Genomic DNA, 144,179 nt, shown 5'->3' with positions numbered 1-144,179 from the left:
CATAATAAACACAAATTTTGTCCTAAAAGTCCCTTTTAAGTTTTGGGAAGCTTCAAGCTCATAGTGAGAGAAAAAAATTTTCTAAGATTTGAATTTTCATTTGAAAAATTAACTGCCATCATTGGCACCAAACGTCAGTTATTTTTCCTGAAGTGGCAGAGCTGCCTCTCCTTATTGATAAAGTGATAGTTTGTAGCCATCCTTTCAAATAAAAATGCTGTTCAGTTTGCAGCTCTAACACTGGCTTTTCTGCAGACACCACTGTACTTTGGTGTGAACAAGTGGGTAATGTGCACAGAATATCAACAAAACATATACTCAAGGACTGAGATTTAAAATTTTTTCATTGCCTCATCAACAATGTCCTCAAGTAGGACTTGCATCTTTTTAAACGGTGAGTACATGGCAGTGAAGAGCACAATGTCTGATGCTACAACCTTGACTCCCACAGAAACCACCGGCAGGTTTCCACACCGTCAGTGCGGACGCCCACGCAGTCCGGAGAGAGTAACACCTCAGCACCATCAGGGAAACGGTTCTGAGGCTGCAGAACGTCCAGGAGTCCGAAGACCACATTGCCGCTCTACCACTCTACCTGGTGAAATCTATTCCCTCAGCACCTAAAGAATTTACATGCTAAACATATCCTAAAATACCTGATAAAATCTTAATTGGGCACTTTCTGGACCTCAAATAAATCTAGAGGTTTAAGGGCCATCTGTTCCTTAATCTTATTTACCTTAATAATATTTGGCGTGCCAGTTTTTTAAAAAGTCGAACATTGAAGTGAAATTTTCAAACTTTCTTAACTTGCTATTTCTAAGGATTTCACAGCATCCCCAATAAGATTGCCAGTTAAATCAGTGAACTTTTGGTTTTGCTTTATGGCTTATTCAGAAGGTGGTTCTGAGACTGTTGCAGGCCTGAGCTGAGTCACTGATCAATACTTAATCAAGCCACAGACCACAAATGACTAAATCAGTTTTTTGTTTTGTTTTGTTTTGTTTTGTTTTTGGCATCCACGCAATCCTGGTTTCCAGCCTTTTACAGGACCTTGAAATTAGGACTCTGAGTATACATTTTTTGTATATTTGTACCCCCTTCCCGACCACACACTCTTTCCTTTTGGTGGCGAAAAAGTGTTCTCTTTCAATATCAGGCAGGTAAAGAAGGTGGAAGTGCCTTGTGGCACAAATAATTCACGAAGAGCATGAATAACTCCCACTTCGCATTAAGGCAGTGAATACTTTTTGAAAGCCTCATAAAGAGGCTGGATTGAGTGCAGGGAATTCAGTAGTAAGGAAATTGGCACCAACATTATAAAGAAGCTGAAATTGCAGTTCATGGCCTCCATAAACTGTAAATATGATTGGAAAGAACAGCTCAGACCAATGTGAGAAGAGCAATAATGAATCGAGGGGATATCCAGAGAGAAGGAAAATGAATGACATAGAGTCAGTGCAGTTCCCAGAACTCCAGACACGCTCCTGGTCGCATGGCCATTGCCCTTGACATTCCTTCAGCCTGGGATCTTCTCTCAGTTCTCCATACTTTATGTATCTCTCTGCTCAGATGGCATCTTAGCAGGGGGACTTTACCTAAAATAGCAACCCCCCCCCAACTCTCTGTTTCTTATCCTGTTTTATTTTTCTTCACAGGAACTACTATCACCTGATATATTATATATTTGTTTATTTGACATCATCTGCCTTGCTCCGTTTGAAAGTGAGTTCCTGAGAGAAGGAACTTAATTATTCACTGCTGCATCTATCTCAGGGCCTAGTCAGTTCTTGGTATATATTATGACACAATAAATATTTGTTGAGTGAATGAATAAATGAATGCTATGGCTGCACAGAGTGGGGAGAGGAGACCAGTGGTACTAACTCGGTGGTTAAGAAGCATTTGATGGGCTGAGGTTTGAGCCAGGCCTGCAGAGTGTTTTTTATTTGTAGGGCCAATGAACAGAGCAACCTGCCTGTTTTGCAGTACTTAAGTGAGATACCATGTTGAGAAGCAAGTCTTTTGGGGGTCTCCAGACTTGATGAGTTGCCACTGCTTTTGTGTTCCATAATCCTCCATACCTTCTTCTATGAGAGTATTCACTCCAGTGCATCTGATCTGCTGTTTCCTTGTCAGGCTGCCCCAGTGGAATATTAGTTGTGGGGTGGCAGAGGCCGTGTCTTACTCATAGTTGCATATCTAGCCATAGCATACATCCTGCTACTCCATCAGTACTTGTTGATTGTATGATTTAATGAACTAAGCAGAAAGCTCGTTCAGAGGAGAGAAAAGCAGGTATGGACCAAATCAAGGCCCTGTACCAGGCTGATGACAATGGAATTCATCATGAAGAAACAGATACAGCCAATAGCAGGTGACTGAGTCAGTGTAAAGTGCAACCATAGATAACTGTATTTTAAGCTTTGGTGACTATAAAAGGTAATGCTGTCACTCTAACTTATGCATCAAAGCTTAAGGTTCTTAAGAAAAGAATATTTGCCAAACTATTCACTGTAATGGCCCCATCTGTTCATTTTTAGCTATACTAAATGGTAAAATCTGCCAGAATTCATGTACATAGCCCATATCCTAATATTAAACTTTTAGACAAAACTTAAAAATTCTAAGATTGAATTTCCTTTCTGAGTGCTGCTAGTTATCTGTGAAAAGAAATTAATTTATAGGAGATGAAGGTAAAGATAATAAAATATTAAATCTCAGCGAACTATTCATTGGAAGTACTACACAATTCAGGGTTCCAAGTAATCTCAGGCAAATAAAGCAAACAGAATGTTGTATCTCACATGAGTGTTACCTAAGGCAGAAATGATTTATAGGCCAGGCCGAGGTGGGTCAGTCAGTAAAGGAGATAGAAAACATAAGTACCAGTTTTTTCTCTTCTAGCCATAGAGGTCAGCTCTGGTGCCTTCTTGTTTATAAATTTAAAAAGTTGCAGTAAAGTGGAGAAGGGTGATGAACTACCCAAGGTCAACTGCATTCAAATTTCATGGACCTCAGTAAGGAAGAACGTTTTTCCTAGAGAAAACTCAATGTGCTGTTAGCCAAAGACAGGACATAGATGTTGGGTACACTGAGATGGCAGCTATCCACTGGACGGACTCAAACTACCTAGTTCAAGTCCAAGGGGACTTCCTCTAGGGAAATATGCTGACTGAATTGGGCCTGGAATGTTTTGAGGAAATGAGCCTGCTATAAAGACCCTACTCCATCTCTTTTTCTTCCTTGCATCTCTGCATATCCTTCCTTTTCTTTCTGAAAGATTTCTTCAGCTTAAGCATAATTTTTCCTTACTCCAAACTTCAGCTTGTCAGGGGCCCGACTCCAATAGTATCCTCACTGCACTCTTTCGGTTTCTGCACTGTCTGCTAACTGCCTCCTTCTCTCAGTTTTATAATTCCAAATTTCTAAGAAAGAAAACTGATTGCTGAAGATCACTGCATGTCCATGTCAAAGGTCACACACCACAGGCCAGACATTGCAATCTATGGTTGCCTACCAGTCTGGTGCTAATTCTTAGTTTTGCAAGGGTTGGAAAAAAATGTTCTTAACTCTCTTGGCTGTACCATAAGCAGTAAAATTTCCTTTAACAGAGGATGTTGGAAGGACAGATCTTGCAAAATGATCTTTCATAACTGAAGTACCAAGTATGGGTATGAACAATATTCCCCTAGTGACTTTATTTTCTTACTCTCCAAATCAGTTAGGTCACACTCTCTAGTACCCTCTCGCTGTCCTCTCTCACTGCATTCTTCCCTGGGAAAACATATTCTCCCTTCTCCAAATCCACCAGCCCACATTCCTACTTAAGGCTACACCCACCATGTGTGCTCTGAATCTCATCCTACTCCCCTCCCGAAGGATTTCCCTCCAACCATCATCAGTTTCCTAAGATATATTATGTATTTCTCTACATGTTTATTACCTATGCCTTCCCACCTAGGATTTCCCACTAGAAAATAAGCTCCTTAAGATAAGATTGCCACATGTTTAATTAAATACTATTCCCAGGACCTAAGTTAATTAATCACAATTAATTTTTGTGGTCTGAATAATTTGTGCTTCTCAATAGATAGTACTACCCTTTCTCTTATTTCTTTGACTTAAGTTGGTTCAGCATTTATTTGAGAATAATTTCTGTTTATAGATACTTGCCTATTAACAAAATACAGATACAAATCTATTGGTAGAAAAGAATGTTTATTTTGTTGGCCTCGTAGATCACTAGCAATACCTTGATGTGTGTACGTTTTCAAAAAAATAAATGTGTTTTATGATGTATTTTTCATGCCTATTTAGCTTAATAAATCCAAAATTAATAAGCTTTGTGTTATGTGTGTGTACATAGCAGAAATAAAACGTTTTACTTTCAGGGAGCTTACAATCTAGTAAATTGCCTGTGCAAGGATCCTTATCATACTTTGGTTTACAAAAGGAAAGATTTGAAATAATCCAACACCCTTATAAAAACTATTATTCAAATACATTGTAATTGGTAAAGAATGCTACTTACTGTAGCATTTCTGTAAGATCATAAGAACCCAACTGCCCATCAGCATGGGCTCTTTCAGTAAACTGAGGCCACATCAACAAAATGACTACTCTGCCACGGTAATCACAAAGATAAACTATTAAATGAGAAAAGCAGTGTGTATAGTATGTGCATACTATGCCCTCTTATAGCTAAGAAAGAGAGACAATACAAACACACACACACCTTCTTTATTTTAAAAATGTTAAATTAAGCCAAATGCTAGTTACACTGGTTACCTTTAGGCAAGAACAGGAATTGAGTGAGGGGATAGGGATAGAAGTAAGATTTTTCAAAATGTTTCTGCAGATTTTATTTTGGAAACACAAATGGTTTATTAGATCCTAAAAAATTAAAACTTAAAGTGAATCTAAAAAATTAGAAAGCTAAGGGAGAATAATAACCTATTTTTTGAGTTGGTGGTTTAATCACCCAGAGAAGAGTTATATCTTTAAAACAGTAATTTTACTATACATCCCTGGTGGAATATATTCTAAAGACAAAAGAAATGCAAAAGTGTCTTCTCAGTAATCAAAATTCTTCTCAATGATCCTGTTATTATTAATATATTGTCCTTCAGGAACTATTATAAAATGCAGCAAATAAATAATTACATTATTCCATTTGGAAACCAAGGTTTTTGATGAAAGAGGAAAAAAATATCAATATAAATCAAATAAATAAAGATCCTGTAACCACAAATATTGGTACGAACTTCTCAACTCTTTTCCTAGCTCTTACTACTGAAAAGTCTAAGTACTTACCGATGACTGAGATGATGTTTGAAATCCACTCCACAATAACCCAGCACGTGGAAGGAAAGGGGATGGGAGGGTGAAGGGGGGGATGAGACAGATCGTCCATGTGTTGGCAGATGCTGGAGCTGGGGGATGGATGTGTAGCAGTTCTTAACAGTATTGTGCCTACTTTTATATGTTTAACAATTTCTGTTATAAACATTAAAAAATTGTTTTGATATCTTTATTCCATTTTCTTTCAGTTCTTTCTGGAAAACCATAACTTGACTTACAGAAATAGTGGACTATGAAAATCCCTTTTCAGAGCAGTTTGAAATAATAATGAATTCCATACACATCCAATCTCTACCTTTCATCAGTTATTTAAAAAGAAGACTATTTCACACATCAAATGATGGGAAAAATTCCTATAATGGAGACTTGACTAGAAGGTTTTAATTTTATATGAAGGAAATACAATAATTGAGTTAGAAAAAAGATAGATTTTTTTTTTGAAAAACACAGATTGTTTTGAGATTAGTTTTCCCTAAGGTAACATTCTATTATTTGATACTTAGTAAGACTAAGGTATATTTTCAAATTTGCCAAACATCTGTCACTGTATAGTAACTAAAAGTTTGATTTTTTCCTGTATAATAAAAACAATGAAACATCTTTCCCTAAACTGAAATCAATATCCCAAAGCCTGTTAATCTGGTTTTCTACAATGAGCCTGTCATCCATCCTGGGCCTAAGCTGACAATGCTTCGCAGCAGCGTGGCCACTCCCCACCCAACAGACTCACATCACCATCTTGAACCACGACTATGCCTCAGTTTTCCTAGGTAGCTGTAAGATTAAAATGCTTCAAAAGAATGAATGTACTGCAGCAACAGGGTTTCATTAAAACAAACTTATCACAGTCCCACATTTCTAGTAAGCAGAAAAAGAAAGAAAACACTTAACAAATGAAAGATGAGATAAGAGTAGTATGTCACCACTGAGGAATGATATGGATTCAGAGCTTCTCCTAAAAATTACATATTATGTACAATAAAGACAGGGATATTAACTTTTTCAAAATATGTGTACACTCAGGCACGTGTGCTATCATAATAAAGGCAGCGGCTCAGCATCCCTGAGAGTTCTGCCATGGTCACGCTGAAAAACTCCTAGAAAGGCAATGCTCCTAAGGTGCTTTACAGGCAATGCAGTGATATGGTTAATACCACAGGTTTACAGATCTGACTGCTTGGGTTCAGTGACCAAGTTGCAATGAACTATGTGTCTTAGGCTATATTATGAATCCTCTTTGTACTTCGGTCTTATCACCTGTGAAGTACAATTTAGCCTTGAGACCTAATGGTAGTACCCTTCCTAGGTTTTCATAAAGATTTTTTTTTTGATGTAGCACTTAATGACTAAACTGTGCAAAGTACAATGTCCACATCACACTGACATTTTAAAACCACTGTATCTTAGTTGAAATGCCAACACAACATTTGGACTCTGGTGAAGACTGCTCATCGTCCGTCATCCATTGATTCTTTTCTCTACAATAGTGGGGCACATTGTCATCTGGAGGAGAAAAACTACACTTCTCAACCACATTCGCTCCTGGTAGTGCCAGGTAGTACTACTCAATGAGAAGCTACTAGAAGTGATGTGTGGGACTTTCAAAACTTTTTCTGATGACAGTGTCTGCCTTTTCTTTTTCTCCACCCCGTCTCCTGGAAGGGATGTGATGGCAGAAGTTAGGACAACATGCCTGGACCATGAAGCCAGGCATTGAGGAAGGCAGAGTAGCTCGACAGTAGGAGTCCAAAATCGTTTAACTCTGGAGCTGCTTTACCAGTGCTGAACTTCTAACTTTCAGACCTTTTCATGTGGGAGATAAATAAAGCTCTGGCTAATTTTAAGCACAAGTTTTTAGTTTTGATTTGTTTTATTATTGTTGTTGTTTTGCTGTTTGTTAAGTGCAGCCAGTCAAGTCCTTTAGATTTAGTCAGAGATAATAAATATTGTTTGAAAACACATTTCATTTGTCTATATCTGTGCCAGCCTGTGTACAAGTGAAAGGAGAGGTATGGACTTAAGAAGATGCTTATCTAAGATTGTGGACAAGTTAAGAAAACACATAGGAGATCCACGATGCAGTTGACTAGGTGGATGTTACTTTTACCTCTCCCAGGACAAAACTAGAATTACAACTACAATATAAAACAATCAACCTAAATAACAAACAAAAGACTCGATGAATAGAAGTCTTATAACCAACCATCCACAGAAGAAGCCACCCTGAGACTGGAGATCCATTAGCCCCACTTTCCCAACTCCTGACTGCTCGCCTTCTTGAGCTCAGGCTCCCAGCAGAACCTTGGACGGACTGAGTTATGTGGCTCTCGATGGGGGCCGTTTTTCCCTCACATGTCCACCTGGCTCATAGCCTTCCCTTCATGAGGCCAAATCTTGGTCTGTTTGGGCCTGATATATTCTGCTGATCTCACCCTGACAACTCCCTGAGATCCAGCCCCACCACAAAGGCCTGTGGGCACTTGGAAGATGGCAGCTAGACTTGGTATAGCATGACACATTTGCTGAGTGGCCTCGGACCCAGCACTGGTACTGAGTTTGAAGCTGCATCAATCTGGTGAACACCACTAGACCCTACCTCATGACTCATTGTGAACCTACCTCCTGTAGCTTAAGTATAGCCAGAGGCTCTTTCAGTGACTGAACCTATCAGGCAGCTGGCAGGCAGAGGCAGGTGGAGGCAGGTGAGGATGGATCTTAGGGTGCCTTCAGACTTTTGCTGAATTGTTCCTGGGCCCGATGCTGGTAAAAGACAGTTTTGGTACACAGTCTGGTTCTTCTTGTCACATGTAGGCCCAACAGAGGCAGTCACAAACAGTGGGTCACTTTGTAGCCCAGGGCCAGTCACAGGCTGTGATCGAATCAGAGTCCCTCCCAAGAGACCCCAGAATAAACATGCCCAATGGCCAGCTTCAGACAACATTAGAGCAAGATCCAATAAGCTTTACAAGCATCATATCGAAAGAGAGAAATTGACAGTCACCAGATGTCACTGAGGTGAATTCTACTTCATGTTGTGAGTACCTTCATGCACAGTGGCTTATACACTATGGCAGGATTGATCCTCATAGTCACACAGCCTGAGGGTTGATCCCACACACAAACCAGCCAATAGTAATCAGGACTCAATTACAACAGGATTACTCACAGAAATCAAACAAGGGATGTTCCTGAAGCACCCAGATAAGGTGATCAAGGCGATTGCACCACTGGGTTGCCCACTACCTAAAACCAACCTTCCAAGACTGGGAGTAATAACAGATCTACTTAAAACACACAAACAAATACAAAGAGGCAATCAAAATGGGAAGACATAGAAACATGTCTCAAATGAAAGAACAGGATAAATTCCTAGAAAAAGAGCTAAATGACATAGAAGCAAGCAATTTACCACACACAGAGTTCAAAAAATAATTACAAGTGTACTCAAGGAACTTAGTGAGAACTTCAGCAAAGAGATAGCAGGTATAGAAAAGGACATAGAAACCATAAAAAGGAACCAGTCAGAAATTAAAAATACAATATCTAAAATGAAGAATACACTAGAAGAAATAAACACTTGGTTGGATGAAGAAAAAATGTCTAACAGAGGAGCAAAAAGAAAATAGAATTTTAAAGAACAAGGATAGTTTAAGAGACTTTTGGGAAAACATTAAGCATAATAATATCTGCATCATAGGGGTACCAGAAAGAGAAGAGAGAGAGCAAGGAATAGTAAACTTAGCTGAGAAATAATGGCTGAGAACTTCCCTAACCTGGTGAAAGAAATAGACACACAAGTCCAGGAAGCACAAAGAGTCCCAAGCAAGATGAACCCAAAGAAGTCCACACCAAGACACATCATAATTAAAATGTCAAAGTTTAAAGATGAAAAGGGAATCTTAAAAGATGCAAGAGAAAGACAGTTACTCACCTACAAGGGATCTCCCATAAGACTGTCAGCTGATTTCTCAACAGAAACATTTTGGGCCAGAACAGATTGGCATGAAATATTTCAAGTAATGAAAAACATGGACCTGCAATCTACTTTACCCAGCAAGGCTATCACTTAAAATTGGAGGAGAAATAAAGAGATTCCCAGATAAGAAAAAGCTAAAGAAGTTTGTTACCACCAAGAAACGCTAAAGGTATTCTTTAAGGAGAAGAAGAAGAAAAAGAAAAAAAAACAAAGGAACATAGTTAAAAGAATAAAATGGCAATAAATACATATCTATCAAAAAGCACTTTAAGTGTAAACGGCTTAAATGTTCCAAGCAAAAGACATAGGGCAGCTTAATTGAAAAGAAAACAAGACCCATATATAAGCTGTTTATAAAATGCCCACCTCAAAAGGAATTATATACACAAACTAAAAGTAAAAGGATGGAAAAAATATTTCATGCTAATGGAAATTTTTTAAAAACTGGGGTAGCAATACTTATAAATCAGATATGAAAGTGGGGAAGTAATAACTGGCACCAAAAAATACAAAGGATTATAAGAAAATATCACAAATAGTGATATGCCAACAAATTGGACAATCTGGATGAAATGGCTAAATCACTAGAACCTGAATAAGGAAAAAAACAAAAAAATATGAATATAATCATTACAACAGATGCACTTGAAGCAATAATCAAAAAACACCCAACAAAGTCCTGGACCAGATGGCTTCACAGGTGAATTTTACTGAACATTCACAGAAGAACTAACACCTATCCTTCTCAAACTATTCCAAAAAATTAAAGAATGCAAAAGAAGGGAAGACTTCCAAGCTCATATTACAAGGCCAGCACTACCCTAATTCCAAAATCAGATAAGAACACTATAAAGAAAGAAAATTATAGGCAAATGTCCCTAATGAACATAGATTCTATAACCCTCAACAAAATATTAGCAAACTGGATCCAGCAATACATTGGAAAGAGCATACACCATGATCAAGTGGGATTTATTCCAGGGATGCAAAGGTAGTACGGCACTCACAAATCAATAAATGTGATTCACCACATAAATAAAATGAAGGATAAAACCCACATAATGATATCAGTAGAGGCAGAGAAAGAATTTTATAAAATCCACCACCAATTTATGATAAAAAAATCTCAGAAAAGTGGGAAAAGAAGGAACATATTTCAACATAATAAAAACCATTTTTGACAAACCCACAGCCAATATCATAGTTAATGGTCAAAACTAAAAGCATGTCCCTTAAGAACAAGACAGGAATGTCTACTTTCAGCACTCTTATTTAACATAGTATGGGAAGTCCTAGCCACAGCAATCAGATAAGAAGAAGAAATAAAAGGCATCAAAATTAAAAAGGAAAACTGTCAATAGTTGCAGATGACATGATACTGTATACAGAACCCTAAATGTTCCACTAAAAAAATTCTAGAATTTCTGGATTAATTCAGTAAAGTAGCAGGATACAAAATAAATATCCAAAAATAAGTTGCATTTTATACACTAATGATCACCTTTCAGGAAGGGAAACTAAGAAAACAATTCCATTTATAATTTCATCACATAAAAATAAAACACTTTGAATACATTTAACCAAGGATGTAAAAGACCTCTGCTCAGAAATTATGACTCTGAAGAAAGAAATTGAAGAAAATATAAATAAGTGAAAGCTTATTCCATGTTTATGGATAGGAAGAATTAGCATAACTAAAATGCCCATACTACCCAAAGTAATCCATAGAGTCTACATAATTTCTATCAAGATGCCAATGGTAGACTTCCGGCAAGATGGAGGAATAGGTGGGTGCACCGTACCTCCACGCACAACCAAGATTAGAACAACAACAATTTACAGCTAGAACAACACCCAGAACTGATAGAGGATTTATCTGAATGGAAGTTGGACAGCTAAGAAGTTGAAGTAGACCCGTACATCCAGACTGGTAGGAGAGGACGAGCCAGGCGGGCGCAGGTCGGCAGCGCTCAGAGGTCAGGGAAAACTTGGCGCGAAATAGGTGCGAAATAGGCGCAACAGCCATCTGGTGCGCAAGAACGCAGCGGTGGTACCTGAGTACGCAAGCTGTGGCTGGCAGACCCAGTGAGGCGGCAATTGTGGACCAGGGCAGAGCTCGCAACCCAGGATCCCAGAGGAGGGACTGAGATCCCAGGAGAACGGAACTACCACCATTGTTTCCTCCTGTCCCCGCTCCCGCCCCGCCCCCACATATAACATCACAATCTAGCGACTGGGGTGCCCAGCCCTGGTGAACACCTAAGGCTCTGCCCCCCACCGTAACAAGAGCGACCAGACTGGAAAAAAAAGAAAAGGAGAGACAGGGAGAGATATGTTTCCAACAGAAGAACAGATCAGTCCCCCAGGACTCATCCTTTTGAGCAACCAAGAAATAGCCAATCTATCAGATGCACAGTTCAAAACACTGGTGACCGGAAAGCTCACGGAATTGATTGATTTTGGGCGCAAATTAGATGAAAAGATGCAGGTTACCATAAAAGAGATGAAGAAAGATATACGGAGGACAGCCAATAGTGAAGGGAAGGAAACTGGGTCTCAAAACAATACAGTGGACCAGAAGGAAGATAGAATCAACCAAGCAGGAAAGCATGATGAAATAAGAATTCAAAAAAACAAGGAGAAGCTTAGGAACATCCAGGACATCTTTAAACGTTCCAACATCCAAATTATAGGGGTACCAGAAGGGGAAGGGGAAAAGCAACAGATTGAGCATGTATTTGAACAAATAATAAAGGAGAACTTCCCCAATCTGGCAAAGGAAATAGTCTTCCAAGAAATCCAGGAAGCTCAGAGAGCCCCAAAGAAGTTGGACCCAAGAAGAAACACACCAAAGCACATCATAATTACATTAGCCAAGGTAAAAATGAAGGAGAGATTCCTAGAAGCAGCAAGAGATAAGGGGACAGTCACCTACAAAGGAGTTCCCATCAGACTGTCAGCTGATTTCTCCAAAGAGACCTTACAGGCAAGAAGGGGCTGGAAAGAAGTATTCCAAGTCATGAAAGACAAAGACCTACATCCCAGATTGCTCTATCCAGCAAAGCTCTCATTTAGAATGGAAGGGCAGATAAAGTGCTTCTCAGATAAGGTCAAGTTGAAGGAGTTCATCATCACTAAGCCCTTATTTTATGAAATGCTAAAGGGACTTATCTAAGAAAAGAAGATAAAGAAAAAACATGTATAGTAAAAGGACAGCAAACTCACAATTATTAACAACCACACCTAAAGCAAAACCAAAAGAAACTAAGCAAACAACTAGAATAGGAACAGAACCACAGAAATGGAGGTCACATGGAGGGTTAGCAACAGGGGGGTGGGAGGAGGAGAGAGGGGGAAAAGGTATAGAGAATAAGTAGCATAGAATGTAGGTTGAAAATAGATAGGGGGAGGGCAAGAATAGTATGGGAAATGTAGAAGGTAAAGAACTCATAAGTATGACACATGGACATGAACTAAAGAGGGGGGAATGTGGGTGGGAGAGGGGGTACAGGGTGGAGGGGAGAGAAGAGGGGAAATGGGACAGCTGTGATAGCATAATCAATAAAATATATTTAAAAAGAGATGCCAATGGTGTATTTTACAGAACTAGACAAAGATTCCAAAAGTTTATTTGGAACTACAATAGACCCTGATTAGCCACAGCACTCTTGAGAAAGAAAAACTAAGTTGGAGGGCTCATACTACCTGATATCAAACTATACTCAAAGCCATAGTGATCTAAACAGTCTGATACTGGCATTAAAAACAGACACATAGATCAATGGGACAGAATGGAGAGCCCAGAAACAAACTCACACCTTTACAGTTAACTATTATTTGACAAAGGAGGCAAGGACATACATGGGGTAAAGATAGTCTGTTTAATAAATGGTCTTGGGGAAATTGGACAGATATGTGCAAAAAAAATGAACTTAAACCACCTCCTTACACCATACACAAGAATAAACTCAAAATGGATTAAAGACAAATGTAAGACTCAAAACCATAAAATCCCTAGAAGAAAACATAGGCAGTAAAATCTTGTACATTTCTCATAGCAATATTTTTTCTGATATGTCTCCTTGGGCAAGGAAAACAAAAGAAAAAATAAACAAATGGTACTATATCAATGTAAAAAGTTTTTGCACAGCAAAGGAAGCCATCAACAAAATGAAAAGACAACTCACTGAATGAGAAAACATATTCACCAATGTTGGATCTGATAAGGGGTTGATATCTAAAATTTACAAAGAACTTATAAAACTCAACACCAAAAAAAAGTCCAATTTTTATAATGGGCAAAGGACCTGAATAGACACTTCTCCAAACAGGACGTATAGATGTCCAAAAGACACATAAAAATATGTTCAATGTCACTAATTTTCAGAGAGATGGAAATTAAAACCATGATGAGATATCACTTCACACTTGCCAGAATGGTTATCATTAAAAAAAAAAAAAGCAGCAAACAAGTGCTAGTGAGGATGTGGAGAAAAGGAAACCCTCATGCACTGTTGGTGGAAATACAGATTGGTGCAGCCACTATGGAAGACAGTATGGAGTTTCCTCAGAAAATTGAAAATGAAACTGCCTTCTGACCCAGTGATTCCACTTCTGGGAACACATTTGAAGAAACTGGAAACACTGACTTGCAAGAATATATGCACCCCAATGTTCACTGCAGCATTATTTACAATAGCCAAGATTTGGAGGCAGCCCAAGTACCCACTCGTAGATGAGTTGGTAAAAGAGCTTTGGTACCTTTACACAATGGAATACTACTTGGCCATAAAAAGAAGGAAATAATACCTTTTGCAACAGCATGGATAAACTTGGATAGTATTTTGTTAAGTGAAGTGAGTCAGTCAGAGAAAAACAAATACCATATGATCTCACTTATATGTGGAATCTAATGAACAAAATAAACTAACAATAAAATAGAAACAGACTCAGATACACAGAACAGACTGACAGCTGTCATGGGGGGTGGCTTGGGGGTTGGGTGAAAAAAGGGAAGGTTTAAGAAAAGAAACTCACAGACACAGATGAAATGGTGATTACAAGAGGGAAAGGAGGGTAGGGGGAGTAGAAGAAGGTAAAAGGGGGATATATGGTGATGGAAAGAGATTTGATTTTTGGTGGTGAGTACAGAATACAATATACAGATGACAGATTATACAATTGTACACATCAAACCTATATAATTTCATTAACCAATGTCACCCCAATACATTCAATACATTTTTAAAAAAGAAAACATACAAACCAAGTAAACAAACAAAGGCTCACACATTTGAGATGATCACATGAATCAATATATGGCTATGAACCACCATTAACATATTACAGTGTAAACAGTATATGGAAATTCTTAGGAGACCTGAGACAAAAGTAAATAAAGTGAGAAGGAGAAACCTCTAGAGATTTTATAAATGGCTCTGGAGCATGAGGAGAGGAAAAACTTATGCAATTCTTGGGACTTGAGAATGAGCCAAAGTGTCTTGGCAGCAGCGCACGGAAAGCAATCTACAGTAAGTGAGAGGCACTATAGCAAAACTATCCCTAGAATGAATCCACTCTGAATTTAACAAGGGAAGCATTCCCGGCCATACCGAGAAATATTAATTTAATGACAACCTTTTTTATTTTGTTTGTTTCACAGGTTATGGGTCAGTGCAGGCACACTGATTTATGTTTTAAGAAAATGTTGGCTGTCTCTTTCATAACAGCAAAGTCAGGGCCATCAGCACTAAAAGTCCCATCCATCTGGCTGACCTGGAACTTTCTGTTAGAAGGAGACTGAGGGGTCTCATGTTATGCTCTGCATAACAGCCAGAGTGTGTTAGAACACTTGTCTCTGCTTTGTGCCTGACCCACCTCTTTGACAGTTGATTGCTTAACAGATTTTTAATTGTGCAACATACCTTATATATGCAGTCCCTTGCTATTTATATGGAAAATTCTCTTTTCTTTATACCTCAGAATTGTCAAGTACTTATCAAATCAAAGAGTCCAGTCTGGGTCATGAAACCATTAAAAGAATGCAGAGAAACTGGAACAGATGCAGAAAAGAGAATCACAGATATGCAAATGTTACATAAAAAATTTAAAAACTTGAAACTGTTCAGCTTTAAGAAAATCAAAGTTCACTTGGTTTGTTTATATATTTTAGTATCATTTTTCATTCTTTCCATAGACATGAGCACACACATACACACATGCACAAAAGCATGTACACAATCGTGTGGTTGATGATAAAGCCAAATTTGTTTCCTGCTTTACTTCTATCTAGATGCTGGTCCCTGACCCATACCTGTGTTGATGGAGTGTAAGAATACAAGTAAGACCTCAGCCCTTTTAACCTCCATTCTGCTTTTTGTATATGACTAGTTGGGTGCGTTGAAATAAGAAGTTTGTGAGCAGCAACTATGCTTTGTAAGTGAACTAACCAATGTGGAAATTATTTCTAGCAAAAGATAGGGAACATATAAGGTAAAACTGGCTCCCATAACAGTCTGATAAATTACGGTGGAGAGATATAAGATAACTGCCAGCTGACTCGTGCCAAGCACAGTGCTCACCTAGGCCTTGCTACAAGGGCATGAAGTAGATATTTTACTGCATCTTGCCGATGAGAAAAATGAGTCAGACAATTAACTTCCTTGAACTAGACATAATGACAGAAGACAGGGTTTTAATCCCACTACCGTCTGACTCCTGGAATGGTTAATGTGCTCTTAACCATTACATTAAAGCAGCTACAGATATGGATATGTCTTAGAAAGGAGAGTTTGGATAACCCTTCTCATACTATAGAAACAGAAAAGCTAGAAAATCTACTAGAACCAGGCAATGTCCGTTACTCAGTCAATACAAGAATTTCCATAGGGTGTTTGCTCTCAGCTTGAAATGGTTTTAGCACTAAGTCTGGAAGGATGGTGGTCAGAGGCCACTTGATTATTCATACTTCCATTGGTGACAGTGACTACTTTTTGATGTGAGAGTTGAAGTGCTTTTGTAACTATACTATGGATGTGCACTTGGAACTAGCCCACAGTTCAGGCAAGAGTGGAGAATCAACGCTACATAATAACAAATGGAAAATGCAGTTTCAAGCACTAGTTAAAAAAAAAAGCTAATGCATACGAGTCTACTTCATGTACACATACAAAACCTATTTGGGATTTTAGTTTTCAAATGTTCCCCAGATGGTTTGGCAAAGAAGTGTATTCAAGAAAAGATTAGCACAAGTAAGAACAGATGTTAACAGTAAGTTAGGGCTGTCAGATTTGCCAAATAAAAACAGAGGATACCCAGTTAACTTTGAATTTCAGATAGAAAACACATAATTTTTAGTATAAGTATGTCCCAAATACTGCATGCATACTCAAAAAACATTCATCATTTACCTGAAACTCAAGTTTAACAGGGATGTATGTATTCTATCTGGCAACTCTACAGTACAGGAACCAAGACAGGGGTAGATGAGTGTTTGCTGCTCTTCATTCAATTTTCCTGTGAGCTTGAAAAAAAATTTTAATGAGAATATCGTTTTCTATATTTTTATTTAATTATGCTGTCAGCCTTCCTCATGTTGATTATAAACTTTGTTGTGTAGAAAAGGGAGGAGATTCATGGCTTAAAACTGGATTTACTGCCCAAAGATGTCAGGATAGGAGTAGGAACGCCAAAGTGGCAAGAAGGCAGCTCTAGGCAGTGGTCTGACTTGGGAAGGCTGTTTGTTCCCACAGGGTCAGACGTCCATCCCTGTCCAGAGACACAAGGGCAGCTGGAGACAGCACTGATGGGGGAGTGCCTCTTTAACCCTCAGACTAAAAGACACCCAGTGGACTGGACCAGGAGCGCTCCTCACCCCTCCCCCGCCCCAGACAGTGTCAGCAGGGACGAGCGAGAACACCAGGAGCACCCGATAGACTGAGGAGACCGAAACAGGGCTCTGCAAACTAGACTGTGACAGGAGCCATGACACGTAAAGTGAGCCAAGACCCACGCACTAAACCTAAACCTGCCAACATAAAAGATGTAAACGGGGTCCAAAGTCTTCTAACACAACAGACAAGCTGTTCAGGGTACAATAAAAAAGTCACCTGTCACACCAAATCACAAGTGGGATGAGAAAAAATTAACTGATAGTGACACTGACATGAATCAGATGTTGAAATTATGTGAAAAGGCTTTAAAGCATCCATAATAAAAATGTTTTTCAAGTACAAGTTTTCTTGAAACATGAAATAATGGAAAATCTTGGTAAAGAGATAATGTCAGTTCTCTTCAGGAATGTATCCAGTGTATTACTACACTGAATAGTATTATTCACTGGATAATTTCTATTTCTTCAGAGTGAAGTCTTTGAAGTAGATGTAATAACAGTAAATCTAGCCAAAGTAATGTGATATAGACCCTTCAACAAGTGTAATCAATGTCCAGAATAAAAGAAATAATATTTGAAAGGTCAGGCAAGGCACATAAGCTATCTGTGCTTGTTTGGAATTCCTATTTTTAGTGTACTAGTGTTAGAAACAGAGAGTAACTTCAAAGTTATACTAATCTAAGCAATTCAATTCCTATTTGCCTTAAGGCCTTTGCCAAGAATTTAGCAAAAAGATCAAATGTCAGAAGTCTCTAACAAACTGAAGGTGCTAGGCTTTCCAATTGTCACTCTACAATGGGAGTTGAAGCACTGCAGAGCTCTATAAATGATTCCCCAAGCTATTTTTTTTGCAGGTTTATGCCTAATAGAAATGAAATGTTGCAAAGGCAGCATAGAAACAGTCTCTAGAAGACGTGTGCTGAGAAAGTTGAACCAAATTGCAATTAGCCAATAGAAGCATGTGGTATGATTAAAAAACAACTATTTCCACTTTGGAAATTTCCCTAGCCCTACTAGATGGAACATTAACAATAATTCTCACAGAGGTATATTGTGCACTTTACTACATTCCAGACACTGTGGCAAACACTTATTTGTGTTATCTCATTTATTACACATAGCAATACTCATGGTATTATTATCTCCATTTTATACATAAGGCCACATGGCTTGTTTATTAAAACCCCAGCTCCTTGTTGAATCCAACTCTGCTTTCTCTATATCTGCATCCATTCAGCTGAGCACGATCACATTTTAAATTCATCATTGTGAACCTTTAGGGACTTCTTAAAGCTGCAGGCAGCATTCATACTACACTTCCTTTGGTCGCAACTTCTTCTCAAACTTTCAACCCCTCCTTCCTATCCTCACTCTGAGCTAATTACTTTGCTTCCTCCTTTACAGAGAAAATACAATCAGAGGAGAAATTCTGAATCTTCAGTCTGCCTTCCCGCTTGTTGCTATGGATGAACCATGTGCTCTGTGTCCCCTCTCAGACAATCCCTCTCTTTGTGCCTTCCACCCCACCCTCTTCTATTCAAAAGAATCCTCCAGCAATTCTCCCATTTCTCGCCTGCATTATTATGTCTTTCCCTTCTACTGAATCATGCTTATCAGCATACAGACATGCTGTTATTTTCCCATTGTAATAAAACTAAATAAATGAACACAAAAGTAAAATGTTCTTTCCCTTTCTAGCCACTGGCCATATGCTGTTCCCTTTGGAGCAAAATTCAAGATCTGTCTATACCTGCTCTTTCTAGTTCTTCTTATTCTTTTTTAAATATTTTATTTTATTTTTTCCATTACCATTTATTCCCCCTACATCCTTTTCCACCTCCACCCACACCCCTCACCTCCCACAATCACCACACTGTTGTTTAGAGTCCACGTACTCTTTCTCTTTTTTCCTTTTTTGCTGGATCCTTCTACCCCCCAAAACCTCCCAACACCCATCCCCACAAGAGCTGTCAGCTTGCTCTCTATGAGTCTGTCCCTATTTTGCTTGTTAGTTCAGTTTTAAAATGTTTCTAAACAGACTTTTACTACCACTCTATTAAAGATGTTCTTGCCAAGGTCATTGATGACCTTCACATTGCTAAGTTCAATGGTCAATTCTTAGTCCTGTTTGTATGTGGCCTCAGTGATATTTGACACAGTTTCCTCTTGATATATGTTCCTCAGTTGGTTTTCAGAACACACTCCCCTGGTGTTCCTCTTAATCTCCCTTGCTACTTCTCCTCACTTTGCTTTGCTAGTTCCCCATTACCTATCCAGCCTCTTAAAGTTAAAGTGTCCAAGATTCAGATCTCAGTCCTTCAGATCTCAGTCCTCCTCTCTCTCTTTCTCTCTCTCTCTCTCTCTTTCCCCTTCCTCCCCCCTCAGTGATCTCATCAAGTCTCCTAGCTCTAACTATCCTCTTTCTACTAATGACTTCCAAGTTCTTATCTCCAGGCTACGTCACTCTCCCAAATTCCAGATTCAAATACCCAGCTGCATCTCCCTTTTGATAGCTCAGTCTTTGTATATCCACAACCAAATTTCTGATCTTCCTCATAGTTCTGGCAAGAAACAGATGTCTTGCTTAATTAAGGTAATTTGAGGACAGTTTAATAAAGAAGCTATTTATAGGGTGTAGGGAAACCAGTAAGGATAAGGCAATACTCTAGTGCTGACAAAAGTGGCTCTTGTCCTACCAACTCTGAAGGGTACAGAAGTAAAGGGAGGAAACAGTTGTCAACAAGAGGGAAAAGAGAACCAGAGTAAGAGAGGGAGCAGGAGAGAGAGGAAGGTACAGATAGATAGAGGTGTGAAGAAGATTAACTGACAGGAGCTGTGAGAATTGGTGGAGGAATCCAACCAGTTTAAAGTAAGATGCCTCCTTCCCTGAATCATCAGTGTTCCCCACAAACTGAACATCCCTGGAAAGCCAGAAAGCAGGAGACAGCTGATGTACTCTGTAGAGGTCAGCCTCCTGGGGAACAGAGCAAAATAAAGAAAGGTAGACAGTGAATCTGTAGGGGCAGAGAACAGGTATCCTGCCCACTCCCAAAACAACTCTAGTAGGGTTTTCCCCCTACTAGGAGTAATGCTGTAAGAAAGATAGTGATTTAGTTTCTCTTATTTGTCTTCAGTGGTAAAGTAGCTGATGACTGAGAAAATCATAAAACTTGTTTAAGGCACCCAATACATTCACAGTTAATGTTAGAATCATACAAATGATATGAATCACAATGTCTTCACATTCAGCACCTATACAAACAGGTCTAAATTCCCTGGGGAGTGAGAAAAAGTGGTGGTGGTGTTGATATGTTTAGGTTAGGTTTTTCTTTTCTGTGTGGATAGCTGCAGAACAGATATCCACAAAAAATGAGAAATGAACAATGGTTGTACAAACATCAGTAATACAAAGGAAGTAAAGGAGGCGTAAAAAGAGAAATCCCAGCTTATAAACACGGCCAGATGAATGGACTCACTCTTGGTCAAGATATGCAAATCTGGTTCTAATAGACCCCTCTGATGCATGAGTGGGTGCATCTTCATTTGCATATTAGATATATAAATAACCAGCAATGCAGAAGAGATAGAGGGACAAACAGGAACACAACATTGAAAGGGCACATTCATCTTGCTGTAAACTAGTTAGAACACAGCCACATTCTAGTGCACACAAAGACTTATCTTTTTGTAGCAGGGCCTAAATCCAAAACAAGAGCAAGGCACAGCCCTCACCTGATAGATGCAGCATATGGAGCTGGAAAATAACTTGCAGATCTCTCTGTGACTCTCTACTTCACTATCAGAGAGGAAATCTAAGATAGGTCAGACTGACTCAGAAGACATTAGTCAGCATATGTTATTAACCACGTCATGGTATGCAAAGAATGAGCTAGACATTGTATTATTAAAGGACTTTACCATTTGGAGGAGATGGGAGACAGATGAATAGTGGAATTCCATGTAATGTGATGAGTGAAGAGATCCAGGTTTGTACAGGATGCTGTGGGAGCCCCAAGGGGGTCTAGCAGAGAAGGAGACTCTGGGGGAGGACAGTATCTGGTACTCAGCTGCAAGCAGCAGAAACTCAATCCAAGACAGCTTAGTTTTCTATGCTCACCTTCAATGGTGTGACAAGTATGAAGAGATTTGTTAGTTCACTCTATGCTTTCCATCTCTGCCTGTATTTTGTTCCCTTTAGAGTTAGTAATCTGGCACCAGATTGCCTATTTTATGACTAACTCCCAAATCCAATGGAAAGCCACCCTTGGATATTTTTCAAGACTCCATGCAGGATTTGCCATGGGGTTACACTGCACTTTCCCCAATCAGATTTCTGGGGCAGCCCTGGCTGGGACCCTGCCTCCAGCTCCCCTTAAAACAAGAGATTGGGCTCTGGTGTTTCCATTAGGTAGGTAGGTATGAGGATTTCTTCTCTATTTATAAAAAGTAGAATAGGGTGTATAGCAAAATGTACTCACTCGAAGTTCAACAAACATTAATTTAGCCAAGCCCTGTGTAAGGTTAAAGGCGTTTTGAATTGGTGAATTCCAGTATGTGTGTGGGGGAGGGGGGAGGCGGTTCCCACAAGAGCAAGCAATTTTTGGACATCAGCTGGGTATCCCACAATTCAACTCAATTCTGACACTATCTACCTAGAGATAACATCAGATTTCACAGATTGAGGGTTTAGTCCTACAAAAATGTTCTTCATTTTAGCCACCATCACAGACCCAGGTTGTCATCTGGGCTTCTGACCAGCAGACTATAGATGCAAGGTCCCAATATCCCCCCTCCTTGTGTTTGATTAATTTGCTAGAGCAGCGCACAGAACTCAGAGAAACCTTTCACTTACTAGAGTATCAGTTTATCATAAAGGAATCTAAAGGAGAGCAGAGCTCCCATGCCCTCTCTGAGCATGCCCCTCTCCCCTCCACATGTTCCCCAACCTGTCCTTGGGATTGAACTCAACCTCCAGGCCCTTTCCCCTACCCCACCCCCCAAGTCAGGGAGGTGGGACTGAAAGTTCCAACCCTCTAATCACATGATTGACTCCTCTGGCAACCAGCCCCCAACCTGAAGTGACTCCAAAAGTCCCTCATTACCATAACAGAAGACACAGTTACTGCTTTCAATACTTAGGAAATTTCAATGGTTTTAGGAGCTTTGTGCTAGAACTCAGCTGAAGACCAAATATATATTTCTAATTATAAATCACAAATTATAGAAGAGCCAAGGGCTAGATTTGGTGGAACAGAGGACAGGCGAGCTCTGTACTCTGCGAGGACTTGGATGCGCAATGCCAGGTGGTTCAGGTGGGACACCGGAGCCAGACTATCCAGCCTTAAATGCTGGGCTCTCTCACTGTAACTTTAAGCAAGTACCTTCATTTCTCTAAACCTCAGTTTCTTTGTCAGGCAAGACCATCCACTTTGTACTTTGCATAAACTAAAAGTAAATGTTTATAGTGTTAAACCATTGAGAATTAGGGGTTTATTACAGCAGTTAAATTACTTATCCTAACTAGTATAAATACTTACCTGATAGGGTTACTTTAAACACTAAAGTATCTACAAAGTATTGGTATAAATGTGCTCTTAGAACATAGAAGTATCTCTACGATTCTCTTTTTCCAAATTCTTTGTTACAGCTAGAGGATAATGTAGACCACATCAGAAATCATGTTTCTCTATTTAAGAAATCTTATTGTGATTGACAATACAATCCATTTGTACCCCAAAATGGGTGTCAGTGAATTATATAAAATAAGCAGAATAGCAGGGAGCCAACAAATGTGAACTAGCAAAGTTCACATTTGTTGGTGGTGCTAAAAGGTTTCTCTCCTCCTGTTCTTCCCAGGGTCCCCTAACCTTTGTCTGCAGTCAGGGCTACAGGATCTGTGTGGCGTGGTCTTCCCAACAGGATTGCATAGGCTTGCTGCAGATTTAATCCAGTTGGAATGAGATTGTAACAACCCACTGACTTGCTTTTGGATAGATCCAGACTCATCAGTAGTAACCTGTGACTCCTACAGCAAGTGAGCAGAAGAGAAGACTTAAAAGTGAGAAAGTTGATTAAGTCATATAGAAGAAGAGGTTCATGGTTAGAAATGGAAATCATTCTTGAGAAATTATTAGATTTTTCTTTGAAAAATCTTTTACTATCACTGTAAAGTCAAAGTTCCAGAAAAACTTCAGAGATTCAAGAGAACATTCAGCAAGTGATCAATTAAGAATTCTACCTGGGGCGGGGGTGGGCAGAGGTGGAAGAGGGTATAAGTGGGATAAATGGTAATGGAAGAATACAATAAAAATAAACTATTTTTTTTTAAAAAGGACCTAAAACACACATACACACACACAAATTCTACCTAAACTGCATTAGAAGCTTTGAGACTTACATCTAAAAATACCAACTAAGAGCCTTACAGACTCAGAAAACGGTCTCACTTTGGGAGCCCATCTGAACCACCACCTCCTGAAATGAGATTCAACAATTTAATTGAACTGACTTATTTTTCAGGACTACATAATTAAGTCAATGAACTATGGAGCAATCTACCAACTTTGCTTCTGGATATAACAATTCTCTATCAAGGTGGTGATGCTTCAGTGATTTCAGCCCCTCTCTACTTTGGAAAATTCAGCTAACAGCCTCCATGTTCCAGTCTCAGATTCCATTCCCTTGCCTCCCTTAGATCAGGCAGGGAGAGACTTCACACCCTATACACGCAGGGGCCATGGCCCTTCCAGCAGGATGCAGTTACTGAAAGCCAACCATTCTCCCTCACCACCCCTAAAAGATTTCATGATGGAAATGTCTGAGGGGGGGTAGGTGATGAGACAGACTAGTAAGCCAGGAGAAATGGAATATGGAAACTGAGACAGATGTTAAAGAGCCAAGGAATTTGCACACATCTAGTAAATCACAAAATCTTATCTTTCACAACCAAAGCCACTTAAGAGTAAATGGTTTATGCTTCTCCCAACGGGAGGGTAAAAACCACCCTACTCAGGGAGATAGGTAACAAAAATCCAGTTAGTGCCATTCGTGCCAACCACACCCAAGGATGGATGAAGTCAGGGAAATAAATCTCATTTTGGCTTGTCAGCATAAAACTAAAGATTATTCTTTTGAGAATCTCCCCTAAGACCTCTCTTAAACTCAGAGCAGTTAAAACCCTCAAAACAAAGGACTTCTCTGGAGCACACCCACGCCTTTCCCTTCCTCTTCTCTATGCCCCGCCCCCCCCCCCCCCCCCCCCCCCCCCGCCCCGGCACTTTACCTTTGCCCTTTTCTCTCCAAAGCTCCGAGGGCCTTTCTTCTGCCTCTGTAACTTATGCCTTGAGCCTACACAGCCCACTGGCTCACTTCTACTGACTCAGTAAATTTCTAAATAAACTTTCTCTTATAATTAAAAAAAAAGAATTCTACCCAATCAGAAGATTTTCAACAACAACAACAACAAATATGTGACTTGGTAGCTTACTTGCATAGTTACTTGTCTGTACACACTCTGACAAGTTTTCTCTAGACTTATATTGGCAAATAAATCTCCTGAAACTTGATTTTATTTTTTCCAGTTTACCTTCAGGCTCTTAAGATGTTGTGCTCTGTCATCATCACTCATCATCTTGTATCTCTAACAGTATCACAAATCTTATTTTATGATATAGCATTGTCAGCAGATATACTACTTGGGTGACACAGGAATACTTCATGGGTGTCTAAAATGGCCTTGTAGATAAATAACTCTATCGGTTCAAATATATTCGTATGCCCACAAAAACCTCTCGTGATTGGAAATTTTCCAGTGCACCAGTATGTGTCTGAGGTAGGAAGTAATGAATGGAAAAGCCCATTTTCTACTCTGGTACAGATAAATCCCAAAGAAGTGTGTTCCATTCAGAGAAGTATAAACCAGACAGGATGTCCATGTATACATACATATTTCAGCATCCTTAAAGAGGATACAAGTACACAAGCAACAACACCTTAAAATTCTCTCCCCCTATTTTATAATGCCTGAGCCCCTGGAAGCCTCTCAGTTTTCTTTCCCAGAAGAATTGTTTATGCTTCCACACCATTCTGTTCTCCCGATTTCTTCCTTCAAAGCATTTACCACCTCTTCCCGGAGCCTTCAGGCAAAGGGGACTGCCTTGCCTACAGGCCCCTGGACACTAGTTCTCTTCTGTGCTCTAATTTCCTGTCAAAAAAATCCATCTGCTTTGCTCTCAGCCATTCTAGCTCATCCTCATTCCATAAATTTTGCATCATAAAAGCCCAAAGCATTGCTTAGAAGTGGAGCCTTCCTCTGTATGAAGAAAACGGTAGGGACCTGAGCAGGCCAAGCCTGAACCTTCCTCATATTAATTACTTTCATCATGTCATACCTATTAAAGCCAGTCACACAATGCCTTGAATGTGTGCAAGTTGCTCGTATGGGCTCATTTCCAAAGAGCATTCCAATTCAAAAGCCATGCTTTGAGCAAAATGGAGGCAGCCATTTGCCTCTCGTAAATGATTCAAGGAAGTCCAACATGATAGCACCATCTCTCAAAGGCTTCACACAGCTGAGCTTTGGGTAACATAAAAAGTCCCCGTCTGTCGCCTAGTGAAAGAAGAATGGCTTATTCTCCTACTGGGGCTAAATTAAAAGATGCGGCTGTTCAATCATATTTAGCAGCCCTCCTATAATGCACAAAAGCTTCTGTGGCACTGATTAGAAGGAGAAAATATCATCTGGCTGGCAGAAAGGATCTGTAACTAAAACAAAAGTATTCTCACCCTTGACTAAACATTTACTGTCAACAATCTGTCTTCTCTGTGTGCTGGGGAAAATAACACTCCCAAACACATACACAAACACAAATGTTCTATTCATAATAAATCTGCTCTAAGGAACAATTACCAGAGAAATAATTTTTCTTTACCCTATAAGCTAAATGCTTTATATCAGGATTAAATGTGACTTCTCCTGTAGACCAATATCCACAGGCCACTTAGGCTGCTGGTTTTCAAAAAAAAAAAAAAGAGAGAGAGAGAGAGAGAAAGAAAGAGGGATTATTGTCTTAGCCTTCATTACGCTCATTATGTGGCTCATTATTTCCACAAATAGGTTTCATTAATCCAAAATTAACTGTCTAGGATCTTTACAATAGGCTTCAATTTAGCAAAAGGAGTGGGCCTGATTTTCCTTGTGCATGTCTAACAGCCTTGCTGTGGACAAGGGTCCCCTCTGTACTTGATACGGAAAAACTGGAACAAGTTCATCCAACATATTGTTTACAGCAACACAGCTTCTCTTTCTTGGATTTTAAGTCTCATTTAAAGGAGATCCAAATGTTGGGCAACCTTAGATAAAAGATTTCTGTCTTCCTTCTGACAATATAAATAAAATACTTCTTCAAACAATAGACAAAAACATATTTTGTCTTACTTCCTAAGTTGTTAATACCACCAAAGGGAAGAATTCTAATTTAAAATGTTAATGTTACTGACATGGTATTATATGTCAATTACATCCCAATAAAGCTGGAATAAATATGCTAATGTTTTTATTATTTAAGAAAGTGTTATTATAATTTGTAATTATGTAAATCAGTGTAAATCATTCTTGCACATTGGTAAAGAGTTTTCTTTGTGACACAAACTAGGAAAGAAACAGAAAAGACTGTCATAAACCTGTTTCATGAACATGGCTCTAATTTCATTTTCCAATGGCTTGAGACAGTATTCCAAGTCTCATTCATCCCTACTAATATTAACTATCCCTATATAACATTGTTTGCTGCAGGTAAAAAGAGAGCATTTAATTTAGACTATACTTAATAATTTCTTAATTTCAGGGTTTCTACTCTGTAACCTTCTATTTCATCTGCTATTTAAAATGTCTCACTATTTTTGTGGGTCTTTTATATCATATTATCTAATTTATTTTTGTTTTGTAGAAAGGAAGATTTTTATACATTTAATTTGTTATGTATTGCCCCAACATGGCAAAGTCACACCCACAGATACTTAATAAAATTACGTGAAGATAAATAAAAAACCATAGATGTTGTTCACATTGGGATGAGATGAACAGATGAATAAAACTGGGCTATCCCTCTCTGTCCTGTATTTGAAACTGAGTGAGAATCCCGTTAGAACAGTGGACACAGCCTGAAGGCTCACATGTAAAGAAAAGGGGAGTTTGGAAGCTATCCCAAAGGAAACTGACGAGCATGTTCAATTATTGGAAAATGGATGAGATGGGAAGACGACTGCTCTTACTTAGCTTAGAAAAAAAGAGTTGTTTCACACAGGAACCCCATGTATGTGAGGTATAGTTATCAGGAAGAAGATAATCAGATATTCTCTCTCTCTCTCTCTGTCTCTCTCTCTCCCTCCTCCCCCATACGCTCAAGGAAATATTGGTAGAAAAATCATTTCATGTAATTTTTAAAAAAATGTTTCGACCAGAGTCTGGGTGAGGTCATTGCATCATGAAGAATGGAGGGAGTGAAGCTGGCCCTGCCCATGGAAATGCTCAAACAAGAGGTTTGTTTCATCCTTGGGCTTTCTGGGCATCTTTACCAGTTCAGCAAGCCTATCTTCCCATTCTGTATGGCACCAAAGACTCTTGTTTTGTTTTGTTTTGTTTTGTTTTGTTTTGTTTTGTTTTGTTCTGTTTGCCCTCCTTATCAAATCTATCTCAATAAAAGCTCTGATAAAGTAATTTATATTATAGTAAGTAACTTAGATTATTAACACAAACTATTACTCCTTAGTTCAACACAATAAATCAGGCTTTGCTTGTCCCTATTATCCTAAAGCTTCCAGAACAAATGAGCATGGTTTCGGAGGCAAGCTTATGTTTGAAAAAGGAAGAAAGCTTTGAGTCAAAGGAACATAACCTTAGTTGTTATGTAGTATATATTTAGAGGTCATGAAACTACTGAATATTACACATATGTTTCCCTATCTACAAAAGCAGAATTCATTTTTTAAAGATTTTATTTGTTTATTTTTAGAGAGGATGGAAGGGAGGGAAAAAGAGAGGTAGAGAAACATCAGTGGGTTGCCTCTCACACACCACCAACCTCAAACTTGGGCCCAGCTGCAATCCAGACCTGTGACCTGACTGGGAATTGAACCAGCAATCTTTTGGTTCACAGGCCGGCACTCAGTCCCCTGAGCCATACTAGCCAGGGATAAAAGCAGAATTCTTAGCCATATATATTGAATGATTAAATGAAAGGATGCACGTGAAATGTTGATTTTGTTGTCACAATTAATTTTTAACTTTATTTTTATTGTTGACACTATTACAGTTGTCCCCACTCCCCCCTTTGCCCAGCTGTATGCTGAACATACCCAATCTTGGCCGTTACTATTATTTTTATCTTTATACCATCTTCTGGGGGCAGAAACCCTTAGAAGGAATCTGTGGATCTTTTCTGCCCAAAAAGTTAACGTAGGGGAAGGAAAAGATAATGATGCAAGATAAGTTTTCTTAATAATCAGAGTAGGAATATAAAAATAAATATAGCCATAATATTAATCGTATATACCATTTAAGCACTTGCTATTCATCAGGCACTGTGCTAGTTGTTCATCTTCTTTAATCCACACAAATTCTGGGAACCAGGCATTATCATGCAAATGAGGTAACAGGCCCAGAGAGCTGAATTCCTCAGGGTGACACAGCAAGTTACTGACGGGACTGGGACTGAACTCAATCTGTCTGGCAGCAGAGTCTATACTTAAGCATGTAATTTCCTTTCCCTGGACTTCATGCTCAGTGAGCATACATCACTCTCCATCCACTCTGTTCTTACTCATGTCTGATATGATTTAACTGGCTGAAGATACATGTGTTTCCTGAGCATTAGGCTTTAATTATCATGTACAAATTTAATTAAAATAAGTTGTCTTGATTTTATTTATGTTGCCTTTTTGAGTATATAGCTTTTTTAAATTAATTTTTTATTTTATTTTTGAAACAACCTAAAACTTATAGAAAAATTGCAAAAACTATATAAAATCTTTTCCTGAACCTATTTGAGAGTTAGCTGCTGACTTGATGTCTGATAATCCCCAAATTATTGGGAATTTCCTCAAACAAAGTTATTTTCCTGTGTATAAACACAATAAACCACCAAAATAAGGAAATTAACATTGATATATTACTGCCAACTAACTTTCAGACCCCACGGGAATTTTGCAAATTTTCCTAATAATACCTTTTATGGAAGGATTCAGTCCAGAATCACATATTACATTTAGTTATCATGTCATCTAGAAAGTTCCTCAGTCTTTCCTGGACTTTCAAAATCTTGATATTTGTAAGGATTACAGGTAATGAGTTATGTTGTAGCATGCTCCTCATTTTGGGTTTATCCAATGTTTTCTTCTGACTCGATTCAGATTATTTGACAGGAACATAACAAAAACGATGTTGTGTTCTTCTCATTTCATTCTACCAATTTCTATTTGTCTGCATTAAGGTGCCTGCCAGGATTCTCCACTATGAAGCTACACTTTTCCCCTTGAAAATTAATGAGAATTTTGTTGGAAAATACTTCGAAGCTATAAAAACATTGCATTTTTCATCAAACTATCAACCTCTTCATTTATTTATACAAACGTGCCTAGTTCATCACTCTTCACTGTACTGCACTTCAGTCTTGTGTGTTTTGCAGATTGAAGGCAAGACTCTCCACCAGCAAAAGGGTGATAAGTCACTTTACTGCAATACTCACTTTATTGCTCTGGACTGAAACTGAATCCACAGTATCTCTGACGTATGCCTGTATCATGGATTCATACTTTATTCATCAGTTTTAATCCAGTACTCTAAATGTTTGTTTTGATGATCCAATTATCACAGATTTGGCTAGCGGTAGTCTCTTTGATCTGTTCTCTATGTCCCCTTTTTTTTTTCAATAACACCGTTTTTTTAGATGCAGCCACTGTGAAAAACAGTATAGAATTTCCTCAAAAAAACTAAAAATGCAACTGCCTTTTGATCCAGTGATTCTACTACTGGGATTATACCCTAAGAACCCTCAAACATCAATTCAATAGAACCTATGCATCCCAATGTTCATAGTGGCATTATTTACAATAGCCAAGTGCTAGAAACAGCCTAAGTTCCCATTAGTAAATGAATGGATCAAAAAACTGGTACATTTATATCATGGAATACTACACAGCAGAAAGAAAGAAGGAGCTCCTACCCTTCGTGACAGCATGGATGGAACTGGAGAGCATTGTGCTAAGTGAAATAATCCAGGCGGTGAAAGACAAATACCATATGGTCTCACCTATAAGTGGAACCTATAACAAAACAAACATGCAAAATAGAACCAGAGATATGGAAATAAAGAACAAACTGACAGTGATCAGCAGGGAGGTGGGAGGGGAAAACAGAGGAAGGAAGGGGAAGGGGTAAGTCAAGGAACATGTATAAAGGACACATTGGCATGGACAACAGGGTGGGGATTCACTGTGGGAGCAGGAGTGGGGGGTAGGGCAGGGGAGAGCAATGGGGAAAAATGTGGTACAACTATAATTGAACAACAATAAAAAAGAAAGAAACTACCTTTGTAAGAATCTGAGAAGTGTAAAATAAGTTTTTTATCATGATATTATATAACAAGTTATTTCCCAATATGCTTTATTAAATGAAGAAACTTATTCAAACAAACAGAAACAAAGGATAGTTTAAGATTCACAGCAAAATTGAGGGAAAGGTACAGAGATTTTTCCATACACTCCTCAAATATGCGTATCTTCTCCCATTACTGACATTGCCCACCAGAGTGGCACATGATTGTCCATGTCCTTTTGACATGTCTCCATCATTCTTTGAACATGGCCTTATTTTCTGGCACATGTGTGCTCAAGACATCTTGTACTGAACCTGGGACTGGGCAGCTTTTTCAAGGAGCCTTGGTTCATTTCAGTGGGGAATTACCACTCTCACAACAGAGATCTTTGTGCTACTACATAAAGATATTAACACAGACATATTTCTATATCTGCCTCTATATTTTGAAAAATATGATTTCAAATAGACATTTCCAATTCCAATCCAATGCCATAGATTTCTTCTAGTTTTTCTCTTTTCATCTTTGTATTCTCTGTTCTTTGACAGTAAGAAACCTAGCTGCCATTATCTTAAATGTATTTACTTATTTTTGGTCACTTTCCCACATGTAATCAATCTCTCGTTACTACCACTGTCTCTCCTCTCTGCAGACACAGATGCCATTCTTACCCCAAACCTCAAACCAGGCTCCATCACATGGGGAGTCCCTTCTCACCTTGTGTGGACTGGGACACCATGTTCTAGCCACTCTAGCACCACTTGTCTACCCTAATCCCTGGAAGCCTACCCAGATGCTACTTGTGCCTGGCTTGGAGGTTCCCAGGCAAAGCCAGACTGTGATCCAAAGCTGGGAGATCCTAGTACTGGGCCTGGGGCCACTTAGCAAGAGATACAGGGGCTGGGGGCTCACTGAAGTAGGCTGTGGCTTGTTTGAAGGGATTTAAGGAATTGTGAAAGATGAGCTGAGATCAGCCATTCTTCTGGAAAAGACACTGTTAACAGCTTGGGTGGGCCTATAAGTTGTGTGGGGCAGAGCCTCAGGGGATCTCCAGGGTGAGGCCAATAGTGTTAGCCAGATTTATGGAATCTCAGATATGGTGCCAGCCTGCTGGCTCTGTGGCTCTGTGTGGGGGGAGGGTTCAGAAAATGGACAATGGCATCTGCCCACCTTTCTATCTAGGAGAGAGATGTCCCCCAGCTTTCACCTTGATGCCAGACACTATGTTTTCTCCTTGTATGCCACTGGTGCCTTTCAAGCTGCTACCCTAGTGCTGGAGCTCAGAGGGAGTGAGTTTGAGTAAATCCATGTGTGGGTTCTTTAAGAGGAACTGCTTGGAATTCCTGCAGTTTCTTCCACCAGCTCACTCCCCACTGGTTTTTGCATCCAGAAGCCATGGAACCCTGGAACCCTGGAACCCTGTCCTGGGGGACTGGTGTGGGGCTGGGACTTCTCACTCCTGAGATATCCCTCTCAAATTTGTCCACCACATGTGAGTTTGGGACCAGCCTGTTCCGTATCTCCACCCCTCCTACCAGTCTGGATGGATGTGGTTTCTTTAATTCGGAAGTTTTTGAACTTCCATTCAACTTGATTTCTGATGGTTCTAAGTGATGGTTGTTCTACATTTTAGTTGTGATTTATGTGTGGTTGTGTGAGGAGGTGAGCCATGTTTACCTACAGCTCCATTTTAGCAGCATTGTTTGCAGTACTGAAACTATGGAAATAAATCAAATGTCCATCAGTGGATGAATGGATGAATAAAGGGTGGTGTATTTATATGAAGAAATAACATACAGTAGTGAAAATGATTGATCTGTAGCTAAACAACATAGATGAATCTTACAAACACTGTTCATACAGTAAATGTCCATTGATATAAAAATTTTAAAAAAGCTAGCTCCTTGAGATTCCTTGCACCATTATAATTTCTACAGGTGAATACTATTGTTAGGAGGAATGAATTTCCTAAGTCATATATATACCAGGAATATTTAGACATTATTTATCCTACCCTACTGTAAGGTAAATAAATAATCTACCCCCTCCTGCAGGTGAAGAAAAAAGTAGATTCATGATGTGTAAATTGTGGCCCCAGGGTTTTTAGGATGAATAATGGTAGGGTGAGAATTTGAAACAAGGTCTCTTTGATTCCAGAGTCTGAGTCTTTCTGCTCCAAAAGCTATAAAATGCTCCCATCTAATCCTCTCAATAACTCTCTAGGGAAGGCATTGATACTCAATTTTTAAGATGAGGGAAATCAGAAGGATTAAAGTTTTCCACATAGTCTTGGGTACAAGAACTTAAATCCAAGGCTTGTGCCTCCAAAATTTGGTGATTTAAGAACTAAGAACATCATCTTCTTCCTAATGATAAATCCTCAAATAATATAATTGGGGCATGGGGAGAATTTAAATTAACTTGCAGTACATAAAATCTGCATTTTTTTTTAGTTTTTTCCCCTCTACTATAAATAACCCAAGTTACATTTACCAAGAACTATTTTATATTCTGATAACTTCCTAAGTGCTGACTACTTTTCTTAGTTCCCAGTTTCCCGGCTCCCATGTCCTAGTTCCTAGAATGGAAAACACAGGCAGAGAGGTTCAATGATTTTCTCAAGATCATAGAAAGAGTGCTCAGCAGTCAAACCTTCTGACTGCGAAGTCCATGCCCTCATAATCTAAATAGACTCTGCTTCGCAGGGAAATAAAATTCCTACTTATTTCTTCACGCCCACTTCAACCTCCATCTTATTTATTTTGTCCTACATGACTTCCAGAACTTTGTTCTGTCAGCCTGGAGAAACACTTGATCGCTGATAGCCAGAGAGTCCAAAGTACAGAGGGCACGCTCTACCCAGAGTGCTATTTTGGTTCCATCTGAACCCTCAGATCTTGCAAAGGTTATCACTACTGTGACTCTGACTTTTATGCTAATTTATTTTTAACACAACATAATTCATGTAAAAAAAATAAAACAACACTCCTCTTGGTATTGAGGTACAGCAATAGAAATTATCTTTTCTTCTCTTTGGAATATTGGTCACTTCAAGCCAGTGAATAATAATAGGAAAGGGACACTGGACACGGTCATTTTAAGTCAGAAAATGATAACATTTAAATTATAGGACATTTCAACCAGTTGACTCTCTTTTAATTTTACTTAATTTATATAAGTCTGGAGGAATTCATGGTCTCTTTCTGCATAAGAAGGCCCTCTTGTGAAGTGTGAGGTGTGTGAATGTATGAGATGACAGAGGCAAAAAGCTCATGAGAACTACTTGATTGGAGTTGTCAGGATATAAACCTCACCAACTGATCAATTGTTCAATTCACTGACATATAGGTAGATACACAAACATGCAAATATTCACATACAAGGAATAGCTACAGACATGTACTAACATACAGCAGTGGAAAATGCAACACAAATCTCTTTTTTAATACTATAACTTAAATCTAAATGAAGATGCTGCTTGAGTTAATCTGGAATCTAGTATGTACATTATGCTCTATTTCAAATGTCTAATATTAACAAATTTCAACTGTTAGCTTAATGTTAATGATTACAAACATTTTGAATGGGATACATACAAAGTGCTAAGCGCATCTTACATGTATTCTCTTATTTAACCCTCAAAACTTTCATAGGAGATAAGTACTACTATTATCCTCGGCATTTATTCAGCACAGGAAATTGAAGCTTAGAGAGGATAGATGGCCAGGGTCTCAGAGCTGCCAAGAGGTAGACCCTGGATTCAAATACATGTCCTCCTGGCCTCTCGGCTGATTTTATTGCAGTTATGCTGCCCCAGTGTACCAACCATCTACTTTAACACAGCAATGTGATTCTATTCTGGTCATCCCAGTGTTTTCCTGTCTCCCAGTGGAATAACTTGCCCTCCACATTTTGTAGGGAAGGAATGATATTATTGGGAAAGGGAAGTGATTCTGCCTTCTGAGAAACTGCTTAGAAAGTTTCCAGACCATGTCATTGGAATAGTTTAACCTCAGACCCAAGACACTGAGGTGGGCCAGGGTGGAAGGTTCTGGGAAAGGACAGGGTCAGGCAAATATTGCACCCCTTTGACACAGTCATTGTCCTTTATGTGTCCTCTGGCCTGAGAGAGAAAGCACAGAACAATAAGGTCAGCCAAACAGACGTGGGAGCAGAGCTCACCATTAGCTTCTTCAGACACTGAAATGAACCTCAAAGACAGCTTTGGAGGTCAAAAGGAGAAGTCAAAAAGACAGCCTGAGGGTCAGTGAATCTGTGAGGCACATAGCAGTGCTGGATTCTGGAAGGGGAAAATAAAGAGAAAGGTAATTAAGAAAACTGACTGTCTTAGGTGGCACTTAATCATCCCACAGAATGGTAAACTCCATGACGGCAGCCAGGATCTTGAACGTCTGATTCTTTACTATCTACCTAATGCCAAGTTCAACACAGGTACTGTGTAAATAATAAGTCATTCCTATATTCAGTTATATTTATTAATATTGATTGATTGAGGGTCTCCCATATGATTTTATTCTATGTGTTAAGTATATAGAAGTAGATGAACTAAAGTCCCTGCTCTCCCAGCATAAGTAAATCAATATAATACATGTTATGTTAGGCAATTTAAATACTAATACAAAAAATAAAACAGAGTAAGGAGAAAGAGAATGAAGAGTAACAGAGTCAGGAGCGAGATGAAAACAAAGTGTGCTCGAGAAAGCCCTCTCTACCTAGCAGCATTTAAGCAGAGAGGTTTGAAGGAATTAAGGAATGACAATGGAGATATATAACAACCACCTAACGTAATCAATTGATGATTGAGTCATTTCCTAATCCCAACACCTCCAACTCCCACAATCCTGAGCACAGAAAGTGCAGACTCCTATTTAGGAATATCTAGAAATCACAAGAATCATTGTTATGTGTTCTTGAATTTGACTTACTAGCTGAATTGAAACCTTACTACAGACATACAACCACATTTTATCATTTTTGATATCAACTAGTGAGTACATTTCTTTTTCTGCTTGTCAGTCATTTTCCTTAAAGGTAAATGGGGACAGACTATTTCCCATTTTCTACATCTAAGGGAGCTTCTATGCTATTCCATATAACTGGAAAGACATATAAAGTTTCTACTATAACTTGAACTGTTTCAAGAACAAGTTGTCCTGGTGAGGTATTACAGAAGTTTAAATTATATATTTAATCATGTGGATAATTCAAGTACTGCACAAATACTCATTGGCTGACATTGACCAAGCATTTAACTTATGTGCTGATTTTTGACACAATTTCACTCAGGATAAAAAGTACAATGCCCCAGGGCATGAGAGTAATAGCTGTTCAGTGGGATCACTGTGGGAGTGGCAGCCCTGGAGAATCAGCGGGAAAGCATTCAAGGTCTCCGAAACTTTCCCAGGAACAATTCATTCATGGGTATGAGCAATCTTTGTTCAATTTAAACCTAGCAAACATTTATTTAGCACTTTTTCTTTGGAAGACCCTATGCTAGGAGTCTGAAGGATTTCTCATTTTGAAAACGCAAACTTTGGAGCTCACTGTGCCTCTGGTTGCTGCTACTGTCCTTTCCCAGAAATGTACTCCTGCCACGTATTTTATAGTGCAAATGCAATGCACATATGTTGTTTGAATTACGTAAACAGTTGCATTTGTAAATCTGGAATGTTGTTGAGAGACAATTGGCCCTTAACAGACTAATTCCCAATTCTCTTCTTTAATGTTGAATATTTCCACATTATGCTTGACCTAAATTTTATGTTGAACAACTTTTCCCCTCAAATGGCAAGTTTTTAAGTACCAGATGTAGATGTGCAGGGAGCAATTGTCCTGGAAATGTACCACCCTGGCATGCATATTATTTCCAACTAAAATCAATTAAATCCAACAAACTCAGGAAAAAGGGTTTTTTTTGTTTGTTTTACTTTCCCTTTGTCTTAAAGAAGATTCAGATACAAAATCCTGCTTTTAGAAGGGAGCCTTGACTTAGTCACCTTAGGAATTGTACACCCTAGCATTAGTCAAGAAATCTCTAAGTCTGTTAGGCTAGATACCCCTGCTTCTGTCCTATTGTTTCAGAGCTGCCTAGCAAAACTTTTTCCTGCCATTTGTATTTCACTCCTCCTTAACTACCTGTTGATAAATCACCAATTACCACTTCTGATATCTAATATACTTCGTCACCTACACCAAGCCTTAGCACCTTGCCCAATGCCTTGCCAAGGCACTTAATATTAGTTAAATAAATAAATGGATGGATGACTTGCAAATATCAGTAGTAGAATCTATTGTAACATTAATACAGCTTCTATGAATAAGTCTTGTCTCTAGGTGTGTTTAAATTACTGGAAATTCCTATATATCTAGTTCTTTAAATATAAAGCATGCTATTATACGTCCATCAAAAATGCAAATATTTGTTCTAGAGTGGTATACATCTATCCTTAAATATTGCAATTAGTAGTAAAAATACACTCCACAAGGTACATTTCTTCTTGTGCTTCAATTCATGAAACTATCAGTGATGAAATGGATAGTTTGATAATAGTATTACCATGTGATATCTAGGAGTGGATCTATAACTCCGACTGAATTTTCTTCCTTATACGGGAATTTTTATGAGATCTCTTAAAACATTGCAATAATTTTCTCATTTTGACTAATAATTTTTCTCTATAAGGTACTAGGAATCCACCCTTTTCTCGTACTAAGTACTAAAGTTAGACCAGCCAGGATAATATTTTTGCCAACAAAAAATCTTAAAGAAAATTTGGAAGTAAAATAGAAAAGTTTAAAATAAAAAAGGACTTTCCAGTATTATAAAACAGTGCTAAGCTTTTAGCAGACACATTTAATGAGTTAATAACAATAATACTGTTACTATAGATAGTCAACTAGTTATTAATAAGAAAGAGAGCAAAGTGAATTGGAGACTGAGCTTAATAAACTGGGAGCATGAGCTCCTTTGCTTCACCAGGCAGGAAGCTGCAGCTTCACACCCCAGGGATCATAGCCAAGGGGATAAACACTCCTCCCTCCCCCACTCTGGTACCAGATGGTTGGGACATAGTGGGAGATGTTTGGCTATAGGGCCCTGTCACTCTAACTAGGAGGTAGACCTATCAAAACCCTGCAAAAGCTCGGGAAGTTGATTGGTTATTTTGAAAAAGCACCTGGTCCATCCCAAATCCAAGCTAATATAATCCCATGGGAACAAAGATGCGCTCACGCTCTCTTTCTCTCCATATGACCCACACACACTCTATTCATTCACGTGTTCTCTTTCTTGCCCAGGAACACATGACCACGAGGGTCTAGCAGCTACCAGGGCCAGCAGCAGACCACATGGGCTCCAAAGGTTTAAGCTTTAATATGAAACAGAAAGTCTGGACACTGGCCCCTATTTTGGCCTTGCTGAGGACATGATTGGACTTTTTCCATGGGAAAATAGATTGTGATAAAACATGGAAAACTCAAGGGCATATTTTCACTCAAGTAAAAACCTTGTCACAGCACAATCTCCCACGTGTAGGTCCTTGGATTGCTTTCCTTGTGATCCCATGGAAGAGCCTGGTTTCCACCGACAACTATACCATTTTACAATCATGTACTGTTATCCGTTCTCCCAGGAACCTTCACAGATGTAATCTTACCGAATTGTCACGTGAAACCTGTGGAGAAACCAGGCAGTCTGCCTAAGATAGCCAGGGTGCTATCTGAGACTCAATTCCTATTGTTCTTTTCAACGTTTCTGAGCCTTCAAGTCATTGGTCATCACAAGATTATGCATCTAGTAAATAATAATTATTTATTAAGTGCCTACATAAAAATAACAACTTTGAGCTGTTACTCATATTATTTCATCTGTTCTGCCAAAAAGAAAAGTTATGCTTTTATTTTCTCCTTTTGGCTAGCAACCAAACTGTTTAGAACATCAAAGTAGTTAAGTTTCATTGACCATCCTATGCAATAAAATACATGGGGACTTTTCCCCACTTTTAATAAAAAATGAGACATGTAAGTAAGAAATCTTATGAGGTCTGGAGGAAAACATATCTTTTCCTGTTCTATTTATCCTTCCTATGACCCTCAACTCTTCACTAATCTTTAGTGCTAGAATAAATCATAGTTCAGAATTCTGGGAAATTCCAACTACAAAAAAAATGAAATGAGCTACTTCTCAACTAATATTGTGTGTGTGTGTGTGTGTGTGTGACTGTGTAGTATTCAGCTTCTGATACAGAGAAGAGTAGGCTCTAATGCAGAGCAGAAAAAATCTTAGTTGTGTATCAACTATTCAAAGTCCAATAAAAGTAAACTAAAAAATAAGATGTTTGAAACAGTTTTAGAAAATAAAGCCAGATGTGAGTTTTAATGCTTTGAGATGGACTGATTTCTACTTTTTTCAGTTATATAAATAAAAATAATGTTCTCTTTGGGCAAAGTATTATAAAAATGGCATACTGATTTTAGAGTACTAGATGCACTACTAGTAAGCACTTTTTTTGATTACCTAACATTTTTCAGTTTCAGCATCCTTATTTTCAAAATAGCAAATTGGGACTATGAGTATTTTTCATCCCTGACTTTCTGTCATTCCAAATTTCTTTCAAAGACCTTTTAGCTAGTGATAGATCCATGTCCAATGCTTAAGGAACTTCTTCATTAGAATGCGATGCTCTCTCCTTAATACAATGCTAAAATTGTGAATCACAAGTTTAAAAAGAACATTCTGTGAAAAAGAATAGTTGATCTTTTATGATTAGATGTCAACAGTACAAAAAGTACAGAAAAAGTAAATGATTTTTCCTTGTTGAGAACATGCATCTCTTTTCTATTGTTAGTTAAAATGTTAAAACACTTCAGTCCATGTATGCAAGTGAGCAGACACTTGTTTAGAGACTTCTGGCTGGTCCTTTCATTGAAAGGAGATTTCATTTCTGATGCCTTTTTTACTGATCTCTTAATGCTGCACATTTTACCAAGAGCTGTTTTCAAATACTGAAACATGTTGCATCAAACATCTGAATTGGACTGAGTTTACAATGCACTTTCACACATACCATCTTGTTTAATCTCATTATAGCAAAGCTGTGTTACGGGTCACATTGTCACTATCTCCCAGCATGGCCAAAACTGAGCAAATGCTATTCATGACCTTGAGTATTTATGGTAAACAGAAGTTACAAAATTAACAATCCTTGCCAGGACCTACGACTAATTCATCATACATTAAAGGAACTAGGACTTCAAAATGCCCAGAATAATGTTCAGTGTAAAGAAGAAAACTCAAGAAACTTCAGTCATGAATGTGCTGAATCATTTAAGATCTTTCTGGAAAAAATTACAACCAGTTTTCATGGCATGATTTGGATGCAGTGTGGTCAGTACTTTAACATTCATACTACAGCATAAAAAAAGTATTTTAAAGGAAGTATAGCTCATGTTCAGAGAAGGGCACAAATCCCAAGCATACACAGCCTGGCGAGTTTAAGAACAAGGTATCTCCGGCTTCTCAGAAGTGTCCCTTGTTCCCTCTTCCAGTCACTAGTACCCTAAACAATCACTATCCTGACTTCATTATAAAATTTTATGGAAATAGAATCATACAGCAAAGTGGTCCTTTTGCCCAACATTAGGTGTCTGAGCTTCATCCATATTGCGTGTGTAGCTGTAGTTTGTGTAGTCTCATTGCCGGGCTGTATGCAATCACATCAATATACTTCAGTTTACTTACCCATTCTAATTTGGATAGATTTCAGTTTCTAGCAATTATGGTGCTGCTCTAAACTTTCTCACACATGTTTTTTAAGGAATTGTACACGTTTTTGTGAACATACCTATGCATTTTTTAATCCTTGCTATGTCATTGGGTATGCATATATCTAAGTTTGCTAGACACTGAAAACTGGCTTTCCAAAGTGGTTACACCAATGCACACTCCCACCAGTAGTGCATGTGACCTCCAGTTGTTCCCTGTCCTAGCTGTTCCATATCGTCCGAATAGCTGGGATTACACCATTACTTAATGACATGCTTGTTTTTCTTGTACACCTGTAGTTAGGAAAGTAAATGCTTTTGAAATACTGAGCTTTTATGTATTAACAAAGAAAAAATAAAATAACCTGATTCATCTTTGTTGTAAAGCTAGCTATACTAACTATATCTTGAAAGTTTTGAGAAAGATGCAAAATATATAGTCACCCTAAGCATGTTGTTTTTATGAGAAAGCACTAAGTGGGATCATTGTTTTAATGTGTGAGGTTGGAATCAATCTATGATTTTCAGCTGACGAGGTGGAAGATACGTTAAGTTCACTAAAATAAGGAAATTCTGGATACTGTAAAGGGCTTGGGGAGGGAAGTAATTTCCCTCCCCCAAGGAATAACTTATTCTGAGATATTGAAAGGATTTTTATACAGTTTATAATGTGAAAATAAGTTGGGCACTTCTAACATAAAGAATTCTCAAACACTGATTATTGGTAACCCAAGTTGCCACAATCCTTCCCTACTTCCCTATCAGAGATCTAAATGATGTAATTTACAAGGGAAATCAGTAAGACCAAAGGTGCCTTCACAGCTTAACTTGTATTTTGGTTTAGAAAAAAAAATTAGAATTATGGATCATTTGTCATCATTTTTAAAATTTAGAAATGATGAAAAGCTTTTGTTGACATAAGATATACTTCTCCTTCAAGCGAAGTGAGAAACTTGGGGCTCTGAAAACCCTAAGTGCTGTTTGGCGGTGATGGCAGCAGGAAAGCTCATCCTTCTAAGTCTTTTCTCACAACCCGGCCTTTCCCACTTTTCCTGTCAGCTGATCTCTTATCACCTTACATTTGGATTGTTTCCAATATCAATTTTTGCCTGTCCTAGCTGTTGGTGTTAAATATCTGCTCTGGAAAAACAACGCAAAGACGTGCCCATAAATTTTGCCATCTAGAAATCACCAAACTTTATTTAGTTATGAATCTCTATTCAAAAAATATTTGTTGATCCCTACATAGAAGAACTTCCAGAAGGAGTGAAAGAAATAATAAAAGCTTGAAATCACTAATATAATCTGATGAATAAAATATTTTAAAGGACAAGTATAGAATTTAAATAAAGTTTAAATTTATAAAATAGCCCTTCCTATATTTCTATAATTTTAGATTATATTTCTAAATATAATCTCTGATGGAAATAGTGAAAAATCTGACTTCTGCATTTCATACTAGTATGAGGATTTCATGAGCCCATTAAGAAAACCATTCTTTTTCCTTTTGTTTAGATGAAATGACTCATCTGCATTGTATTTACAGCAGACTATAAACTCCTAGGGGGAGTGAAACCTGCTTTGTATTAATTAATCATCTCATAATATGTAATATCATGACATATAAAAAGTTATATAATAATAATCATCTGATTATTTGTTAAGAAATAAAATTATAATGGTGATAGCTAACTTTCATTCAACATTTCCAAAATGTCAAGAACTATGTATGTATGCACTTTTATTTTCACATTTACTTTTTAAAATGTTATTAAATTATTGTGCGGACATTGGTTAATAAGACTATGTAAGTTTCCAGTGTACAATTCCATGTTACATCATCTGTGTACTGCACTGTGTGTTCACCACCCAAAGTCAAGTCTCCTGTCACCATATATTTGACCTCCTTTACCTTCTTCTTCCCCCCTCCACTCTCTCTGCCATCAGGAAACCACCATGCTGTTGTCTGTGTTTATCAGGGTTTCTTTAAAACTTTGTTTTGTTCATTTATTAATTTGTTTCATATCTCACATATGAGTGAAATCATATGGTTCTTTTTTTTTCCTGACTTTTTTTGCTTAACACAATACTCTCAAGCTCCATCTGTGTTGTCACAAATGGAAGTATTTCACCTTCTCCTATGTTTGAGTAGTATTCCATTGTATAGCTCAGTGGTAGAGCATTTGACTGCAAATTTACTTTCAAAAGTACCTCCTAGAACCATTACCCCTATTATAGATGAAGTATCTGAGGCTCACAGAAGGTGACTTGCCCAAGGCCACATGAAACAGGCCTATCTGGTCCCGTAATTATCGTGCTTTCCCAAAAGAAAGTGCCCTGGGGGCAGGAGCAGGATGGGAGGCAGGGGGGAGATTGCTGTCAAAGAGCAGTAACTAGTCATGAACAAAATATATATTTAAATTTGAACCTCAACCACTGACCACTGCAAGTCCCTGAGTACACTGGATATCCACTCTGAGGTGTTCTCTTGACCTCATGCTGACAATAAGGGATTATTCTTTTTAATTCTCTCATTTCAGGAAGTCATGTTCTGCAAAGAAAAGCATTATTGAAATGATGTATAGTACTAGGCTTTTTCAATTAGAATTTTGCTCCTATAATGACTAAAATGGAGATGATAGCCTAAGTTCTGAGGCTGAAGCGGGGGACCCCAGATGGGTTTGTTGGGAGATCACCTGTGCATTCTAAATAACAAATATTTAGTATTGTGCTGGCCAAAAGGTTTGTTTAGTTTTTTCCTGTAAAATAAGAGACACATTTTTCATTTTTACCAATAACTTTATTTATTTGGGTATTTTGAGTATGCTGGCAATCTCCCATGTAGTATAATGTTGATTGGTCTCAATTAATGTCTCGATTTGATCGCTGTCAGCTTCAACTGGTCTACCTGACTGTGGAGCATCAGTCAGAGAGAAATCTCCTGTATGAAACTTCACAAACCACTTTTGACACATTCAATCAGTCACAGCACCTTCTCCATACATTGCACAAATCTTTTTTTTTAAATTTCAATTGCATTTTTACCTTTCTTGAAATAATAAAGCATGATATGCCAAAATATTACATATTTTCTTCCATCTTCAGTATTAAAATGGCTACACAAAAATTCACCAATTTTGATGTTTTGTTTAATGCATGCTGATATGTGAGTACAATACAATCTAACAAAATTGTTTCAAATGAAGTTGAAGACAACTAAGTGCTATGAGAGCCATCTCACTGGGAAAAAACCAAATGCACTTTTTGGCCAACCCAATACTTCATGTGTGTAGGGGGAGGAGGCATTAGATATACAACTCATCACAATTTTACAATGTTAATCCCATAACTGGAGTTCAAATAAGATTTTGTATAAGTTCAAAGAAGTCTGAGTGAGTGATCCTCAACTTTCAAGACCCTGGTTAGGATTCCTTTGTAATATTGTGCCCCTCAGCTGAAAGCCTATCTAAGAAGAATGAATAATGCCAAGATTCTCCTTGAAAGAAGGGGGTGGGGATTAGAGCAGCTGAGGCCTCTGTCCCCACAGCCAGACATTGGGTGATGAAGCTTCAGCTGTCTCACCAAATCATGCAATCATAATTATTTTAATGATTAATGATGTAATTTCTAGCTCTATTAGACAGACAAAAAGAAATGGATTTTAAACTGCAAAAGGGATGATTAGATGCCCTAGGGAAAAAAAGTATCAGTCATTGGTAAAAATAGTCACCATTCATTGAGCATTTGTTGTTGGCCAAGCACTCTTAAGCACCTTACAAGAATTATCTTGTATTCATAAGACCCTGCAAAGGGAAGTAATTCCCCCTTTTTTTCAGATAAGGATATTGAAGTTTGTCACAGCAAGGTGCTACTTTAAGCTCAAGCAAGTTATCAGTGGCTTAGCCAGACTTCCCACCCAAGTTGACATATCTCAGAAAGGCATGTTGTTTTTAGCACAGACCACTTCTTAGGTTGTGGACATTAGGGTACTAGTTTTATAGAACAATAAGAGCTAGAAGGTTTAGAACAAATATGTGTAAGAAGTCAGACAAAGCTTCAACAAGTTTATTTACTACCACTGTTGTCAAAATGCACTGGTAACATGCATCATGAATCTGCAGCTAAGGGTTTTAATGTCTAGTGTCTAGCACTTTCCAAACCTGTTTTGTCACAGAGCTCCTTCATTTCTGGCATAACTAGCATCTCTACGGACTCATTGCATGGGGCAACATTTAGGGAAATCTGTACTGCACTCATCTGCTCTGAAGTCTCCTTTGGTAGAGACCTTCAAAGGAGTCATCACATTTCATGGGTTCCTAAAAACAGAGACAGTTCAGATCCCTAGTGGCTACTTGATTTCCCTCGCCACCACACATTACCACATGCCTGGTTTGTGCTGGTGAATACCAAATGGGGGACCAATTCCACCTTCACAAAACTCTTAACTGCTAAGAAATTCTTCACCTTCTAACATACTTCCTTTCCCCTGTAAATTAATCCATGAAGTCACTTCTTGTCACCAAACCACAGTAAAACAAGCCTTTCACTGCAACCCAGTGTGGGCACCGTCCATTTCATTTGTTCCCTATGAACCTGTTGCCACCCTTCACTGACTGAGGGCTGCAGACGAGTGCTACTCACATTCTGATGCAGTTCAGTGTGAGAAATATGGGGGCAGGGAAATTCTAGATTAGGTGTTCTTTGTCTACAGCCCGAAGGACAGAAAAAGGACTCCTGTCCAGTGTTGCAACATCTCAGACCCTCTGCCTTTTGATATTTCCCACGCTGTTTATGTATGCATGAGAAGACTCAGAGTGCAGTCACTGGAGAATTAGATAGCAATGCTCTGCACACCTACGCAAGTGTTCCCTTAAGGTGCTTTGTGATGCTCAACAGCAGCCTTCAAGAGCAGTGCTGACATGAATGGCAGGCACACCCTGATGCCTGAGGATTAGGGCACGCTTTGTTCCAAAACAGACATGGTTTGCACTGTATCAACCCTAACATCACCAGACAAAAAATGACTACGGCCTCCTCTTTGTACCACCAGCTTTCTAAAGATAAAGCATTTCTCTGTGAGTACAGGCTCACAAAAATGATATATGTTTCTTCTCCCTGCTTTGAGATAAGGTGAGTAAAGGCAGAAAAATAAAGAAATATAATATTGAAGTAACTGATACAGTTAGTTCTCTGAATGTCTGAATCTTGTAAGCAGATGAGTATAATCCTACACTTGTTGATTACAAATTCCCAGAAGGCAGTAAGTATCTTTGGCTCACAGGCCTGTGCTCAATCCATTAAGCTACACCATCCAGGGCAGTAAGTATTTTATTTATATCTCTAATCCCCATAGTTCCTAGCACAGTGACATGCATTTAGAAGGCAGAAATAGTGAAATTAATTAATGAATTAGTTTATTCCAATTTCTTGGTTAGAAAAAAAGTTGCAAAATCATTTTTTAAGAAATAGGCTTTGACCTGCCCTGGCTGGTGTGGCTCAGCGGATTGAGCACCAGCCTGCAAACCAAAGGGTCACCAGTTCACTTCTCAGTCAGGGTACATGCCTGGGCTGCAGGCCAGGTCACCTGTAGGGGGCATTCAAGAGGCAACCACACAGTAATGTTGTTCTCCCTCTCTCCCTCTCTTTCCCTCTCTATAAAAAAATAAATAAATAAAATCTTTAAAAAAAGAAATAGACTTTGGCCAATTTCAAATGAGACCTCTTCTTGGATAAAATTCAGGAATGTTTTACAAAATCTTATAGGACCATCAGTTCCTTGAGAATATAGTATTCAATTTAGGATTCGAGGCAGGGATTTAGTAAAAGTGACTTTGTGCCTTAAATACAGAACCTGTCCCAACTATCCTACAACTATATTCTCTTCCTTAGAACTAAAATATTTCAATACTCTAATTCATAATTATTTAGAAATAAGCAGAGAAAGAAACATAGGTGTGCCCATACTATGTAATTTCAAATATACTTAATGAGAATGCAAAACATGTTTTCAATTAATATTAAATAATATTTCTGACTTTGGTATTTAAGATATTTCAAGTGCAATCTGAGACACCGGCACTGTAGGCTGGCAACAGCCATGGAGTTTTCTGCTAATAAGCCCTGTCCTTCCTCATCTCATAAACATGGAATGGAAAGCTGGAAAGATACATGAATGTGGCCAAAGGTGGCACAACATGTTACTGGCAAATTCAGAACTAGATACCAAGTTTGGTAGTTCCCAGCTCAATACCCCAGGTTGCCTGTCCCCAGAACTGATCTCACAGCTTTTCTAGATTTAGTCAACATCACCCCTGTTGATGTGGGAGCCTCTCCCTGCTGGATCAAAAGACTTACCCTCCTTAGGAACAGGGTTGGGGCACTTCCAGTCAAGATGGCGGCATAGGTAAACACGGCTCACCTCCTCACACAACCACACCAAAATCACAACTGAAATATAGAACAATCATCATTCAGAACTGCCAGAAATCCAGCTGAATAGAAGTCCAATATCTATGTAATTAAAGAAACCACATCCATCCAGCCTGAAGGAGAGGTGGAGACACAGAAAAGGCTGGTCCCACATCCATGTGTGGTGGATAAAAATTTGGGAGGTATGTCTTGGGAGTGAGGAGTCCAAGCTCAATACCAAGCCCCTCAGCCCAGGGTTCCAGTTCCAGGAAGATAAGTCTCCATAACTTCTGGCTGCCAAAACCAGTAGGGATTGAGTTGGTGGAGAAATTGCTGGAGTCTCAAGCAGTTCCTCTTAAAGATCTACACATGGACCTACTCAGACTCATGCTCTCTGAGCTCTAGCACTAAAGTAGCAGCTTGAAAGGCACCAGTGGCATACAGAGAGAAAATATAATGTCTGGTATCAAGGCAAGAGCTTGGGGACAGGTTTCCCACAGACAGAAAGGTGGGTAGAGGCCATTGTCCCCTTTCTGAACCCTCCCCCTGCCACAGAGCCACAGAGTTGGCAGACTGGTGCCATATCTGAGACTCCATCAACCTAGAAAACACTATCTGCCCCACCCTGAAGATCCCCAAGACTCTATCCCACCCAACTTATGGGACCACCCAAGCAGCTTTTCCATATAAATAGCTGGTCTTGGCTCATGCTTCACAACTGCCTAAATCTTCTCAAAAAAGCAACAGCTAACTTCAGTGAGCCCCTATCCCCTGTACCTCTTGCTAAGTGGCCTCAGGCCCAGCACTAGGAGCAGCCAGCCTACATTCACTGCTTGGCTTTGCTTGGGAATCTCCAAGTCCAGCACAAATAGCAGCCTGCAAACTGCAGATTTACAAATCTGCAAATTGCTTTATTACTGATGTAGGATGACTCTGGTCAAAACACAGGCAGGGGCTGACCTTGACATGCACAACCTGGGAAACCCAAGAACCTGTGCATTCAGTGGACAGCTACAGACCACATTAGAATACCACCATCCTTCACCTGAACAGCTGATCCTCCATAGAGGGTAGAAGTTGGTGGTCAGTGGTCACAGCCAGTCCTTTTAGCCAAATAGCCTGGATAAATCCCTTCCATTGACCTGCCAACAACAATCAAGTCTCAACTACAACAAGATGGTGTAATCAGCCCACATGTAGGGCACAACTTGAGTACACAGCCAGGATGAAAAGGGAGTCTGTGCTACTGGACCCTACAGGACACCTACTACATTAGACCACACTACCAAGACAGGGAGTCATAGCAGCTCTACCTAATACATAGAAACAAACACAGGGAGTCTGCCAAAATGAGGAGACAAACAAACATGGCCCAAATGAAAGAATGGATCTAAACTCCAGAAAAAAAATAAATAAAAGTGAGATAAGCAATCTATCAGATTCGGAGTTCAAAATACTGGTTATAAGGATGCTCAAGGAATTTAGTGAGGACCTCAACAGCATAAAAAAGATCCAGTCAGAAATGAAGTATTTTCTAATTGAAACAAAGAACAATTTACAGGGAAAGAACAGTGGAATGGATAAAGCTGAGAATTAAATCAATGATTTGGAATGTAAGGAAGCAAAAAATGAGTAATCAGAACAACAACAACAACAACAACAACAAAAACAATCCAAAAAACACAAGGATAGTGTAAGCAGCTTTTGGGACAACTTTAAGCATTCCAACCTTTGCATCATAGGGATGCCAGAATGAGAAGAGAAAGAAAAATGAATTGGAAATCTATTTGAAACAATAATGAAAGAATATTTCCCTAATTTGATAAAGGAAATAGACATGCAAGTCCAGAAAGCACAAGAGTCCCAAACAAGATGGATGCAAAGAGGCCCACTCCAAGATACATCCTAATTAAAATGCCAAAGGTTAAGGATAAAGAAACAAACTTAAAAGCAGCATGAGAAAAGTTAGTTATCTACAGGGGAGTTCCCATGAGACTGTCAGCTTATTTCTCAAAAGAAACTTTGCGGGCTAGAAGAGATTGGCAAGAAATATTCAGTTGTGAAAACCAGAGACCTACAGCCAAGATTGCTCTACCCAGCAAAGCTATCCTTTAGAATGGAAGGGCGGATAAAGAGATTACCAGGCAAGAAAAAGCTAAAGGAGTTCATCATCACCAAACCATTATTACATGAAATGTTAAAGGGACTTATTTAAGAAAAAGATTAAAACTATGAACAATAAAATGGCAATGAATACATATTTACCAAAAATTGAATCTAAAAAATAAACTAAGCAAACTAGAAGAGCAAAGACAGAATCACGGATATGGAGAGCATATTGATGGTAGCCAGATGGTAAGGGAGTGTGGGGGAGTGGGTGAAGAACTGAGGGGATTAAGAAGTACAAATAGGTAGTTTTAAAATAGCCATGAGGATGTAAAGTACAGTATAGGAAATGGAGTAGCCAAAGAACTTATAGGCATGACCCATGGACATGAACAATGGTGGGGGGATTACTTGAAGGAGTGGGGTGTGCTGGGTGGAGGGGGACAAATTGCAAAAAATTGGTTCAACTGTAATAGCATAATCAACAAATATAATTTAAAAGGAGAAACAGGGTTGTTGGTTTTTTCTTTCCTTGAAAACCCATTGTTTCACATCATTTTTTCCGAGAGCTTTGGCTTTAACATTTTTTTCCCCTAGCACATACAGATTTTATGTGTGTTAACAGACTTCAAGAGCTAAGCAGTCACATGGATGCACCCTGAGCAAGACATTGAAAGGAAGATTTGTCTGATAACCATAGGTGGATAATGAATAGAGTAATAGCTTTATCAGTGAATTAATCCTTGAAGACACCCACTTGAAGTTTATCAGCCTTTTCTTCTATTATTTAGAGAACCTTCTCTCACAGTGTGATTAAATCACTTATAGGACATAGCCCTTAATCTTTCATCATCATGAAAGTTCTCAAAGTTCTTAATCCAGGTAAAAGAAAAATGGAACTCTACAGAGTTAACCTAATCAGATTTTCTCGCAATATAGAACAATGAAGTTATGAAGAGAAAGAAAACAAAATAAACCCTTGATCTGGGACCCAGACTCCTGTTATAATCATATCTCTAAAATGATTCCCTTGGTGGCAACTTTAACAGTGCAGTTAAATGGTACATTGATGCATCACAAAAAGAAGCATTGGGTTTAAAGTACCCTTTAGAGAGCCTTTACTTAATTTATTTACATATTTATTTGTTTCATTTTCTCTGCCACATAATGTACCAAGTATTTTTATTGCAATTGTTTTCATCAGAATAAAAAGAGTCTTAATACAGTCTAAGTAACATCTACTCTTACTGAAGAAAGAACAATTTTTCTTGAGTTATAGTGTCCCCTGGAATGAAAAGGGTTTGATCTACTTTTTTAGGAATATTTTCCAGGTCTCCAGGAATCAACAGATGGAGGGGGGGAAAAGTGCAAGTCAGAAGTCCCTGTGTCACATTGGGTCTGCATTTACTGACCTGGAGTTCCTTCCCGCCTGGGTAAGGAGGGTTAGCCGGGCTGATGCAGGAGCCCAGGTCTGCCCTGTGTCCAGGGCACCTAATGTCAGCCAGTTGGGACAGGATTCCAGGGGTGATCAGTTTATCAGCCACAGAGCTCTTAGGAAAGCTCACCCCTGAAGGATGGGCCCCGTGAGAGCAGAACACTATCAACTCGACCATCTGAGCTCTGCTTCCTATTATGACTCCTTTCAGGAGGAGAAATGACTTCCTAGTGGTTGGGCATGTTTAGATTTATTGCTTTATTTGCTGGCTATTGAAGGGGAAAATCCACTACATGAATTCCTTAGCAATGCTGAAAGGTCATTTGTCTCATCAATTCTGTCCTTCCTAGCACTCTTTCTACCTAGAATTTCTCTAATGGTTATTTCATAATTCTAGCATTTGGTCTCATGAAATTCTAGCATCCTCTGCATGAAACACCTATTTTGGCAAAGTTCAAAAGGTCTCCATATTCATTGAAAATTATGTATTTGGGGGCATGTACTTCTAATAATTCCCAAATTTTTCTTTCCATTGTCAGCATGCCCACATTCAAGCAATTTTGAAACATGCACATACATTTTAAGTATCTAGATCCTCAAGGGTTATTTTGAAGAAGTTCTTACACAAATATGTATAACTGGCATTGAGGCAGAAGAATTCCTTTTCAATGATATAGTATACATATTATTCGCATTATGTCCCTCCAAAGAATAATGTTTATTTTGATTACTATTCATGATAACCCCCAATGTTATGATTACTACCATAATATGTAAGGCTACATTAACTTAAAAATGTGTTGTAAACAATAGTCAATATTTGGGTTGCACAATAGATTATTCAGATAACATCTTTTAATGTTCATTTAATTCTTATTATTAATAAGAATTGTCTAAAACTTGACTTTTTGACTCAAATTGACTGTCCATGATATATGGTTACATGCACATTTTAACTCATTTGAGGTATTGTGGTCAGTTCTGTGTTATACAGCATACAGGCCCCATGAGGGGTCACCATGGCACAGTATTAACAGATTCTGACTTGCAACTGGACACGTTGGATGGACCGTTAAGTAGGGGCCCTCCTCTGGCCTTTTACAAATGCATCAGCATCCTGTGAGGGTCCTTGAGCAGATGTCACCAGCCCAATAAATTGCAGGTGTCAGTATGTGGTACAAGTATTTGGCAACATCTCGAATAAAAGGTAGCAAAGCAGAGTGGAAAAGTGGCTTTGGAGTCAGACAGGCTGCATTTAAATCCTACTCTGACATTTGATCTGTAAAAAAACACCTTGGGCAGCTTATTTCACAGTTCTCTGATTTCTAGAGAAAAAAAAAAACAGTAACCATAAAGAGCTATCTTGGGTTTAATACGGTTAGCCATACAGAGCAGTGGTTAAAGGCATAGCGTCCTAAGTTCTAGTCCTGCTCTGTCATTGTGTAGTGGCTCGACTATGGGCAAGTTAACTTCAGTCACTCCACATCTTTGTTCCTTCACTGCAACACAACTTCTCACAGGGTCTAGGGAACATTGCACTTAAATATCAATGAAAACCATCTTTCACAATATTGGCACATAGTAAGCACTCAGTATTAGCCATTTATTTTTATAAAATGCATCCCAAGTTCCTAGCATTGGTAGGTACACAAAACCGTAAGCACAGTGTTGCTCTCATTCATGCCCCTGCCCATGGCCTCTGTTCTGTGCGTTCTCGAGCAGGAGGTCAGGATGAGACCAAGAGTGACTGCACAGCTGGTGAAGGGAACTTATAAAATGTCCTGGCACACAGTCTACTGTTTAACTTTATAGGACTTATTTTTAAGCCCCTAAAATTATTTATGTTTTTGAAATATCTACTCCTTAAGCCACATATTTTCAGGAAAAAACATACTTCAGTTATTCTCTCTACTGAAATATCTGTTTATTTTGTACATTGGCTATAACTATTTTTTAATACACTACAACAGTTGTAGCCAATGTAAACACTTAGCAATCACGATACTTTAGAAATGTTTTTGTGTTTTCATTAAACAGTGTTTATCCCAAGAAGAAATGTTTTATGTCTTCTGCATTATTTTGAAAATAATACATACTTATGACATAATAGTATACCACTTTAGGAACTTTCTTGCATTTCAGTTACTAAAAATTGGTATTTACATAAATTTTCCTCAAGCATTTGTCCAATTCTCTCAAGTATACTCTTTGATGATTTTACACGTACATGTTCCTTTCATCTTCTAAAAGCAGATTTGTTTATCTCCTCATTCAATCAGAATATTTTAGGTGAATCCTGAAATAATTATCAGCTTTTTAAAAATCATGTAATCACAAGCAGGTATGGATGTAAATGATATGCACATTTCTTCTGATTTAAAATGTACTTACTCTTTGTAGCAAATTTCATATAGATGAATTTTTAAATTACTTTTAATATATAGTTTATAAATAAAGGTGGCTTAACTCTGTTACTATCTAAATAACACTGTTAATTTCTAAACTTCAAGAATGTGGAGGACATTTCTAGTTACTATTGGTGCATAATTTATCCAAATGTTATTTGTGTATATGTGTGCACATATATGTCCATATATTATATATAAGTACATAGTATTATATTTAAATTAGCAGCAGATTATGCTATTAATGCTGTCAAGGTACCATCTTTCTCTAACCATTTCTCTAATCATTTTTTCTTTCCACACTCTCCCTTCTACTACCATCACTACTGTTCATGACCATCGTACCATCCATGCCCATTCAAAAATTATGACAGGAGATACCAAGAAATTCTGTGTTTCTATGCTCTGCATTCCTTCTGATTGTCTCTTCATCTTTTCCTACCCTCCATTCATAACCCAACACACCCATCTGGGCCATGCACACACATGCACACGGACACAAATACACATTGCTATGCAACTATACTCCTTCAAGTTGATGCCCACAGAGAGAACTGCCTTAACCATATTTTAAAACTTATATGCTATTTTCTACTGTTTGTACATAAGTAAATGATACATATATGATGATATATTATTTTTTATATATACATATATATATCTTTAGGTATATCCACAAAAGGTATATAATTATGAATATTACTACAATTTTCTTTGGTCAAAAGTGGGTTTCCTTCCAGATGTTAATACGGAGCACACAAAGAGCTAACTACCTTTCCACTCACCCTACAACCTGAGGGCCAGAGGGAGTGCTCACGGACACTCCCTTTTGGTGTGCAGTCTTTCTGGGGCATAACTTGGAGCAGGTGGGATTGGAAACAGGGGACTGGCACACACTCTCCTAGGTGTTTCTTTAATTGTGCAGCTGCAGCCTCCATGGATGTTTGGTTTAGACAGTCTTCCATACCACGTTTAGATTATGTCAAAAGAAGTCACAGTTGATACACACAAGCTGTGAGAAAGCTGGACCTTTTAAAAACATAACTGCAAAGACCATTTTATCCCAGTTCCTGGCTAAGACCCCAGCAAATAGTAGGCGCTCCAATAATATAGATTAAGTGACTGATTGAATGCATATAATGCAAATAAAAATGAAAAGTAGAGAGGGAGACTTCTGTATTCATTTTCAGGGACGTAGCACCATGTATTCTGAAGACAGAGAAAGGAATCTAGTAGCCCAGAAAACATATGCTGTTTCCCTCTCATGCAAAAAGAACTTGACAATTCTCCATTAGAGAAACAGTAATGATCTAATTACAGAATCCCACATGGACTAAGATCAAACACAGAAGTCAAGGAAAGATCATTTAGTTTGAACATACTCACACTCTTTAATCAATAGTTTGTGCACCAATGAAAACCTTGTTCTCTCCATGTGGCCCCCATCAGTCTATGCAGAAAGCTCCAGACTCAACAGATAATATGTGAGAAACAGATCTGGTAACGATGATCTGGTATTATCAATAGTCTACTGATCATGGTGCAGCTCCCTTGCATTAATGATTGCTTAGGGTAAATAACATACTGAAGTCCAATGAAAACATCATCCATGTACAGAGCAAACATTCTATATACTCGTTAAATTCAATGCTAGTACTGAAAATATAATAAGCTAGGAAGCTTGGCCCCTGCCACCTTTAAAGAAAGTGTCATCCAGCAATCTCACATTCTTCAGTCTTGCTGGAAGTGGGTGGCCATCTCAGAAGAGCCCTACAAAGGGTATTTAGGATACAATGGACCAGGCTCCTCTTTGGAAAATAGAAACCTCACTGCCTTTCCTCATGGCTCCTGACTCAGCATTTTTGTAGAGTGGTGGATTTGCATACATTCCCCGAAGCCTAATTCTTTCTAACTTAGTAATAAAAACATGGCAAGATGGAATACACACCATGTTTCATGCATTTTAATGTCCTAATATTTGTTAACTTGGAACGAAGTAAAAATACATCCACTTTTAGCACCCTCACAAGCTGAATGCCTGGACATCTGCTCATGTCTAGCTTTTATACTTAATCATTTCACTTCTGCTTTTAATTGTAAATGTCACATTTATGATGATAGCACAAATCCTGAGACCCTTTTCAATACCACTTGCAGTCCTTTTACTGACCCTTGACTTATCTGAAATGATGGCTTAATCTCAGTTGCTTTTAAATTTACATTTATAGTCAAGAATTGTTTTCTTGAATAGTGTAATTCCATTTTTAATCTTATTTTTTGTTTTATTTTTCACATTGGCTAACCAAGTCCCTAGTCTGGTCCTTGGACTGTGTAATTTTTCTTTCATGTCTTACTCCCTCCTTCCATCACAGCTGAAGCTTTCAATCACGTTATCCTATTGCTTGCTCATTATGGTTTTGCTTTCACATTGCCACCCACTCTGCTTAATTAAATACCATGTTGACATGGTCAGACTTCTGTTTACACTAGCCCAGGCATTTCGGTACAGACAGTTCCACCCAGGGCTTCAGGATCTGTCTGTGGTAAAAAGTTAAAGCAGGTAAAATTACTCTTTGAGCATTCTCCCATATGACGTATCAACTCTATTTCCTCTTTTTTCTCCCCCTTTTCCTTCCTCCATCTCTCTTCCCAGCATGTGAAGTGGTCATCCATTCTGGGTATTCCTATCCATTTCTGATTTTAAATATTCTCCCCCATTGTCCTTAACCTAATTTGTCTCTATATGGTTATTAGCAAAAATCCAATCATACTATTCCCACTAATTATTAATTAGTAAGAAGCCTGTTCATTCATAAGCACTTATGTTCAATTCTTTTGGGAAAAAAGTACTTATTAAATGTCATCTCTGTTCAAGACACCATAGTAGGTGATAAAGTATATGAAGAAAAATAAGACACCAGTTCTCAAATTCCCAAAACATGGAGTCTAGTAAAGACAAGAGACACAGAAAATGATAATATCTTATGATAAGCTCCATAACAATTATGTATATGGACTCAGGAACACAGGTGATGGGCAGCTACTCAGAGCCACCCTCCCTTCACCTGTATATGCTGCATTTTCTTCATGCAAGAGGTACTGTTTTATATTGTTTTTGATTAATAGTAATTGCTAATAGTTACTGAGAAAATATCAGAGGGTATTTAAGGGTAACTCTAAATATATTGTATATATTAACTCATCTAATTCTCATAAATGATCCCAGTAACTTGATATTTATATTCTCAAGGCACAGAAAGGTTAAATTACCTGCTTAGAGTCACACAGACAGTAAGTGTTAAAGATACCATTTAAATCCAGTCGGCTGGACTCTAAAGCAGCACTGTCCAAAAGAACTTTCTGTGGTCATCAAAATGTTCTATGCCTGTGCTGTCAGATACAGCAGCCACTATCCACAAATGGCTATGGAGAATTTCAAAGGTGGCTGGTGTTACTGAGAAACTGAATTTTTAATTTTATTTAACTTAATGTTGGTGGTCATAGTGCCTGACCGGCAGGTCCGCTTCTGACCACTATGCTCTCCTCCTCTCCAGAGCAAGGGGCCAGGGAGGTGAGAGAGGGACCAGTCTGAACAAAAACATCTGGTGTGACCTTCCACCGGAGATGTCGACTGTTAAATAGATTGTTCTAGAAAATACTTCAAGACCTGAAGAAATAAAAGCTCTCTAGATGAAATAATTAGTATGGACCTTGTTAAATACCTTATAAGTGGAAAGATTTCGCTGACTCTGAGGTCCACATAGCACAATGCCTGCACCCTCCAGTACTCATGCCCATTTTCAATTTTATAAATTTCTTTAACATGATGTCTTATTTCCTTTTTTAAAAAACATTTCATGGCATTAAGATAATTTTCTTTTTAGACTTTATTTGTTATCTCCCACATGCCAAGCACTGTACTAAAAGGTGAGGAAAACTTCATTCTATCTATGGCCTAAAAATATAAACCCCGGGATGTTATTTAACTTCTTTCCATCTCTGTGTTCAGCTCACCAAAATAACACAAAATCACGACTCTCAAGTGCTAACAGGGCCAACCAAATACCAATGAACTTGAAGGTGAGATTCTTCATGTGCATATTACCCAAAAAGGCACATTCTTTCCTCCCACAAAGACATTCGCTGTCTTCGATTTTTTTACACACAAAGCCATCTCAGATTATCTTTTGTTCCCCATGTCTGGCGGTCAAAAATATTTGTCTTTTTTTAACTCTACTACAAGAAAATAATAATACAAGCACAATGACCAATGTCAACAGACCATAGACTATGATACTGCCAACTCGTCAGGAAATGCTGGAATGGAGTCACACTGGAGACATCAGCTTTGTCTACAAGAAGCACCTATTCATTTTTTACTATGGCTAGAATGCAGGGCCAGTGCTACCTAATACTACAAATTAGTAACATAAGCCTCACATATGGACTTTTATTGGAAGTTCACTCACATTAAATTTTTGGCAACAATTCATTACATTGTAAGAACTCAACTAGGATCATCACTGTGGGAGCACACCGTGTACAACTGGGAGCAGCTGAAGCATGGGGGCTGTCAGTTTGAAACTTTGGGACTAGCTGATTTCCAAGGTTTTTTCCACTCAAGCAGTATGAATTTCATTAGGAGAGCCTGAGATCTGGATTACTGTGGTATGATTCCAATTAAAATCACAACTATAACTGCCAGAGAGAGAGAGGCTCAATGTTACCTGAATCTTGAAAAAAGACTCATCCTGAGACAAGCCATTCATTACATTTGATAAAGTAGCTGGCAATAAGAAACTAGGAAGAAGTTCATTAAATTCTAAATTAGGAAATTTATATGTTTAGTTACCACTTATAATTCTCTTGAGACCTATGAAATAATAGACCTTTGATACTTGATGCCATTAATATTGACTGAAAGTTGTATATGTTTTCTGAAATGCAAAGGTCAGTTTGGTGTATTATTGATGAAATTTTTACATGATCAGTGCAAAGCTGGTCCTTGAGAGCAGTCCCTGGGCCAGATTATATTACCAGCCCCATGGGCGCAGAAGAAGATGCATAGCTTCCACTGTGATATGCTTAAGGTGTCTCAAAATGATTAATGGTATCTAAAAATAGCTCCAGAAACAAGAATTGACCTCTTGGCATGCCATTTATTTGTTGTGATTCTTTTGCAAGTTACTTAAATTCTCTGGACTCATTTTTTCATCTACAAATTTTTGTGAGGATTAATCAAAACATTATATGTAAAACAATGTCATAAGGTAGGTATACTCAGTAAATGTTCATTTAATTGAAAGAGTGTTTGTAACCAAGTGGTTTTGTTTAGAAGATTCCAGGAAATCTAGGACAGGGTTTCTCAGGAGAATATCTCAACACCCTGGAAAGTTGCATGAGTGGTAGGAAGAGAATAAAATTAGAGTGTGTGCCTAGCAAATTACATATAGCCCAAAGCTTATTTTTACAGCAGCCAGATCGTCAAAATCTGAACCAACTATGGAGGAGGGGAGCAGTGAGACATGTGAGCATATACCCTTATAATAAAAAACACTGAGAAAATCTAAAGATCATTTACACATTTTAAAAAACAAAGTCCTTCATTATTTGTACAGTTTTCTGTATTTCAAATCATTACTAAAGTTCAATTAAAAATGGCCCACTTCATTTTATCATATTATCAGGGCAGAAATTAAAGCATAATTGATACAGGTAAGGGGAAACAGGGCTGGAAATTCATGGTATCCAAGTTCTGCCTGTGCCAAGATTCCAATTTAGTTTATGAAAGTGTCAGAAACTGTCTTTGCTGTAGCTGCTATGACCTCATGAGACTCCCTCCATCCATGACTCCATGAAATCATCCAAGGTGGCCAGCTTCTAGGTCATCGTAATCCTTTAAATTATAGCTAAAACAAGACACAAGACCATTTATCAAGAGTAGGATTGAAGGCTGGCAGAAAACTTGGATCTTGGATGTCTATGACTTTTGTGGGGGAAAAGAAGGAGTCCTTTTGAAATCAGCAGTGATTTAAAACTTCTGATTTCTGAGTTAGTATTAATATTTGGGATTTATGTGGATTTTTGACTTCCAGTACTGTACTTTGTTTCTCTGAAACTTGTACCTAACCTACAGCCCATTTAGTAATCTCTTCTGCTTGAAAGATGGTGTGCAGATTGCCTGAGATATAGACTAACAGCTGTGTTTTTTCTGGCAATTCAAACACTTTGAATATAGGTCTTGGCAGTTGAAATGCTAGCCTGCAAATTCTGTACTGGAATTCTCTGAGAATTTATCAATTTGTGTTTAGGGACTTTTCAAATGGAAAAATAAAGTTATTCATGTTTTCACAGGCAGCTCCAAATTCCAAATAGTGTCAAGGGTAAAATGTTTCTGTGTATGAAATGCCAAGGCAGACTTACATAACCCAGAAGAGGACAACATAATGTTGCCCCAGGAACAAATTATAGGGTTTTGAACATTTGCTATTCCATAATCTTATGCCATAGGAAGTGGTTCTTTCTCACCCCTCAGGAGAACTGAATTTGGTTTTCATAAAACCTGTAAAGCTAGGAGAATTAGAAATTCAACTAATTATCATAAATAAAGGTTTTGTGTTATGTTTCCCACTTTTGGAAAGTTGTCTCTCTGAGGAGTTTTGCCAGTGGCATACTCTATGTGTTTTTCCGTGTTGTCACTGCTAATTGCAATTTGTGTACATAATTTTTTTTGTCTTTTGTTAAACAGTTGGGACTTGAGAGTCTTTGTAAAGTCCTACTGTCACATGGGTTGACAGAATTCATTAGCCACATATTTTTCCAGACCAGGTTCTTCTTACTAGTCCATATTTCACTCATACTTTAAGCTATGAAATGGGACATGGAGTACCTAATATTAAACCCAGAAAACTGTTGGGTACATTGTAATTTCTGAGAAGTTGAAAAATATGTGGAAGGTTTTCTATTTGCAGTAAATATTTATATACTTGAGTTTATTTACAAGTTGAGAGTTTCTACAAAGACAACAAGCTGGCTAAACCAGCAAGAGTGAAGAGACCAATACCAAGCCCTGATTGGTTTGGAGCTGAGGGATTCGAGAAGTAAGTTCTAGATAAGGAATTGAGAAAAAATGGAAATATGGATAAACAGAAGAGGGGTGCATCACATCACTGAGAGAAATATCTTGGCCTAGAATCTTTTAATTGCAAAGCTGATGGTTTTCCCACAACACTGCATTGCATTCTGTCTGCCACTACTTCCATTTGGGGCCCCAGCACCTGGTTGCACACTATAGGTACATATGTTAGAACATGTGCAAGCCATGAGCTTGGGGTAGAATGGTGGTGAGTAAAAAGCACTCATCATTTTTAAGAGAAATTGATAAAGCAACTATTCTTGTAGATTCTGTGTGCCAAAATTTTTTTGAAAGCTAGTATCTACCAGACACTCTGATGCACACCCTGAACTACCACAGTAAAATCATGGGATGTTGTAAGAAAAGGTTTAGAAAGAAGATAATAAAGGACTTAGAACTCAAAGTCTCCCAGAAGTTCATTTCATCCATAACAGGATAAAATAGTGAAAACAGTGTAACCGAATACTTTGTTTTAAGGGTGTGACACACTATGTTTTTTAAAGCATATAAAAGCCAATGAAAACCTTTATTGAAGCTGATGTTTTCTGCTGTGATTGGCTTGCTTTACTGGGAGTGCAGGGTGACAGAATGCTCTTCTGCACGTAGCTTGAAGACGAAGACAGGCTGCTCCTTTCATTTCCCCTTACAAGGGCGTAACACCATTCTATTAGTCCCTGTAAGCACTTAAATTCGACATAAAGGATTGATAGGTACAAACCTTGGAAAGGCAAGGGTACTGGATAAACAGAAGTTATTAACAAAGCACTAACACAAACCTAAGCGATTGGGCCTATTTGACCCACTTTCTTGTTTCTTTACCGAAAACTACATAGAAGCATCTCTGCATTTTTCATGCAGTGTTGTAATTACAGAGCACATTTTTCCATCTCATGATTTTTGAAAGTTTTTTTTTCAATTTGACTTTCTCAGTAAGTTAGAAAAAAAAAAGTAAGAAGTAAGTAATATATAGAATTTCATTATCTGCAGGAATTTAGTGACTTTGTAGTAAATAAGTTTAATCAATTAAACTGTATTTGACAGTTTGACATATAGTTCATGTTAGTTTGCAAATATCTGAACAGTTATAAACTACAGAAGGCCTATATTTTTATTTACATAAGATTTTTTCACCATATATTGTTTTTACTTTCACCCAATAAGACATAAGAAATTATCAGCCAATTCATACTGAGGAAGTATCATTCAGTTATTTTACAAATATTTATTAAACATCTGACACATGCCAGGCAAAACTAGGCACTGGGACATGATAGTAACATCTACAGCAAAATTTTGTTGTCATCAAATGTATAATGATCGAGCACAGAAGAGAGATAAACAAGAAATAAAATAAAGAAATAAAGGATGCTAAATTATAATGATGAAAGTGCTCACAGAAGCACCTAACTTAGTTTAGGTGGGATGTGGAAAGCTTATAGGAGTTGTGACCTACAAATATCTCCCCTCTGGTATTTATAAGGACCTAAAATTATTCATTTGTTTGTTCCCAGGATTACTGTATGCTCCCAAAAGCATGTAGTGTCTCAAGGAAAGTGACTGTTTTGTTCACTGCTGGACCTTCAGCATCTAAACAAGGTTGGGCACACAACGAGCACTCAATAAATATCTGCTGACCACATGACTAACTTGGAGGAAATAATGCTAAGAAGGTAGATAGCAGCCCTCTAAGCTATGCTGCGATGTTTATACTTTATTTCCCAACCAATGGGAAGCCTGGATTGGTGTTCAGCAGAAGAATGTCACGATCTCGCGGATAGCACCACACTAGCTTCATAGAGAAAGTGGGTGGGGCAGAAAAGGGAAGGCTGATGACCTTTAGTACCAGGAGCTATGACTATACTCAAGTGTGGGTCATAATTGTTCGTGATAGCAATAGGGATGGAAAGCAGTGGACAGATTCAGGAGATATTTAGGAAGGAGAATCAATAGTCCTTGGTGACTGGATTGGTGCAGGGAGGGAGGGGATTAGTCAAGAATGATTCCAAGTCTGAATCACTGGGTGACTGGATGCCGTTACTATTCATTAAGACAGGAGGCAATGGAATAAGAAGTTTTCTTGGGGAATATCAAAAGTTCAGTGTTGAGCTTGCATATTTTGAGACACTTGCATAATATCTAAGTAAAAGTATCCAACAGATAATTAAATAAATGGGTCCAAAGTGAAGAAGGGTGTCTGGACTGAAGATACAGGTTGAACTTTTAGTTCAACACAAAAACTCAGCTGAATCCCAAACTTGTTAGGAAGTTACAAACAGAACAGAACAGAACATTTTTTTTCTTTGCATTTTCATGACACTTGGTGTGCCACATTTGCTAAGCATTAGCTGCTGATGATGACAACTTCCTGGTGTCAGACTAGTCTTCAAGTTGAAGTGCCCAATGGCACTGACAGGGGACTGGCCTAGTGCAATTTCCAAATTGCTTGGCAGCCAAAGAAAGTGAAAAACTCATTACCAAGCCATCTGTTCTGAGATTCTGCCCTAATTTCTAGGCCAGAGGAATTTGAATAATTTCAAGAAAATTTAAATAGCACACACAGATTGGTAATTTCACCATCATTTGCTATCAGCTCTATAGCTTAGTTTCTTGGGCATTAACAAAAACCTCAGAAAGTTGAGCAAGGTGGCAGTATTAGCAAGTAAATACCCTATGTAGCCTTCTTTTCAGCAGACAAGAATACCAAAGGTCTTTCCATTAGGCATACTACATCTTGTCACTAATGGGTTTTTCACCCTATTTCTGTGATCCACCTTTAGTCCTATATTAAGGTATTCCTGTACAATGAAATCAAAAGGTAAGAGTACAATAAAATAAATCTAGTGGTTAATTTGAATCTCTTGCTCGTTGCAGAGAAACTTTCTTGTGTTCAAATCTTTCCCTGCTTCCTTTCAGTTCTTCCTCCTCTTTTTCATTCCATTCTTGTTTCTCTTCCCTCCTTCCTCTACTCCTTCTTTTCCTTGGGTAATCAAAGAACATGGGATAGTGAGTCAGGCAAAGTTGGGTTTGGCTCCTATCTCTACCTGGTTTTAATTAGAGTCTCTGAATCTGTTTCCTACATTCTAAATATTATTATTTAAAATAATATTTTTATTATTATTAACATTGATGATTTAAAATGTCACAGGGTCACTATTAGGGTTAGAGGAGAAAACATAGAATTGACTGCATAAAGGTGGCTCACAGTGGGTAGTCTATAAATAGAGTTTATATTCTTTCCATTCCCAATTTTCTCCATTAAGAGGGCTATTGGACCTCAGCCAATGAAACCTGTTAAGCATAGCTGAATTAGATTCAGTGAGTGATAGAAGAGAAAGCCAGATGGTAATGAGCTCAGAAGTGAGTGAAAAATAATGATTTATAGACATTAGTGGCACAGCCACTCTGTCAAGAAGCGGAAGAGAGTAAAGGGATGTAAAACAATGGAGCAATAGTATGAAGGAGAATCAGAGTCAAGAATATAATCTTTTTTGGTGATGGTTGGTTGTTTCTTTGGGGTGGGAGGCTTGAGTATACCTGTATGAGGGGAGAAGAGAACTGATGGAGAGGAGGAATATAAAAATGAAACACCAATAATAGAGAAAATACCTTGAGGAGCTAGAATATTAAAAAGTTTCATATAAAAATGAATTGCCAAATGAACACTAACTCCTTATGGGAAGGCAAACAGGGCCTTTGGAGACCTGGGCTCATTGTGACTCAGGACTTCAATAGACTGTTATTATCAGCTGACAGCATTCAGCGCTGAGAAGTACTGTAGGAGGCCCTGCAGGCTGGCCTTTTCCTAATGCCTGAAACGGCAATTGCGCGTTCTGTGTTAAGTGGTTAAGAGAGATGTACCTTAGTTAAGAGCCTACGTGGGGGAAGAACAGACCTCAGTTTGAATATAAGCTCCATCACTTATTTTTTGTGTAATCTTTGGAAAGTTTTTCAATTTTAGTTTCTTTAATTCTCAAATAAGAATGATGGCTCCTTCATAACAGAATTGGAGATAATGTATTCCAAGTAATTAATAGTGATTAGCATACAGGAAATTATTTTCATCATGAAGTGTTAGAGTACTGTCATTTGCCTACTTGGTTATTAGTGAATAATTTCTTGTTTTCTCTTCATGAAAGCTTGAGCACACTTAGTATAATCTGCCTGCAGAGATTTGAGCTGATATCGCTGTCACTGATGTTATCCTAGGGTGGTCAAATGCAGAAGTTGTCCCAGGATTTAGAATGTGGCTTGAGCCAATAGAACAGTGACATTCCCTTAAAGAAACCCAGGCTTTTTGTGCCCAGACACGTGTGACACAAAAATTATCCATGGTATCGAGCTTCAAAAAGAGAAAATAGGACCTTATCAGGAATCTTCCCTAAGACTTTGGTATCTCTTCATCTATTTTCTTCAGTTTTAAATCAATATGATTCTTTCCCAATGTGATAGCAATTATGACACCAACAAAAACACAAAATACAAAAATTCAGAAGCGAAAGGAATATCTCATTCTACTATTTAATTATGAACATTATTATAACTCTTGTTATTTAACAAGCATTTGGCCAGTATTTTTAACCAGACCAACCCATTAAAAGTAATTTTTAATGTAACAAATTTAAAATGTCCAAGACTTAGTTATGAATAGCTCAGTTTTTGTCTTGCCTATTCTCAATCCTGAGTCCATATTCTACTAGAAAAGGTGGAATCTACATTTAAGTCCTATTATATCATTAAATTGAATACTGAAGAGTATTTTGAATGGCCAAGAGGGCTAAGTAAGAGGGCAAAGGGAGGGATCAGGAAAGGCCAAATTGAATGAATCTTTGGTATCATACAAAAGCACCTCTCACGTGCTTATAAGTCAGCAGTAGATCTTATCAAGTGCAGATTCTTATTCAGTAGACCTCAGGTGGGATCTGAGGTTTTGCATTTTTAACAAACTTCCAGGTACCAAGGTTGTTACTGGTCCTCCACCACCACATCCTAGAGTGAGGAAGAATCTACTAGTAATGAATGGGAAGGGATGGTGACATGTGCCGTGCTGCTCAGCATCATAGAAAACACCAAAAACTCAACCATCAGCCATCACCAGCCATTTGGATTCTCTCATCCTTTTTTTCACTTAAAAAAAAGTGTTATTGCCCTGGCTGGTGTAGCTCAGTGGATTGAGCGCGGGCTGGGAACCAAAGTGTCCCAGGTTCGATTCCCAGCCAGGGTACATTCCTGGGTTGCAGGCCAGAACCCCCAGCAACCGCACATTGATGTCTGTCTGTCTGTCTGTCTCTGTCTCTCTCTCTCTCTCCTCCTTCCCTCTCTAAAAATAAATAAATAAAATCTTAAAAAAAAAAGTGTTATTGTTGTTCAATTACATCTTTCCCCTATTACTCTCCCCTGCCCTACCTACCCCCCCACCTCCACCTTCAACCGTCACCCCATTGTCTTCGTCCATGGGTCCTTCATACATGTTCCTGGACTTGACCCTTCCTCTTCTTTCCCCCATAGTCCCTCTTTGCCCTCCCCTCTGGTCACTGTCAGTTTGTTCTTTATTTCCATGTCTCTGGTTCTATTTTGTTCACTTGTTTGTTTTGTTGATATTATCCATTTATAGGTGAGATCATATGGCATTTGTCTTTTATTGCTTGGCTTATTTCACTTAGCATAATGCTCTCCAGTTCTATCCATGCTGTCATGAAGGGTAGAAGTTTTTTTTTTCTTTCTGTTGTGTAGTATTCCATTGTGTAAGTGAACCACAGTTTTTTGATCCACTCATTTATTGATGGGAACTTAGGCTATTTCCAGCACTTGCCTATTGTAAATAATGCTGCTATGAACATTGGGGTGCATAGGTTCTTTTGAATTGATGATTCAGGATTCTCAGTTGTATAATCCCAGCAGTGGAATTGTGGGGTCAAAAGGCAATTGCATTTTTAGTTTTCTGAGGAAATTCCATACTGTTTTCCCACCAACAGTGTACTAGGGTTCCCTTTTCTCCACATCCTCTCCAACACTTGTTTGTTGATTTGGTTATGATGACCATTCTAACTGGTGTGAAGTGGTATCTCATTGTGGTTTTAATTTGCATCCTTCTGATGGCTAGTGATGCTGAGCATCTTTTCATATGTCTCTGGGCCCTCTGTATGTCCTCCTTGGAGAAGTGTCTGTTCAGGTCCTTTGCCCAGTTTTTAATTGGATTGTTTGTCTTCCTGGTGTAAAGTCATGTGAGTTCTTTATGTATTCTGGAGATCAAGTCCTTGTCTGAGGTATCACTGGCAAATATATTTTCCCATACAGTTGGTTCCCTTTCATTTTGCTGATGTTTTATTTAGCCATGCAGATGAATTCTCACATCTTTTTAATATAACAACTCTCTGATATTTGATACTAATAACTGACATACCCCTCTACCAGCAGAAGGCATAACCTCTAGAAACGTATTTTTATCTAGAAACCTGACGGACATTGGTCTAATAGGGAAGTAACAACAACAAGGTGACATCATCTGCTGAGGTGACAGGGCAAAAAAAAAGAAAAAAAAAAAGACCAGGATCATAATTGACTGACTGTCCTTATCAGAACTGAGTCCATACACCTGAAACTAATACAACATTCTTCGTTAATTATATCTCAATAAGAAAGAATTGGGCCATTCCTTCACATACTCCATTGGTGAGTCTAAAGTAGATCCTTTGGGAAAGTTATAACAAATCTTATCAAGATATTCTTTTCTGTTGGGCCTAACAATATGAAGTGATTCCTCTCCACTTTCTCTAGAATAAAACAAGTTCAGATTCATATTCAATTTCAATAGACTTTAATTACATACTAAGCCATTATTTTACAAGGAAGAATTGAGAAAACCTTAAAGAAGTGGTGTACCCTCATTACTTTTAGAATTATTTGCTTTGTTGAACACAATAAGAATTACAATGGAAATCAATACTCTGATTTGTCTCTTTTTAAGAGTATCTATTTTTATTAGAATATTGCTTTTTTTTGAGAGCAGTCACCCTTTTTAGACAATGAAGACTAACTATGCCCAACTGCTTTCAATTGTGGTCAGAGGTAGTCAACACTCTTGAATGACCTCAGAAGAGATGGCTAAATGTATACTGTGCATGAAGATGCTTAAGCAGAAGTGAGCCATCACACATGGTTAAGTGTTTTATCTTTAGCAGCCAAAGAGAATGTCAGAAGCCTCATTTTGGGCCTAGATAAGCATCCTGCCCCAAGCTTAAATGAGCACACAGCACACCATTTCAATAGCCGTGTGAGTGATGACTCTAAGTATGCCGGCTGACACCTTCACTAAACCAGCGTTCTTGGAAACAAGGCAATCTATAAATTCAGAGAAAAAGATTTTGCTAGCTGGATGTTTATATCTATATTTGCTACCCGGGGAGAATAACTTTATTTCAGAACAAGTTGTATAATTAGAGATATATCTGAAATTTTGCAAGAGTAGCAGATGCTTTTGTTTTGTTTTGTTTTGTTTTGTTTTTCAGTCATTTCAGCTATGTTTTTCTGGGTATCTTAATGTAAAATGACTCTTGAAAGAAATGTTTTTGCAAATGTATCTTTTTGAACTGTTCCCACCCTCTGGGCTGAAGAGTTCGTGAAATTTCTTTAGAAATGGAAACCTTGATTCATATTTCACTGGTATTTTTGAAGAGGCTGCAGCACCAAGGGACATGTGTCTACTTATCTTCATTGCCCTGGTAAGTAGGGAAGCCCCCTGGAGAAGGGGCAAGCACGGCCTGTCACGGAGAAGCCAGGGTCTGCATTCCCTGTGAGGGCCATTCATCCTGTCACCAACACGCTGCCGTATTTAAACTACCCAGACAAAAATAGATCACGGGCTAAAAAAGCAGTGGGATGAAGTCCAGAGCTAGAAGCTGAACTGCTTCAGTCCTGTCTGTGAAGATGACTGCCCAAATGTAAGTAACCTTGGTCAGGTTTGTTCACTGAGGCTGTGTGTGAAGAACTGGTCCACCTGTCCTGTCAATCACATGAACAACCACTTTTTAAAATAATGATGAACATGGACAAAGAAATTGCAGCAAATTAACCTGAAGCTGATGTACCAGGTTGGACTACCACTGATGACATTTGGATAGGAAGCAAAATATTGAATTAAAACACATTTGCCTTTTTAAAACAAGCAGTAAATTTTGAAACAAATGACCAACTTCAATTAATAATGATATGGGGACAGATGGAGAAGGTGAGGACATTCTGTACCCTTGTCTCTCCTTATGGGGGGGTTGGCCCTGGTGCTGTAGGACCAGCTCATTTGTCCTACTGTTTCTAGGTCTGAGATCTGATTGGAGTAAATTTTACCTTCCCTGGAGTTTAATTTTTATTTGTTTGTTTTAATAAAACTGAAGTATCTCACTACATGATTCCTGGTACAGCCATTCACTTTGTAATTACAATACCACTAATAAATGAGCATGTATTAAGTGATGAATATGCTAAACAGATTATCTAATTAAATCTACTCAGAAATCCTTAAAGATAGCTATTATTAGTCTCAACTAGAGATAAAGAAATTGAAGCCTAGAGATCTTCACCATTCAATTTTTTGAAGAAACTCCATGCTGTTTTCCATAGTGGCTACACCACTTTACATTCCCACCACCAGTGCACAGGGGTTCTCTTTTCTGCACATTGTCACCAACTCTCACTTCCTTTGTGTTTGATAATGGTCACTCAAACAGGTGTGAGGTGATACCTCATTGTGGTTTTAATTTGCATTTCCTTGGTGATTAGTGCTGTTGAGCACCTTTTCATGTACCCATAGTTCTTTTGTGTGTTTTCTTCAGATAAATGTCTATTCAGACTTTCTGGCCATTCAGATTGTTTAGGGTTTTTTGCTGTTTTTTTGTTTGTTTATTTGTTTGGATTTTTTTGCTATTGATCCATATGGGTCCTTTATATATTCTGCATATTAACCCCTTGTCAGATATATGATTCTGCAAATATTTATGAATTACAAATATTCAGTAGGTTACCTTTTCATTTTATTGATGATTTCTTGTTCTATGCAAAAGAATTATTCTTTCTGTGTAACAATTATTTATTTAAAAACAGTTTGTAGTAATGTTTGGTGATGATATATATCACCTTCACACATTTGGTAAATTTTGGCTTATGATCATAAAAAGTCTCTCATTTTGTTATTTCAGTGAGAAACATTTTTTTTTTTGGTTGCTGAAAACAAGTATATCAGGGTAATCTTGGAGAAATTAGCATAATATGTGGAAGAATGTTAAGATGTTTGATCTGTAAAGTAAATAAAAAAGGAGCAACATATTTTCAGTGGGATTTGAGAGTTCGAGGATAACTAGAGTTTACAGAGTTCTATCTACTACCTGTTGGGTCAATTGTAAAACAAATTTAAGTCAGACAGTTGTTCCATTGAATTAATTAGATTTCCTCTTTCTCTCTCTAATTATTATATAGCCTAGTAATTAAAAAACAATGTATGGCACAGTTGCATCTGGACACTTTGCAAATATTATATAATTAGAAACAGCATGTAATTGTTTTTGTAACGCTTTCCATAACACCAACCATTCACGTATTCTGTGAAGAGCAAGAGTAAAACAGCAGGTGTGAAATGCAGTGGAGTTATTTCAAATTTTCCATAAACTCACACTTTTGAACATTACTGGTCTCCGTTTTTTCCCCAGTACTGGGATTTCAGACCCAGGCTTAGCAATTTCTTGCTGCATTTGTTCATTTGTTTCCCGTGCCTGTTACGGCATGACTTGATCATTGTTTAAATGCATTTGTGGCTCCAGAAACTGAGGGCAAGAAAAAAAAAAAGGAAACGAGAGTGTGTTAAGCAAGAATTCTCTGTTTTATAATAAAAGAGGCCATTGAATGCCAAAGCTGATTACAAAACAAACCCCATCAGGGTCTAAAAATTCCACCAGAGAATAAAGCATGATGGGAATTTTCAAGTCAATTCTAACTTCTTTTCTGCCTGCAGGAGTTCTCTGTTAAAAGGCAATATATTAACTCATTTTTATTTTCTGGTAAGGTTTCAAAGAAAAGTATTTTAATATGCTATATTTTATGATATATTATAGCCAATTTATGTTTTAACAAGTTCATTCATTTAAAAATTATAATAGGTTATCTAATACATTTACGTTTTACAAACTAGATTTTTCCTCTTGAAGTATGGCTTGCTTAGATTTTTTTTTAAATCTCAGTTTCTTTACCGGATGGTTCCATAAATATTCACAATGTATAATTTTGGGTCACACATTTCTTACAAAGACCTTAGCCAACAATAGATCATGAATAATAATGATAACACACTTTGCTGGTTCTGCTTTAGGATTTTAATTAAAAGTCAGCACACAGCAGTAAGAAGGCAGCATATAGGTGATTTGTGAGTTACAACATACCAATGTAAATTCAACTTGTATATAAGTGTTTTATCATCCAAATATCCCAGTTTCACTAAATCCTGAGAGGCAGTAGAGTCCAATGGAATTCCTTAGATAATGTATCTCGAATTGTTTTCTCAGTGGTAAATCGGAAATGACAATACCATCAACTAGAAATGCAAAAAGAAATGAAACCTGAACCTAATTATAATTTATTGGTCATTCACCTAAGCACTTTCTGCAAATTCATATCTAGAGTAATATATACCAACCCAGTTTCATAATACTGCAGATAGTGTGATTTATTAAATTTCTATAAATCTCTGAAATATGTTCCTTTAAAGAGTAATTTATATCTATATCTATGTCTATGTCTATGTCTATGTCTATATCTGTACCCTCTTCCCCATCCCACCCATGCTCTAGGTGTGGTACCTTCCCAGGCAATGAGACTTAGCCTCTCTAGCCAACACATTGAACTATACATGTATCCTTGGCTGAAGGGTATTAGTGCACCATATTACAAACGGCCTCCTGCCAAAGAGTACTCTACCTGATTTTCCTAATATGAGTGGGTTCTAAAACATGTATTCTTTACTCTGCTATGGCTGTTCTTTCTACTATTTATTTTGTTATGGTGAAGAGTTTTAACCTGTAATGTACAACAAAAAGAATGAAAGTGATACTTACACCCAAAAAAGGTGGTGAAGAGGGCGAGCACACCACAAGGGTTCTTCAAGGAAATGACTTACGAATCAGAGAGTAAAGCATTTACTAATTTTTGAAAGTCCTTTGACCTTCATAAACATTACGCCAAGCTTGAGGACCAACCAGCAAAAAGAGATCATTCGTGTTGATTGCCTGGAGAGCATCTCCTTGGGGCTGTCCTCCGAAGAACCCACAGAGAAGTGACCCTGCCATTTCTACAAATGCATCCCCTGAATTAAACCAGGTGTGTTATATGCACAAGTTTTCTAGAAACATGTTCTCCTTTGGAAAGTAATTTAAAAGATACAGCTTTTTAATGGGACCAAAGGTGTTCAGGAAACTCTCTGATCTAATGAACAAAACAAACTGATGAACAAAATAGGACCAAAGGTGTGGATACACGGAGCAGACTGACAGGTCTCAGAGGCAGGGGTGTGGGGGAGCTGGAAGACATTATCCAGAGAACACATGCATACCTGTAAGACCATGGACACAGACAACAATATGGTGGGCGCCAGGGTGGGGGGGAGGAGCAGGGGCTGGGGGAGGGGGGCAACTGGGGCAGGGGGCAAGTAGGGGACATGTGCAAGTGTCAACAATAAAAACAAAACTTTAACAAAAAGCAACTGTCTCAATCATGAGGCACATTACAGAGAGAAGAGAGGATCCACATGCGGGGAAGAGTAACAAGAGTGAAAGTGTGCTGAGAGAGAAAATAAATAACAAGCTGATCTAAGTTTAAATCTCATGCCTATTCTGGCACACTTAATACAAAATGTAAACCACTCTTCCAAAGGAGGGAGGAGAGGCTGAGAACGGCAGAAGACAGTGGGCAGATCTGTCCATAATGGTAAATATATATAGTAAGTGGTTAGTAAATGAATTCACAGACAGCTCACATCACCCAAGTAAAATTAGCCTCTCACTAGAAAATGAAGGTCAGTCTTGTTTTCCAGATGGTAGACAAAATGTTGTAAAAATTGTGCCAGCAGGAAGATTCCACAGCAAGTATATACTTTACCACTTTTGATATTAAGTAAATAAAGATGATTCTAAGATATCATAGTGAAGTTGTATATTCAAAAGAGAAGTTTTATTGCAGCTACTTACTTAGGGGAAAACTCTATGAAAAACTGTGTAAAGGATCTTTTTTCCAAATTGTTAACCCTGATGGGTCTTTCTTTAGATCCACTTCGTGCAAACTGGCTCTATGGCAATCAAACTGACTCCTAGGAAATATATTTTGCTTCCAAAATTTGGACGTGCCTCCGCAAACTTTTAATTTTCATGTTTTCTACAAACATTTTCACCTTCTCATTTCTATATTTCACAGATTAGGAGAGACAATATGTAACTTTTCCATACTCCTCTTCCCTACCCTCATCTTTCCTATACAAACATATATTTTGGGGGGAGGGAAGTTAAATAAAAGAATATCATCTTTACAGCACACAGATCGGAGAGGTTAATCTCTGTCAGCCATTCTACCTGCTCCTGCTGAGTCGTCAGAGGTTGGTGGGCTGGGGTTGTGGGGGCTGAGGCAATAGCAGTGTGAGGGCCCCGGACATGACACACTCATTCTATTGTGTAAGCAGTGACTGGGCTCACTGGCTGTGCTGGAGACACCTTGGTCAGTGAGGTGCAGCCCTGCTATTTGAAACTTTCATTTTAAAGGCAGGAAAGCTAACACATAAACAAACTATAATAAAATTGGAAATGTTATGACAGAAACAAATGAGGGTAGAAAGATAATAATGGTGTTGTGTATATTGCGGATGGAGACCCACTTTAAACAGAATACTCAAAGCCAATGAGGAGGAGTTGGCTGTGGGAAGTCAGGGAGGCTTTTACTGGGGGAAAACAACCCTCCCTGGGGTGGAGAGAGTCTGAGCCGCAACAAAGGCTTTGAGCAGACACCCCCAGTACTAGCTCCCCACTGCAAAGGTAGGCATGGCTGACTTACAGAGAATGGACTGCAGGACACCAAGAGAAAATGGGGAGGGGCTATTGCAGGAGTCTTGGTTAAAGAATCAGGCAGCTGGGACTAAGGTGGGGGAGAGGAGATGGAGAGAAGTGAAGATAAATAGCTTGCTGATGGAGTGGGTGTGGGGATGCAAGAAAAAGGAAGAATCAGCAATGACTCCCAGGTTCCAACCCTGAGCATTTGGGTGGCCAGTGGTGGCATGCACTGACATGAATAAGACCAGAGACTGGAAATCAGAATGGGGGACAAGGATAGGGTGATTGAGACCAAGAGTTCCATTTAATGCTCTTTTAATGGATTGACGCTGGATGGTGGCAACAGAAGTGGCAATAAGAAGAAATTCACCTACAAATAACCTCATCATTGACCCTATTTGACCCACTTAATATCTGCTTTATAAAATGAAGAGATTACAAAACTAAACACTGTAATTATCCCTCTCAACCTGGCGTATCAGTACGTATGTGAGAACTGTGAGTCTCACTTAATGCAAAACACATTTGAGCTTCTCAGAAGTAGCGAACATGTGTGGAAGGCTCATTAATTTAGTATACAGGAATGTGTTGTTGCATGCAGTAGTGCTAAAAATAAGAGTAGAGGTCTAAAAATAGTAGCACAGTTTCCTCCCCATAAAATGCTTTCTCTAAGAGATTAACAAGTGGCATTGCTCTTGTTCATAAATCCTGGCCTACTTTAAGAGCCTGTGAGCATTAAAACAAACTCATGATACAGAGAGGTATCACTGCCTTATTTGGAATAAAGTCTATTATATTTAGAGATTACATTATTCCCATTTTCCTTGGAGTTTTGTGCTATTAGAGGAGACTCCTACAGGTTACATATGGATTTACTTAAAGTTCTGGACTGGAGGAAAATTTACTAATTGTACAAGATTACTCATAGAAAGCTAACCATGGCTCTTTGTGCCATAACAGTTGTTTCATTACCCTGAAATGTCAATGTTTTATATGAAATAGTATATAGAGTAAGTTATTGCCCAAACTTCATTGTCCCCTAATACATATATTAGTCCATTGTCAGAGTTCTGAAGTGTTGAGAATATAGTTCATTACTGAATATCTTTAGAGAATGAGGCTTCCCAGGCAGGTCGATTTGAAAGAATACACTAAAAGCACAGGTATCGGTGTCAGAAACTGTGTGAGGGCTCAGGAGACAGAGTGAGGGTTGCATCATGTTTTCATAAACTGCCTCCAATGTCCACTTCTATTTTTTGAATAGTAGCTAATATTTATTGAACACTTAGTGTGTTCTAGTAAGTGTTCAAAGTAGTTTCAAGAAATAACTCAGAGTCAGTTATTTTGCATACGAATTGTCCCACACATGAGGAACGGGATGACCAACTTGCCCCAGTTTGCCTGGGACAGCCTCAGTGATATTTTTAATTGGAGTGAAGTTCATATAACAAAAAATTAACCTTTTTAAGGTGTACAGTTCAGTGGCATTTTACACATTCATAATGTTGTGCAATGACAACCTCTATCTAATTTTAAGACATTTTATAACCCCAAAAGGAACTCTCTAACCAAGTAGTAGTCGCTCCCTCTATTCCCACCACTCCCAGCCAGCTAGCAACCACCAACCCACCTTCTGTCTCAGTGGATTTACCTATTCCTGACACTTCACATAAATGGGATGATATAATGTATGTCCTGTTGTGTCTGGTTTCTTTGACTTGCATAACTTTCCTGAGGTTCATAGACATTGTGGCATGTATCAATACTCCATTCCTTATTTTGGCTGAGTAATTCCATTGTACATACATCTCATGTTTGTTTATTCATTGTCAGTGGGTGGACATTTGAGTTGTTTCCGTTTAGCTATTGTAAATAGTGCTTCTATAAACATCCATGTACAAGCATATGAGTACCTGTTCTAAATCCTCTGGGATATTTACCCAGGAGTGGAGTTGATGGGTTGTATGTCAATTCTATGTTTAACTTCTTGAGGAATTACAAACTGTTTCCCACAGGGCCACACACTTTTACATTGCTATCAGCAATGTAAGAGTGTTCTGATTTCTCCACATCTTTGTAAACATTTGTTATTCTTCATTTGTGTGGTTTTTTTTACAGAAAGTGTAGCCATTCTATTGGCTGTGAAATGATATCTTTTTGTGGTTTTGAGTTTCGTTTCCCTAATTTCTAATGATGTTGAGCATCTTTTCAGGTGTTTGTTGGTCATTTGTCTATCTTCTTTGGAGAAATGTTTATTTAAGTGCTTTGTACATGTTTTAATTGGATTTTTTGTCTTTTATTGTTGAATTGTAAGAATTTTATGTATTCTGAATATTACAGATTTATCTGACATAAGATTTGCAAATATATTTCCCCCATTGTATAGATTGCCTCATCACTTTCTTGATAATGTCCTTTGATAAACCAAAGTTTTAAATTTTGATGAAGCAAATATATCTACTTTTTCTTTGGCTGCTTTTGATATAATATCTAGTAATACACTGCCAAATCCTAGATCACAAAGATTTAGGCTTATATTTTCTTCTAAGTGTTTTATAGTTGTAATTCATATATTAAGTAGTGGTTTTATTTCACACTAACTTTTGTATATGGTGTGAGGGAGGGGTGTATATCCAGTTGTCCCAGCACCATTTCTTGAAGAGTCTATTCTTTCCCATTTAATTATCTTGGCCCTCTTGTCAAAATTAATTGGCCATAGATGTATGGATTTATTTCTAGACTCTCAATCCCACTCCATTGGTCTATATGTCTATTCTTATACCAGGGCTCAAATTCTCACTTCTTGAAGTGGAGGCTCATAAAAGCAATGAGAAGTTCATATCAAAAATACACAAAGATTTAACACACACACACACACACACACACACACACTTCCTACCACTGAGGGACTCGCAGTCTAAATCAGCGGTGCCAAACCTCTTGAAGTCATACAAAATACTTTTGTGAATGTGCAGATCACCTTTTTTAAGGAGAATTATCCATAGTTTTCCTTACATTCCCAAAAATATATGTGACACAAAGGGGTAAATGTATATTAAGAGAACAGCTGTTCTCAACACTAAGTATACAAGTATCCTGACAAGCTATTAAAACTAATGACCCTTGAGACTCATATCTAAAGGTTCTGATTCAATCAGATAAGAGTAGAGCCCATGTATTATGGGTTAATATGAGTTCATATATTTTTTAAAGCCCCAATTTATTTTAATTTGTGGCCAGTGTTGAGGACCCTTGGTCTAAAAGGAGAGTCATCATTATCATACAATAGTATCATCTATTATATATTGTATAAATAATTGCAAAATAGTGTGATAACTGCCAAATACAGAAATTTTTAATAAATAATCTCTTTTTCCTTATCACCAATTATAATCTGGATATTTCTGACATTTCATAATGACTTAGAGAAAATTTAAGAGAACTTTTAACTGTAATCCCCTGTATCTTCTTTATTTGCTCTACTGGTTTACGAAAAATAAACTTGGTACCGAGCCCAGTTTGACTACAGCCTTATGAGAAGCCCTGAGTCAAGGCCACCAGTGCACTGCTCCTGGGTTCCTGGCCCTCAGAAACTGGGTGAGATAACAGATATCTGTTATTGCTAGTGACAAAGTTCTGGGATTTTTTGTTATGCAGCAAAAGATAGCAACACAAATGGTAAGTAACTATCCAATCACAATAAAAAATAAGTATCATCTCCCCCGGTGCTCTCTGTGCAGAAGAAAGGCAGAGGTTGGCCCTGGGGTTAGGAACTTGGACTCCCTTTGAGCACTGTCACTTGTTCAGGGAAATGAGAATAACAATGCTTGTGTCCTTGGCCAGAATTGCATCACATGTCCATACCTAAAGCAACGGTGACTCATTCCTTTTGGCTCAAGCTGAGGCTGTTGATAAAGTGCATGACCGGATAGAGGAAAGTGGGTATATATACAACACTAGGGTCTATTCGGGGAAAAGTTACATGCTTTTGAGTGATCAACAGAAACCGTCTCCCACCATCACACACTAGCACAATGACCTTAAACAAACAGCTTATCCAAGCCTCCCAGAACAGAAACAGCTGGAGACTTGAGTGTTTGCAGTGGGATAAGTAAATAAAAGAAAGATATACAAATTAAATTTAAAATTAAATCTAAAATATGTTGCATGCCAAAGACATATGACTTTGATGTAGCCTCCAAAACTATTCTGCACTCGTCATATAAAAATGAGACCAGAGATCTGGCCATCCCTATCATAACCATCTATGGCAACAGCAGGAATGAATCATGATGTAAATGTGATGGTATGTACTATAGGAAATTAATAGTATCTAAAATATCATCTAATCAGAAAAAAAAATATGTTTTTCAGAAGGTGAAATGCTGTCCGCTTAGCCCATCTAATAGTAACGTAGAGGTTTAACTAGCATCTCTTTGGTTCCAATAGAGAATGATTTTCTTATGCCAAGAAATAGACAATTATAAAAGAGATAGAGTAATAAATTTTCACTTTCTTCAACAAATGAACAAATAGTGAAACAGCAGAGGACAGCCCTGTATAGATAGATAGAATGGAAAGAAAATTATAGGAGAGTTTTATCAAACACTTTAAATCTTCAATTTTTGTAGATATGTAAGTTTGCTGAATAAGTACTTGGAGCCCATATTTTTAAATAGCATATTTTTCTGTACCACAAATGATTTTCTATCAATCTTTTTTCCTAAGCTAGTGAAGACTTACTAGATTTCACTGCCCCTGTGTATGACCAGCATTATACAATATAATATAGGTTAAAACCACAACAACAGCAATAACATCGACAGGCTTTATATGACATAGTAAAAAAGAGATCACCTGGAGAGTATTATTTTACAACTTCTCTCAGGTACTTAGTAGCTCCGCACAGGCAATGTACTATGGAAACAAGAGTCGGTTTTAACCTCTCCATTAGGTCCTGGCTTGAATATTCAAATTACTGTTCACACTTGGAGTCATATAAAACGTTGTGGGGTGAGGAGTTGCGGGGAACACAACAAATGTAGATGAGATCTTGCCAGTGTTAAAGTATCACAGTATGATATTCTGGAAGTTATTAATTCTAAGCTCTAAATATGTTTTCTTGCTAGGCAAGACTTGAATGATGTACTTGGGCTAGTTTCAGATAAATCCTTTATTAAAAGACTACCATGTTTCTATTATGCAATATATCTTGATTGTTCCTCTCTATATAAGACAAACATATAGCTATTTTATTTTAGTTTTAGTTGTAAGACTGCTGGAGTTAGAATCCTAGACCCACCACTCACTCACTTGTTACTTAACCACTTCATTCCTCAGTTTCCTTGCCTGTGCACATTTGTGTGACCTCTGCAAAGTGAGGATAAAATTATCTACTTTATATCTCTAGTTGCTGCATGGATTGAATGTGTTAATACGTGTAAAACAGTCAGAATAATGCCAGGCATAAATATTAACCAAATTTCTAAGAAAAAAGTAAACATGTATGTATTTCCTCACCTCTAACATTTTTTTGTGCAAAAGCTATTTGTTTGATTTTCTTTTTTTAAGCATTAGCTACTGTGGTTTCTAATCTTTTTTTTTTTCTTTCATTTTTTAGGTTTTATTTATTTATTTTTAAAGAGCATAAGGGAGGGAGAAAGAGAAGGCAAGAAACATCAGCATGTGGTTGCCTCTCACGCACCCCTTACAGGGGACATGACCTGCAACCCAGGCACGTGCCCTGACTGGGAATCAAACCAGTGACCCTTTGGTTCACAGGCCGGTGCTCCATCCACTGAACTATACCAACCAAATCATGTGGTTTCTAATCTTAACATGACCAGTTTCTTAACCTGGACATGAGAAGTTTGTGGATTTATGAGGTTCTGATTATTTCATACACAGGCCTCTGTATTACACTCAAACCTATTATCACACTGACTCAAAATCACTGCCATCCAACTTCTCTGACTACTCCCACAGAATGCCTGAGTTTTCTGTGTCCAGCTCACAGGAAACAGATGTTAAAGTGAAAAAAATAACACCATAACAATTTCCTCTAATTAGCACCTTTGTGAGTAAACTGAACAAGAAGACTAAACCATCCTAGAAACTAAATCACCCTCTCATTTGTGGGCGAATCTTCCAGCTCAGCAGGATGAGTCACCAGTGAGCAGAGATAACTCCTCTGTGCCTCTTCAGTGAATAAATGGGGCCTTCAGTCTTCCGGGCCATAAATCTGTCCTTTTTAAAAGAGCACTTTAGTCATTCTTTGTGTTTAAAAAGTCAATGTTTTCATATTGTCTTTCTTCTTTTCTCCTCTTCCCCTTCATAAACACTGAGTAACTGTTACTTTTTCACACTATGACTGCCTCAGCAATTCCAGTATTTTTTGTGAGCTGCTACCAGTAACAGCATAAAAATATTACCAAAGTAAGAGCTAACAAGGTAACCTCTAGGGTAAAATAGAAAGGGAGATGGAAAAAAAGAGAAAATCTTGTTTTATCCTAAGAAGATCCTAGTCAAAATCAATGGATACCAAATGAATGATTTTTGCTGTCATAACATGAAATCCAACATTCATCTGAGAATGTTTTCTTCCTGACTTAACATTCAGCATCCCTTCCTTGATAAGATTAATTTTAATATCACGAGAACAAGCTCCAGCATCTCAACTACCTCATCTGCACACTGTAATTTCTCTCTGATTCAGTTCCACAGCAATTGGAAGCCCAGGGGCCCAAAATAAATGCATCATTATCACCAAATTGCAGCATTTTCTTGCTTTATAAAAGTGAATTTATTCTTGAATTGAATGTATTCTGATGCAACTTGAAATGTACAGCTACTATCACAGAGTCTGAGGATGGGAAGGAAACTTAAGAAGTGCTCTGGTCGAAGCCAAACCCCTTTTAGGATCCATCAGGGACAGTGTTTCAAACCTAACTTTAGAATTCTGCAAGGAAAAAATTTATATAACATCTCCAAATAGTAATAAAACATATTTCCATAAACAGCTTTTGAAAACCTTTCATTTCATAGTCATCTTCCATGAAGGGAATTTCTCAGATCATCAAACTATCAATATTTTTGTATAATTTTATACAAGTTGTTAAGAAAAAAATTTTAATGAGTCCACTGTCTTTTATTTAGCCTCCTTATTTCTCTTTCCATTAGTGCATTTTAACAAATGATGTAATCACTAAAAATTCTTTATTTTGAGTTAAAGTTAAGGGTTTTATCATCAAACTTCCCTTACTATGATCGTAGACAGTGTTGCTGTCTATTGTGTCCTATTATATAAGGCCTAGTGTCTGGTGTGAAAAAAAAAAAAAACCCTCACATACAGACATGCATGAGAGATTGGTCTACAGTCATGGGTAGCTGAAATATTTTTGCTAAGGGAACACTAACCAAATGAATCCTTTTAGGAATTAAGCACAAATGCAAGTTTATGAAAGTTTATTAGTTTTTGTAGCTTATAAGATGAACATTCCCTTTCCAAAAGGGCTCATAAATGTTTTTGTTTTATGAAGAATATTTATCTTCCTGGGTTTCTTTCATATGTTCCTAAAGAGCAATGTGGTTTTGCTTAGTAGTTATTTATTAATACACACTATCTACCAGATACTGCTAAAGGAAAGGGATGTAAAGTTGAGTGAAACCATGTCCATCCCCGGTGCAGGCTGCAGTCTCGCAGGAACCACCAACACATACCACATCATTTCCCGAAAAGCAGCAAGCACGGTGAGGAAAGTCTCCACTGCGGTGTGGAAGGCCAGAGAAATGTGAAGTCAGGGAAGATTTCCTGGGGAGAGTTTCTATAATTAACCAAATTCCTAATTTCACTTTTAAGGAAATAGTATATATAAAGAATTTTTTAATATGCTGTGTTTATGGCAGAGACCCTGGGAGGGTGCTTATTGGAGGGAATGGACATGGGACGGAGGCAAAGTATTATTCAGCTGTGTCACTGACTACGGGAAAAGAGTTCCTCTTTAAGTGCTTCCCCAGAGCTAGTGAACAACACAGGTCTGCTTCTGAGATTCTGGCACCAATTCCAGTTCTGACACCAATTCCAATGTGTAGATTTTTCCCCACACCAGGTAATTCTCAGCTGGGTGTCCTACAGTTCAACTCAATTTGACACTCCCTACCTGAAGACAGCATCAGATTCCACAGTCCCGCAAACCTACCCCCTACACACTTTTCATATGCTAATGGCAAGTCCAGGTTGTCACCTGTGCTTCTGACCAACTGGCTGTAGATCAGAGATTCCCACAACCCTCTCCTCAATTTCAATTAATTTACTAGGGAAGCTCATAGAACTCAGAGAAACATTTAATTAAGCTTTGGTTTATTACAATAGGGTATAACTCGACATTAGGCAGATGGAAGAGATGCGTAGGGCAAGGTATGTGGAAAGGGGTGCAGAGTTCCCATGCTCTCTCTGGGTGTACCTGTCTCCCCAGTCTCCACATGTCCAGCAACATGAATGCTCTCTAAACCCTGTCCTTTTGGGTTTTTATGGAGGTTTCATTAGAGAGACGCAATCGATTAAATCAGTGACTATTAGTGATTGTTTTCACCTTTCAGGAGAAACTGAAAGTTCCAATCCTCCAACCACACATTCAGTTCCCCTGGCAACCAGCGCCCTCCCATCCTTAGGTGCTTTCCCAAAGTCTCCTTATTAACATAAACTCAGGTGTGATTGAAAGGGGTTCGTTATGAATACCCAGACACCTTTATCACTCCTTTCACTTAGGAAATTCCAAGGGTTTTACAAACTCTGTACCAGAAATGGGGACAAAGGTCAAATATATATTTCTTATAAAGCACAGGATCAAGTCCACCCTTGGTCTTCAAACACAAATCTCTAATAGCAAAACAATCATTAAGGTCAACAGATACCTGCACATTACTACAGCCCCATGCAGTCATTAGTAACTGTCCGGCCTGTCACCAGCACATCACATGAAAATGTTTTCCAGGAGAGGCCACTCATGTTTGCAGGCTTTTCTTCCTTCCTGTCAGGTTCCCAAGGCAGGAGTGGTGTCAACAATATATGGCCTTTTGAGGCGCCTAATAAACTGAGCAAAAGGACAGTATCATCTCCTTCTTTGAGCCTCTTTCTGGGTGTTAATGTATATTGGATTTCCCTCATTACATAGCCCATTTATTCATCCTTTTTCCCATAGCCATTATATTTTCTTCTCTCCATTTATACCCAAATGTTGTCAGCATTGGAAGGAACATCAGATTGGCCACTGTGCTGGTCTAGGTTTCTAGGAGCAATACAAGTCTACAGGTGCCTCCCCCTCAGTCCGCTCCTAATCAGATAGGTAAGGCTATGAATGCAGAACTAGTGGGCTATCTTTACCCCCAGGCAATAGAGATGCATTCACTCTCAACCTCAATTTTGCCAGATGTGGAGAAGGTGCAACCTGCCCCACCAGATTCTTAAGAATTCAACAATATTAAAAACATAGTTACAGTGTCTTGTTTAGGAATCATCCTTGCTTCCAGGCCTTTAAGTTGCTCCCTGGTCCCATGATCACTGCATCAACTCTACTTTTTCCCTCAAACTAGCTGTATATTACTCTCACTTGGACAGCTGGAAATGGACAAATGTGTATCTAAAGACACACTGCCAGAGAAGAGAGCCTAGAGGGCATCCCTGAATCTATTTTTAATACAAGAACCCCAGATGGTTATTTCACAATAGACTTTCCTCTTCCCCCTAGGTGGGCCTATATTTGTGAATCAACTTCTAAAGCAATGACTTTCAAATTGTCATGCACTTAAGAATAGATGGGGTCTCTGGCTTCATGTTTGGAGGCATTTTCCTGTGAGAGTCTGACATTCACCTAATGAGAGAAACCCCGGTTAAGACAGAATATGATTGACTTGAGTTTGCTAGGTGCCATCCACAAGTTATATAAAGAACTGGAGTTTCTAGATAAAGCAATAATACCAATGTAGTACCCTCGTATCTATTGCAAGTTTTAAAACACAGCAGACATCATCAGTGTCCACTCTCACTTCTTGGCTTTTCAATGCATTTGGGCCTCATCTAGCTGCCAATATTTGCATCTTTGGTCGGAGGATGTTTCCAAGAAATGAAGGTCAACCCTCCCACATACCTAGCCAAATGGAAGGGCCATGAGCAACCCCAGAAGCACCCCTTAACCAATGACACCCTTGCCACTCCAGCAGGGTAATTCTAAAGTGCGTGTTTACACTGTTTCCTAGAGTTTCCCACAAGTCTGAGCTCCAGTCACTCATTCTGGTAGCTGGCTAATAAGCCAGTTTTATTGGTCACCTTTTATTGGTCACCTTTTGTTAGTCACCTTCTCTTCTCTGTACCAATTGCTGTTCCCCTGTTGTTCCCTGCACCTCCTGAACTGCATCAAATCCTCATTGCAGGGTCTGCTTCCAAGGGACCAAATCAAGAGGACATAATCCATTAAGTACAGTGGTAACTTCAAGTTCAAATAGTATTTTATAAATATCCAAAAAATGAGTAAAATAATAGGCCAACTAACAACTATGTTTTATAAGACATACTAAAAAATTGACATTTGCTCTACTGCATAGTTTTGGTCACAGAAACAGTATGGTTTGCACTTAAAGGAAACCCACAGTTAGGGCTGTCATCAAGGAAGGACATGTCAGTCACCATTCTAAGTTCAAGGTCAGAGGATGGTACAGATGGCCAGGGAGGTGTCAGGTAGACACCCGAAATTGTTACTTCTCCAGCTGACTCTGATCAGAGCAGTGTAATTAACAAATCATGACATACTGATGTGCTAGGGCTGGTTTAGACCAGCTCATGAGAGCCTGAGAGCTGACTATCAATTTCAAGAATTTTGGAATCCAGATTATTTCATATTAGAGCTTGAAATAGGCCATGGCAGGAGTATTTACACCATGGAAATAGGCAAGCACTACAAATCAGACCTCCTCCTTCTCCCAGGAGCCATTTATCAGCACACACTGAATCATGACATTGTCATTAATTACCTGTTCTCTTAATTAATCAACCTCACTGTAGTAACAAAAAGGCCACGGACTGAGAGTAGGTCGAGACTCACTCCCCTGTTGCCTTGTAAAACTGTTCTTGTTTTAAAAGATGAAGATATTGCCTAGATAGGTGGTCTTTGAAAATGACCAGGGTTTACATATGCAAACAGTCCTAAGGGACTCAGTTTCCAGATCTTCAACTTTGATATGTGCTCTTTCCAATAATCCATTTGCCTGCAAATGAGGTTGTTTCCACAGTCCTTCTCCCATTTTACAGAAGACAGACATACCTTCATACACACACACACCCAATCTTAATGCTGGGCATCGCCCTAAGATGGAAAGTCTCCAAGGCCGCAGCAAAGGCTGAGAGGGAAAGACTGGTTTGGGAGAAGACTGCACTCATTTATCAAGGCATCTTAAATAAGCAGGGACTCTTAGCTTCCCCTGTCTTATATATGTATCTGTTAAGGTGAAGTTTGCATTAAAAAAGAAGACATTTTAGCCCATTTTGTAATTTTTCTAAATTCAGGACAATCAAGGAAATACAGAGCAGAGACACTGATTATTTTCATTATAACTAGAGTGCTCCATAGGACTACCAAAAAATTTAAGATACTATGGAAAACCCCATGGCTATAAATTATACTTGCCATCTTTGCACTATGTTTTATTTTGTAAGGTAATTAAAATGTATTTAATTGAATCACATGGAATATTTATCCAATTACAGACAATCCTCATTTCATTTTGCAAGATATTCAATATTTTTTACCTCCTAGTAACAAAAAATGAATTTACTTAAACTTATAATTAAAACAAATTTAGATGTCAAATTTAAAAATACTGAAAAGTGCATAGTTTTCTAAAAAAAGAAAATCATAAGGACCAAGAAGTTTGGTACTAAGGCCTGAGGTTACTCTCATAGCCCTTACCATTGACCTGGGGAATGCAGCCTCTTCAGAGATGGGTTGGACAGGGTCAAATAAACGCCCTTCCAGAATTCCCAAAAGTAAAGAAGAGAACAAATAAAAAAGAATCCCTTTGAAAAATTTAGTCAATCACTGAAAATGTTTCATGAGAATTGTTATTTAGCACAGGAAGTACCCTCATTGATATATGAAATAAATAATGTAAAGGAAATCTAGAGAATAATAGTTTTAAATAGAGTGATATTTTTTAAAATTATATATTAAGAAAATTGTTGGGCAGGAAGAAAACCTCTGATATCTATAGCCAGTAATACCTGATTGCTTTATTTTTTCAAGTGTACCAAAAGGTGGCTTTTCTTAGCTCTGTGATCTAAGTGTGTCTGATGTAAGCTCCCTTATGGTGTCATACCAGATAGTAAATGCCTATGTTATTAACAGTATCAAAGCAATTAATGTGTTCCTGACACAGGCTAAACCTGGGTATTTATGAGGCACCTGCACAGACTTTAAGAGTTCATGTTGCCAGAACACGTAATATTGTTTTTTCTAAAATCATCCACTAAAAACAACACACTTTTCCCTCTTTATTAGGAATTCCAAAAGTTATGGTCTCCTACAAAATCAAAATCATGTGGGAGTAAAATTTATATTCTTCTAGAAAATTCCTCCCAGCATTCAAGATGATGTATTTGTGGCCTTTCAAACTGGTAGAAGCAGCCATCTATGTTGATTTTCCAATAAAAGTCTCAATTTAAAAGTAACTAGTTTTGGCAACTTGATGTTACATTTAGCCAGGTTGGAAGTGAGGATGATAACATTTTCCTGATCAAAAAAAAAAGAAAAAAATTTTAATTAAAAGTAGGCAATCTCAGTGGCAGCACTTTGTCCAAATAACTACAGACATTGCCTTATATTCTGGACATTCAGTTTTTAAAAAATAACAAGAAACTCTTTCTGTTTGAGTGTAAAGAATCTATTCCTATTCTGTTTTCCAGAAATGAGAGGAATCATATATCCTGACAGCTCATCTACTTGTGTGCATAGGGAAACTTATTTAAAAATTCTTTTCTCTTGCAAATGTGTTCAGTAGTATTGATTTAGCTGCTGCTTCTTACATTCAAGGCATGAAATTGAATGATTACTTATGTGCATGAAGAGAAATGAAAGACTTAGAAAATGATTCCTGTTAAAATACTTTAAAAAAAAAAGGCCAAAGGGACCACATTTCAGAGAGCAAAGGAAAGAAGATAAAAATGATGAAAGATTTTGATGATGAAAGGAATTATGCATGTTCAATCCAGAGGAAGTCACTTAAATGCCAATTATGAAAGGGAGAGGTTTTGCTTATTATGCAATGATTAGATCAAGTGTAGCGCCCTCTCCACACGGGTGCCATCAAGGGCAGCTCCTCCGGCCCATTACCAAAGCGCCACCAGCCCTCTGTACTCAGCAGATGCAGACAAAGAGCTGTACTCCCTGCCTCCCTCCGCTACCCATTTCCGTTCTTTTTTCCCTTCTCTCCCTCCCTTCTCGGTAGCACTCATCTGGCCCTGTGTGCTGTGTTCTTACACTTCTGTATCTGCCCAGTTACATCTGCCCCAATTGGTGGAGGAGCCTCGATTTGCTCTGTGCATAAGCAAAAAACCTCTCGTCTCTTCTGATAAAGAACGGCCTCCAAATATTTCTGTTGACGCTCTCCTTGACCCCTTTGCCGATCAGCTCCCGTAAAACATTTCAGGCACTTGTGCTTATTAGACAGTCTAATTGCATTTAGTACACAGTACCATTCATTTTAAAATTTCAGTGTTTCTGGATTCAGATTATTGTTCCTTTTCTCTCCTTAGCTCAGGCTGAGCTTATTGTACGAGAAGGTGAGTGATGGGGACAGGGGTTGAGGTTCTGCCCTGCCCTAGCAGGCCTCTCTTGGTCCTTCCAGGTGCTGACTCCTCCAGTGTTGGAGCCGTGAGAACATGAAGGAATAGGGCCAATGACTGGGCAAGACTAGGAAGGATCCTGTCTGACCTAGAATAACTGGCTTCGTGGCTGTCTGTATGTTAAGGGGCCAGACACTGGTTTGGAAAATAGACTTCCCTCTGCAAGGCTTCTGGAGCTGGAGGAGGTCGCTGGCCAGACCACTCACCCACCTTCAGCTCCTGCCACTGGCCATTAGCCCCGTAGCCCCTTGGTTCAGAGAACTCCTCTTCCCAAAAATGGCCTGGCCCCATGCCACTCAACTCTCACATCCTTGTCACCCGGCGGTGGACGCTCCACTTTGCCTGCACAGCCTGTTCGTCTAGCCTGTCTCTTTGCTGACGTTTCTCTGTGTCTCAGCGGCCACCAGCACTAAGCAAGTCCAACAGCCTCCAATTTCAAAGACGATATCCTTAGTTCCTGACTCCATGTGGGCAGGGAGGGCAGAGAGATCAGGCACCCCTCCCCTCCCAATCCCCCAACAACCCACTCCCACCTTCACCCCACCCCTACAAACTTTATGGCAATTATTCTGGGATTTTCCTTCTTTGTCTTGGGAGGTGATAACGTATTAACGGAGAAAGAATTAATTCGCTTCATAAGAATAGCACCTTTTTAAAAGCAGCATTTTATCTACCAGCGCCCCACACCCTCCACGTTAAGTTGGATGGCTTGGGCAGGGAAGGGAGGCAGGGAAAGTGCTTAGGGGTAGGGCCAGTTCTCAGCACTGGCACCTCTCACTACACCCTGGTGGGAGGCAGCTGGCCCACCTGGTGAGGTCACTCTATATGAAGAATGTGATGTGCCTTTAATCCCCCAGTAAAACAACAGGAAAAACTCCCATTTCACAGCCTGTTATTTGTGGCTGGTCTGGATAAATCACTGAGGCAGCACCCTGACCTCTGGTCCACTTGAGAGTATCCGGGCCCTGCTCAGTCCTCCCGATGGACACTTGGCCCTGGTCAGGGAGCTCTCTGTCCTCATCAACCCCAAACAATACCTGGTACATGGTACATTTCTTCTCATAATCACAAGATAAAGACCAAAAACTTTCATTAACTCAGGTGCTCTAGTAACACAAGAATATACAACAGAGTAAGGAGTAGAGACTTGGGAACAGAATGTCTGCTGATAGCTCAGCTCTTCCTTTCATTTTTCCCAAGGACTTCCCCTTCCCCAGCCACAGCCTCCTGCATATTCATTTTACCCTACCAACCAGAATATCCCACAGTTACTCCCTACTGCTCCCCAATCTGGAGGGAAAGAACATACTGGATCCCCCTGGTTTATGGTTACTTCCATGCTTAGCTAAAAGACCTATGCTTTTCCCCAGATGATAGATTTCCTTCAAGTTCATTGATTATGTCAGATTCCCTAAATCTCACCACCTTCAGGCAGAAGTCCACGGGCACAGTTTTAGCAGCATCGTTCTAGGTTGAACCAGAGTTAAATGTGTAGAGCTACTATTATCACAGAAATGAAAATGTACATGTTAATGCAAAGCTAACCTAGGGCAAATTGCATGCAACTCCTCCGGGCCCTGTGCTTTGGTAACCATAGAAAACACTCATGCCTGGGCAGCAACAGAGAAGGTATCTATTGGAGGAAAAGCAATAGCTGAGTGGTTGAAAGAAGGAAAAATGCCCAAATATTTACTTCACTAACCAATCTGTAATTTCTAATAGCATCACCAAGGAAAAGGTATAAGATGGCCCCCCCCCAAAACCCATTCTCCAAAGGGTCAGTTTATGGCTCCTTTTCCTACACTATTTATAATAACATTGTCCTTAGTGGTTTTATTAGCAAGATTGTGTCTCGGTAATAAAATGTGGACAGGGAAAGAAAAATGGATGAAGAATATTTTTATATGAAAGTGGTTTCAAAAGTGAAATATGGAGCTGTGATAAAGGAGCTTCTAAGTGGATGTGACTCCAGAATCTTTTTCAACTCTTTGAATTTACAAGTAACAAATTTATTCTCCCATGGCCACAGATATACATTTGGAAATGAAAGTAAACTTCGAAACATGTTTCTTTTTTCTCAAAGATTTATGTCATAAATGACTCAGGGAGAAATAGAACAGCCTAGAAAATCCTTTGCAAGTTTCTTCCTTCTGTCTAAATATCACAAATATAATAGAACACAATTTCTCATTATATTCCTACATACAAATACACTGAAGGTCTGTAGCTTTAATTTCTTAATTTACCTGTGTTGATAACAAATTTAGATTGTTTTAAATCATTGTATCATGCAGTGATAATCACTAATTCGGTTTCCTGATGGCATAAAAGAACTAATCCATCTTTTCTCTATTGAACATAATCATTCCTTGGAAGTAGATTTCTTTTCATAAGGATGCTTAGAAAATAATAATTGTATTGTCTGAGAATTTAAAAAACAACTTCAGGCAAGTCACTTTGCTTTTCTGAATTATAATGTCATCATTCATATAATGGGGATAATAACAATGATGACACTGTATTATAACCAAAAGAATTGTTATAATAATGGTCATGGAAGACTTTATAAACAATAAAATCCGATATAGACATTAGTTACCTAAAAAATTCTGCTAAAGGATTATACAGGGTTCTGTACTTCTCCACACTGCCCCATATTATAACTGAGAATGCTTGGCGACAATGTGTGTATTTCTAAATACATAATTATATACACAGATTGTTGTTTACTTATCAGGATTATTTCTAAACACTGCCCTTAAAGTACCTGAAAGTACTTGGCACACTTTCACTGACTCAACAGCCCTTCAGTGCTGCAGCTCTAGTGCTGCTCCGCCATTGCTAACCGGAAGGCAGTAGAAGTGAATTTTAAACGACAGGAGCCACATCAGGAATCAGCCAGTGTGCTCCAGGCACGCAATGCTGTGCTGCCCCAGAGACGCGGGAAGGAGAAACGATACCACGCGCTGCCCCACAGAGCCCTCACAGCTGCCGGGCACAGTGCTCCAGGCTCTCTATACACCTCCCACTTAACCGACAGGACAGCCCTGTCAGGTTACCATCATTTTCCCCATTTTTAAAATGAGAAACTTCTTATATACTAATAAGAAAAGAGCAGGGGCTGGAACTCACAACTGCTCTAACTTGGTTCTACCAAGATGGGGTTGAGTGCTTCCAAGGAGATTTAAGGGTAATATCACACTATTAATGTGTCAGGCCCAAAGACAGGTCTTTGCCTGGGCTTTTGCCTCCTTGCACACCTATGAGTAGGGGAGAAAGATAAAACATAAAGCAGGCTGTTTTTCTGTTCTAGATCAAGATTTGCAAAGGTTGGATCAGGAGACACATCAAGTTGGATCAAGAGTTACAAAGTTCTAAAGGGCAGGCAGGCCTTTCTGATTTAGTTTGCCCAGCCTTTCCTTATCACTGAGACAAACCGCGAGTGCGCAAGCAGCACACCCTCTCCAGAACAGAGCATTTGTCCATGTGCGCTAGCAGCTACTGCTGCATTCCCCTGTGACCTTTTGAAAATTCCCCTGAATATTACAGTGAAGGGTTTGTTTTTTTTCCATCTTCAACACCTCAATCTTTAATAGCATGCATTATATTTTTTATTTTAGATCTTCTTCCAGTAAACAACAACAACAACAAAAGAATTCTAAGGAGTGAGTGACAGTTGAGGAAAGTATTAGCTTGTCTGGGTGATTTCACTGCACAGGGCAGCAAGTGAAGCTCACTTCAGCATTCACAGAGCTAAATCCGGCACCAGCTGATACCCAATTAGATGTAGCATCATTCATTTCAGGCCAGCAGAGAGAAGCACACTGAGGCCTTATCATATTCCTGTGCCCAGCAAAGTAGAATGTATGCTATTGGACACATGATGTAAGATAAAGCCACAGGATCATGGAAATGGAGAATAAACACTTAGATGAGGTTTATTTATTCTATCACCCAGCCAGGAGTCCTATTTGCCTAGACATACAGATAACACATTTATCTCTTGCTGTGTGACAAATTGCCGCAAACTTACCAACTTTCGACAACACCCATTTATTAACTCATAGTTGTGAAGGCCAGACAACTGGTGGTCTTGGCTGGATCCTCTTCTCAGGGTCCCACAAGGCCAAAGTCAAAGTGGCAGCTGGGCAAGCACTTATCTGGAGGCCCTGGGGAGGAATCTGCTCCCAAGTGCATTCTGACTGTTGGATGAACACAGCTCCTTGCTGGCTGTCAGCCCAAGGCTGCTCTCAGGTTGCAGAGACGACCCACACTCCTCCTCACGTGGCCCTTTCATCTCTGAGCCATCAATAGCACACGGAATCCTAGCGTCGTGACTCTCTGTGATTTCCTCTTCTGCCACTAGCAGGAGAACACACTCTGCTTTTAATTGGGCTCATGTGACTAGATTCGATCTACCTGGAAGATCTTTTTAAAAGGTTAACACTATGCCATATAATACACCACTTTCACAGGTTTTGGGGACTATAGGGTGTGGAATCTTGGGGGACCATTTTTAGAATTTTGCCTACCATACCCAGGAAGTAGAATTCACAAAAATATTGTGAAGCTTGCCTTATCTTTCAAAAGATAAAGATAGTATTAAGTAGAGGCAAAAGCAGTTGGAAACAATATTGAGAATCATGTCTAAATTTCTGTACATGGAAATTTCAAAGTTTAAAAGTTAGATGGAAATGGTATTACATTAACACACCAAAGAAGTATCTTAAAGAAACCAATCAATGTCCTTTGAAGAAAGTATTGTAGTAACAACACTTTAGCAACCAATTTTCCTTAGTACATTGTTTTAGAAAGCATGCTAAAATATACAACCTGGACTTACAGAAACCAAGAGGCCATCGTTGTCCTGCTGACCCCACACCTCGCATTTGGCAGTTCCTGATACCCTCTCCTTTATTCAGAGCCACTGTCTGGGATTAAGCCTTTATTCATCTTGCACACCCTCCCTGACCTACTCCTCAGTTCCTGCGCCTTTAGCACAGTTCCTGTTCACCACCTTCTGTCACCCACCCCATGCCTGTGGGATTAACTGCAGCAGCCCCTCCCTGACCACATCTGGCCACTTTGTAAGCAGCTTGTCAGGAACCCCCTCCCTGTCAAGATGCGGGGGGCCTCTCATTGACCTCTCAGCATTTCACCACCTGCCAAGGAAACCTGCCCTCAGAGAATAACTGGTTCTTCCCTGGCTCAATTTGTAACTATTGAATTTCCTTTGTTTGCCATCCAATATTTACATACTTTGTTCTTCCCTTTTTTAAATGATAAAAACATATCACTATTTATTCTACTTAATCACTTATGAAATGATTTGTGGCTCCTTTATGTTTGGGTCAATATTATCTCTCTTAAATTATGCTCCCTTGCACATGGGTAACCAGGTACAAGCAAGTATGAAAACGCTTTGTGAAGTCTTTGCCCAGGGATGAGACAATCATGGGGTTGAGATGTTCTGGGTAGGTCTCCCCAGTTCAATGCCTATATGTGGCCCAAAGCCAAAACGTGTGAGATTAAGATAAGCTCAGGTTTGAAAATGGTAAACTGCCAGCAACATTGTTGGAAGCTGAGAGGTTAATAGAAGTAAGAATTTTTAGATGTTTTTTCCTGTATGACTGGAACAAAAGTTGTTCTTAGGTAGTCTGCTGATAAGTACAGGCCCTGGCCCGTCTCAGAGGCCAAATGTCAGCAAGTTGTGTGTGTGTGTGTGTGTGTGTGTGTGTGGTTATTAAACATGTATTTTATTTTGATTTTTTCAAAATAATTTATATAGTCATGCAAGTAAAATACAGCCTTCTTCCTTAGTGCATTCAATCAAAAAAAGTGCTGCCCTATTTTGGCTTCTTATGCTGAGACGCAAGCATTATGAAATTCCACATTTTTTAAATATTTTAATTTTTAAATTATAGCTTACATTTGTATTGGTATTTGTATTAGTTTCAGTGTGCAGCATAGGGGTTAGACAATCATGTACTTTACAAAGTGAGCCACACAATATCTGAAGCACCCACCCGACCTCACACACAGTTATTACAATATTACTGACTGCATTTCCTGTGCTGTACTTTACACTGGTGAATACCTCATAAATGTCAGTTTGTCCTTTTTAACTCCTTCACCTTTTTTACCCAGTGCACACTTTTCTAAAAAATAGGGGACCTTTAAAAAAGGTCCCCTATTAGCCCTGGCTGGCGTGGCTCAGTGGATTGAGCATAGGCTGCGAACCAAAGTGTCGCAGGTTCGATTCCCAGTCAGGGTACATGCCTGGGTTGCAGGCCATGACCCCCAGCAACTGCACATGATGTTTCTCTCTCTCTCTATCTCCCTCCCTTCCCTCTCTAAAAATAAATAAATAAAACCTTTTTTTAAAAAAAGGGACATCTTCTCTAAAAAAAAGTCCCCTATTTTTTCTTGCTTCCAAAATACATTTGGAAAATATAAATGTAAGCATAATTTTATTAATTTTAAAAAATAAAGAATACTCTAAGTATTCTTAGCCACAGGATGAAAATCATCTTCAACCTCTTTTAAAATGCTTTACTTCTTTTCTGTCATTAGGTAAATTATCTTTGACTCTAGGTAACAAAAATTAAGCAATATGACAGTTGAGGGAATCATTTCCTGATAATAATTCCAAGATGACCACCATCAACTTGAGGAGGGGGTGTGAAGAAGCCTTGGGGGCAGTAGTTAACGGTTTTCGTGCACCGGTGATGTCGTTACAAGACCTCTGCCCTGGACTTCACCCCGTCAGGTCTTTTTCCCGCCTACTGGATCCAATAAAGGCTTTGTAGCCAAAACATTCAGTAACAGATGGCTCATTTCATTGCTGCAACAGCATGCTTCGGGACTCTGAGGTGATCACTTCGGGCACAGAAAGCGGGGCAAATGCCGGAGTGGACATCTGACCAAATCGAACACACTCAGGTCTCACCACTCACTGATGGAATAAAAACTTTCCTTCCAGATTATTTTCATCTGACAACAGGAAACAGCTCCTCTTTTCTCTACGTATGGTAATCAGTGCACAGACTTAGGCGTGGATCCAGTTCCTCTCTGACCCTGTTCAGCTTTACCGTTTAGAACCTGCTCCTCATTTTTCTCTTAAGTGGGCATCATAACAATACTCACCTTCTAGGATTTTCATGGGGTCTAAATAACGTACAAAAAGGATTTAACCAGCCTTAGCTAAGTAGTCAGTGAATGGCAACTTATTATGTTCTTTTTTTAGAATTTTTATGTATTGATTTGAGAGAGAGAGATTTGTCATTCCACTTATTTATGCATTCACCGGTTGCTTCCTTGTATATGCCCCGACCAAGGATCAAACCCACAGCCTTGGTGTAAGGGGACGGTGTTCCAACCAACTGAGCTACCCAGACAGGGTATTATTTTCTTCCCACTACTTAATTAATTTCTTTTTGTAAAAAAAAAAAAAAGAAAGAAACAACAATGCATAATAGCACATAAAACAAGATGTACAACATAGCAAACCTACTAATGGAAATATTTTGTTAAAATCCCTAATTCAGACAGTACCTAGACTAAATGAGACTGAAGCCAAGCTGCCATTGTGTCATTAGAAAATCCTCCCACTGAAACAGGCCTAAAGAGACAGAGTTATTCTTTGTACATTCGAGGTCTCGAAAGCTAAGGGAGAGCATGACTTACTCCTAGTCACATCTGAAACACTCCCCTGATAAAAATTCTCATATTGCTCATTAGAATTGGCTTTAAATTTCATTTTTGAGTTCTATCCCTTTTTGAGAAAATATATGCATTTTTCCATATCATGCATGTACATAGCTATAATTCGTGAAGACCCTGTTTTGTTCTGTTGTCCCGAATTGGCATATCCTAAGCTTTTCCCTAGAGGGCTGTATTTGTGCTGCTGTTTTCCAGTTTGTTTTGGCATCACTGCTTTGCCACTTGGCATCGGACTCAACACAGTTTTATCACCACTATCTAAACAGCACCGTCCCATCTGAATGTATTTCACAACTGCCCTCCTCTGCTCCATGCCTTGTCCTGGGTCTGCTCTCCCAACCCATTACCCATCCGTCCACCTACTCCTAGAGAAGGTCACCAGGGAGTGGCGGTGCGTCGTACAGACGGGGCTTTGGGTGTTTGTTTTTCAACCAGTCACAATGCACACTGCAAGGACTTTATTTGGCTACTGAGCCAAACAAGTAAAAAGCTAATTATTTAAAAATAAGACAAACATTCATGAAATAATCATAGAACTATACTGCACATTTGATGTTACTAAGGAATTATTAGTTTTAGATGTATAATGGCAATATAAATACTTTTTATAATTCCTTATCTTTCAGCAATACACATTTGTTTTGTGTTTTTAAAAATTACTTTCTTTTCCAATTACAGTTGACATATAATAAGTCAGACAGAAAAGGACAACTACCATATGATTTTACTTATATGTGGAATCTAAAAAACAAAGCAAATGAACAGACAAAACAGAAGCAAACTCATAGATACAAAGAACAAATTGATGGTTGCCAAGTGGGAGGAAGTTGGGGGATGGGTAAAAAAGGAGAAAGGGATTAAGACACACAGATCACTGGTCATAAAAATCATCAAGGGGTGTAAAGTACGGCATAGGGAACATAGTTGATAATGTTGTATTAACTACATGTGGTGTCAGATAAGCGTAATCAGGGTGATCGCTTTATGAGGTATTTATAAATGTCTGGTCACTAAGCTATACATCATATAGTTTTAAAATCCTGATCCTAATTAGAGATTATCCACTGTGTATTACTGGATTGCTAATTTTCTTTCTTCCAGATTCTTTCCAAACTGAAATCCAAGTTAATCAGATTCATGTTTTCAAAATATCCTCATAAGTTTCCATTCTTATGATGGTTAATTTAGGCTAGATTCATAGTTAATCATTGGGTGCCAGACTCTTTAACTTATTACTTTTAATTATTATGATAACCCCATAAGTTAATAAGTGCTATGATTACCATGTTACAGATATTAAAAATAAGAACTGAGGAATTTAAGTAATTTCCCCGAGTCCCACAGTAAGTGTCTGCCTTTCCCACTAAGCCAAGATGCCCAAGGGTGCCCTCTGAGAACAAAACGGTTGTTTTTAAACATTAGTATGCATAAACGTTATCTGACATGCTTATTAAAAGTGAATCCCATAGAGTCCCTCCCCAGACTCCAGGCTCCCTCCCCCAGATTCCAATTCAGTGGATGGGCCCAGGCTCTGCCTTTCAGCACGCTCTCTGGGAGATCCTGACGGAGGTCATCTGCACAGCACACACGGCTCCGGAGAGACACCGCCTGGCTCTGTGTTCCCAGCTCCGCGTGAAGCACCCCATTTCCTGCATTTCCTCTCTGTAAAGTCATAAATTAACCAAGTGCTCAGATCCACTTTCGTAACAAAACTTAAGCTGAGCGGGGTTTTCCAGACATCAGGTTTTTCTGGAGAGGCAGAATTCTAGCCCAGGGATCAATAGAACTAGTTCCTCTCTTTCCTTTACTGACTTCCTATAATGTCATTTGATAAAATGATTTCACTTCACTGTATCTCATCTTTCTCCTCTGTAAATGGAATGTGAACATTCATGTCCACTGTTCACTGCAGAAAACCTCTAAAGGGGGAACTGTGACCAGCGCAGGAAATCTCCAGGCAGAGAGCCTGCTGTGAGTCTTCAAGACTGAATTGCTCTCTGGGGGTGTGCTGATTTTATCACAGTTGCCGTACACTTTACAGAACGTGAGGGATAACGCATTCGGCTGGTGTTTGTGGGACTGGGGTGGAGTACCTTACAGTGCACAGGTTTTGTGCTCCTGGAAAAGTTACTCTAAGTCTATGCACCTCATTTTCCTCATGTGTAAAATGGGAATAATAATATTATCAACCACACAGGGTATTGAATTCTGTCACTTTGTGCTTTTCATAAAGGAGCTTTGACAAATTGTTCAGCCCAAATATTTTCATTCTTAGCAGCCTGGGTTCAAACTATTGATAATACTAATATATTCATTCTTAAGTTCCTACTGTATGGTGTGATATATGAGGTTTTACAGTAAACGAGCTTGATACTGTCCCTGCTCTTAGGGAAGTTAATCTGAAGTAGATGACACACTCTTGCATGATACCTAAGCAACTGACTTTGTGCGAATTTTTACAATACATTGTTAAGTTGGAAAAGCCAGGTACATAAACATGTGTATTGATGTGACCCTAGTTTTCTGAAATGATTTTAAAACACTGACCAGTTCCTCCATAGTTTTGTATGTATACAGTACACATAAAATATGTGCATATGTAATTTACTAAGTATTTGCATATGTATGTATATACATATACATATGTAACATTAATATAAGTTGTTTCAGAGAGAGAATAAAGAAAATAAAGAAGTAAAAAAGAAAGAGGATGTGGAAAAAATATAAGTAATAAGACAGTTTAAAAATATAGGGATGTCCATGATAAAAGAAAACATATGTGATAAGAGCCCCTTTAAATAAATTTGTGTGTGTATGAGATGCCTCAAAACACTGACCATGACTATCTCAAAGTAGTGAGATTCAAATGATCATACCTCTTACTACTTTTAAATGAGAAAAGTGATATTCTTTAAAGAGCTATTCTTAGTAAAAATAAAATGCAGTAGAATAAAGATATTCTGAATAGAAGGCAAAACTGCTTTGCTTACCCAAACTTAACAGAGTGCACAATGGGTTTATTTTGCCAGAAAAAACTCAGTCACTGAACTCTTCTTTTTCCCCTGTCTTTTCATGCTGTAGATGTTTTTAATTAGTACATCTTAAAAATTTTGGAAGACTCTAGTTTTTAAAAACTTTACAGTCTGGTTTTACTTATGTTTTTCCAACTCATTATTATTTTCTACAGTTCAACATATCCAAAATTAAATTCATTGTCTTCTTTTCTGCCTCAACTCGTCTTTCTGTCCTCCTTTTTCAGCAGGAATGCCACTGTCATCCTCTAAGTCACTCAAGCTGGATGTCTGGAAACCACCCCGCATTCTTCCCTCTATTCACTGGCTCTTGCGTCCAATGAGTCGATCATTCTTACAGACCAGAAATTTTAAAGCGGCATACCGCAAGAATTTTTAAAACATGCAATACCAACTATCTAGTCAGGAGCACTGACCTCTTTTCCCTTAGACTGTCAAATAAAAAAAAATGACAATGGACAACACAATAGTCACTTGATGTGAATGAATCAAAATTATACCTATTTTGTTTGTCCGATTTGCCACAGAATTTTAGTAATTAGTTTATTGGTGCCATGAGATGAAAAAAGTTGAAAATTACAGCTCTAGACACTACATCCTAATATCAGTCTCCCTCATCATGCTCCTTCTTCCCCCTAGCTTTTGTCCTCAGCAGTCTCATCTAAATTGCAGCAATTATCTCTGAGTCAGCACCCCTGTCTCCACTTTGAAATTGTGATTGGCCAGGAGAATGTCTCTAAACTTCTTTACATACTGTGTGAACAGGTATGAGCTGTCTGCCTAGCTTCACTTCCTTCCAGGAATCAGCCTCCCCCAAACCACGTGGTCTTGCGGACTGCCCGTGTTCTTATTTCCCCTATGTTTGATGAATTGTTCAGGGACAGGCACATGATAAGACAAACATTCTATCCCAGAACTTTTCTGCTAGAGGTAGAGAGGGGAAAAAAAACACCTCTTTCTTTCTTTTGGTGGGTCACAGATTAATTTAGCCTACTCCTCTATAAGATATTTCCTTGAAACTTTCTGAGAGACCATGTTCAATTAGTGCAGAGACGCAGAGCAAGCCAACTGTTTTGGTTGTCCTATAAGTGGGCATGGGTTATCCTTCAGCTTAACCACCAAGTCCAGTTCCAGAAAGGTAACCAGGTTAGTGGTGTTTCGTGATGATTTCTACTTCATAATCAATACAGTGGTTCCAAAAAAGGGGAGCTATTATTTCCAACTACTAATTTCAACTAGGCAACAATTGTCTTTATTTTTTCATACTCTACAGTATAGGAGAGCCATAGCAATTGTCTATTTTTTGCTCTAATTTTTACTTGTTAAAATATGCATAAAAGTACAAATATCTTAGCTATATAGTTCAATAAATTTTCATAACTTTGCTGCTGTATATTTTCATGCAAACAGATTTTAAGTGAGGACCAGCTTTTTGTTTTTCTCATTGACTCCCTCAATCCCAGGCCCAACTGTAATGCTCAGTGTTAATGTCACCGCCCTTTACCTACCAGACATTGGCATTTCCTACCCGAAAGTCATCAGGTAGAAAGACTACTCCAGTATATCCATTTAAAATAATACTTATATTAACATCTAACAATTATCAAGTGCTTGTAGGTACTATTATTATTTCAGTTTTACAGATCAGGAAACTGAGGTAGATAGATACTTAAAAAGTGACCAAGATCTAATAGCCAGTAAGTTAAAAAGTAAGACCCCAAGCTGAAACTCAATTCCCCCAAAATAATTTAAGCCATCTAGTCTCTCCACTCTGATAATTACCTTTTTCACTAAGACTGATAGAATCTATTTTTCTTTAGTGAACATGAGTGGTGATTCATCCTTGGAGGAGGAGTGAACTCTAACAGCATTTATAAAATTCTGCAAAGAAGATAAGAAAGAACATGTGTTATAAATTATAGACATACTTTTTTTTGTAGGCATCTTTCAGTTCTCCCTGGGTCAAGATCGCCTCTACAGCACTGGCTTCTTTGTCATGTCATTGTTTTTTATGGAATTGCTGGTATTCTTAATTTGGGTGCTACTCTGGATGGGCAGGATGGAACCTCTGAGTGGGCAGCCTACCTCTCATCTCTCCAAATGCCTGTCACTTTATTATAAGAGGATGAATGAGAAAGGCAGATTGTCCTTGAAGCCACTGAGAACATCCCAACCAAAAAAAAAAAAAACCCCATAAAATCATATTTATAAAATTTGCTTTTCATAAAGAAATTCTTCATATTCCTTAAAATCTGTTGAAAATAATCCAAGCCCTGGCCAGTGTGGCTTAGTTGGTTGGAGCATCATCCTGTGCACTGAAAAATTGCGGGTTTGACCCCAGTCAGAGCACAGAGCACAGACCTAAGTTTTGGGTTTGGTCCCCTCTCCCTCTGTCTCTCCAATCCTCTCTCTATAAAAAAAAAAATCAATAAATGTATACTCAGGCAAGGATTAAAAAATAATAATCCCAGACCTTTTATTTTGATCCACAGTTTGAAAAGCTACAGAGACTGCTGAGAGATTTCTGGGCGACATATCTATGTTCTAATTTTATTGTGAATATTTCTGTTAAAAAATTTAAAACCAAACAGTAGGCTTTATGGATTTGGTAGCTGTCTTTTCTTTAATTATGTTTTTATTTAATGAAGAAAGAAAATATTGGTGAGACCTTCAATGTAGTTGAAGTGAAGAGACTAATTACACACTAATTTGTTGTCTCTGCCATGCATGCTCTAACAAGGTCGTGGAATCAATATGTCTTGACTCTGGACCAGCAGAGACAATCCATGCAGTCTGTATGCATTATAAATCTGTAGACAAGGCAGATAAGAGAGAATACAATGATGATTTTGAAATTCCCTTATAATTAAAGTTAATATATCATTGTAACTTTAAAAGCAAAAGTAAACTCAAATAATTTAATAAATTCATCCTTTTAAAGCATGGTTTTCATTTTGTCACGAGTTAAAAAACTACACTATTGCCCTTGTAAAAGCCCATGATATGCAGTCCATATGAGAAAAAAACATGATCCTAATCTTTAAGAAATATTTTTATCCCAAAACAGCTCTGTTAATAAATGTCTTTCAAATTAAGTGGTCTCAACCCAAAAAGCCACATCGGCCTGCATTTGTTTTACTAACTTGATGATCTGAAGAACAATGAAGAGAAAACTCCATTAAGCTGTCAGCCGAAACAGCTCTGCAAGCAGCCTTGTAAACCACTCATTCCTTGAGTGTGCTCCTCTCACTTCCAAATATTGAGTGGGAGCCAGTTAGGCTGGAAAGAGGCCCACAGCATAGTCTCTGCCCCACCTGCCCTGCCTCTCTGCCTCTCTGCCTCATGCATCCTCACACCACATACTTCCAACTTCATCTTGCTGGAGTCATAAGTTCCCACTGATTAGTTTCTAAACAGTTCCAAACAATAAATGCCTTTTAATATATAGTATTTCCTGATTTGTCCTAATTTTAGTATTTTCACAAATATGCACTAACGTTACTAATATTTCTAACGCAACAAACAAGGTAAATGCCCCCACTGTAGCCAGAAAAAAATTAACGTCTAGTTAGGCAGAGTGAGATTTCCCATCAGTGCAATACTCAGCCTTTAAGCAAAACCACAGGTAGATAAAGACCATACTGATAGCTGTAAGATGGTTCATATGAAGGAAATAATATCAGCTGCTGAATTCACAATGTTCCATTCACTATGCTTATCTCATATCTTATAACCTCTGAGTTAGGTGCAATTGTTTTCCCCATTTTACAGAGAAGGAAAGAGAAGCTTACAGAACCTCTAAGTGACACACTCCTAGCAGCATACAGAAAGAGGATTTGAACCCCGTCCTTTGCACTTAAGAGTTAGTTTTAGACTTCCTCATACAGGAAACTGTGCATGACAATGATCTAAACATACAGAGAATTCCAAGTTTGGTCCACCTTGAATCTATGACAGAGGGAAGAGGAAAATGAATTTTCCAAAAGCTTAATTGGCCTATGAGGGAACTACACAGGCAATTTACCTAAATTCCATTATGAAACAAAAGAAAACTAAAGAGCATGGAAAGCTGGTACTCTTTTAGGAACAACAAAAATGAGGTAACACTCTTCGAGTTCCCCACTATAGGCTCTGCTTTGATTTTTCCCTTCAGTTTCCTGTAAGGATGAAATTGAAAGGAGAGAACACATGCATTTCCAAACACCCTCACACCCAACAAACCTGAATTCCTTATCTGGATTCCCTAGAATGTCTCATTTTTCAACCCACCTATTTTTATGTTATTCTTGATTTGGTTCCATTGCATTCTACATCAAAGCAATGGTTCCTAGCCTCTCTTTCAAGTCTCTAAATCTCTATGCTTTTATTCAATTTCTTCTCACTCTATTCTATAGTTTTTATTTTTATGGCCCATCTTACTCTATTTTCTTCTGTGACTGTGAACTTTATCAATGTCCACCCCGCCCCTGTCCCTGTGAATGTTATAAATCCTCTGCCTGCATCATTTTTATTTTTCTGACTTTCTGTCTGGCATAGCTAACATAAACCCTCACATTTACATGATAGATAACAGCTACATAATCTCTTATGCATATATTTGCCAAAAACATGTGAAGATATATTTGTTAACTCATGAACTTACTTGCAATTGAGATTATAGTGTTTATTCCAGAATATAGACTAATTATATAGATATTTGACATTTAATTCCACATCTAGCAATGACATTTTTAAAATTACTAGAAAATGAATGCTATTAAATGGCAAATACACAAAAATATCACATAATGGTGATAATTATAATTATTTATAATAGCATTATCACCTTGATAATGCTAAGAAAGATAATGACAATAGTGATGATAAATCTATGAACTAAATATCACTATACTTGTATATGCCCAAAAAAACCTTATGTTCCTTAAGTGATTGTAGATAGGACGCACCTACAATGATGGTGAGACTACAGCCCTGCCACTAATATTGTCTTTGGCACAGCTCCTACTTAGTGATTTTGATCTCACTGTATTTCTAAAGGCATTGCCAGATTCCAGCAAACACACGAAAGACACATAAGACGAAAAATAGGCCAAGTGCCTTTAAAGATTATCAATTATCAACATAATTTTCTATTGTCAACTTCTGGAGGCTGGAAAGCAATTCCCGTTGTGCACTGTGTTGCAGATAATCTAGCTTCACATTTACTTATACAATTGCTCTGTCAGGAGGCTCTGTTATTACCATTTCTTATTTGTGGAGTGTCAAAAGGATTTTAAAACATTCTCTATGTATGTTGAGTTATACACAGTCTACATAGGATAAAGGAGATGAAACAGAAAAACCCAGGACTAGGTGGGAGTATTAAGTCCTTATTTTCTTTTTCTGTTGGTTGTCTCTTTGCTACGTTCTTGGACAACAGAGAACAAAAGCATCACTGTGCTTGATCAAAGACAAAGGGTATGAAAAAGAAGAAAATGTGGCCAAAGTCAGGACATGTCAAAGCAGCAGGAAAAAATGCCTTAATTCATCTATTATAATTCCGGCTTTTGGAAGAATAAGAAAAGGATATTGTTCTCTTGAGTCCCAGAAAGTAAAAGGAAGTCTAAGAAATAAATTTGTGAAATCAAACTTAATTCAGAAAATAACTTGAGTAAAAAAAAAAAGCTAACATGTATATTCAACTTGATCAATTGAATTTTGCTGGTGCTCTTTTACAGTGAATTATGTAACATGTTAAAATACTTAACATTCACTTGCCATCAGTTCAGTCAAAGAGATCTGTTGGCCACTCTCAGGATAAAGACAACTACAGTCATGCACTTCATGACACTTTGGTCCCCCATGGACTGCATATGTAATGGCCCCATAATTATAATAGAGCTGAAATATTCATATTGGTTTGTGACACTGTAGCTGTCATAAAGTTGTAGTGCAACACATTACTCACATGTCTGTGGTAGGGCTGGTAGAAACAAACACACCGCACTGCCACTTTATAAAAGCATAACACATACAATTATGCACAGTAATTATACTTGATAATGAAAATAAATGGCTATGGTACTGCTTTATGTACTTACTATACTATACTTTTAATCATTATTTTAGAGTGTATTCTTTCTACTTATAAAAGAAGTTGGCTGTAAAACAGTATGTCATGTTATACAGGCAGCAGCCTCATACATCTCCTGTTTACACTGTCTCTTGATTGCACCATTTTTTCTTGTGCTTGATTTAATCTCATATTGTTTTGCACAGTAATGGGCTGTACAGTCTTCTAGCCTGGGAGAAATAGGCTGTACCATGTAGCTCAGGTGTGTAGTGGGCTAGAATATTTAGGTTTGCATAACTGCACTCTGTGATGTTTACAAAAGGAAGAAAGCACCTAACACTGCATTTCTCAGAACATACCCTCAAAATTAAGTGGCATATGACTGTAATAATTAAATAGTAACGGAATTGAAAAATACACTTTGTATTCCATGCATTACTTTTCAATACTATAGAAGGTACTAAAGGTACACCAAGAGCCAGAATTCTGGAGCCAAACTACATGAGTTCAAATCTTGGCTCTGCTGCTTACTAGCTATGTGACCTTAGGCAATATATCTAATTGCTCTGTGTCTCAATTTCCTTATCTTTAAGATATTGATATAATAATATCTACCCCGTACAGTTGTTGTAAAGATTAAATTAGTTAATAAATGTAAAAATCTAAAAGAGTATCTTTCATATATTAGGCACTATTTGTTTACTATTGTTATTCAAGAGTTATTTTCAAAAATATATGTGATTAATCATGACATTCATTTCTGGTTTCAGTAATACTCATAAAACTAACAATAGAAAAAAGTGTTCTTGACTTGAGGTATCAGTAAGGATGATTCTGACTGAAAGTAACAGAAAACGCTACAAATGGTGAATTAAGCTATAAAGACATTTTGTGTTTATCTTACAAGAATTCCAGAAGCAGACAGTCTCAGAATTGGATCAGTCAGCCAAAAACATAACCCAAGACTCAGGCTTATTCCAGCTTTGTGTTCTCACCTGCTTAGTGTCAGCTCTTCATTTGCATGCTGGCTGCTGATGAATTTGAGGTCCACCACAGCTCTAGGCAACAAGAATGGATGTAGGGGAAAGAATTGCCAACAAATTCTGTGCTCACATACACATGGACACTTATCCCTTAAGAGGATCCAGATTAATCTAAGATGCCAGCAGATTTCCCCTTAACAGAGGAAGTAACTAGCTCTCTCACATCTACAGTGAGAGACCAAAGAATGGCTTTTGGGTTAGCCTACTAGCAGGGTCTATTATTTTGAGGAAGACAATCTATCAGGAATCAACAATAAACATTGCATGAATGGTAAAACACTCAAAGTGTTCCAACTGAAGTACAGAACAAGAACAGTCTGCTTAGTCATAGCTATTATTCAATATTTTTTATGGAGGCCTTAGCCAATGTTCACAAGCCAAGAAAATCAAAGATAATCAACTGAAAATTTTAGATTTAAAATGAGATCAAATTAAAATTCTATTCTTCAATCTTATCAGCAACATTTCAAGTGCTCATTTGCCTCAGGTGGCCTGTGGCTACCATATTGGACAAGACAGATGGAGAACATTTTCAGCATCTCAGAAATTTTGGTTTGACATTGCTGCAGTTTAGAAGGAAAGCTGTCAGTATCTATCAACCTTTTAAGTGTGATATTTGTTGAATATACAATTGCACTATTGACAATAATCTGTCCTACTGAAATACATGAGTGCACAAACACGTATGTCTGAAATTGCAGTATTACTAGGAGTACTCAAAACTGGAAATAATATAAGTGCCCATCAGCAGAGGGAGGGTTTAATAAATCATAGTACATTTTATTATAACACATCATGGGGATATTTGAAAGAATGACATACAGCTATTCAGACTCACAAGGAATGACATTAGCCAATATTGTTGAATGCATCAAACAAGTTACATAAGTTACACAAGTTATAGTATGATCCCATTTTGATTTTGAATTATATGTAAATTTATATCAACTTGTATACACATATTTACATGTTTCAAGACCAGGACCAGGGGGAATGTAAGCGAGGTGCCAGGGTGCAAAATTTGGGCACTCTATCTCAGTGCCTCCTTAAGTTTTACACCCAAGATGCTGCACTCACCATACCTTCGTCCAGCCATGATATGTTTGCATGTGTGTAGAAAAGTCCTTCAGAAGAATTATACAGGACTCAAGGAATATTTCCTTTAACCCTTTTCACTTTACTATTTGATTTTTCTTAAGAAAGAATATGACCTGAAGCAAGTTGTTTGGTTTATACCCAAGGGACAAGTGGAGACTGCACAGCAACAAAAGACCTGCTTTAGCCTAGGGACAGTGGAGCAACATGCTAATATTTGAACTCCCTTTCATGTGTAGTTCCACATAATTACTGAGGATTTTTATTTATTAATACTCTGACCCTTTGAACAGAGAAGAAACTGCCAGCACTTTTATTGTATAAGTAATCACACTTGCTTCTATTGGTATTTTTCATATTATGTGCTCAGTGCTTATTAGTTAGAGCTCTACCAGGTCACAGTTTCTATATAACTACCATGTAATCAGCTGAGCAAAATTTTAATGACTCTTTAACAACACAGAAAGTGGTCAATCATTTACCAAATAATTACAGTAGCTCAAATCACTGGCCTGTGTACCAATGATGCTGCTAATCCTGGGGTTTCCAATATGAATATGAGTGATTTTGATCTTTCTCACTGGAAGTCTATTTGTACATTCTTCTGATCAATATTCATGCCCTCAGTTGTCATGATTTTTCAGTTTTTGAGTTTCACACAATTACCTTAAATGAGACTCGCTAGCCTTATTTTCACAGTAGAGCACATGTATTTGCTATATCCTCTTATCTTTAGTTATTAAAGCTAACAATTGGCTTAGCTTTATTTGAATCTATTTGAATCTGTGTACTTTTCACAAAAGATAAAGAGTAGGAAGTGTGCCCTATATTTTATACTGATAATAAATTGACACAATCCTCTTGCTATTTATATATTATCTCCATATGGTGTGAAATATTTCCATCGTGCTTGTTGTTTTTCAAAGACAAGACAAATAGTTTCCTTTTCTGTTTTAAAACCTTTCTAAACTGCCCATAAAAAGTACAAACCATAACCTCACCATCCAGATACACAATTATAAATTGGTAAATGAATGAAATATATAACAAAACATACTTCAAAATACAGGTTATCTGGTTTTTATTTTTCCCAAGTGTAATTTTTAAAGACAAATGCAGTGCCCCCAAATCCTCGCTGTGATGCTAGCATGTCACAATAGTCAGTCTATGGAAGAGTGGAACCTTTATCTGAGTCAGCCAGCTGTTGGTGCTCCATGATGTCAAACAATGGATTTGATCATTTTTCCTAATGACTTGATCACCTTTGGTAACATTAAAATACTGATAGTTGGTTAGAAATTAAAGTTAAGATGATGTCAATTTATAATTTTAACCATAGTTCCACTTCAATAGGGTAAGTGCTTATTAATTTCTTTAGGGAGTAAAAAAACTAATACTTTAATATGAAATAAACTGGTTCATGTTTTGGGATGCATATCTGTTTGTAATTTTATCTACATTTCCTAGTTGACAGAAGACTGATGTCACTTTTCAGGAAAGGGGATTAACTATTTTTAAAATGGTAGATGTATCTTATTTTACTTCTATGGTTCTTTTTTGGCTAGTTTAAGTTGCTTAAAAAATAACATTAATTATGGTTTCTAATATCCACAGTTAGCCTTGAGAAATTTAAATTTTTAAGGTTCTTTTGCAGGTCCACTGTTTATTTGCATTATTATACCACATAGAAACATTTGTCAGTAATTTTCATTGAATATTTTAGATGTTTCCTCTGAACCTTAATTTTCTTATAAAGTTAGAAGAAGTAACCTCCATAGTCTTAAAATCCTATAATCATATCTAAATTTTGAAATAGTCTAATAAAAATATATTTTTGCTTCATGTGCTCTTTGATGTGCATGAATCTTTTCTTTTAAATTTTCTAGCCCTGGCTGGCATAGCTCAGTGGATTCAGCGCGGGCTGGGAACCAAAGTGTCCCAGGTTCGATTCCCAGCCAGGGTACATTCCTGGGTTGCAGGCCACAGCCCCCAGCAACCGCACATTAATGTTTCTCTCTCTCTCTCTCTCTCTCTCCCCCCTCCCTTCCCTCTCTAAAAATAAATAAATAAAATCTTTAAAAAAATAAAAATAATAAAATAAAAAAATTTTCTGCCTAATTATGGAGACTTCTGGTCAAGATGGAGGTATAGGTAGATACACTTTGCCTCCTCACCCAAACAAAAGAAGGACAACAACAAATTTAAACACAAAAAGTAACCAGAACTGCCAGAAAATCAAACTGTATGGAAGTTCAACAACCAAGGAGTCAAAGAAGAAGCATTCATTCAGATCGGTAGGAGGGGTGGAGATAAGCAGCTGGGGTGAGAGGATATACAGCAGGGCAGTAGCTGGTGGACAAGCTAGTCCCATATTTGCATGGGGATAAACCAGGAAGAACAACAGGGGAACAAGACAAACCAGCAAACCAGGGTTCCAGCATGAGGAAATAAAGCCTCAAAACCTCTAGTGGTAAAAACCTGTGAGGATTGTAGTGGCAGTGTTACGGGGTGCAGCCAAGAGGGGGGACCCCAAATAGGCATTTGAAATGGGGTCCAGAACTTAAGGTGTCCAGGAGATTTTTGGATGTCCTCACTCCCACTCCCCAGGTGTGGGTTGGGGGAAGGGACAAGTGGAGCAGGGCCTTTGAAAGCTGTTTCTCATAGCAACAGCCTTGCAGCTAACCTCTGGCATGGTCATTTAACATGTCTATGGCTTTTGGCTGGTCCCTTAGATATGTTAAATAGCTGTGGCAATGCTCAGAGCCAAGGGAATGGAAGTAACTTCCCCACCAAGACGTAACTGGGGGGCAGGTCCCCCGAGTTACAGTGCCTGCATGGGAGCTTGGAGATGATTGGCTCCAGGACTTGGAGCCACACCTGCCCAGACTCATGATGGCAGTCCAGTAAAGCTGGAAGGGTATGAGTTCTGGCATGTGAAGCCAAGTGTGGGAGGAGTCGGAAATGGGGCTGCAGAGGAAGATTGGCGTGGGGATTTAAACTGAGATGCAGCAGCCATTGTAGAGAGAACCACACAGCTTTAGCAGAATGGAGACTCCCGCAGCCCTGAGAGGGAGAACCACGCGGCTCTGGCAGAGTGGGGACTCCTGTGGCCCGGGGAGAGAGGACCACGTGCCTTTGCCAGAGTGGGGACCCCCGCAGCTTTAGAAGGGGGAACCACCACCTGGTTTTAGCAGACATCCCGGTGACTCAGCTGAGGGTGCCAGGAACCCAGGGAGGTCTCCCAGTCGAGATCGAGTACTAACTGGGAATACCCAGAGGACTGCCTGAGCCATGGACTTCTATTTCCTTTCCAGAGATATGGTACTCTGGACTGGGCAAAGTGGGAAGGAAGGAAGGACTGTGTCTGTTTGTGGGTGTTTAAGGGACTTTAGGATTTTTTGATAAAGACATTAGGTCACTACTTTAAGTTTGTATAGCATTAAATAAACATTTCCTTTCCTTTTCATGAATCTCTGGCATTGAGAGACATCTTTCCTCTGGCGGCGGACATAACGGACCTGGGGGCTTCTTTCAGTAATAGTATATCATCCCAGGCCCCCCTTGTGCTCTGTAACAGCAGGAGAAACTCCCAGCCTCACAGGAGAGTTCATTGGAGAGACTCACAGGGTCCCAGAATGTACACAAATCCATCCAACTGGGAATGAGCACCTGAAGGGCCCAATTTGCTTGTGGATAGCAGAGTAAGTGACTGAAAGCCTGCTGAAAGTCAAGCAAACAGCATTGTTCCCTCTCAGACCCCTTCTAAACATACAGAGTCACAACACAGCTATGCGGGTTGCCCCGCCCTGATGAATACTTAAGGCTCCATCTCTTACAACTTAACAGTCATGCCCTGACAAAAACTATGCCCCAAATGAAAGAACAGACCAAAGCTCCAAAAATAAAGGTAAGCAACGATGAGATAGCCAACCTATCAGATGCACAGTTCAAAACACTGGTAATTAGGATGCTCATAGAAATGATTGAGTATGGTTGCAAAATAGAGGAAGAAGTGAAGGCTATGAAAAGTGAAATAAAGAAAAATACACAAGGAACCAACAGTAAAGGGAAAAACTGGGACTCAAATCAATGATTTGGAGCAGAAAGAAGAAATAAACATCCAACCAAAACAGAATAAATAAGAAGTCAAAAAAATGAGGAGAGGCTTAGGAACCATAGGGGTGGCAGGAGAAGAGGAAGAACAAGAAATGGAAAAAAACTTATTTGAACAAATAATGAAGGAGAACTTCCCTGATCTGGCAAAGGAAATAAACTTCCAGGGGGACCAGGAAGCTCCGAAAGTCTCTGACAAGTTGGACCCAAAGAAGCACACACAGAGGCACATGATAATTACATTACCCGAGATTAAAGATAAAAAGAGAATCTTAAAAGCAGCAAGAGACAAGGAGACAGTTACCTACAAAGGAGTTCCCATAAGACTCTTAGCTCATTTCTCAAAAGAAACCTTGCAGGTAAGAAGGGGCTGGAAAGAAGTATTCAAAGTCATGAAAGGCAAAGACCTTTCATGAAAGGCAAAGACCTTTAGGGGATTCAAAAAAGAACCCCCTAAAAATGAATAAAATTTCTGCCTAATTACCAACTTTTTCTGACACTATTATAAATTAACTACTTATTACTGCCACTATTTGAATTAGATGTATTAGTAAGATATCTATTTACAAGAGACAGAAAGATAGTATCACGTTAGTTTAAACAAAAACAAAAAACGATGTCTTGCGTATCTGGGAGATTTAAGGGCTTACTAGGTTTGGAAAGAGCAAAAACCAAGTGTTCAAATGTCCTCAGTATTTGTCTCCCCAAGTCTGTGCTCTATTTTTCTTTGGGGTTTCTTTCTAGTCATATACACTATGTATCACATTAAACATGACAACCATTAGAAACTTGTAAAGACAAGTTTTATTGGTCTTTACATCCCATGAACTAGGTAACCCCACTGTTACAGAAGTGAACATCTTTCCTGATAGTTCCAGAAGCCCTGGGACGGGCTCTAACTGGCCTGACTTGGGTCATGTTGCCAAATTTGAGCCAATTCCAGTGGCCAAGATTTGCATTCTCGCTTACCACGCCTGGATCACATACCCTATCCCTTTTGTCAACTATTATAGTCACGATGGCCACTCTGATTGCAGCGTGTGGACTCAGAGTGGAGAAATGATCCCCCAAAAGATGAGGTGTGCCACATTTAAGGAGGAAAGGGAACGTTGGGCAGGCAGAACTGCCATGCAACCACTGTGCTCACTCCCAAGACTGTCTCATCGACCCGAGTCCCTGAACAACACTCCCTAGTGTCCGATCTGTTTGTGCAGCTGTTGTTAATGCTGTCGAGCCCAAAATGTTTATTTTATGGCATCGACTTGACATTTTCCATAGTGTAGTACCTTATATGCTACACATTTTAGAAACAAGTATAAAATACATTATGTTACAGAAATTTCTTGTATTAATATTTTACACATTGTTTCCAACCCCTCTACATCTGCATTATCTAATTTATAACTTAATAGGATGAATAGATGAGTGAATGCTGGTTCACAATTTTAACATTTGGGGCCCAGTAAATTTTCTCCTTATCCTCTAATTTTTTTATTACTAAGCTCTTCATAGGAAAAAACCATTCAGTATACTTGCTGCCATATTGTCCTCAAGGATTTGCTTTATGAAATCCACTTATAGCCCCTACCTACTTACAACAAAATCCCTACATTACCCACTGAAGAGCCTGGCATAAGACCCCAGATAGATATACGCCTGTCAGCAGCTAGATTCTAATGTGTTTATCACTTCTAAAACTATTAATTTTCAGTAAATGGACCTTCTAAATAAGCTTTTTAAAAATATATTTGAAATTGCCAATAACGAAAACAAATTTAGGGCCTTGATTCAAAGTCATACCTCTACTTTCCTCAGCACTTTAACTGCATATAATTGATTATTTTCATAATTCACCCAAAATGTTTTTACTCTAAGGTATTATGTCTCTAGAGAACCCTTCACCTAAGTCAGCCTCCTCAGACAAGATCCATTGTGCTTGAGGTGAATAGTATCAGTTCAGATGCAAATGAGAATGGATTGGAGTCTTATGCGACTCACAGAACCAGATATTCTGAGCCTCCTACAAGTTTTATGTTGCAACTAAGCACCACTGGATACCTTTAGGCTATTGGGAGATCAATTTACCAGGGTTAGTCAGCATAAAGAACAAGTAATACCTCTCCCCCGGACTTTTTTTTAAAGGAGCCTTTTTTTTTTTTTTTTAAGGAGAATGGCATTTATTTCTCCTGATGGTTAACAAGGTTCTCAGTGGGTGACTTTTTGCTTCTTTGAGTAAAACATGTAAAGGCATTCTAATAAATCAATGGTTCTAATCTGAAATATTTGTAATGCTGGAAGAAAGCCAGCCATCTCTTTTTCACAGAAATGTAACAGCTTATATATATATATATATATATTTTTTTTTTTTTTTTTTAATATGTAGTTATAAGAATTGTGAGGAGACCTGATTATGGACAAGGTCATGGGGCATTCTAATGGGAGAAATCTTAGCAAAAGTGATCAGATCTATTGCATGGAGGAAAGCTTAATGAGAATAGCCAGAAGGTGACACTAACCACCTCTCCAGGAGGAATAAGAGAAGATTATTGCCGAGAGAGACCAAAGATCTTTGGACTGGCCCTCAGAACGACACCAATGGCTGTGGGCAGCAGGAAATGGTTTGATTTTCCAGCCAACTCCCAGTTGTCCCCTTTGGAGGCATTGCCCTAGATGCCTAGATGCCACATATCCTGGTGTGCTATCCATGGCCAGCAGGACTAATCCACTAATCCAATTCAGAAAATTCTGAAGGGACAGAATTTTCCCATTTTACAGACTTGGCAGACAGGATCTGAGTCCAATGGACAGCAGCCCAGAGTATGACCTGGGAAATCCATCCACAGTGAAAGGATGAAGGAGCAAATACAGTGCTTACAAGCTTGGGTCAGATCAACCTAAAATCCAAGAGTATCTTTACCATTCACCAGCTGACTGACTGAGGAAAGTTGTTCTACATTTCCATGACACTCTTTCCTCATCCGGAAAGTAGAGGTAATAATAATATCTCTATCGCAGGGCTATTGTGAGTTCCTGGCATGTAATTAAGTATTCATCCTGGAGTAGGGGTAAAACAGTGGCCCAGAAAACTGACAATAATGTTGGGAAAGCTGATTGACAGGGGAGGTGAGGAGCTGAGTAAGGAAAAGGCATGTCCCTTTACTGAAAGTGGCCACACTGTCACAGCAGGCAGGGAACAGGCATCTGGCCACACCCACACTGGGCGGCCTGTTAGCCAGTCAGCTGCCTTTCTAAAAATGGAATGTGTGGTTGCTATGCAAGACAGCACTGAACTGACTTCAGAGTCCTCCAGTGGAGCTCAGTCACAGATTTAGAAATAAAATAAATAGACCCTCTGGTTTGAAAATAATTTTTCTAAATCATCAATTCTGTCTCCCTTCCATTAGGCAGGACTCAATTTAAATCTATAAAAAGATATAATATGAGTTTAATTCAAGTATCTGCAGACAAATTATTTTCACAACCTCACCTGACAAGCTCACAATCTTTACCTCAAAAAGATAAAAACTGATTGGGTATAGGATATACTCTACCCAATCATTTCTAATGCATAATGATATTCTGCCCCTGAAGGTCAATTCTTACTTTTTGGAGGCTTTATTTCCTTTAACCAGCTTCCTGATCAGTACATTGAGTCCTTCATGAGAAAAATATATAAGTGAGAGTCCCACATAAAATGTTGTATTTAGAGCATGCAGATTTGAATACACGGATGGGAATTTAAGTTCCAACTTCTCACTACAGTTCAGTTTGACTTGTCAAAGGTGGTAGTAAAGATAGTCTCCTACTCTCCCCTCCACTGCACTCTTGGTTTCACTGTCCTCAGGCATTCTGCACAGTAGAATCACCTGGGAGCATTCTAATGCTAGAGCCCCACCTCCAGAGATTCTGCGTTAATTGGCCTTGGGGTGGTTTGTCATTGGTTTGTTTCCTAAAATTCTCAGTGATTCCAGCAGAGTAGAAAGCCACTGCTCTCTGAGGAATTCTACATGCAAAAGCAGGAAATGCTCTTTCCTCTTTCTTTTGTCCTTTAGTTTCACAGTTTAGTCCTTTTAAGAAAGATTATTATATGAAAATGATCTCTTTAATTAAAAATACTTAAATGATGGTGTAATGATTCTGTCTTTTCATTTGAGTGACTTAGAGAAAAATGATACAGTAACTCCTATAGTTACTATGAAATGGTCTCGTAAATTGTATTTTTAAATTATTGAAACTATGTTCACCAGCAAAAAAATATATATTTTTGCTATAAACCAGAGCAGACAAGAATTTCTATAAAAGTAAAGAACATTTTTGAGCTTCCATCAAGAGATATACTCTGTTTCTAATAACATCACACCCAGTTATCCCAGCATTTATTTATAAATAAAAATATCCCCATTTGGTGGTGAAGCCTTGGGTAATCAATGCTACTTCCTGCTTCACAGTGACTCACAGCTGATCCTGTTTGCAAACTTCTGCCCCTGATGTTTTAGGAGCTGTCTCGTTCCCTGGTTCTTCATTTGACAAACATTCCTAGGCACCTTATATATGGCAGGCACTATTTAAGACTGTGGACCTGTGGCAGTGAGCAAGACAGGCCAGAAGAGCCAGTTATCTTGTGAAGATTGTACTTCAGAAGGAAAGAAAGAAAATAAGGGATAAATAAATAAACGAGAACATGTGTTCTGTATACTACAGACAATGTAACATAATGTGATCTTATAGACCATGGAACACACTTTGGGAAATTCTGGTTTCTTATGTGCATCCAGTTTCCTCCACCCTGGTTAACACAAACTCCAAAATGAATTAGTTATTTTCTCCCAAGAAATTTTTCATTTCCTCCTTAACAACAAACTAACAACCAGGTCTAGCTTAAGATGAGATTTTCCAGCTCCTTTCACTAACCTGGATGTTCTCTCTCTTAACTCAGCTCTTGAGTTCAGTTTGCCTCATGCCATTTGCACTCTACCCTCCTCACGTTTTGTCGGCAGGCCTGGTGGCTTCCCAGTATCAGGACTCAGCAAAACATGTGCTACTCTCAACTCTGTTAGCATATTAATTATTCAACAAACATTTACAGACCGTCTGCTGTGTTTGAAGATCCACATATGATACACAGGGGCTGCCAAGATAACAAGATAAGGCACCATCTTCTAGAGAAGTTTGCAGTGCTGTGGAAGAGTCGGGAGCTTAAGCCAGCACTGAATAAGGACTGTGGTCAGCTGGTTAAACAAAAAATTGTTAAAGTGGAGAACCGTAACACACAAATAACTGAAGTGTTTAAATTTAACTTTAAACCCTTAAGTACATATTCACTCACCAAACTTTAGACTAGGGTCAAGGACTTTCCTTTCATTGACCATTGGAATTTGTCACGGTCTTTCCCGCACAGCCATAACACGTCATTTATAATTTCTGGTCTCAGGTTATTTAAAAGAGAGTAAAAATACAACGGCACTGTGGAAGTATCTGAGCACTGACACCATTCGTTCTCGTGATTTTTTTCCCCCTCAACCTTTTACCGTTGTCTTGCTTATACCTATTCTGACAGGAATTGGTTTTAGCATCTCATTTTTATAGTCTTTCCAAACTATTCAAATCCATTTTCAAGAAACAACTCTCTTTCATTTACTATTTCATCAGTTTAATATGTAATTAAATTGCAGGTTTTAAAACATCAAGTACAATGGACATAATTAGTTCTGAGTGTAAGCACGACTGACTCTTAGCAAACATACTCCCCCTGGGGAGGAAGGCAAAAGTCATGAGAACAAGACAGGGAGGCCTGGCATCTGGGAGCACTTGGTGAGCCTTGGGTTTCTACTGCTCTATTTCACAGATGGCAGGGGATGCTCTGGTTAATCTTGCAGGTTGCTTAAGAGATCTGCTCATAATATGTTATTGCAATATAATATAAATGGTTTAATAAAGGCTAATGCAAAATGTGATATCTTAAAAAGATGCTTCTCTGATCCCATGAGTGTTGTTTTGGAATTTCTGTATTACCTCTTTTTTTGGTCTTTGATTGTTTTAATTTATCTTTTGGAATAAGCAATATAATTCCATAGTTCAGCATTTCTAAAATAAAATAAGCAGTGAGAAATATCTCTAACCTTCCTGTTCCCCAGCCACCAGCCCCATGTCTCAGAAGGGACCAATGTCACCAGTTCCTTTTGTGTCCTTAGAGAGGTTTTGTAAATGAATACATAAACATATCAAATACATAATAATATACATTCTTTATTTTCCTTTTTATAAAAATACAAAATGTTTACATACTAGTACTGCTGCTTCTAGGATAAGTTTTGGCATTTTTTTTTCACCCTCTGGGGACAGAATTTTCATCAAGCAGGTCAAGAACTTGTCAGATGCTCTGTGTTTAGCTGACTAAGCCTTCCAGCAGATGGCCGGTTATACCCCTGTTACTGCTATATCTTGCTTCTGAGCCAGTTTTATAAAATGCATCAAGAGCACATCACCTGTTTCCTCTCTGGGGTCAGTTCACTATCGTTTCTGTCTCTTTCACATGTTTGTAAGGTCTGTACTTTGTGGATTTTCCTTAAGATGCATCCTTTTGACATGTGTTTGACATGTAGTACTGTTACATCTTCCCTCTTACCAGATTTTGTCAGTACTTGTTTGGTGCGTGAGATAGACTATTTCATGAAAATATTTCAAACAAATCTTAGTATTTCCCATCTGCTTATACATAGGGTGGGCAAAAGTAGGTTTACAGTTATAAGTACACAACACAGTTCATTCTTTTTATTATATTATTTTCCACGTGAACTGTAAACCTACTCCCCCCACATGTGTACGCATGTTGCGATGCATATTCATGTCATTTGCAACACATGTGCTGTATACTATTTTTTGTACCCAAATTTCTAAGTGCTGTTTTCAGTCTCTTCTAATTAATTTCTCCTGTGAACCACTGAAGAGTTCCTTCAGTCTTATTTTTCTTTCCACGTCCTATCTGTTATTCTCCAAAGAAATCAGCATCAGGGCTTTATCTGGGAGTTTATTTTGCTTTCTCTACATTTCCAATGTAGAGCCCTCTTGAATAGGTTGGCTAACCTCTGGGAAAGCATGTTTGTTCTTCCCCACTTTGCAGTATGCACATCGCCCTCGCCAAGAGCCTGTCATACCAGGATATTATGTCATGGTCCAGGTATCTAAGACCGTTTCATTGACACTAACTGCTCCCTTTATTAACACTAACTATGGTTCCCTTCCCAGAGATTGCTCTGTCTTTCAAATGTCCTGCTCTGGTGAAAATGGAACAATGGAAACATGACCTCTACCCCACTAGTCTCCTGCCTAAGCATTTACAGTTGGTGACCCTTTGTCAGTGTCTATTTCTATTCCAGAATGAACAATTTGCTGATTTCACAGCTTCATTAAGTAATTCATTACTTTATTCAATAAATACTCACTTAGTACCCAGAGAATGACTTGTTAAAGATTACTTTATTAAATTTTACAGTAGTTTATTACTGTGTGGCTAGAGTGTCCATAATTTAAGTTGATTAGTGTTCCATAAAAGTATGTTCCAAAAGATATGGGAGCAGCAAAGAAGTAGTGACTAACCCTGGTGGGTAACAGAGTTGTGGAAACAAGAAACATTAAAGAAGACAAAGTCTGGGATTTTAGAAATAAGTAAGAATCTTCCAGGCAGGCAAGGAAGAAAAGTGCATACAGGCAGACAGAGGATTTTGTGCAAAAGAACAGAGGTAGGAACACACACGTAAATCCTAAACTAAGGCAACATCACTGATAATGAAGAGGTGAATACAAAATTAGGAGACTGTTTATAGAGTTAAAATTTATAGGGTTCACTGATCGTTAAGATATGGAAAATGAGAAAACGTAGGATTCAAGAATGACTCTGATTTATGGGATTACCAATGAATGGTAAACACTGAGATTAGGAATTCAGGGGATGAGAACAGGTTTGGGTGTTGGACTGATGACAATGAATTAAATTTTGCACACATACATTTTGAGGTAGCTGTAGGCTTTTCAAGTGCAAGTGCTTTTTAAGCTGTTAGAAATAGCGGTCTAAGCCCAACAGAGAAAACTAAATAAAACACAAGTATGATCAATTGTTAAGGTTATGGGAGCAAAGTTTGCTATGGGTTGAGAATTTAATGAGATAAAAATGAGTGAGGCAGTTTGTCTTAAACATTCTTTCAGATAACAGGTAAACTAGAACAATTTTTTAAAAATCCATCGATCTATCATAACAGGCCTGTAATGAGAAAATATAATAGGAAGAGTAACAGTAATCTGTTGGCAACCGCCCTGCCTGGTATCAGAAATTGTAACCCCCACCAAGGCTAAGGCTGAGGGAATGACCTTGGACCATAAGCCAGCAAGGAGACAAAAGCTTACCTCCCTGGCAGTAGCGCTGCTTCTGTTACTTCATTCATAACTGACCCCCAATGCTTGGCCGGTTAGCCAATGATAGGTAAGATCCCCCAGGGGAGAATGACCTAAGACAGGCACGATCACGTGGGAGGCCCCCAAGAAAGGACTTTGGGGGCTACAGCAAAAGGGGGTGATGGACCCTCGCCCCTTGGCTTTGACAAGCCTGAGTCCTCATCATCTGGGAGAAAATCTCCTTATCTCTTGGTTGCCTTAGTTCCCTTGCTCCACCTAAGCCTGGAACAATGACAGGGTGGTGCAGCTCTGTGCTGAAAAGGGCGGGTTTCCAGGGTGATCAGGCTTAAGAAAGAATATGTAAAGTCCTGTGAAACCTGCTTTGTTTAGAATGCTCTCAGTTGAATGATGAGGGTCCAGGGAAGAAGTAAGTTTGTTCCTTAAAGTTTTTACAGCTCTTTGACTCTGACTCAAAATAGGCCCTCAGACTTCCTTATTATCTATTGTTTGATCCTTACTTTCTAGCAATGAGTAATGAGCTTTTACCTGAATTCTTATGCAAATGAAACCAATAAAAGGCCTCTCTGTGGGGGGTGCGGGGGGAAATGGGGCGTTCTCTCCACCAGAGAGAGTGGCCATCCAATTCCTACTTCCCCACAGGACCTGGTTGTCTCTGTGTATGCTTTTCTCGTGTGTTGACGAGCCATCCGCAGCGTTCCACGGTCACTGCCAGTTGGTGGTCGCGTCAGTAATAGAAAACATTAGTAATACAAATAAAATAATAACAGTAACAGAAAAATAGCAGAAAGAATAGAATATAAAATAGTGGATTAGAAAATATAAAATAGTGGAATAGAAAATATACATCATAATGCAATATAATGTCATCCTTTAGGCCAAGAATACCAGCTCCAGCATGTTTTGCTATTACGATCATTGTTTTGAATCATTCTTTCCAAACTTTTTTTGTAATATTACTAAAGATTCTTCCTGGAGATTAGACGATGACTAAAATCAATAAATCACTTCGATACTTCTAACTGAATCGACCAAATCTATGTGCCCATTCACTAATTTAACACACCGCCTGTAACTTCCAGTTACTGCTTTCCTGATAACCTAGCAAGTACTGTGTTAGTTAGATTTTTAAATTGAATACTTATGAGTGGCAAAGGAATAATGGGGGAAATATATGTAAGATTTCTTATTTCTATGAACAGACTATTCATTTACCTTATAACTTAGTTACAAAAGTTATTGGTTATCTAACTTTTTGATTTTCTCATTGAATTTAATACAAAGTAAAGAAGTTTAACATGTCAAGATGTCACTCTATTTACTAGAAGTAGTATCACTCTCTTTTCAAATATTTTGACACAAGTACAAATTCATGAAGATGAGAAACTGAAAAAATAAAGCTTCTGGAAATTTTAACACAAACACCAAAAACTATATATGGGAGAAGAAATTCAGGCAAAGCAGAATTACAAAATGTTGGGCTGAAAGTAAATAGGTCTCTTTCATGAGAGAAGCACACCCACAGGGGAAACTCCTCTGAATGAAGTTTGCTTTGGGTCATTTCAGGCTCTACAGGAAAATTGCCAGGGGGTATGACAGAAATCTGAGCTTTCAGATTTCTTCTACTTCCCTGCCATTTTCAAGGGCAAATCAGATCTGTTGAATATTTTGGTGTCACACCATTTCTAACCCCTTCCTCATGTATAGAATGAAAACTGAAGACATCCTAATACATGTTACATGAGGGCAGAATTTTGTTTAATTTAAAATTGTCTCTCCAGTACCTAGGTCAGCACTTGGCCCATTGTAGCTAGTCAAATATTTGTTAAATTAAATGAATGCATTTTGTTTTCTATGCCTAACTCCATTTACCTGTCACAGACTTTAATTGTCACAAGAAGACTCCCATAATTCCTCTGCAAACCTACACTGGAATCCCACAGCAACTGAAATATCTTCAATTAATGTAGCAAAACTATTAGATGAGCAATTCTTCTGCTAGTCTAACTGATTGTGACATCTTCATATTCTTTGGAATATTAAGGGAAAAAACACATAAAAATATAGATCTAACAGATGTGTGTACGTGTTATAAAAATCTTCATTTAAAAACTGGAGACAATGATAGTAAAAACAGCCATAACTTGCACATTTCAATATACTCATTTTTAGTAATAGCTAAAAATTGGGCAGGGGAAAGTGTTGAGCCAGTTTTTTTTTTTGCTTTTGTTATTGTTTTTGCTTTTGCTTTTGTCTTACACACTTCAGTTAATTGTTAGCCTCTCTATTAAATTTGTCTTTAGAATCTAGATAGAGGTCATGTTTATACTACATATTAATCTTCTCTCCTTACTTTGTTCTTCATGGTACTTTCCTTATCTCCTTCAGAGATCAATTATTTACAACCTGCTATGTGTTAGGTCTTGGAAATGCAAAAGCAAATAGTATTTAGACTCTTCTCTCAAGTGCTCTATAAACCTCTGAAGTAAAATAAATCAATAATCATAATAATTGCAAAAGGTACTGTGGCTGCATATATGAAAGACAGGTAACCATGATTTTCCCAAAGAAGTAGTTCATGGACTGAATCTCCAATGACAAGCAGAAATGAACCAATGAAGCAGCATGTGAGAAGGCATGGAATTAAGGGACCCCACATTCAGGAGGCTGTTAGTAGTTCTTTAAAGATGGACATAGATACAGTAAGATGAGCTCAGCACCCTAGACGGAGGTAGGCAGGACTAGATACAATCATTAAGCCTTTATGCCTTTCTAAAGAGATCAACTTTAACCTGAACCCTCTACATAACCATTGGAATATTTTAATTGGGAATAGCATATCTATAATTAAAAAAATTCTTTGATAATACAACTGAACATATATTGAAGGCAAAGCAAGAATGCAGGCAGAAAGACAGGTTAGGGGAAACTATGTAGTACTTTAGAAAAGAAATGATATCTGAATTACGGTACTTGACAGAAGGGAAGTTTAGTTCAAAGCACCCTAACCGGTTAGGAGGAGATTACTGCAGTCCTCCAGGGAAGAAATGATGTTATCCTCAACCAAGGCTGGGGCAATGGAGATGGAAAAAAAGAGAAGGAGAGAGACAGAGACGGAGAGATGGATTTCAGGAATTTTATCTCTCTCAGTTGCTATATACATGCCTATTGTTTGAATTTCTCCTTAGAATCTAAGTAGGCTTTCTTGTTCCATGGGCTGGATAGGATTATCTGTTATTTTTCATCTGTGGTTATTTGAGATTAAGATCTAAATATGAGCACATTTTTAAACATTCTTTATCAACTCTTAACTGAAAGTATATACTATAAAAGAATTTAATAATCAATCAAAACCCTAGCGAGTTGACTTAAATGAATGAAAGCAGTTTGCAGAGGAAAGAGCTTGAAGAGTGAGCCTGTGGAAATGCAAATTAAATAATCTCATTCCTACGCAAAATCCTCCATTACCTTTCCATCTGGCTTTGAGTGAAAGCCAATCTTTATAATGACCCCCAACACCCTATAAGAGCAGGCTCCTGACTCTCTGGATTTGATGCTTCAACTCCTACTACTCTTTCCCCTCACTCATTTGGGGCAGCCAGACTGGCCTCCTTGTTGTTCCTCAAAGTCTGCAGGTCCTCGTGGGCAGTGAGCCCTGACCCTCTGGTTTCCCAGTTATCCTCTTGGCTTGCTGAATCACCTCCTTCAGGTCTTTTTCTTCCCTTATTTATTTAAACACATGGATGGAACTGGAGAGTATTATGCTAAGTGAAGTAAGCCAGGCAGTGAAAGAAAAATACCATATGATCTACCTATAAGTGGAACCTAATCAACAAAACAAACAAGCAAGCAAAATAGAACCAGAGACACTGAAATGAAGAACAAACTGACAGTAACCAGAGGGGCAAGGGGAGGGGGATAACAGAGGAAAGAAGGGAAAGGGTCCTCATGGAACATGTATAAAGGACCATGGACAAAGCCAAAAGAGGGACGGATTGAGGGGGCGGTGGGGAGCGGTGGTGGGAAAATGGAGACAGCTGTACTTGAACAACAATAAAAGTAAAAAATAAAATAAAATAAAAATAAAATAAATAAATAAAATAAAATAATTCTGTAACATCATTACAACCTACTAAACTTTGTGTTTTACTATCTTGTTTTGTATTCATCTCCAAATTTGCAACAACTAAAAAGCAAATACCACTAGGGCAGGGATTTTTAATATTTTACTGTTTCTCTAGGGCTTAAAACAGTGTCAGGCACATGGTAGAAACCAAATAAATAAACTGCTAGTTCAGCATGACTGTCAATTATGGTGTCCCAAAGACCTCACCCACCGACTGGCAGACTCATCACCATGGAAAAAGCTGCAGTTAGTTATTGTTTTTCACATCAGGAAGCCACTAACAGAGTCAGATACAGTCTGAACTATTTCCATCGACACAGAATTTTGTATAAGGCACTATAATTAAGACTTGGTTCATAAGAATGATTACTTTATAAGCAGTCTCCACCTGACATTTAATGACTATATAGCTGTGTTAAATTCTTCAGCATAATATAGAATCTGTGCTTATTCATAACTGCGACTTTCTATTCTATCTGGTAACAACAAAATGCTCATTGTTCATTACCACTGAGAAAGCTGTTTGTGATTCCACTGCCTTCAGCTCTGTGGTTAGATAACTTGGGCTCTTCACTTGAAGGTGACCATCTCAGCTGAAGCAGTCATCACAAGTAACAAAGCTAAATTACTAGGTAACGCATCCAAGGACACTTATTTAATGGTCTTAATTTCTGGAAGGTTTTCATTGCTATTTGATGTTATAATACCTAAATGATTGCTCATTGTAAAAACAATCAATTAATGAAGGCTTACACAGAGTTTAAAAAAACAAATTTACCTTCACGCTTCTCCCCAGTTCCACAGAAGTAACTGTGGAATTAATTTGTTACTTCTGGGAACTCCCCTTCCCAGAAGTAACAAATGTTAGCATCCTGATGTGTATTTTTCCATGCCTTTGTCTATGCATTTACACAAATATGAATGCAGTTTTGGTTTAGGAAGATTCATATGTACGTAGTTCTGTAGAGTACTTCCTTCACCTAGCAATGTGTTGGGACATTTTTCCACATTGGTGGACACAGATTTCAGCAATCATATGTCTAGGCTTGTCCTGTTTTCTGAGATCATTAACAGTGCCCTCTTTCACTATCAAAAGTAGCCTAGTTTGGACAATAAATTATATGTTCCCCTAATACAAAGCTACTTCTTTAGTGAATTCATAGCAGTCTACAAAGCCATAATTTTTGTCATCATTACCCTATAAATGAACATTTAGTTATTACCCGCTTTGGTATTATGAACCAAGTTGCAATGAAGATCCATATACATATATCTTTGTTCATGTGTATAAATTCCATAGGATAAATTCTGTAACACAAATTGTGAGATTAAGGGTATATAATTTACATTTTTTATATCCTATCAAATTGTTTTCTCAAAAGCTATACCATTTTCAACAGTACCCATAACCCCATACCCTAACCAACCAACACAAAATATGCATTTTTTGGCCAATTCAACAGACAAAATATCATATCTCATTCTCCTTTGAACCTATGTTTTACAATCTATGTTTTACAATTTAGGTTCAATTTTTGTTTTTCATATTGCTTCATATCTTTTGCACATTTTTCAATGAGATTATTTTTCTCGTATTGATGTGTACGTATTCTTTAATATTAAACATAATATATAGCCCCGGCTGTTGCGGCTCAGTGGACTGAGTGCTGGCCTGAGAACCAAAGGGTCACCAGTTTGATTCCCAGTTGGAACACAGGCCTCAGTTGCAGGCCAGGTCCCTGGTTGGGGGCATGCAAAAAGCAACCACATATTAATGTTTCTCTCCCTCTCTTCCTCCCTCCCTTCCCCTCTCTCTAAAAATAAAATAAATAAAAGCTTTAAAAAACCTTTAAAAATGTAATATATGTTATAAATACCTTCTCCCAGTATTTTACTTATTGTTCTCAGCATGGGGGGAAAAGTGCCAATTCCACATCTATACCCACCAATATTTTGATTATTGATTACTGATCTCAAAAAATGATTAAAATACAGAAAATTCAAGGCACAGTGTCAAACTTTTCTTTCAAAGTGGACTGGAGATTTTATATGTATTTTTAGTCTGTTGGGAAAAATCCATGCCAGCCATTGTTAATATAAATGAGAACAGTTTGCATGACATCAGTGTAACCTGGCAGCCAAGGAGAGTAGACTGGAATACACATGTGTGAACAATGATAACTTCACTCTACTAGTAGTCAGTGGGAACAGTAGACACTGCTGACTAAGCATGTGTACTGTGTGGCTGCTGCACTCAAAATGACTGAGCCAGTAGAGCAATGAATCTGCATCAAATATTGCATTAAGCTTCAACATTCCTCCATAGAAACTAGTCAGATGATTCAGAAGGCTTTCAGGGATGACGCAATGAATACAGCACAAATAAAAGTATGGCACAAACACTTCAAAGATGGTTGAGAATCTGTTGAAATTGATCCACATTCTGAAAGGCCTGCAACAAGCAGAACACCTGAGAATGTTGAACGTGTACAGTCTGTTATCCCATCATGTGCATGCACCTCCAGGCCAAACAACAAATAAGGAGCACTACCGCAATGTTCTTCACCAGTTAAGAGACACAACATGACAAAAATGGCTGCAGCTATGGGCAGCTGGTGATTCGCAGCTTCATCATAACAACACCTGCTCATGCATCACATCTTGTGCAGAGTTTTCTAGCAAAACATCAAAACATCAGCCAGGTGACTCAGCCCCCCTACAGCCCAGATCTGGCATCCTGCAACTTCTGGCTTTTCCAAAAATTAAATTCATCTTTGAAAATGAAGAGATTTCAGACAGGAAACTATGATGAGGTAGCTGATGGCAATTCCAACAAAGAATTTTACAGTGTTTTGAACAGTGGAAGACGCTAGGAGAGCTGTGTGAGGTGCAAGGTGTCTACTTTATAGGGGACTGAAGCATCATTGTCCTATATACACTGTTTCTTGTATCTTGTTTTTTGTTCAATAAATGTCTCTATTTTTCATAGTGCAAGGCTGAATACTTTCAAGCCAGACTATACATACATATAGACCTCCTAAACATACACAGGTATTATGAACTATGGACAGGTAGTCTGCCAACTAAATGTGCTGTGAGTCATTTTACTTGTATAGATCACTTCTCCAAATTTTATATTAATTTCTCCAAAAATAAATATTTTATTTAAAGTTTTGAACACAGTGAAAAAATATATATTGAATGTAAATTATTCTAGCTCCTACACATAAAATGTCATCTCTTTGAAGGAAGCAAAACTTAATCAGATTCTTTTGCATTTTTCATGTTTTGACTATACCTCCTCATTTTATCTTTGACAAATTTCATCGGGGTTGAGTTAACCATCACCTCATGGTGACAATGGATTACAATATATGTCGTTGTAGCATGAAATGGATATCCGAAGTGTTACTCATATCATTTTTTTCTATAATACATGAAGAAATGCTTTCTCACCCGGACAAAACATTTAATGATTTTCAGAGGGACAGAAAATGATCCATTTTTTAAAAATAAATACAAAATTATATAAATGAATATGTATATATATATATAAGCAAACACTCTAATATTCTGTAGGCAAAAGATTTCTCTGAAACACTTTCTCAAATGAACATATGCACTTTGCCACAATTGGTTGTCAAATAATCTTTTTCTTTTCATTGCATGAAAAAGCTATTAAGTGAGGTAATATCTTTTCTCTAAATAAATACTTGTCATTAATTAACAAAAATTAAATGTAAAAACAGTAATTAATAGCAGCAGGAATTTCAACTGCAGACTTATTCTTTAGATGTACTAGGCTTTGCATTTTATCACACTTCTACTGCAAATAAAATGGGTATTAAAGTTGGATTTCAGTGGTTTCACTATAACATGATTTATATCTAAAAAGACCTCATCATTTTAATACCTTTTAAAAGGTGACACAAAAGACAAATCTGAGCTATTCAAATGATACCATAGAACGGCAACTAGAAATAATTGATCTCTTCATATTTCGGTCAATTAATAAACTGGTAAATTAGCTGAACTAAAACTTTCAGTACTTTCTAATTAACCTTTTATACATAAAGATACATTTTTCAAACAAGACTTTCAAATTATTAGATAAATATTCTTTTTTATAGGAATTCCATACCTCTGTCCACTTTGCATAAAGACCTGCACTAATTTAGGACATTCTACTTACCCTAAGACTCTCTACAGGGGTTCACTAAATGAGTCTAGATATGAGGAATAAAACTTGGTTTTCCTGGGATCTGACTTTGTATAATTGTTACAATACCCTCTGCTCAGATTCAAATTGTAATTATGTATTAGATGAGATCGGAAAGGCAGCACCTTGTTGGCTCATTCCACTGAGTACCTCACAGAACTTTCATCAGCACAAGAGCTTTAACAGTAGTCATGGCTCATCTGTAAAGGACCTGAGCAAAAACTTTTAAGAAGCAAAAAATGTTTTTTTAATCCCTTAGAGTAATAAAGCATTAGTCATATCGACCTCAACCAAACCTCAGTTTGAACTCAGCTTGTTTCCAGATTTCTGGACTGCTTTTTAGAAGAGAAATCCTTCATATTTTAAAACTAGATACTGATTTGAAGGTTTTAATAGTCTGCAATTAAGGTGAAAATTTGGCATCCTTTTTCTTTTGTACTTATTTATTTTTTTAAAGTATATATTATTGACTATGCTATTACAGTTGTCCCTTTTTTTCTTCCTTTTATCCTCCTCCTCCACTTTGCAGCCCCCTCCCTCCAGCAGTCCATATCCATAGGTCATACAGGTAAGTTCTTTGGTTTCTCCATTTCCTATACTATTCTTCACTTCCCTGTCTATTTTGTACCTACCAATTATGCTTTTTTATTGCCTGTATCTTTTCTCCCATCCCATTCTCCCCTCCCTACTGACAACCCTCCATGCAATCTCTATTCTGTGATTCAGTTCCTATTCTAGTTGTTTGCTTAGTTTGTTTTTGTTTTTAGGTTTGGTTGTTCATAGTTGGGTTTTTGTTTTTGTTTTTTTGTCATTTTACTGTTCATAGATTCGATCTTCTTGTTTATCTTAGAGAAGTCCCTCTAACATTTCATATAATAAATGTTTGGTGATGATGAACTGCTTTAACTTTACCTTATCTGGGAAGTACTTTATCTGCCCTTCCATTTTAAATGATATCTTTGCTGGATACAGTAATCTTGGATGCAGGTCCTTGTCTTTCATGACTTTGAATACTTCTTTCTAGCCCCTTCTTGCCTGCAAGATTTCTTTTGAGAAATCTGCTGATAGTCTTATAGGAACTCCTCTATAGGTAACTGTCTCCTTTTCTCTTGCTGCTTTTAAGATTCTCTCTTTATCTTTAATCTCAGGTAATGTAATTATGATGTACCTTGGTGTATTCCTCCTTGGGTTCAACTTCTTTGGGACTCTCTGAGCTTCCTGGACTTGTTTATTTCCTTTGCCAGATTAGGGAAGTTCTTCTTCATTATGTTTTCAAATAAGTTGTCAATTTCTTGGCCTTCCTTTTCTTCTTCTGGTACCCCTATTATTCGTTGGAACATTTAAAGTTGTCCTGGAGGTTCCTAAGCCTCTCCTCATTTTTTTTTGAATTCTTATTTCTTAATTTTGTTCTAGTTGAATGTTTATTTCTTCCTTCTGTTCCAAATCATTGAATTCGGGTCCCAGTTTCCTTCCCTTCACTGTTGGTCCCCTGTATATTTTTCTTTATTTCACTATGCAAAGCCTTTATTTGTTCCTTGATTTTCCATCTGTACTCAGTCATTTCTGCGAGCATTCTGATTACCAGTGTTTTGAATTTTGCACCTGATAGGTTGGCTAGCTCCTCATTGCTTAGTTCTTTTTCTGGAGTTTTGATCTGTTCTTTCATTTGGGCCATGTTTCTTTGCCTTAGTGCACCTGTTACATTGTAGGGGGTGGAGGCTTAGGTATTCAACAGGGCAGAGCAACCCACTTCACTGTGTTGTGGCTCTATTTCTGGGGGAGGGGTTATAAACAGAAAACAAAATAATAAAGCTCCAAGAAGAGCCAATTTTCTTAACCAAAGGACTAGGAAAGGAATAGCCTAGCAAGATAGAATAACCACCCCTATCCCAACCAGTCTGGCCCCAGGGACAGAGGTTCCTTATTATTGCTCTCCAATTAGTCTCCCCAACTGCTGTGGGGGAAGGTGCCATGTTACCACTAAAGGGGGGTGGCAGTCCACATGGTCTCCACTGACACCACCCCAATGATGGTGAAAAAATGTGCATCCCACTTTCAACACTGTCAGCAAAGGCTAAGTGAGGATTATAGATTTTGCTGGGCTGGAACAAGGCACACCCTCTCCCCTAGTGGAGCCAGAACTTTCATCCATGCCTGACAGTAATAAGCCCCTTCCCTCACTGGGTCAGTACAGATCACAGGCAGAGCCAAGTCTTCAGTTGCTACCTGGCAGTAATAAAGCACCCCTTCACTTCCCCATGGGGGTGGTATCAGCAGAGGCCATGTGAACTGAACACTCAGTTAGTGTTAACAAGGCACCCCTCCCCTACAACAGTGTTGAAGGACATCAAGGGAGGAACAGTAACAAGGGCTTTACCTCAGGCTGAGATGATGTCACTGATGATGCAGCAAAAAATATGACTTCTACAGCCACCATCAGATACCAGGCTCTCTCCCCACCTCACCCTCAGGTGTCAATAGAGGCTGCGTAGGAAATCTAGGCTTCCTCTAGCCCCTGACAGTAAGGAAATGGCTTCCCACACACTTCCCCTCTGGGACAGTGTCAAGTAAACTTTTCTAAACTGGAAGATTCAAATAGACCCAGAGTCTCACAGCATAATACTCTAAATGTCTAGGACAGAATCAAAAGTCTCTAGTCATACCAAGAAGCAGAAAATTCTCAACTTGAATGAGAAAAAAAAAACATTCAACAGATGTCAACATGGAGATTACACAGATGCTGGCATTATCTGACAAAGATTTTATAGCAACCATCATAAAAATACTTAAACAATTATGAATATTCCTAAAACCAATAAAAGCAATAGATATTTCCAGTGAAGAAACTGATGATATAAATTAGAACCGAATTTCAGAACTGAAAGATATGATAATCAAAGCAAAGCAAAGAAAAACTTAATGGAAAAATTTCAACAGAAGAATAAAGAGAACCGAGGAAATAAACAGTAAATTTGAAGTTAGAACAACAGAATTAACCTAATCTGAATAACAGAGGAAATAGACTTAAAAAAATAAGCACAGACTCTGGGAGCTGGGGAAGGATAAGATCTAATGCTTACATCATTACTGTCCCAGAAGGAGAGGAACAAGAGACAGGACTGCAAAAGCATTTTTAGATAACGGCTGAAAATTTCTGAAACTTGGCAAAGTGCATACATTTTCAAGAAACTGATCAAACTCCAAACAGAAACTCAGAAAAATCTACAGCAAGACACATGATAGTCAAATTTCTGAAAATTAAAGACAAAGAGAAAAATCTTAAGGGCAGGAAGAGATAAATGATAACTTACTTAGAGAGGAAAACAATCCAAATGCCAGGGAATTTCTCATCAGAAACCATGAGGGCTTCTAAGAAGTGGCACAACATTTTCCAAGTGCTACAAGTAAAGCACCATCAACCTAGAATTCTACACCCAGCAAAAGAATCTTTCAGTAAAACAGAGGAAATCAAGACATTATAAGAGGAAGGAAAAACAAAGAGGATTTGGCAATAATCTTTCTCTAAGAGAATGACTGAAGGAGGCCCCTGAAACAGTAAACAACGAAGGAATCCTAGAATATCAGGAAGGAAGAAAGAACAACGAACAAGTAGAAATATGAGTATACACAATAGACTATTTTTCTTGATTTTTTCTAAACTGTGTTTAACCACTGAAGCAAAAATAACAACATTGTTTGATCTCTAAATATACATATTAAAATGTATGTACATAAAAGAATAGGCAGAACTCATTCTATGAAGCCAGTATTACCGTGCTACCAAACCTAAACCAAGAGATTACAAGAAAAAGAAAAAAACTGGAAAAACAGTATCTCTTATACATAGATGCAAAAATCTTCAACAAAACATCTAGCTAGCCAAATTTAGCAACATATAAACAAATTAGCAGAATAAAAAACAAAAGCCATGTTATCATCGTAAGAGATGAATAAAAAGATTTGACAAAATCTAACACCTTTCATGATTAAAAACATTCAACAAACTAGGAATAGAAGGGAATTTTTTCAAACTAATCTAAGAAAAACCCACAGCTAACATATTAATGGTGAAAGACAATGCTTTCCTCTAAAATCAGGAACAAGATAAGAATGTTCACTCTCACCACTTTATTCAATATTGTACTGGAAATTCTAGTCAGGGCACAGAGTCAAGAAAAATAATAAAGTGATCCAGACTGAAGAGGAAGAAATACAATTATTTCCAGATCTACAAATTCAGTGCAATTCCCATTAAAATCTTAGCTGGATTTTTTTTTTGGCAGAAATTAACAGACTGATCCTAAAGTTCATTTGGAAATGCAGGGAACCTAGAATTGCTGAAACAATCTTTAAAAAACATTGGAGAAATCACCTTTCCTTATTTCAAAACTTACTACAAAACTACATTAATCAAGACAGTGTGGTACTGACAAAGGTAGGCATATATATCAATGAAATAGAATTGAGAATCCAGAAACAAATTCATAATCAATTTCATTTTGACAAAGAAGCCAAGACAATTCAATGGGGGAAAGAATAGTCTTTTCAACAAATGGTGTTGGGCACCCAGATATCCACGTGCAAAAATAAGAAGTTGGAACCATTCCTTACCCCATACATAGAAATTAACCTGAAATGGATCATAGACCTGAATGTAAAAGTTAAAATTAGAAAAATATTGTTAAAATATTTTATTTATTTTTTTAGTGAGAGGGGAAGTGAAGGAGAAGGTGAGGGAGAAAGTGAGGGAGAGAAACATCAATGTGAGAGAGAAACTTCCATTGGCTGCCTCTCGTACATGCCCCAACCAGGAACAGATGGGCAACCTAGGCATGTGCCTTGACTGGGAACCAAACCAGTGACTTCTCACTTTGCTGGATGATGCCCAACCAACTGAGCCACACTGGTCAGGCCAATTGTAATAATCTTAAAAGAAAACAGGAGTAAATACTTGTGACCTTCAGTTAGGCAAAGCTTTTTAAGATGTGACACCAAAAGCACAAGATAAAAGAAAGAAAAAGGAATTTATCAAAATTAAAAACTTTTGTGCTATGATGATGCCATCAAGAAAGTGAAAGGACAATCCTTAGAATTGGAGGAAATATTAACAAGTCATTTGTCTGATAATATACTCATATGCATATACTTATCTTAACTCAGTAATAAAAAGACAACCAATTTAAAAATAGGCTAAGGACCTAAATATATGTTTCTTTAAAAAAGATATAAAAACGGTTAATAAATACACTCAAAGAACAGATAATAACAAACATTGGCCAAAATACAGAGAAATTGCAACCCTCAAACATTGTTGGATAGTATAAATGGTTCAGTTAATTAGGAAAATTGTTTAGCAATTCCTCAAAATGTTAAACATATAGCTATCATATGACCCAGCAATTTCACTACAAGGTATATACCCAAGAGAATGAAAATACACATTGCCACAAAAACTTATACAAAAATGTTCATCACAGGAAGTCATAATAGTCAAAAAGTAGAAACAATGCAAGTACCCATCACCTGACATATGGATAAATACAATGTGATATAGCCATACAATGGAATATTATTTGACAATTAAAAGGAATAAAGTACTGATACAGGTCACACATGGATGAGCCTTGAAAACATGATGCTGCATGAAAGAAACCAGTCACAAAAGATCACATGTTCTATGATTCCATTTACATTAAATGTCCAAAAGAGGTAAATCCATAGAGACAGAAAGTAGATTCATGATTGCATAGGAGTGGGGAGCTGCAGAGGATTAGGAGAGACGGAAGGAATGGGCTGGAATTATTCATGGGTATGAGATTTTTTTCATGGGGTGATAAAAATGCTCTGTAATTGAGTATGGTGATGGTTGCACAACACTGTGAATATACTAAAAACCACTGAATTGTCTTCTTTAAATGGGTAAATTGTATGGTATGTCAATTACATCTCAACAAAGCTATTGAAAATGTCAACAGAAATTAAGAACATAGGCAAATTATTATGTGACAATGTTAAGGGAAAAGACTGAAAGTAAAATTGTTTATCTTTGTATGTTCAACTACGTGTAAATACATGCATAAAAATAAATCTGAAAACAAATATACCAAACTATAATGACTGTTTCTCTCTACATTTTTGTGTTCTGGCTAAATTTCCTACAAGTACGATTATTTTAACTAAAAGTAAAATTATTAGAACAATAAAAACAATTACAACACTTATTTTCTTTTTTTACTAATTTAGTGAATAACAAACTAATGTGTTACAAGATTCTGATCATGCTGAACCAGGTTATGGCTGCTATGGAATTAGCCTGCAATTGCCAAACAGGCTTTTGAGATAACAAAGTTGGGGGTGAGGGTGATGGAGCCATCCTCTCTCAAAATGTGAAAGAGCTCCCTCACCAAAGGCCCTGTCAGATCTGTTATTCAACTAGTAGGTCAAAGAAACGTACTCTGTTGGACACAAATAGGCATTCTTCAAAATCATCATTATTCATGGATGCAAACGCTGCGTGAAATGTAAACCCAGCTGTGGTTTAACACTACCTATTTCCATAACGAGTGTTCAAAAGAATGAATCTATAGTCTCTAACTGAACACGTGAGAGGTTTTAATAATTTGGGAGCTTCTCCAGTTATCTGAATTAAAATCAAAATTGAGAAGTAAAAATTATAGCTGCTTTTCTGTAGGGTTAACAGTAAACTACCACAGAATGTACTTACAATAAACAAATTCTCATTGGTTTGTATAAATAAGATATGATATCTGATCCAAAAAGTAATAATTCAAGAAAGGAAATACGTGCATTTGTTTCACATTCAAATGTAGATACATGATTGTGACATTAAGAAATTTGGCTTGTTTTGCACTGATAATAAAAAAAGAAACCCTTGTGCCAATAAAACTTATCCTATCTCCTGAATATTAGATTTTTCCATTTTAGAGCTAAAGTAAACAAGAAAGGATGCTTGATATTTGTTTGCTTTTTATATAACTAAAGCAGTTCAAAGAAATTTTAATTTTAAAAATATTTTTAAAGATTTTATATTATTTGTTGTCATATAGATTAAGAAGTAGTTGTCTGAATGAAAGTCAAACCCATTTTGTGTGTGTAAGCACAATCATTATCTTCACCACATGATTTTATATTTCCTTTTTTAAAGCAGGCATTTTCTACTCTTGAAATATGAGTATATTTAACAAGCTACCAAAGAGAACTATTGTCATAACTCAAATAGATGGCAACAGTGTGACTGAATTTCACCCCTCCTACTCCAAATTCTTCTGATACAGCAAGTGTAATCATGTGGCATTTTTATTTACAATTTCCCCTTCCTGCACTCATAGATCCCTATGACTTAAAAGCATGTGTTCATGCTTTTTCTTCTGGAAAATTCTAAGTGTAATTACAAAGAGTAGCAGAGAAAACACACCAAGAACATTGCTATGGCTTTAGTGACCATCTCTTGGAATACCAATCATATTCTGGCTGGTGTTTCCATTATTTTGTCTAAACCTAGGCAGGTTGTGTCTTCCAGCTAGTAATGCACATTGTAAGTGCATGCTACATATTTATTAAGCAACTGACCAAATAAATGAATAACTAGTGACTGCATCCATCCTTCTGTTCAAAAGAGAAGAGTCGAACAAACCCACCTCTACACCTTTCCCAGATGCAATGGAAAACTAGATTCTACTGGAAGTCGTTTGGATCACATTGTGACTAATTAAGGTCCTTCTCAATTAACTTCACTCTCAAAAATCATACACTGAAAAGAGAAAAAAGTATGACTGTGCCTCAAATTTCTTAGAAGCTTTTTATTATTTAGATGAAGAATGAATGACTTACAGAGTTTGGGGCAGGCTGCTGGTCAGAGTTGAAGTTCTTAGGGAGGGTTGTTGTTAGAATATTGAGTGCATCTTCTAATCTTTTCTTTACAGACACATACACACACACACACACACAAAAAAAAAAATTAGGTGTTACATATGAAGTTTTAGAGTAACTCCTAACTTACACCTGGCCTTCAAATGTTGGTGCTTCCTTGGGTTTTGCCTTTGGCCTACTTCTCTACCTACTCTTCATGTTCTCACTGATGATATTCACTTCCATGGTTTTAACTTCCAGCTATACATTTAGAACTTCTAAATCATTATCTCTAACACTGACCTTGTCTTGAACTATATATAGATATAAACATATAGATATAATGTCTTGACATACATACATACATACATATACATATATATATCTCCAGCTGCCTAGTTACATCTATATCTGAATATATCTTACTTTTCTAAATTCAAACCTTTCAAAAACCCACCCCCTAACATACCCCACACCCTAAAAAACTTGGCTAAATGTCTCCTCTCAATTATTAGCGTTTTCATTTATCTAGTTATAAAAGACAAAAACCTAGCATTTATTCCAGATCTGGTATTGGAAAGCTACAGTCCATGGATCTGTTTTTGTAAATAAAGTTTTATCAACACACAAGGCCCATTTGTTTGTGTATTATTGGTGGCTACTCTAACAATATAATGACAGAGTTGAGTGCAATAAAGGATGTATAGCCCACGGAGCATAAAATATTTGCTATCTGGCCTTTTACCAAAAAATGTTTGCTGACCCCTCTTTTAGACTATTCCCTCTCTCAGAAAGCAAAAGCTGCCTATTTTTCCCTCCTGTATACTTCTCAACTTCGTTGCTCCACCACCTCTCAAACTTGAGGGCCCATCATCTCTCACCTGGACGATTGCACACCTACCACCAGAGTGATACAATTAAAACACAGATTTGATTGTTATAGCACTGGGAGACAGCTCTTCATGGGTCTCTAACACATCTGCACATCTCCTAAGCAGAATTACTGACAGTTTTTGCTGCAGACTGTCTTCTCAAGAACATTTGTATAGCAAACATCCTTGGAACACCACTGTCTTCCTCCAGGATAGAGAGCAGATTTGTTTGCTGTCCAGTACAATAAGATAGTATCTCCCTCCAGGGCAGAAGGCCATCAGGTTTGCATGTCTCTCCCTTATAAAATATGCAGGAATCCGGACTTTGGGTTTTCTGGCAGTGATGTGAACCCACTGTGTGAACAACACCCACCTGCACCCACCTTCCAGTTTCATCCATGGAACTTAGAGGGCACAGAGAGCCAAAATGAACTCGGACCTCATGCTGCATGTTGTGCCATGAGTAAGAAAGTCTTTCGTCTCCCACCCAGAAGTCTTGTGACCAAGTAGTCATGAAACTATTGCAACCTAACCTGTTAGCTTGTCAGGAGGTACAAAATCTCAGACCCTTCACAGTTCTTAACATTCAGCCCCATTCTATTTCTTCCCATCACCTATAGCATGAAGTCCAGTTACCTTGGCCTAGCATATGAAGCCCTCAGTGGCCTGAGTGGACCTGTCCCTCCAGCTCCATACTCTTGCATTCCCCTCCTCATAGTGTTTCCTTGTGATCCATAGCTGTTCACAGTTCTCCACTTGGCAAATTCTGTTCTGCATCTCTCCACTGTGTCCCTTCTGCCTGAATTGCCTTCTAACCTTCCCAGCCACACTTCTTTCCCCTTCCACGTCCCAGGCTTCTTTAGGCTACAACTGCCTTTTCATACTATAAACACTGTTCAGAGCACACTCGTCTGAGAACACCCACCTGCCATCCCCAGACTAAACTCAGAGCCCTTCCTCTGGACTCCCAGAGCTCCCTGAGAACCAGTCGGTCATACACTTATCGTATTTTTGGAAGAGTCCATAATGTGCCTCTCTCTCCTATCAGGCGCTGAGCCCTAATGCCTTTAATTCTTACTTTGGAGGGAAAAATAATAATATTTTTATTTGTATTCCTAAACTGGAAGAATTGCTTCCCTACTTCTTTTTTAAACATTATTATCCCTTTTAGAATATGATTCATTATCACTCACCTTCCAGAGGAGGTAAGAATTTAAGGATGTACGTGTTCTATAGAGGATTGATATTTCTCCAAATCCAATTTCATCCTCCAAACTATACTGGATCAGTCAGGTGACTCCTGATGGCAGCAATTGAAAAGAAGAGCCATCCAGTTCTTTCACACTGAGCATGAGAGGAATGTACTGAGTAAGGCCAGTGAATACGGGCCTTGAGGTGGACCTGGCCTGGCGCAAGTGCTCTGACTCCTGGAGAACCCTCCTAGTTGGGGCTCTGTCCTGCCAGTGTAGATGGAATAATCTCTAGTCTTTAGTTGACCAGTACAACAAGGTGTCACACTGTGGGGAGGCTGCCCCCATCAGATTTTTCACGACTATCTTTTGTGAAGTGTATGGTGAGAAATTCATTTTTGAAAAGCACACAGAGAGCTCTGCTACCAGGTCTTTTAGAACATCCCCAAGTACATTGTTGGTAGCACTTAGGAAGTTAATAAATGGCAGAGACTATTTACTATTCCCCTGATTGCTCCAGGGAAATATTTATGTTAAAAAAAAAATGAAGGCAAAAGCAAGAAAGAGAAGGGTGGTGAGAAGAGACCATCCTTGGGATTCTAAAGTTTTGAAAGCTCCTTTACATGGTCTCACTGATGCAAATAAAATAACTCCAGGTAATGCAGTTTCTCATATATAGGCTAACACCAGTATGCTGTGGCTCCCTGATAATCCCCACAGACTCACATGAACCCTTCCACAAAGCCGTGCATTCCAAGCCTAATGAACTTGGCTAAAAGGTCCCACTGAATATTGGGATCTACATTGAATATTTTATTAGGTATAGTATTTATTCACACTCTGGGGAAAATCTTGTCTCCCAGCTTTCCATTGACCTTTCCAGATGATATAATCTCTGGTTCCTCCAAACCTGGATTAAGAAATTTAACTGACAAATCAACCAGCCCTGGAACTGCTATCATCAAAGATACTTTTTTTTTAATATGGTTGAGGAAAAGGGACATGTTCTGTGTTTATTACAAGCTACGTTACAAAACCAGAAATGTTCCCTTCCCTAGTCTGAAGGCAGAGCGCTAGACTAAACCCAAACCCGTGTTGCATCCGGACAACCACTTCACAAAAACTACCCATCCTTCCCCGAGTCCCTCACGCACTACCAGTGGAAAGTGTAGTGGATCAAACTACACAGATATAATCCACCCATGTGTTAACAAATTGATGACTTGAGAAATATATATTTAGACTTTGGATGAATGGGAGTGATTCCAGAATTTGAAATACCTTATTGAAACATTTAGCTATAAAAAATAACAGAAAATATGTACTATGAGAACACATTTCTCATCATCTTGTGAATACTTTGGTACTAGATATAAAGTCTAAAGACTAAACTCCTAATCTCTTTTGCTTTCCTATAAAATTTTATGGTTAGTGTATCTTTTTCAAAACAGCAGGGAAAAACTTTTAATAAGTTTACAGCAAAAATAGAAGATTTTTATTTTAAAAGCTATTAGTAGTGATACACACACACACACAAATATATCAAAAGATTTTTGTATATTTTCTAAAATCAAAATTTTATGAAGGAAAAAGTTCAGGATCTTGAAAAGTAATGAATGCAGTCATTGTCAAAATTCTAAGTATATAGATAGCTGCTCAGTGTGGAAATATGTTCAAAGTATCTAGACAGTAGCTTTCCAATAATGTTGACAATGCAAGACTATCAAAATGTTTGCAAAGGACAATTGCAACAAAAGAGGACTTGCACATAATTTATTAGTTTTAATTTCTCCCTCAACATCAAGGGGATTAAATTCATTTGCATGAGTCTTGCAGGTGTTAATTCTGAGGAATGTATTATCCCTTTTCCAGCATTGTTTTAGAAGTACTTACTGTTTTTCTTTCTAGGTGTCCTGAGATTTTAACCTCACAGGGGCCGGGAAATTGCTGCACAATATCGATGTAAAATCACCATTCTTTCAGCCTTGATCTCTGGGGCAGCCACAGCCAGATTTGTTGTGGGTTGTCCCAGGCAGCAACTGTGCTGATGGTTACAGTGAGGAATGTGCCCCATTAAATTGGGCATGGTCAGCTGCATTAGGTATGAGTAAATAAAAGGCAAAGTTGAATAACCACTACACTCAAAACATTTATTGTATGAAAGTTTGCGCTTGACTGCCTCAAGTATGCTTATTATACTAGACTAGGGAAAAAATTCAGATGGTATCTGGTTACAAAAGTACGGTGGCAATTGAGAAATCTGTGGCTTATCTTTATTCTGCAGATCACTACCCACCTTCCTAACCACCATCTCCTTTGTTTTAAGAAGGATGACTACTTTAAGATAAAAGCTCTGGGCCTGTGGGGTGCATGACGCAAAAGGTTGTTTATCAGTTCTCCTGTCTCAGAGATGCTAATTCTCAGACTGATTGCAGCTTTTTGCTTTTCCCTCTCAAGAGTCCTACCATATTGCACATTAAGTTTTCAGTATGTTGATGTTTTTCGGTTTTATTTTACAGATTCATTTTACATTTAAATTGCTATCATAGTTGCATCCTTTCGTTGTTGGCTGATACTACGGCAGTGCAGACGAAAGCACATGTGTTTCTGCACCCCTGAGAATGCTCTTCTTTGAAGTGAGGTCCCACTGGTTCTGGAGGACGGGCTTTAATGACACGGATAATTCCAAAGCAAGGCTTTAAAGACTTGCAAACGACTCATCAGAAACTGGAAAAACATCCTATTTATAGTCAGTACTGCAGATAGAACAATTTCATGTTTATATCTAATTTTTATGAGAAAGGAAACATGAATATAACTTGGCCCTTTGTTTCTTAGAAGAAAAACAGTGGCTGTCTGTAATTGAGGACCATATATTTTTATTTAAACTTGAAAATCTACATGGATAACTCAAATTTAAAAATTCAAGCTATGGCCAAGCCTTTTTCAAAAAATTTCTTCACAGATCCAGCATTATTTAAGACTGGCTAGTTTCTGTCCAGTTTGCTGGAAACATTCTAAAGCAGCAGTAACATTTGCTTTCATGATGCAAAGGGCTCAGTCTTATCATCAAATCGTTGAACCTATTCGTCCAGATTTACCTGTCTAGATTCTTGTCTCTAAATGCATTTGAATCTAAGCCACTCATAGTTCTGACACATTTTATGTTTACATATTAGATTACTCTGCTGTGTTGTTAAAAACTTGTCTGTAGTAAAATGAAATTGGGTTATTTCGTTTATGTTCATACTTTATATGTTTTAGAATTGTCAAGGAAACAAGTATCATTTTCAATGGTAGTGTATTTTATGGCTTACAAACCTCAAAATCTGGAGTTCTTTCTTAATCATTTCTGCAGTCCTGACTGAGGCCTTTTCTTGTCATTTATCCAAGGAAATGCAGTTGATATCGGGACAGGAGAGAATACAGGTTTTGACAAGTACCAACAAACTGAAAAAAAAAAACTTGCAATGGTCTAAGAAGGAGAAACTTTCTAATTCTCTGTTATTATTAAATTGAAAGTGATATGAACTAATGAAAGCAGCAGATCTAGTTGGGGCATGAGTTAGGGGCCTCAAAACATTTAAAAAGAGAAAATAAGAAGTCTTTCTACCTAGGCTGCAATATGATGAGTTAACACCATTCTCAAAAAACACACTTCCAAAAAAATGCACAATTCTACTGGTGTTTTCCCAGGAAGTTGTTCTGGGAAAGAAGCAAAAGGATAACTGTCTATAGCCAAGCAATAACTGAGGCTCCTGCATTATGTACACAGGAGATCCAAGCGAACAGAAAGATGGGTGTGAGATTAGAGGTTTTCTTATCTATCTATATTAGCTTAAGAAGTTTAACAGTTATTTGCAGGAACAAGTATAAAGGACACATGGACAAAAACTGGGGGGGGGGGGGGTTAAGACAGAAAACTGTACTTGAACAACAATTAAAATTAAAAAGAGAAGTTTAACAGTTAGATTCACTATCCATGTTTTTGTGTTATTGTCACAGTTTTATTACAAACATAAACAGGTCTTACCAGACCTGTTCTCTCAGATAGGCACCAAACTCCTCACGGTGACTGTTGCAGATGAGTGTGACCTTGTGGGGCATGAGGTGGTGGAGATCTGCCACTTTTTAATGTGTATAATTCTATATTGTTTAATTTTTATGTGCATTTTATGCAGAAAAATGTATATCCATTTCCTTTGTAATTCATAAAGAGAAATTATTAATTTCTCTTAAGAATATTAAAGAGACATATTCTATAGTTAAAACAAAACAAAAAAAACAGCTGTCCTGGCCATCCATGCTAATAATTAAGATAAGCTGAGCTAGACCCTTGTGGTGAGTTTAATAACTAAAACCTCTTAGCTTTAGTTATTCAATGGATTTTTCTCTAGAACAAATAATTTACAAATGAAATTCTAATACAATATGGACAGGCAATATGTTGTTTCTAATATTACTGCCCTTTTTCTGTTAATAAAAGTGCAGCCCAGTACTTAATCACTGCCTGCCAGGGGATACATATAGCCACAACACAGGGTTTACCAGCTTCCCCAAGAGCATGCCATAGGCAGGAGAATTCAAAGATTTCTTTCATTTCCCTTGCTTGCAATTCCTCATTGGACAAAAGTGATGCAAACTACGTATACGTGGGCACAGAACCTAAATGACTCACAATTTAAAATACTCAAGGTCCAGGGCAAGCCAGGGATTAAGGTTCTATAAGCAGCCACTTCTTTCTTTGGCACCCCCTTCTAACTCCTATCACCCTTCAATAATAATAATAATAATCATTAATAATAATAATAATCTCTTCCATTTTGATGTCATCTCACATACATCTCACATATGTTATATCTAAAATGTAATTTACTGGACTCTCTTCCTTCAGAAAGTGTTGCCGATGTGCACAGGGTGTGTCGGGGTGTGCTCTTGGGGTGAACATCTGTACCGATGTGAAAGGAGTAGGATAGAGCAGAGGAAGCCACTGGGCTGCAGCTGAGTCCTAACGGAGCTTCATCCAGTCCTATGGCAAATGCTGAAGCTGGAATGGCCGTGCAAAATTGTCTGCGTTGGAGCAAGGTCAGACTTCAGTCCCCTGTACCAACCAGTCTTTGGATGCAGGCAGAGGCAGCACATCAGGCAAAGTGACTCTCCCCAGCACAGTGTAGTCACCAGAGAACAGACCCTCAGCTGCGAGAAGTCTCCCATCACACTCCTGGCAGCTGAAGGAGTATGTGCTTCCATTCTGAAGGGTGGCTCTGAGCAGTGCTCCATAGCGTTGAGCACATTAAGTAGACCAACCTCTTTCTACACTCAGCAGAACAAAGCATTTAACTAAGGCTGTTGTTTTGCGTGGCTCAGTTGTACACTTATTATGCCACCATACATAAATATCCTCCAGTTCATTCATTAACATTCAATTTGGTTCAACAACTGTGTATTGAGTACTTACAACACACATAGCATCAACCAGCTCTGGTTATAAGAGAATAGATAAGGTGTAGCACAGAAGAATGATAGTCACCTTATAAAGTATTTATTAAGCTTTTACCACACATGGCAGGTACTGTGTATCTCATTCATTTTTCTAATAATCTCATAAATTAAATTGTATCTTTTCCCCAATTTCTCAGCTGAGGAGGTTCAATTGGAGAGGTCTAATAACTTTGCCAAGGTTACTTGGGTAAGAAGGTATGGAGCAGAGTTTGAATCTGAACAGAATGACTCCAGAACTGGGCCCCTAACCACCAGACCTGGAGAGTTGGCAAAAACATCCTGAAGCAAGCGATGTGCAGATCAGCTCTGGGTGACGATCAGGATTATCAAGGTAAATGAGGGTTAAAGAACATTCTAGGCAGAGAGGCTACCATAGACAAAACAAAAAAAAACTGAGGTGGAACCACAAGTAGTTCAAACTTACTAGAGCAAAGCAGAAAGTGGCAGCAGGTGAAATGGAGACGGAGGTAGGGGCCAGATGAACCTGCTAGGCCATGCTAAAGAATGTTTGCTTAATCCTGGAGGACAGAAAGCCATTCAAGCGTTTAAAATAAGGAAAAACAAGGTGTCATTTGTGCTTCGAAAGGTCTTTGTTCTTAGTGGAGGACTTAGGGTGCAGAGCCACACTGAAGCCACATGCATTAGCTGTGGAGGAACAAGGAAGAGGAAACATTACGATGGCTGGTAGCTGACCAGCCCCCTTTGGTGCTGCTGCTAACACAAGAGATTCAGAGGGTGGGGCTGACTGTGGTGAGGAACAGCTAGAGAGTCCATGGTCACTCAGGCTTGCTCTTGTGTTTAAGACTATGAAATATACAAGTTAATGTGTGCACTGGGCAGTTGGATATTTAATTCTGAAGTGCACATGAGAGGTGACAGCTGGATATAGTTCGGAGACCATTACATAGTTAAAGCCATAGGGACAAAATAACATTGTGGCAGTCTTCCATACTGAGTGTGCAAAATAAGAAGAGTAATGCACTAAGGACTGAACTTGAGGAAGGGCAAGCAGGGAAGAGTTTACAAAGGAGGACCAACAGTTAGAGAGGGAGAAGGAGTCCCCAGTGTCACAGAAGAAGAGGGAGAGAGAGAATTACAGTGAAAAGAGCAGTGCCCAGTGTCAAAAGCATGGAATATGTTAGATAATTCCAGTGCTGGAAAGTGTTCATGGGGTTTGGCAACATGGGAGTCATTGTAGACCTTTCCAAGTGGAGAGGGTAGGAATTCTTTTATCCTGAGTTGGAAAAATGAATGGGAAGTAAAGGAGGGAAGCTTCATGGTGTGAGAATTTGCCCAATAAGGTTGAAGGGAAATGAGCACAAAAATGGATGCTAAAGAGGACTCAGTATCACAGGGACATTGCTTTAAAATTTTTTTCCTAGACAACTAATATATGTTAGACACTAGGGAGACAAAAATGATTGAGATCTGGCCCCTGCCTTCAAGAGATTCATAATCTAGTGCAGGAGACAGAAGTACAATAGCTACAGTAAACTGTGAAGAGAGTAGGAGTAGCAGTATGATCAAAGAACCATGGGAAGAGGGGGAGAAAGCTCCTGACTTTGCTTAGAGGGCAAGGGAGCAGATGGATCACCAGAAGGTGACAGGTGATGAGAAAACGGAACAGCGGTGTGGCAGCGTGGAGGAGTGCAGAAGACGGGCACATTTGTTGACATGAATGTGCGCTGTGGCCGAGTGCAGGAAACTGGTGGAGGTGAGAGATGATGCTGGAAAGGACTGAGTTCAAATCACACAGGGCTTTGTTTACCACATTGAAAATTTGAACTTTTTCTGCTAAGTGATAAGGGATCTGACTAAAGAGCTTAAAGCAGATCAAGTAATAGAAAAACCTGTGTTTTATAAGCTGGTAAGACAGAAGATG

At 38.2% G+C, this 144,179-nt stretch overlaps 1 long non-coding RNA gene across 2 annotated transcripts; it reads right to left on the bottom strand.

The window, feature by feature from the left end:
- Positions 1 to 66,843: 66,843 nt before the first annotated feature.
- Positions 66,844 to 139,274, bottom strand: LOC118499117. Of its 2 annotated transcripts, XR_004901636.1 has the most exons (4): positions 138,689 to 139,274; positions 99,593 to 99,691; positions 69,755 to 69,904; positions 66,844 to 67,830 (listed from the first exon to the last, which is right to left on the bottom strand). It is a non-coding gene; the product is annotated as an uncharacterized LOC118499117 (long non-coding RNA). The 2 variants fall into 2 exon arrangements; XR_004901635.1 differs by lacking the exon at positions 66,844 to 67,830 and having other exon boundaries at positions 69,271 to 69,904.
- Positions 139,275 to 144,179: the final 4,905 nt, after the last annotated feature.

Source organism: Phyllostomus discolor, chromosome 2 (assembly GCF_004126475.2).
Source record: "Phyllostomus discolor isolate MPI-MPIP mPhyDis1 chromosome 2, mPhyDis1.pri.v3, whole genome shotgun sequence".
Classification (NCBI taxonomy): Eukaryota; Metazoa; Chordata; class Mammalia; order Chiroptera; family Phyllostomidae; genus Phyllostomus; species Phyllostomus discolor.
This window is presented reverse-complemented; position numbering and strand designations above follow the sequence as displayed.